Here is a 138,197-nt window from a genome sequence, read left to right as displayed (position 1 = left end):
ATCCTGCTAAAGGGGATTTTAGGATTCTAGTCTAATTAGGCTTGTTTTATTATACCTAAAACCTTATTACCGTATTAATTTTTATATATAAGGTTGTAAGCACGCTAGTATATATCTATAAAGGCTGGAGGTACACCTTAACCGCTTAGATACTAACAGTAGGCAGCTTAAAGGCTATAGATTTTATAGTAGTAGATATTAGTTGCCTAACGTTATTATTTAAGATAGTTCTTACTACAGCTAATAGTCTTAGGTATCTTATATTATTAGTAATATAGGCTAGTATAGTAGGGTAGTCCGGTTAGAAGCTACGTCTTACATCCTAAATTACAGAGTTAGGGACTTCCGTTATATCTAGAGATAACAATCTAATTAGGCTATATTTATAATAATTATCCTAATAAATAATTAAACTAGTACTCTTATCTTTAAGGAGCTATAGGTATCTCTAGAAAGTTTGCAAGTTACACCTATTATACTAGCATCTATCTAGGTGGCTGGGTATAAATCCAGGCTTCCTAAAACTGTTTAGGCTAGCGTCTCCTTAGAATCCCCTATAGTTAGCTTTACTACGCGTTGTAGTACTAGTAGTATATACTTTAACTAGTAGAAGACCTAATATTTAGAGAGCTAGAGTTAGAGCTTGCATCTAGGCTGCTAGGTGATTAAGGGATGGATTTCCTAGTAGAGTAACATCATTCCGTTCTAGTACCGTTTTCAGGCTGGTCTTACCCTAATTAGGCCTAGATACTGTTTTTCTAGTTGTTGTTAAAGTAGGCGGGGCGGCTGCTTCCTCTTAAGTGTTACTAAACGCACCTTTATATCTAGCCTTTCTACTAATCTAGAAAAGCATTACCAGCTTAAAGGAACTTAACCGTCCTTCTTTAAATAGATCTCTAGGCTTTATGCCTAGTTGCTAGGCTACTTACGTAAAGGTATTCTCTATAAACCTCTTAGTAACTAACTTAATAAGCTTAAGGTTAGAGATTATAGACTTACCCCTTACTTTTGCCTTAGCCTTAACACTATTAATCTTTTAGAATAGTGTTACAGCTGTTGTTAGATTATTATTCTAGATTAGGGGTCCTCTAATTAGGTCTCTAAGCTGCTTATTAGGCTTAAGGATAAGTTCTTTATTAAGTAGTCTATATATATTAATTATAAAAGTCTTAACTAACTCCTAATCGCTAGTTGCAACTACATTCTTTATAGTTACTCTATATTCTTTTAGTAAATACTAAGGGAACGTAGTAGCTATGTCTTTATTAGAGTAACAGGATAGTCTTACAAGTGCTTTAAACTTTTCTATAAATTCCGATATATTACAGCTATTAAATATAGGCGCTCTAGTAGTTCTAGAGGCTGGCATTTTAATACTAGAGGTAGACCTTCTGCCTCCCCCCTTAATAGTATTCTTAAGTATCTAGGTAAATTAAGCTATTATTATAGCTATTCCAGCCTAATTAGACCTAATAGGCGTTAATACTATTACTAGTACTATTATGGGTTCTATAAGTAGTAGAGTTCTTAGTATTTCGTCTAGGTTGTTGCTTCCTTTATTAGGAATCTAAAGCCTAGGTTCCCTCCAACCGGTAAATAAGTACAAGCTGCCTGGTTTAGTAGGCGCTACGCTTAAGGAAGCTGTTGTTACTGCTATAGCCTAATTAGGAATAAGCAACGCGTTATTGCCTATCTTTTAGCTATAAGGGTAATCCTAGTATTATATAGAGTAATCTTGTTATTATTACTATTTATAATATTTTAAATAGTTCCCCCTTTCTTAAATAGCGGTTTTAATAATTCCTTTTATAGTTTTCGTAAAAACGGCTACCTCTATTAGAATTAGCCTAATTAGGCCTATTTTAATGTTTTCCGCCTATCTTAAAGTTAATTAAAGTAAGGTGGTTATAATGTTTTAACACTAGGGAATATAGATAAGTCTAAAACCCAACTTTACTATAGTCTACTAATACTTAATTGTTACTACCCTACTCCGCCTTCTTGTATTTTCGCTTAATATTAATATTTTACCCCTAATTAGGCTAATATTTATTTAAATCTAGAGTCTAGATACAATTTAGCCGTCCCCTATAAAACTAATATAGTTTAGCTTATATCCTGTAATATCTGGGGGGCTAAATAATATCGGTATGTTAATTATTTTCATTTAGCAGTTAACTTAACTTCCTTACAACCTTACTTTAATATATAGATTAATAGGGGCTAAGGAAATATTAGTTAACTAAATTAATTAGTTAATTAATTAGTATCGTTTTAGGGTTAAATATCTTCTCCTAAAGTAGTTGTATATATTAGTTTTCCTCTAATTAGATTAGATTCATCTTGTTGTTAAAGAATTTAGTTTGTCGTTATAGTATAAGAGGTTATTAACCTCTTATTAGTAATAAAAAGATCAGCAGTTTAATTCCGCTACAAGGCACTATTAAAGTGGAATAGTAGGGATAGATAAATATAAAACACTATAACACACCTAACAACTACTATACACCCTAGGTTCCGCCTACTATAGAGTAACTTCCCGTCTGTAGAGCAACAGAAGTGTTAATTATCTGTTAGAGATAGGCCTGATTAGGCCTATTCTAAGCAGATAATTACACTTTCTAGGCTGTACGGGGAGGGTTGTAAGTTTACCTTATTGCTTAGTGGTCACCTCTACTATAGTCGTACGCACGCACAAGTAAAATCATAGAAGATCTCCAGATTACGTAAAGAAAGAAGTATTAATGTAATTATGTCTGCTAATATCTTATCAGGCTTAATCTGCTCTAATTAGGTCTAAATACCTGCTGATAACTAAGGAAAAGACAGGATGGTAATGCAGTTAGGGGTAAAGTAGCCCTACTGTCTACATGTCTGCATGGGCCGCGTAGGTTAAACCCCGCCCTATTCCATTATAATTAAAGGAATATATCTAAACTAATTAGAAATTTATTCTTTATTAATTCTAAATTACTTACTTAAACCTATCTTTAGTTGATTTATCTTTTAAATCACCCTTTAGAGCCTATAGATAATATATATAGGTGCTTTAACTAGAGGGGGAGGAGGGTAATAGTAACAACTATAAGATATAATTAAAATTATTAGTATAGCTATAAGATCAACTAGAATATAGAAGTTCTATTAAACTAGATAAGAAATAGATAGTAGAGGTTGTTAAGTTTTATAGGGGACGTCTAAAGAGGAAGTAGTTAGAAATTGATTTAGAATTAGTTTAAAATTAATTACTAACTGTAAACTTTTTTTCTTTTATTAAAAGTAAAGAAGTAGTATTCTTCTTCTTCTTTTAGAATCTCTTCTCCTTAAAGGATAAATAAAATAATATTCTATTAAGACTATAATTTAATTAGAGGAAATCTAATATAATAGCTTTTATTCCTACAGCCTTCTTCACCTTAATAAATACAGCATGCCTATAGTTAAGTAGTTTTAGGGATATACTAAAGTAATTAGTTTTAAATTAATTTAAAAGTAATTAAAAATCAATTTATTAAGTAACTTACACTATAAGCAGACTCTTTAATAATAAGTATATAGTCTTCTTATATATTAGTATATATAATACCTTTCTTAAAGTGGGATAATTAAGCTTTAGCCTAGCTAGATATTAAGTTAATAAGAAAATAATTCTAAATCGATTTAGAATTACTTACCTAACAGCCTTCTTTTATAGACTTAGCTGTAGGATAGATTACTAAATAGCTTTAATCTCTATAACGATTTCTATTATAACCTTTATATAGTTCTAATAGGGAAGGTCTTAATTAAAGTAAGGGTAAGCTTTTCCCCCTATATATATATATATTATACGTTTACATATAGCATTCTAGAGAAAGGCTAAAGTTATAATCTTTTCTAAGTAAAGGCGGTACTTATTATACTAGATCTAAATTATATAGATTTAGAATAGGTTTTAAATCGATTTAAAACTAACTTTAAATCACTTACTAAATCCTATAGTGCGTTTATAAACTCTTTATTAAAAGTCCTTATATCTACTATATATAGGACGCCCTTATCACTTATCTCTAGGTACTTAAGTATAGTTAGAGTAAATATAGTTGTCTATATAAGAAGATAGTTGTTGTAAAAAGTATAGTAACCTCTTTTAGATGGTTCTAAGGAGATAAGTACAAGAGGGCTTTTATATTTAATAACATTCTAAATCGGTTTAGAATCAATTCAGGATTAATTAGAGATAAGTTACTTATAATTCCTTTATATAATCTCTATATATTAGCATGCTTGTATAGCGTGATATCTTCTTATATCTCTATATCACTAAGGGTAATACCTTAAAAGATTAAGGTTACACCCTAAAGGAGAGGGAATATAGTAGAGGCTATTATAATTAGTCTGGAAAGTAATAAGAATTAATTTAGAATCGATTTAAGGTCTAAGATTTATACTGTAAAAGGTTGAAGTTTATAACGCGATTGAGATTACCCGACCATGGTCGGGTAATCTTAATCCAAGGTCGGGTAATCTTAATTACGCCCTACATCTCCCATACTAAATAAGTAGGGTGGTCGGGTTACCCCCCCCCCCCCAATGGTCGCCTTAACTGTAGTCTCCTCCTCCGCCCACCATGACTGGGTATGCGTGCCCGTTCCGCATCAGCTGAACACCGTCCGTAATCAGCCATGGAGTCTACAGCCACCCTAAGGGTGCTTTGAGGCGGGATTGGGGGTGCAACCCCGGTGTGAGTATAAAATTTGTAGACATCCGTCCGCAGCCTCCGTCCCCCATCCCGTAGTGAAGCAAAGGGGTTCTGCGCCTCTGATGGGAGTGTAAATGAACTCGGCATACCGAAAAACTCCCCACCATCACGTTTAGATACTCGGCTGTCGTGTCCCTTTCCTAAACCAGCTGCTATTCTGCTCACTCATGCTTTCAATAAATCTTGACACTTGTTGATGCTGCTAGCCACGACGAATCCGTAACCGCCAGGATCATGGCGGAGTCCTATGGAGTTGACTCGCTTCACATCAACGTTGGCGATGGCGAGTGTACTGTCCATCTCCTGGTCAAGTTACAGCCGACTACAAACGCAAAGTCCATCGTAAAGGCCATTCTCATCGACACTGGCTCTTCAGGCTCGTCTCGCTTCGGCCATGGCGTCCTGGCCAGCAGTCTCGCTTCCATTGCCGCACGTTACGGCTGCCCAGTGCTACAATTTGACGCCGTAGTCCTCTCCGTCTGGGATCCGGATTACTACGGTGGTCTTTTTGAACTGCTTGGCGCCGAAGTCGACGACAATATTCAACCCGGCCAGCGGCTCGACAGTTTTCGCGCCAGCTGGCTCAAGTATGATGCGCAGGGGAATCCGGTGTCCGTGTTATACGCGCCGTGTGCGCCTCCATCACATGTACCAGAACTCAAGCTGCTAGGGGCTGAGAACAACATGTTGACGTTTCAGTTCATCAGACCAGGAGCAGATCAGCCTGTCCATGTTAGTGGCTTCTGCAATTTTGTTCATAGGCCCGATTTACTGCTCGGTAGCGATCTGTTCGCGGGGTCGCCTCCGCCAGTCAACTTTTTCACTTCGCCAGCGAGCTCTCCTCATGATCTGCTGGCTAGAAATCCGCCAGGCAGAAACATGCCAGGCTTGTACTGCATCGTGGCAGATAACGCAGTCATGGCATCTCAGGCACGTGTCGCGAAAGTCGAGTCTTCGCTTGCGTTCGCCATCGTGTGGAACAGCAAGCCGGCGTGTATGTCGTACTTTGGCGGCAGCGTCGCCGATGACGCTATCCAGTCCAAGTTGATCGACTGGATCACGGCAGATTCTCCAGAAACCAATATCGAGGGGCTCAGCTTGACGACGATGAAGATGGGCAGTCGCAGCGGAAGCCCCGTCACCATTGCGGATGCCGTCGACTGTTTGGCTCCCCAAAACGTGGTAATGTTTACGGGGAGCAAGTATGGAAACCCTCGTTGGGAGCTCATTCTCTTGCTGCACAGTCTTCTCTTGTCCCAGCAGCCCGATGTTGCTACATCCAGAACCATTTACGCCACGCAATACCCATACTACTTCGTCAAGCAGCCGGAAACAACAGGCAGCAGAAGCCGCTATGTTGACTTTTCGGGAGCCGGGCAGCTCTCATATGACGCCTTTGTCCGTCCCGAAAAGAATGGCGAGTTCCTTCAGATACTCTCGGAATTCTATGACCGCATCAACCGACGTCAGGCGCGACTGGGACAGCCGGGCCTCGTTAATATCTATGATCAATACTGCATGTGGGGTGAAGACGAGACCAAACAGCGCTCGGAGAAAGCGTCCAGAGACTGGATCAACGACCAGTGCGAGCGTCGCTGGGCTCAAATGTCGCCCATCACGTCGCAGTCTCACCCTGCCGTGGGTGCTGCTGTTCACGGATCCTCGCTTGATCCAGTGGGTGTCAAGGGAGTGATTGAGTACATTTGTGTCGAGTCGCGGGATGCCGCCCGAGGTCAAGTAGACGGTGTGGTCAAGGTCAAGTATCTTGGACAGGGCGATTTTCAAACCCATGAGAAAAGTCCCAAAATTGTGGCATTGTCCGAATCTCGGACTCCGCCCACGTCAGACACATCTCCAGTACAGACCGCCGAGTCCACTCAGACAGCGTCAAATAATCAGGTCGCCGCGGTCGCCCACGCCCAGCCCTCCCCTCCACAAGCCATGATCAACCACTTCCCTACATGGAGCGAAGAGCGTAGAGAGGCTCTGGGCCAGGGCCGCTTTGACAGCTACAGTGTCGTGACGCTGAATGGCCTCTACAATCTGGAAACACTTCTCGAGCCTCCGGCCGAAGCCCTCGAGGTCCTTTCCCAGGTGAATCCTCGCCTAACCGAGCCTCGCAAGCCGTTGTGAATGCATCCAGATCCTACAATGAAGGCTCGGCTTGGAGTGTCGCGCCAAGTCAAGACCATCGACACCATCACCATGTCGGCCATTGACAACGAGCTCTGCATCGCGTCGACATTCCTTGCCTTGGAAGGCGGCGCAGTGGGCAAACCCTCAGTATTGGCGCCCGGTGATGCCGACTCATTTGTCGGTTCGCTGCACAATGCCCGGCTCGATCTGGGCGAGAAGCCTGTGGTCGCTGCTGCTGGCCAACCGCCAAGGTTTGTCGAGTTTGATAAGGCGGACGAGCTCTACGGCTGGTTCGTGGCGTCCGTCGGAGCCCGGAAGCTGCAGCTGGCGTCCAGCGCCGAAAACAAAATTGCCCAGGTGAAACTGAAGAAGCTTTCTTCCGGGGGTGAAATGGAGTTCGGAACGGAGCATCTCGCTCACAATTTTGGCCAGGCGGCGCTATCGGGGCTCAGCAAGGAGATGGGCGGCTTGGTTTCCCCCCAGAACGTTCTCGTCCTTGGCCTTGACCCCAGGTGCGATGTTCTCTCCGTGCGTATGTCTGATGTGATATCTCTCCCCATGACGTCCGAGGAAGCTCAGGATCCCGGTCTGCTCGAGTTTTTGGCCATGCCTCTCTCTCTCGATGTCCATCCCGGCAGCAGAAACGCCATCTTCTTCGACCCGGAGCGGAGTTACCGCACAGTTCAGCGGCTTCAGTACCGCGGCAATTCGCAGAGCGCTGCAATCATGACAAATTTCCTCGGCGCTAGAATTCCTGGGATTAACGTCGTGGGTGTGAAGATCGTCTCCAAGCACATCAGCATGTGGACAGTCACTGCAACGGGTCACGGTGCCCTCATAGAGGAGCAGAGCAGCATCAATCTGGAATGTACCATGCCCTCGCTGGGCCTGAACGTGCCTTCTTCCGTTATTCTGAGTGTCCAACAGGGTTTCATCAAAGTGGACATTACCCTCAAGCAAGGCAATCTCCTTGCGCAACTCCTGACGTGGCTCGCAACGCAGGTTGGCCAGCTGGATCTTGCTGCCCTCCTCGAAAGCGAGACGGCCAAGTTGATTCTATCCAACACGCCGGAGCCCCGTAGAATATCTATTACTATGCCCCTAATGGATGACGGGAGTCTTGGAGAGGTTTCAGCCGTGTCAGTGGACATTGAGCTGCTAGCCAAGGCTGGTACTCCCAATGACAACAACAGCATCCTGTTTCTCTTTACCTACGCTTGGAGCAGGGTAGAAGGCAGCAGTCTTCGAGGCGCCCTTTGGCTCAGTAAGTTAATACTACCCAGCTTGCTCAGGTACTTCAAGTACTCGGCTAAATCATACGACGATAGAACCGCCCCTCGGCAAGGAGTCGGATATTTGCAAGCTTCTCCCTGATTGGGAAGAAGACCTAGAGCTTGTGCCTCTCAACAGGGATCACCAGGGCTACTATGTCGACTTGAGAGCACTTGTTGCGCCTTCGACCCTGCCGACAAATCTTCCCTCGCGAATAACCGAGGCGACAATTGAAATCCGGAGCACGGGCTGGGCTTTCGGTGGAGCCATATGCGGCTCGCCGCCAGCACTAAAAGAGGACACAAAGCCCCAGGTCTACTTGGGCAAGCTCGGCGTGCGGGTGATCCATTCTTGGAAGAGCGGTGCCGCGTTTGTCTCGGCCCGGCTGGACGTCGACGTCGGGCTGCTGCGGAAAGACGTCCTCAAGAAAGACGACAATCCTGGCCGGATTAGGGGTTCCGTCGTGCACGATGGACGCAAGAAGACGTGGCTGCTGGGAGTCCTAGTCAAGAACTTTGACCTCGCTTACCTCTATGCCCTCTTCGCCAGGGAGACGGGTGAAGCTTTGACTGTGCTTCTCCGCTACGTGCACGTAAGCTATCTCGTTCTGGCTTTTGAAAATGTCGACGGTGTTGGTAAGGGTTTCCAGATGGTCGGCGGTATCAACGTCGGGTCCGGTCAGTTCGATCTGGCGTATACGTACGGGCAGCCGCCGGGAAGCCTGGCCACCAGGGCCGTCAATCCGTTCCGGAATGGTCCCGCCGAGCTTGAGCCAAAACCAGACACGGTCGAGTGGGAGATTGCCATATCGACTCCGGGTAAAAAGGAGGCCCGCAATATCCCAACGCTCAAGGAATTCCTCGCTGTATTTGTCGGTCCGTTGGCCATGGGTTTGATGCTTTCCCTACCGACGTTCCTGTTTCACGTCAAGATCGGCGATGCCAAAGTGTCGGTACGGAGCGTGAGGGACGCCGCAACGAAAGCGCATATGCTATGCGTTGTGGGCTCCCTCATGGTGAACGGCGCCGAGATGACCTTCATTGTCATGTTGGACCCAACCTCGGGGTCAAAGGCCCACACAAAATACGTGCTGAAGGCAGCACTGCCCAAGATCCCAGAGCTAGACTTGCAGCCCATGGGCAAGCTCAAAGTGCCGATTGATGAGGTGTTCTTTGCCTACGTCGTCGACATTCCACCCAAGCCGTACACCACCGACGTGACCAAGATGGTGGGCCTCACGGTGGCGGATCTGGCACTTGCTAACACGGCACTCACGCAACTCAAGATGAAGAAGCTCGACTACCACAGGTTCAAGGACGAGAGGGATATGACGGACAAGGACGCAGCCATCGTGGCGGGAGGCCATATCTTCATCCTGGGCGTGGATGAGAACAACAGACCTCGCGTCGCGCTTGATTATGCTTTCGCCACGCCCAAGGTAGCTGCCAATGTGATCAGACCGAAGGATGAAGATGCCAGTAGGGACAACAAGCCAAAAGATGATAAGGCTAACGACAATGATGGCAAGGGCCAACCGTTCGGGCCCAAGCCGGACGGTGACTCGACGAAGCAGCTGCCAGCGCACGCCGGCGACCAAGACGAGCCAGAAAATATGGAGGATAGCGACAATGACAACCATAACGGTTCGCAGGCAGCTGGACCCAAGAAGGGCGTTGGCAAGCAGCCGCCAGCGCACGCCGGCGACCCGGACGTGCCCGAGCCACCGTCAAACGATGATGCAAAGCGCGGGAAACGGTCCGGAAAGGCCAGCAGAAACAAGCTGGGGGCAAAACAACGGTCACCAAGAGTACGAGATGGAGAGGACGAGGGCTCCGATCCTGGCCCGAGACGGCGTGTGAAGATTGACAAAGACAAAGGCATCCCAGTCACTTCGGCTCCAGTCCGGGTTACTCCGCCACCGGCTACAACTATCGCCCCGGCAACGGCAACGCCGGTTATTTCAGCTCCAGTCGGGACTACTCTACCGCCTGCTTCTACTACTGCCCCGGCAACGGCAACGCCGGCCACTACCGCCCCTGCTGCGGGTAGTAAGGCCGAGGCAAGCACTAAAACCGACCAAAAACCTGGATCAAAGGCTCAGACGCAGTCCTCAACCCACACCAAGAGCAAGTCTCAGCAAGCGGACGACAATGACGTTTTAAATCCCGATCATGTGTCCGACTCGGAGCTCAAGAACAGGAAAAGGCGAAACGCCATGCGGCCAGCAAGCAAGACGCCGCCGCCTCCGATGCAGGTCATGCCTTTCAAGAAAGACACGGAATACTTTCTGTTATCCAACCTTGGAATCACGTACGAAGACAACACGCTGACACTCTATCTCGACGCCAAGGTTATCTTGGGCGTTCTCCACGCCTCAGTCACTGGCCTGTGGATAGCCGTGACATTTGACCGCGAGAAGGTCCAGCCTGAGAAGGGCAACGAGGATGACCCCCTGCTTGATACGATCAAGGTTACGCGAGTCCGAGGAGGGCTCAAGGGCCTCGTGATAGCATACAGCAAGCCTCCACTAACATTTGCCAGTGCCGGCTTCCTCACGGAGGAGACGACATTTGTGCTGAGACCAGGTAGAGGCGATATCGAGGTCCGTGACGTGCTTGGCGGGATGCGCAACCTCCCAGCAAACTACAACCCAGATGACCCGGCTGGGCTCGCCGTTTTCAACTCGGCCAACCATGACGACGTGGTTCATAAGGATTCTGCTTGGACTTGTGCGGGAGGCTTGATATTTGGCGTGACCAAATTCCGCTTCACGGCAGCGCTCCTATACCAGTCTCGTGAGCACAGCGAGTACAAAATGCAGTTCTACATGAAGCCAGCAGAAATTGCGGGAGAGGAGCCTACTAGGGCCAAAAGGCTTGTTCTCGACCCGACAAAGAATAGCGCGTCTTCAACCGTATTCTTCTTTCTCAAGTGGGAAGGCCGCATTCAGTTCGCGGGCGTGGCCCTCACAGGGCTGATGGTCGCTTTCGGGTACAATTTGCAGCTCCGCCTGCCCCGCGTGGACGAGGTCAAGGACTTTCCCCTGGTGGCCATGCATCGCGCGGAATCAACGCCGACGAATCAACTCCGCGATCTTTGTTCGCCAGAAAGGGGTGGCTGGGTCAGACCGCTCGACAATGAGATGTTTCTGGCTTTTGGAGCCAAGCTTGACTTTGCGCTCGTCTTGGCCATCGACACTGCCGTCATTGTACAGTTATCGCCCGAGTTCCGCTTCACCATCGTCGGCGTGGCTGTTTGCGAGCTGCCATCGGTACAGTGTCCCGTCAAGATGGCCCGGATCGAGTTTGGCTTCATTGCCACCCTGCATCCCAACGCCGGCAGTTTCAAGCTGGAGGGCGCCCTGTCCCCCGAGTCCTATATCTTGCACGAGAACTGCCATCTGCGTGGTGGTCTGGCCGTGTGTTTCTGGTGGCCCGTTTCTGGCAACAACGCTACCGACGAGGCTGCGGCGCGCATGAAAGGCGATTATGTCATGACCATTGGCGGATACCACAAGTCCTTTTCTGTCCCTGGGCACTATCCTTCCGTCGAGCGCCTGGCTCTCGAGTGGCGAGTCAGCGACTCCATCTCCATGCGCGGCGAGCTCTACTTTGCTCGCACGCCAAAGGCCGTCATGATGGGTGTCATGGTGGCTCTCACGTTTCGCAGCGGCAATCTTTCAGCCTGGTTCACCGCCTGGCTCGACCTCCTCGCCAATCTCGAATCAGATCGGTATTCCTTTACGGGAGGCGTTACCGTCGGCGTCAACTACACCATCGAGGCCTTCTGGGTTTCGACAAACGTCAGCGCCCAACTGGGAGCTCAGTTCCATATCGAGGCGCGGCCCTTTGGCTGTCGGGCCCGCGTCGAGTTCTGGGTCTTTACCTTTGACATAGAGTACGGCGACACGAGGCGGATCCCCGAGTATCCCAAGTCGCTCCAACAGTTCTACGAGCTCGTCCTTGGCATCACAGGGAAAAATGCACTGGACCGCCCCTGCACGGCCACTTTCAATGCCACATCAGGATTGCTCGCTCCAGCCAAGGTGCCGCCGTCTTCTAATTCGGACAACGACAACAAGAAACAACAGAAGCCATGGACAGTGCGTGGTGGGCTGTTCGTCTTCTCAATTAGTAGTACGTTCCCCGTGAGCTCTGTCCTTGTCGACGACCGTTCCATAGCAATCTCCAACGAGACACCTTTATATGCGAAGCCGATGAAACGCAGTAATGAGACAATTTCATCCGAAATCCATGTCCGGATCTTCAAGAAGAAATTCCGCGGGCAGAATGGAACTCTCGACCCTGGATATGAGAAGATCGGCTGGAACGTGGTATCAGCAACCAAGGCTCTGCCAAGAGGATTTTGGGATAAGTGTAAGTCTCTAAATTGTGGTTGCTTTCTAACCCCGTCCATTCTTTTCTCCTTTGTGCTGATAATTAACTTTTCCCCACTAGACGAGGCCTGGAAAGACCCAGCCGCTTCTGGCAACTCCTCCGCCCTCAACGACGGAGGCCCCGTCTCAGTCAACTTGACAACAGACCTTACTCTAAGCCCGCCGACACCGCAAATCTCCCTGGACGGCCTGGTCCCGATCAAAGCAGGTGAACAGCAGAAAGAGGACGCTCTAGACTTGGTCGACCCGCGCTTCTTCCCGAAACTGGAGATGGCCAATGCTGCATTTGCCCCAGCCACGATGGGCACGTCGACGAGACACTACGAAGAGGCTGTTCGCACTTGGCAGCTCCCGCGCCCCGAAGTACAAAATCTGCTCGACTTCTGGGCAGTGAGCCTTTCCTGGGATAACAGGCCCGGCGGTGGTATAAGTCAGTTACTGGACGGCTCAACGCCAAAGATGTATATCGAGAAGCAGGATCGGCTCTGGATGGGTGCGCCGTCTATTAATGCGGTAGCTTAGGTAATTCTTACCTACTTACTTATGTACTTACGCTTATCGCAAATCAGTCCTTCATCATTATGTAACGGCCTATACTTCTTACATTGGGTTAGGCCTAATGTCCTTCTGTTGCGGTGCTTACAAGGGCTGTGCCGCCTGCATCCTAGTCGCTGGGTGGGGTCAATACTTTTTGGGTCGTAACAGGAGGTAGCTCCTAAGCTATACAGAAGAGGGAATAATTCAGGTAGACAGGCAACAATGAGGAAGAGTAAGAAGAGCTGTGATATGTTCAATTTGACGTTGTAGCAGGAGGAAAAAAGCCGAGAAGATAAGCAAAAGCCGCCACCATCTAACAAAAAACCCTTCCATCAACGTCTAGTCCTACTTTCTCACTCTCGGCTCTAAAGCCCAGATGAAAGAAGCTGGGAAGAGAAGTAAAAGCTGCCACCATTTAAAACTATCAACCTTCAATCCTGCTTTCTTGCTCTATGCCTTTGCATAGCAGTTTGAGTCAAGGGGAGCTCCGTGGGCGTTGCACTGCACTCTAAACTTGCAGTTGTTTAAGAAAATGGGTATAACCCCGCCGATACCAGCATTGGCAACATAGCCAGCGCAGTATCTACCAAAGTTGGTGGTGACCATGCTTCCCCCAAGGTTTTTGCAAGATGCCTCTGTGGCGGCTATGTTGACACTAGTATCGGCATTGTGGCAGCGACAGAATTCGTAGGCGGCGCAAGCTGAACCCAGCGTCGAGAAGAGGGTGATAATCACAGTGGGAATCTAAGGGAAATTTAGCCTATACACTTTAAAGATGCTCCTGACCAGACTTCATACGATGAGCTTCATGATTTTAAGAATGAAGGTGATAAAATTGATTTCTCTTGGAAAGTAGTAGGATTGTAGAAAGGTAGATATAAAGATGATGAATATTAAGTTATTAATGAACAGAAGACGTGACTTCTTATAGATTTTCCGCCATGATGAAGGCGTCGTGTCCTTCTATCGCTGCAAGAGTCACGAGTCATAAATGCAGTATTGTATTCCATGTTAATCACTCGTAAACGCGTTTAATTAAACCGCTTTACCGGTAGGTGTCTCCAGCAAACAAGCTGGAGGCCTCTACAAAGCGGTTTTTACCTACGTTGTGCCCCATTGCCCGACCAAACTATGCAGCATTGGTGGAAATGCTCTAGACTCCGCCACGCTAATCGAAGATGAGGTCTTTGACCAGACAAGACGGAAGCCCATCCGCGCTAGATGATCCCGGCTTAGGCCAACCCCCGTCATGACTGACGTCTCTTGGGTCACCTCGTCCGCAGCGGAGGTCTCACCCATCAAACTATTCAACCAGAGCAGCAGGTTACAACTCCTCAAGAAAAGGAGAACCCTTATCCGACATAACCCCGGCTGCCAGGGCTACCACTCGGGCCGGTACTGTAGCCTACAGTCACTCTGTACTGTGGTACCAGGCCAAGGTAAAACCCCCCTGCCAGGTAGATGTGGCCGTGCTGCCACGATTATTTCAGCAGCAGTACTTCGAGGTTCTGGTGAACCTTGCGCACAATTCCAACCATTGAGAGTCTCGGCTTGGGTGTGCCATGTCCCTGCACTACCTGATAGGGATATTATACTTGCCCAACATACCATAGTAGCAGCTGCGGCAGACCTACTGACTCACGCGAGACTGAGCCCTGCACGGCCAGACCGCGATGTGCGAACTGAGGCGGACCTTTCCAAGCCAGACACAAAGATTGTCCTACGCGACCCTTGCTCGTCAACGGCATCGCTTCCCTCCCTGACCGAATGGAGCGAGATCGCCTCTGGACTCATGACTCAACGACACATTTTCCAATATATGTACAAATCCTAGCCGGTTACGCCGGCCAATAAGGGGATTTTCCGTATTATTCGATAGTTCCGTTGGTCTTTTCAAGCTTCTGTCAGGCTTTCTAAATTTTAATTGTTGAATTGTACAGTAGAAGCCGTACTGGGCTTCGCCAAAATCTTTACTTGACATTTCAAGTAGTGGTGGTGTGGAGCCATGGCTTAAATGACTTGGAAGATTACACTTGTAGTGACTATATACTCATAGGACAATTGCTACTAGAGCTAGAATTGGCCACTATCCGCCCTTCACTAGTAATCTATTAAAGCGTCTACCGGCTAAAGGGTGCCTTGCACCTATTTGTGCTCTCCTCTCGCCTAACTCATTTATTTTCAGACGTTCTAGCCAAGCCGTCATCGTCTATACTAATAGCGCTTGTACTTGATTCGTCACGGTTTGCCAGGGTAACTCCCTGCATGATTAGGAGCTAATTCTAGCTTCCGTGCCAATATTACTAGGGGTCTTAGGTGGCTTAAGGCCATCATTGGAGATGGAGAAGATGCTTAAGTGTGTGGGTCTATTCCAAATTGACGTAAAAGAGTTAGATAAGGATGTAGCCCTGGAGCATTTGCATGTTGTTTTTAAAATCCCTGTCGTCGTTGTCATCGTTATCGTTTTCGTTGTCGTTGTTGGTATCGTCACCGTTGTCATCTTTATTATCGTTATTGTCATAGCTCTTTTCTTGGCTTCATCTACAGATGTACGCTGCTGCTTAGTTTACAGAATGTAACTAGGATGTAGTTGAGGGTACAAATAAGGCGCAGTGCGACGGCCTCGTCAATATCTATGCCTAGCTGCTGTCTAGAGAAGAAGTAGTGCCTGTGCTTCATCCATTACCAGGACTCTAAAAATCATACTGCCGTAATCTGTTAACTTTCCTGCAGCATCCCAGCCACACGATGTAGATAGGATCTTTCATTTTTCGATTTTAGCAGATACAGCGCTGTTAGCATCAGCGCACCATTTTGCTTATCCATTTTGGAGAATAGTATCTCAACGTCGTCTACCTTGTCTGCAATCATTAGCTACAGGCTTACGTCCTTTCTCTACGGCCAGTCGCAGACCAGCGCTAGGATATTAACTTCTGACCCACAACAACAGGGAAGCAAAAGGGCATTTGCCGTAGAGCGGTAGGGATTCTTTAGATGTCGCTTTCATGCCATCTAGTTATTAGGGTTTAGGGCTAAAGACTAGCTTCCGCTAGCTTCCGCTAGAAAATCCTACTTCACGACAACTACTACTACGAGTCATTGAGGTCCGTCTTCCGTTTGAGGCAGTTGTTCCCGCCGCAGTTGCAGCTATCGACGGGCGTCTTGAAGCACCACGTGCACTCGTAAAGGCAGCCGCACATTGTTCATCTTGCGCCCGCTGCCAAAGCAGTTAGCCTCGTTTTGGCGTCTGGCCGCTTCAGTGGCCTCTCCGTGGACTGCAAAGGCCGCGTCATCTGCTCCCTAGTCGTTTTTGTCGTCGTCTACCGCGGCTGTTCGCACATGGCCTCGAAAAGATTGATGATTTGGCTAAAGGGGGTTCACCCACCCGAGCAGAATCATGGTGCCGTTATCCGAGATTTTGGGTACGTCCTAGCCCCAGCCCTCGACCGTCGGCACTCGGCTCGAGTCATTATTGGGCCGCTTGGTGTTCAGACAGTCCAGCAGGTCAAGGTCATACAGGCTTAGGGACTCGATGGCCTGCAGGCACATCCAGCAGATCGCTTAGTTCCTCGTTGGGGTCCACAGCGAAGACAACGTGCGGCTAAAGGGCGCGCGCCTGGCTCGATAGGTGGAGGTGGCGTCGGGTAGGCCATATTGGGGCTCGCCGTTGATGCCTTGCCGTCCGGGCTGCTAGCCAAGACGTCGGGCCAGGCGGCATTCGTGGTGGGGATCGGCCAGAAGTCCTTAAAGGCTTGGCGGGTTAGGCCGTCCCTTTAGGTGTCAGGGCCGCCTTCAACTAGCGTCATTACCTTGACGCCAAGCTTAGACAGAATTATAGGCGGCATAATGATAATGTTTGTCCACACGTCTGAACTGACAGTTATATGCGGATAGTTGACTATAGTGATCGCGCATGTATATAGCGGGATTTAACGTGATAAGGTGGCTGGCACTTGAATTCGGGCTGGGATATGTTCTAGATGCTTGGGCTGGGCTAGAAGACGTCGTTATACTGCTTGCCGTCGCTAGGAACGTTAAGTAGTAACACCCACAACTATAAGCGGTGTATGTTGACCTTAATGGTGCCAATCAAGAGCTAATTAAGGAGCAATGTCGTGTGTCTTCTAAAGACTCGAGGAAAGCCAAATAGACATTAAAGCCTTGGGGTACACAAGCATCAACCATTGAAGATCTATTGCAGAGGTACGCCGCAGAAAGGGGGTTGACCACGAGTTGATTTTCTAGTGACAGGGATCTGGAGCGAAGTCGTATTAAGTACGCCTGTGCCACAGATCCAGCCACGAAGTGGTCTATGTAAAGTGGGTCATAAGTGGGTTGTAGGTGGCTGATGCCGTACGACAAGATCTCATGACTATGGCTGGAGAATTTTCAGAACAAGGAGCCTAGAACCTTTCAACAGCATACCAGATTCTCTAGCGCTGGGATACTATGCGCTCGTTGACTATACAATTGCCACTGTAACCCAGCTCCTTGCATCTGACTTCAACGACGTCTCAGTGAACGACAGGAATACATCCAGGCAAGCTATGATGATGGCGGTACTTGCGAAGATGTCAACTAAAGTAAAGGTACTCACCCACCGTCTGTCGGGCTTCCAGAATCAAATTCATAAATAATCCTTATCAGCACGACATGGGCGCCGCAGACATCATTCATGTGGTATATCGAGGTTTTAGTCGAGGAGGAGCAGCTTGTCCTCGAGTCTTTCTCGGATATTCCTTCGGCTTCTTAAAGACGCTCACCAGACTTACCGGAAATTTCTTTTCCTAGAGGTAAAATATCCTATAAAGACAACTACATTTCCAATATGGCTGAAGTCTCAGCATTGGTATTTTACATTATATGGCACGTCCTGTTAGACCTGGAAATGAAGGGTCCCAAAGACCAAAACTTGAATCAATTTGACATTTTGGCCATTGGATATGGCACCAGGACCTAGAATACGTTAGTAGTCTTATATTAGGATGCTGGGACCAAAAACCCTTCACGGGCTTCCGCCTCTGGGATAGATCTACCTCTTAGATCAACATCCGAGCTAATCAACATCGTGATCCCCCTATCTTGTATGAATCCAAGCGTGGCTGAAAGGATCTTGCGAGCTTGTGTAGAGGTGATAGCCCTAGATACGATACGGAGGCTGCAATCTAGGGGCCGAGACTTCACGGCCACAGTAAGCCTGTGCAGCGCTATTGAACCATCTCTGATTCCGTCAGCCCCAGATAGGGGACAATGCAGCTCTCTATCTCAGGCTCCGTTCTATATCAGGCAGATTCATGTCGAATTGTCTCTGGTTACGATGACACAATACCAAGCGCCACTCTGGCTGTTGAATATACACTTTGGAAGAGTGTCATATCGTCAATGGCCTCATCCCCATTACCATCAGCGTTTCTATGCAACTCGCAAGTGGGCTATTGAAGAGACGGCTGCAACCGTCAAGTGTTTGAGCAAAAATCTGTTAAATGTAGAGGTAGTTATTGATTAACTGAGGTAATAATTGTCGCGAGCCGACGTCGCCGGGGCCGGCTTCGTACGGGACGACTTCGTGGGGGCCGACTGCACCCCGGCCGGCTTCGCGTTGTATCCACCTGTCAGGGGTATATATATCCACCGATCTATTGTATCTAGACTTTCTATAGTCAACCACACATTCCATCTGCTCCGCTGCAGCCGTGATCGCCACAATAATTGCTTGACCAGGGAAGTAATCTATGGCGGATAGAGAGTGCCCCTATATACAAGGTATTCCAGCCCGTGATCGTCAGGGATTTATTCCCTGATTCAACACTGCTGAATTGTCTCACTTCAACAAAATCTGCCTATCATGGAAGTCAAGAGCGGCATTAACATCACCAAAACAAGACTGGACTCTTGCTAGATTATCAATCCCTAATGTATCGAAATTGACCCTCCTGGTATCCTCTCTAAGTCGTTAAACCATACATATCTACTTATGATCATGTACAAATAGCGATCCCACGAGTACTGGCTGCTATGGCTTGCAAAAGCGTCGCGCGTCTTGATGTACCTATGCCATGTGTTGGCCATCAATGCTTTGCCCCTATACTCTGGGTCTGTCTGGACGGCAGGAAACAATGCGGCAGCAACAATTCGGCTTGCGAATTTCATAGCGGTGAGTGGAAGATCAAACAGGAAGGAATACTTCCGGAGAACTGTTGTGGTGACCAGCTTATAAGCAACCGGAGCGGTGCTGTCACTCCTGACATATTCACTACAAACAACAACCGTAAGCCAAGTTTTTAGGATTCCAAAGTGAAACAAATTAAAACTTGGAAGCAAATACTCACCTCACAGCAGCGCTCACTGCACGGTGATTGATGTGTCCAGAGACGCCATACTCATCAAATGTGATAATCTTCAATTTGTTATTAGTTACTTGAGGGGAGGAGACACTAGTGTATGGCAGACTCACAGCGCTAACACCCCACTTGTGGACGTAATCTTTGAGAATGGACTGGATAATAGTCGTATTCCACCAGGTTATAGGGCTGTCCTGAAGATCAGGGTGATCCAAAGCCTCACATCTTGATGGATCGATTCTAAGAGCGTCACACGATCCTTCAAGCTCCCGCTTTCTTTTCTCGCCAATGCCTTTATTGTTACCTACAATTTGGATGACGCAGCTTGTCAGCCCAGAACCGAGCTAAAACTGGAATGAAACATGTGTTCAAAATAGTACTTACCGATAGACATAACTAACAACCCGCCCTTAATATCGCGATTCCTGTCCAGCACACCTAGAATGCTTGGCGCAAAGAAGAGGCACTCATCGTCGGGATGCGCCGTCACGATCATAATGCTGTGCGCATGCTGCAGCTCATGTGGAATAAGCCGTGCGTCGCCACCCAGAAGGTAAGCCAGAACCCATTGCAAGAGAATAGGCACTAGCAGTATTAAGATACCGATGCGGATGAGGGCCTGACGGCGGCTGCGCGTGGCCACGAGCCAACGGTAGGACCTGTAGATGGTTCGGCTGGAGATTTTCCGCAACATGACTACTAAATCGATGTGCTGCTGATGCGTAGCGGTAGAGAGAAGTAGGGGAGAAACTGCTGTTAATATACGGAAACTGAGTAAGGAAGTTAGGTACTTGACTTCGGCAGGAGCGGAAGCGATCGGCGGATTAAATCTTTACCCGATATAAGTGTTAAACATCCGCCATTATGCATTCAGCACTGGCCAACTCATAAAGAATCGAGCCAGCACCGCGTGTGGTATTCAGCGCAGCTCAAAGGCAAAGGAGACAATACGGTGATTGTAAAAGTAATAGTTATTTAATCACTGAGGTCTGGCCAGGAATCTGCTTCAAATCAAAGGCTTGTATCTTAGCTGAGACTCCCAAACCATCAGACTTTTAAATTGGTTAATCCCAGTTTGAGGTCCGTCGCATAATATAGAAGTACCCAGCATCCACACAGCGGATAACTTGAACGACACCAAAGTTTCACACAGAACACTACTCTAGAAATCGAAGAATCCAGCCACCGAGCGAGAATCCACCTAGAGTTTGCCGCGCTACCTCTGCGCGCCAACTTGAAAATCACACTTGTCCGTGGCTCTCATGTACCATTGCCTAGTTGACCTGCGTTTAAGACATACAATAAATCATTACACAGATGTCCACTGCATGATAATGAGAAGGGTCCGCTCGTGCTCTAATCAGTTTGAGGTGACCATCATTACACAATTTGGTCTTGTGCCTCTTTCTGCTCTCTCTTACCGCGGGGAATCTTCTCTCTGCTGGCAGCCCATAGTGATCCAAAAACACCCCAGAGAATAAAGAGGACTCCATAGTAGAACTCATAATTCCATCAGCATAGCTTTTGATCACAACTACATGTAGAAACCTACTGTATAGTTCATGGTACCAGAAACTGATAGCAGTGGATTGATGGATGCGACGAGAAACCCCATTGCCTGGGCGTAGTTCTTGGCGACTGTGCTGGTGATGCGAACGCACCACGAAACAATAAAACCTCCAACGACTTGTAAGGCCACCAACCCCCAGACAAAAGCGTTCCATTCTTTAAAAAAATCTTTGAGGACTGTTTCAGGCCGCAAAACTATACCAAGAAGACCAAAAACACAGCTATATCCGGCTAGTTGTGCATTACGGGCCAGAAAGTTACTGTTAGCTTTGAAGCACGCCTCCATGTAAACACCTGAGAAGGCGACACAGATACTTGCTATGACCATGGAGACGGTGCCAAGAGCAACATCTTGCCCTTGTATGCTGACCATTGTCTCCAAGGAGTTCTTGGCCAAACCGAGCTGGACCAACACGGTCCCGACAGTCATGAGGATTAAGTAGCTCCATTGAAGAGGACTCAGGATCTGCTTCAGCAAAATGATACCGAAGATGGGTGTCAGTATGAGTTTTACTTGCGACAGCATCAGGTAGGGCATCAGGGAAAGATTCCGTGCCCCAATTGCCTGGCTGGCAGCCGCGACGGTATATAGAATCGCAGGAATGATGACAATATGGTGGCCCTGGTGGATCAACCGTAGCCAAGAGGCGCACTTGTAGTTGATAGTAACATCGGTTGGAAGGGTCCTGAGAAGTCCAATACATGATATAACTATTTTCAGTCCTTCGGCAAAGACCACAATAGTAAGCGGGTCATATTTAGGATCGTCGGGGTTGGATGTGTTCTGTAGTTTGTGTTGCAACTGCTGTCATAAGTAAAGGAACGCCCGACACAGTGGTGCAAGCTTACTATTAGAGATGCCGCATTTTGAAGTGCGAGCTGTCCAAAGCCGGAATTAGTTGATTACATCGTTCAATTGTTGGCTAATTGGAGAGCAAACCGAAGTGAGAGCGATGCCTGCCGTTACCTGCATCTGTTGAAATTTCCGCCTTATGTTTGCCATAGAATGAAAACAGCAAAAGGAATGCAATGGGTGTCAAGAGGCGAGAACCCATACCACTTTTCATCTGATGTGACACTGCTGCCTGAATTCAAATATGGCCCTAGCACGATTGAATATAATTCGTACCCGAATACGACTTTAGATGATTGGGAACCACAGGTCAATGTGCGGCGACCGCGCGTTCCGGCCGCGGCCCGCGGCACTCCGAAAATAACTTGGGCCCCGAGGTCGAAGCACAAATACAATATCCACATATTCTTTCGGGACAGAAATGCCGTGTAACTTTGTGTGCTGTCCTTCAAGATGGGATTCCGACCCCCCAATCTCCGCTGCCATGTCAGCGCGGTTTCGCTATCGCTTTCCGTTGATGGCGGCGGCATTTCGGCACGGTACCTCGGCACGGGAACTTCGGGGTTGAACTGACATTAGTCGCTAATATCGTTGAATCTATCAAAATACTCCACAAAATGCCTCTGTATGTCGGAACAAGATGGTTGGAAAAGAGAAGCGTCGCTCAAATGTCGTCAATCTCCGCAGTGCTATATGCCCATGTTACCTCTCTTATGAATAGATATCCTTGGCGAAGCGGGAGACGAAAGGCGAATGTCTTAAATGTAAAATTAATCTAAATTGAAAGCTTCTACTTCAGGCACTAAAAGAAACTAACTACGGTACTGAAAAAGTAAGGTATCCTGTATTAGTAGTCGCTATCTGACACACGCATCATGAGATCGGAGAACGGCACAATTGCATAGGTCCTCGGCTCATCATTTCTTTACACATTGAATTTTTCAGTGCTTTTCTCGCGGCCGAGCCACTGGGGCCTGGTCCTATGGCACTTGCATAGCTTTCTAACCGTTACCATGACAAGGACACTACTGAACAAAAAGAGCGCAATCTGGCGCATGGTCAGACGGCCCAGTGACACGATAAATGCAGCGTCAGAAGAGTGCCATGACGAGCTTCCCAAGTGGTCGAACAAAGGTGTTGAAACTGCACCGTTCAGACGGTGAAGGTTAACATTGCCTTTTGGGCCTCTCAACACCTTCATCGTGGTTCTGTTACGCTGCAGGGCGTGAATGGTGCTATGTATAGAGTTAACAGAGTATTCTGCTGGTATGACTAAATCAGACCTCTTCGCTCATCCCGCAGGGAGGAGACGAATTTTCTGATAGGAAAATGACTCACGAAGCAAAGTGACAGCCGGTGCTGAACATGACTGTCGGATATGCCAATCCGAACCAACGCCGGTTGTACTCCTTTAGGTTCAGTATGATCTCTCTGATGAAAGTATTGTTTTTGCTCGCCATCATAAATCCGTTCGAGAATCCGATAGGATGTGCAGCCGCAGCAACGAAGTCGAATCGTCTCAGTGGACCCAAAGACCGCCGGCATCTCAAGTCCATGTCTAACACAGCTCCTTCGTCACTTGTCAGCATCATGTATCAGTGGCTTTCTTCAGATGTTCAGAATGGTATCAAGTACTGGTCGACGGAGCCACCATCTTTCCACAACCGAACCCTCCTGGGCCACTGGGGTCGTTACGTACCACCATATTCATGAAGAACAAGATATCTTAGTGCATCGACCCTTTGGACGGGGTACCGGTAGCCATCCCACATCTCTTTAAGCTCCGGGAACTTATCGGCAACGAACTGACTAGCATTGTCGTCGGTCCAAAAGTGCGTCTCCCAATGAGGATGCATGTCCAGACAGCTTTGTCGCACGGGTTGCCATTTCGCTGCGGCCGTCGGATTTCCCAGCCTGATATGATGGAGGATGGGCGGGATCTTGTCTTGGTAAGAAGGGCCGGCGGTCTCCTGCATTTGGCTGTAATTGCTAAAGGTCACATCGAACCCATCAAAGTCGTCAGAGATCAAGAATTGGTTTTCGCCGCTGTGCCAGGTTAAAGGAAGGGAGACAAGTGTCCAAGTCGTATGGAGTAGTTGCCAGGACCACCAAACGGTGATGAGAGTGAGGATGCCAAAAAAGAGTAAAAAATGGCGAGTGCGCCAGAATCGGAATGGTAGCAGTATTTTAATCATGTTGGCAAGAAGGTCGAACTGACCGTTTGAGATGAGGAGTTAGTATGAAGGAGGTAGCGATTGGTTTATACTACGGCGGCTTTGGCAAATGTTGAGATCTCAGCTAAGCCCTTTCACAAGTGTTTTATATGAGTCGAATGGGCCAGATTCAGTTTTGCAATTTGAAGATCTGTAGCCTTGGGATTCTTAAGTGCGAGTAGGTTCCTTCTCGGGGTTTAGAGCCAAGTCGCATCTTTCATCGTCGCAGACGGACTCGGATTCCTTCGACAGCACAGCCGCCGCCTCAACCGGCCAAGCCGATTGCATCCCCGAGAACCCCACATGAGAATTTCCAAGATCAGCTCCTTGGTGGTGTGTAGTGTAAGCGGCCGGACGGCAGCCAGCCATGCCCGGGCGTGGGAATAGATGATTGAGTAAAAGGTATGCTCGTACAAGTGACGGAGAAAATGAAGTGTGTGACCACTTTGGTGGCCTGGCTAGATGCGCATTGTAACAATAGAATTGCTTCGTGCAGACAGATGGACAGCCGGGTCAACCCTGCATGGGCCTAATCCTCTCGTGACACTTTTGTTGCAGGGATATATCATTGCATGCGCTTTCGGCTACACGGCCATGTCACAAGCGCCACTGATCTAAAAGAGAGTGTATAACAGCTTAATATTTTTCGCGCTTTCCCAACAAGAAGGGCTGCTGAGGCGTTGATACTTCCGCCAACTCGCCATGGTGTGTTGAAGACCCTACGCGCAGTCTACCTTTGGCTACGGAATGAGCCATGAGAAAATGTGTAGTTAACAAGGCTTATGGTTATGGGTGTCATCTTTAGTATCTGCTGTGGCTCGTTTTGGATGTCGTATAGTCAAATGGAGCCGGCCGAGAAAGCGCGGCTGAGCAGCCTAGTCAGTGTTCGGCATGGAAATATTCACCCACTAAATTAGACTTTGAAGACATGGTGGAAAAAGCATGGTTGCCATTAAGTGCTGGGATCGCCTGAATATTATGGGGCGGCAAGTCTGGCCCGGGAAAACAGACTGGGGAAAACAGAGTGGTATTCGGTCCCGGCTGGGCACAGGTTGATCGACGCATGGCCATCTCTTAAGGTACCTGGGTCCACAGTGAGAAGGGCTTGACATGGAACAGCATACATCGACCGGCTTTTAAACAATCTCGCCCGTATTCTCATTCCCACGCAGTCTGGAATGTAGACCAGGCGAGGTCCGCCTTCTTTGATTTCGGCGCTCGGACTTCGGCCTTCGGTGCTTATTAATCTCCTTAGCACTATACGCTGAGGATTGTGCGCTAGATGTGACTGGAAAAGATGCGGTAGGTGACAGAACCAGCAACTAGTTTACATTGACTAATCTATCTTCTAGTGTTCTAGTCGCACCAGATTGGGGTCCTTTTTCTCATCTGCAGACGTGGTGTTGGTGGCTTGAAGGAGCAACTGGCAGCTTAAAATGGCGACAATAACTATGACCCCGCCCTCGTCGAGTGGGATATTGAGGTACGTGATAGCTTTACGTTAGGAAGATCTTGCCTGATATCGTGAATGAGGGGGTCTTCTAGGAATTGGCCGACATGCAGCAATGGCAGCCTTGGTAGCTCCACCGACGTTTTCTTTATATTTTCGGCTGGGGTAGCTACATGCGGGACCGAACGATTGCTCTCATTGGTATAGCAAAACTGACCCGAGGTGTTGATTTAGCACAGTAGCTTGCTTCAGTGTTTGAGACACGAGGATGGCAATCCGGTGGGCACTCCTGTCCACTTCGTGACAGGGATACCTCAGTTCTAGAACGATTAAGAATGTTCGTTTATGCTGCGAAGTTCGCTCAGGTAGGTAGGTGTTGGCTTACAACATAATGCTTGCAACATGCCGCGCCAAAGGGACCAATGGAAAATCGGTGAAAGTCCGGTCAACGAGTGCTCTACTTACAAGTTGATGAGCACACGGGCCTGGCGGAAGGGCGACATGACGAAAATGCAAAGGGAAACGCGACTCTTGAATTGGCTTGATTGTAAGAATGTCTGCGTCATGCCAGGTCTCCATCATGCTGACCTTGCAGCCGTGCACGGCCTTGCTATGGTACGTTTTTTTTTTCGGATTCGGTGACTGTCCCTTTGGTCGCCGGGGTTCTTTTGATGGAGCATAGCACAGAGATGCGTTGCCCTAAGAAAGTTTGACCGGGACCCAACGGCGGAAAGATTGTATCGTATCAGAAAGAGTGAATAGCGACGGACGGATCTGGCTATGAGCAGGGATCGTTTAGGAACTTTTGTTTGCTCTTGCGATGTCTGAATTGATTGCTACTCGCCATCCGATCTCACCGTTCAGGGTAGCCCACTTGGTAAAGGACGGGCGGGATCGTCCGGGGTGACGAGCGGCCAGTGGCTTAGGTTGTATGTTTTTTTTGCCGAACTTGACGTCCAGCTGTGCAGGCTGCCTAAAAAGATCAGCTCCACCATCTGGCCGGACCAGACGGATGTATCTAAAGAGTCGGTACCGCAGCCCTCGGGACCCGGCCACACATCTGCAAGCAGGTTCTAACCACCGGCCGGGCCAACGCACGATCATTAGAGTGGCCCATGTGGACCAAGGGGAGCAAATTCAAAGCTTCTTCTGGTAAGGTTCAAACCACTAACCAACATCTGATGCATGACAAACCATCAAAGTCCCTAGTAGATACTTTTGGTATGGGGCCAGTACATATAGCATAACTTGGCCTGGCAGGCCATTGCATCCGTACAAGCCTATCCATCCAATGCCTCAAAAGCTTCAATCACGATGACTGACTCTGGTAGGCGGTGGCACCTGCCTAAGGCTCTTCTTGACCAGCTTCGCAGCTTTCGAGGCATAGCTTTCCGTTGCCACTCGTCTGTCCTTGAGTTTTGTTCCTCGTTCCGTCGGTTCTTGCACAGAGCCCCGGGCGCCGCTCGTCTTCTTCCAATCTTTCGGCGACTAGTCTTCGTCCTTGTCCCTTTATCGGTCTTACTTCTATTTCTCTGGTCTGTGACATCATTCCTGCCACGTTATCTCGATCCAAACCCGACAAACCCACGGAAGCTGCTTGAGGACAAGCAATGGATCAACAGCAGTCCCCACTGGCTCGACCGCCAGGCCTGCCGCTGGTTTAGCTTGTGCGGTGTTCACCATCTAGCATGGGATCCAGCTGCACTCCCACCGCACCGCCCGAGTGGTACTGGTGGAGGACCGTCTATCGGCCTGGAGCTGCGGTCACTAGATTTCGCCGAAAGAAGACAAAACGACTGGAAAACAAGTCTCGTGAGGCCATCGCCGCTATATTGCAAGTCGGAGAGTAACATATCGAAACCTATTCCAGAATACGTTTTAGCACATGCGCCGCTCGTTCATCTCCACCCAGAGGAGAACTTCTGGCCAGCCGATATCGCAGAGCATATCCGACACATGACGCCGGATCTCGACGAAAAGCCGTTGAACCAGTCCATATCCCTCTCAACTCTTCACCTTTTGAACAAGAAGCATGGAAATGTCTTCTTAACAAGCAAGGAAAATGTCGAAAGAAGGCCGGAATGGCTCCACAGTCACGTCGGTATTCCTGAGCCATGGGACAACAACGAGGACAGTGGGGGAGAAGAGCCCTCAGCTAAAGACTCTACTAGTCTGCAGCATTCTGGCGAAAGCGAGTCTTGGTCTGATATTTCTCATGGACATTCTGTTCACGGTCTTTCTGATCCTCAATACCTCTCAAAGCCTCTTCGAGACTCTGAACCATTCAACAAGCCAATAGTTGGTCGCCAGCACCAAAAGCCTATTGGTAATCTACCGACACATGGGCCCAGAAAGAATGGATTCTCAGAGGCGCCGTCTGTCCTCATTCTTGTCGATAAAGGCTCCGGTATTGTTGACGCTTTTTGGTTTTTCTTCTACTCTTACAACCTCGGCCAAACGGTCCTGAATATCCGTTTCGGTAATCACGTGGGTGACTGGGAACACTGCATGATTCGGTTTCAGAATGGCACACCACGTGGCATCTTCCTCTCCGAACACTCAGGAGGTCAGGCGTATTCCTTCCATGCCGTCGAGAAGCGTGGCGTCCGGCCCGTCATATACTCTGCAGTTGGCTCACACGCTATGTACGCCAACCCTGGGGATCATCCGTACGTTTTACCATTCAACATCCTGAAGGATGTCACCGGTCGCGGCCCTCTGTGGGATCCAGCTAAGAATAAATATTCTTACTGGTATAATCCTGAAAAAGACTTGGGAAGGGATCACTACCACGATGTGGGTAGTGAGATTGAATCTACCAACAGGCCTTGCCAGAACACATCAGACAGCCTTATTCCGACTGCCGAGAACCCGACTGTGCCAACAAGTTGGTTTCATTTTGCTGGCACTTGGGGCGACAAGCTCTATAGTCTGGCTGATGTCCGACAATGGCGCCTTTTTAACCAGTATCACTATGACATAGGACCTTATGGTCCAAAGTTCAAGCGTCTAGACCGTCAAAAGATTTGTAGCACTGACCGATGTCAAATACTACATAAGGTGGACCCAGGGCAGACGTGGTACGGGTGAGCTGCTCAAAATTTGGAAAAGATACATCCTCTTCAACAGCGCCTAAGCTTTGTAAATTAGATTCTGGATATATTTATTTAGTTAATGTCACGATGCGTGTAAGCCGTAATTGCAGCAGCGCAATTGCGGTTCCGCTTTTGCGTTACAGTTAATTTGTGCCAGCGAGTGGGGGTGAGTGAAAGTGGGTGGCCTGACGTAAACCCATGTTTAATGCGCTATTTTCATAGACTAGTTGCGTACAGACTTTGAAATCATGCAACACGAACGCGCCAGGGTTAGCCTCATTCATTGAGACATTTTTGATAGAGGGAAATATCTAGTATCAGTTCTTGGGACTATCTGCTCCTGCTTTGCCTTGTAACTCGATAGCGTCAACGATGTAGTTGGCGCTCAGATAGTTCGCATCACCAGTCCCGAACACACCGAGTGTCAGCGTGTTGCTACCTTGTGTGAGTGCAGTGGCGGGTACATTCCAGGTATAAACCTCTCCATACCCACGATAGGCGCCACGGGTCACCCCGCGAGAGTCGATCAAACGCTACCTTTATTAGCTGCTGGTAAAAGACTTGAAATGATAACGTGGCTTACCGGAGCACCAGGATCGCTTCCCTGCCAGTTGTTAATCTTAACATTAGGTCGCCCAGTTTTGAACGAGAGCGTCGTTCCAACGCGAAGGACCACGCCACTCAGCTGATCAGCTGCTAGGTTGAAGTTAACGGTGGCAACACCACCCTCTTTGGCGAACAACGCCATTGGAAAATCTCTAGCCTGTGAGGTGCCAACGGTATAGGTCCCTCCCCAAGTCGCCATTCGTGTGTCTGACGGATGCATACGTTCGATTTTATCACCGTTCTTCAACTCAAGGGGCTGCCCGTCAAAGTCGCCAATACGCCAGATAACTGACGGGTTAGACTCGGTTGACGCGATGTTTTTTGTGATTTTACCGCCGGCAGTGATGGTTACGGTATCTTGAGCAACAGAGAACTCGTCACGATACATCTTCATGGTGTAAGACCCAGGCTTCATTAATGGGGATGTATACTTTCCACCTGAGGCCTTGGTCCAGTACTGAGCATTGTTGTTGAACCAATGCACCACTGTCTCGAAGCTACCTGTAACTCCTGTTGCTGTCCCCGAGACGCTTCCTCGGCCACTGTCGGGGACGTAGCCTTCGATACTTAGGGAGCTAAAGAAGCTTGTGTCGAGGGTGGCGGAAGGCTGCGAACCGGTACTTTTCTTCCTATCAGCACTGCCACGTAGATTGACGTCTCAATCTAAAGAATCTTACGTGAATCGCATTGCATATGGTCCCAAAAGACCAAAGCGCCATGGTTCGGTTCGAACATGCCCACTGTTCATGTACCAGCTCAATTCCTGATCAACGTCGGTCTTCGTATTGATGTCTCTCATGAAGGGGCCGCCAGCAGAGGTCTCATATGCAGTGCCGGGCATGATCATCCAAACGCCAACGTTCTGGCAAAGCGTTAGTCACTTATAAACATTCATTGGATGCCATTGAAAACTTACACTGCCAGTAACCCCGTGGACCTGGTCTTCGATAAACCGATCTGAAGTGTACCTAACCCAATAGTAAGTATAGGCTTCGTCCTCTTGCTCTTCAGTTTCAGGAACTTCACATCTTGCATCTTGTGGTCCCATCTGAGCATCGATATGTATCATCCCCTTCGAAAAGGGTACAGCCATTATCGTCACCGACGTTGCCATGCCAGCCATTGGGAACTCGACTCCGCTGAAGGCGGGCAAGCCAGCGCAACTCCCCGGGAGAAATCTCGCCGGTGATATATGTCGCCATGTAGATGGTCGGGTCACCAGTCTTAGCGACATAGTAATGTGTAAGAGGCTGTGAACCAGCTTTGACGGTAATTTTGACAAGACCATTTATGGTTTCAGCTGTGACAGTAGATGCACCTAGTCCGGAGTTGATCTGAGACATCTTGGTTGTTCCCTGATATTGTATGCCATTGTAGAGAAGACTAGTGATGTCGCCGTTGGAGCTATGTATCAAATTAGCATGAGTCTTCCGCCTTAATGAAGGTATACTTTATCGTTATAGGGTAACCTACCGATTGACCGTAAAAACCAGCCCGCCGTTGGTGTCCACTGTATAGGCAGTATCTGATGCAGTGAAGCCAAATGTTGCCTCTGCTACACCCCAGACTGACGCCAAGCTAAGGAGAAAACTAAGAGGATGCATTCTTCACTAGATATAATCAATTCCTAAGTATACTAGTAATTCACACGACCCTCGCATAAACATCAAAACTCAAAGCACTTTGAATCATGAGGGAACAAACCATTTTAAACACAACAGTAACCTAGTGCTCTTTTTGCTTGACATTGCCAGACGGCGTTGCATTGTCATTAAACTTCCGCTAGTTCAATCTTCCCCAAAAGCTTGACCTGAATAAAAGTCCAAGTACCCTCGTATTAATATAAATGGCCCCTCATTTCATGGCTCTCGTCTTGAGATATACCGAGTTGCCTAAACTAGTTGTCATCTGACTGCAGCAATTGAACGCACGGATTGTACCTTGGCTTGTGTCCCGCACGCCATTTCGTGACTATCCACTACGAAATAGTCACGAACTTGAAAACAGTTGAGGTTTATTTAACGCAGTCATTAAAAGCCCGCTCAGCTGACAGATAGGTTAGTTGTCACGAGCAGGTCAAGGCAACCAACTGCACCACAAAGCAAAAGCTTTAGTAATGATGCACCTACATCATTATCCCTTGTTCTACAATATACTGTAGCTACTCGACAAATTCGATAAACGCTAATGCTGCCTCTAACCTAAGACAGCCTAGTGACCGGCAAATATGGGATAGTGTGGCGGCAGAATTCGTGGTTAGTCATGTACAACAGCTGGCAAGCTGACTGACCGCCTTCTATAATAGGCCTAGCACCAGGACGGCCACTAGGCTATCTTAGGTTAGAGGCAGCAGTAGCGTTTATCGAATTTGTTGAGTAGATACAGTATAGCTACGCCAGCGAGCACACCAACTGGTTGGGTTGTAACACCATGTCTCCCCTCCAAGGGGCATATCCCTATGCTAAAGACCAATCAGGCATATCGCGAGTATAAGTAGGGAAACTCCAGGCTAGTAGGCACCTAACCACATTACAGCCTGCCTTTAGTCGGCATTGCTTTTAATTGGTAGAGTGTAACCAATCTACCATGCAACGTTTAGGAATTAAACCTGCGACCTCTATATAGGATAGGTCTATTAAATCCTAGGTCTTGTTTAACTTAATTTTAAATTCTGTAGATTTTAGTGATGTCTACTATAGCCTAGATAGGTTAAATTTTTAATTATATACTAAAAGAGTTACGTAGATAGAGGATAGAAACTGCTAAATATAGTATATTTAACTAGCTATTGTGAATACTTTATAAGTATCCTTAGGTAGAAATTGAAATTGGAAACAATTAATCTCATCCAGCCTGAACGAGGTCACGCCACGCTTGGCTATTAGGTTGTCGGCGTTGTTAGTTGCAGTAGATCTAATGCAGTAGATCTAGTTAACCTCTAGGTGTCACGAAGCGAATCTAGGCAGATTGACACACTGCTGTATTAACCTATTTGCGAAGACTTGAAGGTGAAGAAGGGAAAATTCTCTACAGCGGAGCTAGGCTCAGCCAGCTGTCCCTTTGTGATCTTGCAGCAAACGGCCACAAATCACGCGCCCCGTCACGTGATACAGGTCAGCCTCGTCCAGCGTCCTTGTCACACATTCCACCAGCGCCGTGACATAGGTATCGCGTCGTGTGATCTTAGTTGTAGTGTCTAGTAAAGCTTTATAAGGGTTTAACCTGTTGTAGTATTGAATCCAGCCATTCTAGCTATATTCAACTAAAATTTGACGGAAGAGTATCTAGTCCTCTTGCCTCCATCACTATAATAATCATTATACTTCTAGGTGTTAATAGTGTTGACATAACACTTAAGGTGTAAGCCTTAGTCTACTAAGCTGAACACTTGAATGAGACTGAGACGTACCACTATTTCCTTAGTAGAAAGCTTTACAATGGTACCATCAGTATTAGGACCACAGCATAAAGTTGTATACCTAGACAACTGGCCATTAGGGCGTATACACTTAATGTTTATAGCGGCTAAAGATAGACCAACAGTAGCCATGCTATACAACAGTTAGTTAAAATAAGATGTAGGAAGAATACTACTTACATTGCTACAATTATGTTACGACCCGTTGAGATCATAACCAACCAGGGTACACTCCACTGGGGAACTGTCGGCTAGGCAGAATATAAGCACGGGAAGTAAGCAGGGCTCACTCAGATATGGAAGAACTATAGTATAAGTCACGTGGAGATAAAATAGAGACAATGATCGTGCGAGTAGAGAATCTATAAGCGATTATAGGTTTGCATGTATAAGCGCTTATAGAGTGGATCCATAAGCGATCACAGAATATCTACAGTAATAATCACTGGATTACACCAAAAGGTAATTGAGACTTGTATATAGGATGAGCTCAAGCAAGCTTGAGATCAGACTTCTATATCTCTTTAAAAATCAACTTGTGATTCATCCTTACATGACTTAATATCCTTCATCTGTGATATCACTATTGGAATAACCTTCATCTGTGATATCACTATTGGAATAACCTTCATCTGTGATATCACTATTGGAATAAGGCGGGGTTCAGCCCACGCGGGCTATACAGACATATAGACAGTAGGGCCACTTTACTCCTGACTGCATCACCACCCTATCTTTTTCTTAGTCATCAGCAGGTATTTAGGCCTAATCAGAGTAGAGGTCGGCAGACATCATCACATTAATACTCCTTTCTTTGTGTAATCTGGAGATCTTCTACGAATTCACTTGTGCGCGCGTGCGACTGTAGTGGAGGTGACCACTAAGCAACAAGGCAAACTTTCAACCCTCCCCGTGCAGCCTAGAAAGTGCAATTGTCTGTTTAGAATAGGCCTAATCAGGCCTATCTCTAGCAGACAATTGACGCTTCTGTTGCTCTGCAGACAGGAAGTCACTCTATAGTAGGCGGAACCTAGGGTGCATGGTAGTCGCTGGGTGTGTTGTGGTGATTTGCGCCTATCCATCTCTGCTTTTCCACTTCACTATCCACGAACTTGTTGTGCATACGATTGATTACTGTATCCCCTGAAGACTCGATCTAACGCCACAACTTACAGCGACTACAGCCACTGTTCCAGTATCAACCTCAGCGCTCTGTTAGCAGAAACAACACTGTCGGATATCTGACTGTAATAAAACAGTTCATTTTAAAACTAGGTTAAAATAATCGCTTACGTATAAGGAAGGATGAAGTTAAAGGTAATTCAAGTAGATCTCTAGTTACTGCCTGTAAGGTATAATGAAGCAATGGATCTTAAATCTAGATGAGGGCCTTATAATGTTATATGTAAGTTAGGTGTCTAAATGTTTATAGCATGTGATACTATTTAGTGTATACTACTGCAAGAGGTTGAATCTTAGTAAAAGCAAGACTATGCCTTTGCCGAATATCCGGTCACCCCCTAGCGAGTACCGTTGCATAATGTGAAGATGGCTGTCTTCTTTAATTTCCTAATTATTGTTACGCTCAGCACTATATAAATAGTTAGAAAGCTTATCCTTAGCTTATCGCCTATAGGGCACTGTTATTAATTACACTGTCATTAATTAGAGTTCGCCTCAACCAGGTAGAAGCTCTCTAGCTTAGCGTCAACTTTCTACTTACACGTTTCACATTTAAAACATAAGATAACTAATGTATATAAAAGAAAAAGTAGGTGGGCTATAATATATTAGACTTTTCTTAATCTTGCCTTTAGTCAGTAGCTGCTTGAGAGGAAAGAGATACAGCTGATGGCTATATGAATAGATTCGTTAATGACTCACAGCTGTGTTCAATGATATAGTGCATGGGGCAGGCGATTCCGCCATATAGTCCCGGCGCATCTAAAGGCCCTAGGCTTGGCTGGAGCCAGCTAGTCACTTTAGGCCCACTTATATCACTACAATCCTTACTTCACACTCTTCTGCCCGTCATTAGGCTTCCTTAAGGACAAAGCCGTGCTACAACGCGACAAAGTAAGGCACAATAGAGGTTAAACTCAGTATATTGCTTTATTGCGTGATATAAAGAATATACTTAACAGATGGCGATATTTGGAGTAAAATAGAAAATGTTGTGTTGGATGGATGTGATAGGTATAAATGGGCGATGAGGCATTTTCAGGTAGTCTAAATATGGGGTGGGTGGGTTGTATTAGCAAGAAAGGGTATTAATAACATGATAGACTTGCCGGCTAGGCCGACAATACGGTACAAGGTAGTCCATACCCACAAAGATAACGAGTTCTACAGTCTACACAAGGTTAGCGCTGCTGTTCCCTTGCAGATAAAGAACCTTCCCGGGAATTACGGCAATGAAGAGTGATTCATCTGCAGATAAATCTAATGACTTTCACGTTACAGTATACAAACCATTAACACATTTTGATTTACAGTAGGCACAGCAGCCAGTCTCGGTACTCTTGAGGTGAGAATAATAATTATAAGACAATAAATCCCCACCTTCTCTTTCCTCTATCTTACATTTGCAGCAATTTCTCGCATTTAATTTTGACTTAAGTGCTGTATACTGTAAAATCTTTTTATTAGTCTTAAGTGGCCCAGCTTCCCGACCTCAATATAAACCTGGCTCTTCTTCTTAAGGCAATCAGTAGGTAACTCACTTTCTGGTAACGTGTAAGGCTCTAACTCCTGCGTTAGATATGCATTTACCTCTGCTTTCTGTTTTCTTTTCTATATCGCCATTTTTATGCACCTTTGCCCAAGCTGCATGTGATCAGGTCAGCTCCGGCACTGGTAACAACCCTTTGCGGTGCACCAGTTACAGTATCCCGAGAGGTATTGGTCAAAGTGTTACCATTGGCCTCCAAACCCTTACAGTCACGAGGGCACCGCCTGCATTGTCTCCTAGACAGGCCTATTACCATTTTACCAACAACGTCGGCTACCCAGTTAACCTTGCTGTTCAATTCTATGCTCCAATTATTAGAGAGGTAAGTTAGAAACAATCCTTAGAGAAGAACTTTAATTTAACCGGTTTGAACTTAGAACGCATGGGCATCATATTCTATAGCACCTGGCGAGACATGCAACCTTGAATTCCCTTCTGCTATTGAAAACGTAAAGCTTACATGTTGAGGCAACTACTATGTTTACGGTTAGCTGAAAGTGGAAATCTCACAATCGTCAGCCTCGTTCTTAGTCGAGGCTGATTTTATAGACAAAGCTGAGGTTGACCGCTCTCATGGGCAGTTTCATGGTTGTTAAGCGAGCTAGACACCCAACTACAACCACGTTATGAATCCAGGCATTCATTAGTAATAGCAGCAATACATCGACTGAAACTACTTAAAGTCTTCTTTTATAGACATCTGTGTATTTGAACGGCATGTCTAGGTGTTTCAACCTTTATGCCTGTAGATGCTACATCACACTGTTTTCTAGTAGTAGTTCCCCCTACAGCACCCCACCGGTCGGGTTAAGGCTAGAGAATAGCAGTGTATGTGGTCTATTATATAGATAGAAAGGAAGGAAGGAGGAAAGGAAGCAAAAAAATAAAATAGAAATAAAATAAAAAACAAGTAAAGACGCTAATATGTAGAGTTGTAGAGAGGAGGGAAGGTTGGTTAATAAAATGTCTCTATTCTATTTGTTATTTAGAAGTTCTATTTATTGTTCAAAACCCTCTATTCGTTGTTATTTTAAAAGTCTCTATTTGAGGAGCATCTTGACCGCCGTAAGTAATTTATCTATTGTCATCCAATGTTCTGGTGAACATCGATAGTGGGCGGTCCTGTAGTCGGGGATGAGGGCGAAGGAAAGGGGATTGGTCCCTTTAGCCAAAACCTGTGATACTTTCTCCCAACCCAAGACAGGCCACTGAAGGTAGCGGCCAAAACTTGATACATCGGACGAACCTGAACCGTAAAATCGCTCAAATTAACCAAATTCGAAAGTTTCCACCCGGTGATTCGGGTTAGCGCCTCGTTGTAACAGGATCCTCATGGCGTTCAAGTGGCAATGATACGAGGCCCAGTGAAGGCACGTCATGTGAAAATGGCGAGGCCTTTGAATGTGCATCTCACTCTCGTACATCTCCTCTTCAAAAACCTCCAGCTCAGTCACATCGGTCTGGTCGACGTCTGCGCCGTTCTCGAGACATTTCAACATGTCATCCATGTTGTCCTTCTTCGTGGAAAGCAGTAAAGCTGAGGTAGATCAGTAATTGATGTCCATCTCGTAGATGGTGGGCGTCATCCTCTGGTAAAGAGGCTTGCAAGAAGCGGCCAAACTAACGAGGTCCCGCCACACGCCGAATTGATGGAATCCATCAAAGTCGCCATGGGCGATTACATGGTAACGCTTTGCTTCTTTGCAGCCAAGCTTCCAAGAAGTTCCGTAGCCTTCCATCATGCGATCGATAATCTCAAGGATAAGCTCTTGCGGGATATCAATGAAACCGGCGTGCATTCTGGCTGCCGTCTGGGCGCCCTTGGATCCGTTCGTTGAGGAGCTGGGCTGGACGGAGTCCATCTCATCAGAAATCGGAATCTGTTTGTCGCCAGATTCCTGGAGCGCAGGTGTAGGTCTGGAGAAGAAAGGGATCGTGCCAGATTCATATTGGCAGGCTTATGTTGCGTTTCCTCGGTTGAAATTACAGTAAGAGATAAAAAATAGTGAAAGGTAACGGGTAATATTGTTAGATTATAATAAATCGACGTTTAAGCCAAATCTTTATTATAGAAATTACGTGAGAGGTACCAGTATGGTTAGCCGAGCCATCAGGTCCCTAATGTTGTCGTTGCTTATGTCAGACTACGCTTTGCCAAATGTAAAGTCGGAACTACACGATAAGATGAAAAAGAAACTCGTTCATTGAAGCAGACCCAGTGACCAAGTTTAGCTGTGTGTGGCAAACCAGCTCTGAAAATTGAACGAAAGGGGCACATGACTGAGTTGATGTTTTGTTGGGCTTCTTCCAAAAGTGAAATATAAAATGTGAGATATAACCCAAGGTTAACGATGTCGTTTCTCGTATCCATCATTAATAGAACCAAAATCTGCCAAGACGTCGGGAACAGCAAAAGTTACCAGATTGAAGAGTTTGTTTATAACATCCAAGGATATATGACTTTATCACGTGCACCACAAAAACACAACTCAAGCCATGCCACACCATCCGAGGCCTACTCATCGGTTCTCCTCAAGCCACTCTTTGAATTGTCCAAGCGTCTCACACTCGATGAACAGGGAGCTCTTAATCTCGACCTGCAACTGCGCTTTGAACTTCTCCACCAGCACCAGCGACATGAGCGAGTCGACGCCAATCTGTACGAAAGTCGTATTGTCTGTCAGCTCCGAGGCGTCGATGCCCGTTTCGCTCGACACGAGGGCGACTGCACCGGCGACTAGGGGGTTACTCTCGCGCCCATCACCACCACCGGGTCCCCCTTTGCTCGCTGTGGTCGCCTCCTCGGATGTCGTCGCAGACGCGACAACCGGCGGCGGCGGCAGGATTTCTTCTTGCACTGGCTTCACCTTCGGAGCTGGAGTCGAAGCTGCTGATTTGCCAACTGTCGCTACTCTCTGTGCGCCTACACTAGGAGCCTTCACCGTGACGGGAGCGTGGGCGACGGTGTTGCTACCGCCGTGGTTTGCCGAGGCCGCCGGAGAAAAGAAACGGTCCATGAGGATCCGATTGATCTGCCTAAACTTCATCTGACCCATCATGCCCACCACGGCGTCATCTTCAAGAATGTAGACGTCGCCAGCCCACACCTTGGGGTCGTCCTCAGTAGGCACCATCCGGACGTAGCTACGATACCTGCCACCGGCCCTGGGCGGCCTCCGGAGGCGGAAGCTCTCCCAGCCCGGCGTTACGTAGAAGTACCCCGCCGTGTCGGACGCGTCGGACCCGTTCATCACGAAGCCGCCGAGATGGCACAAGCTGTCTGTCCAGTGCGGCGGTGTGTGCCAGACGCCGCGCTCTTCCGGGTCCAGGACCACGTCGGCGACGGCCTCGTAGTCTTGCAGCACGACAGACTGCATGCCGCGGTAGTGTTCGGCGTAGTCGACCACGTTCTTGAAGAGCCTGTACGCCATGCTCCTGCTGACGCGACTTGCTGCCGTACCACCGTCCTCGCTCACGAGACGGTGAAGCGAGTCGATGCGCTGGACGATGAGGTGCTCGACGCGCTTCCACTCCCGGTCCCAGGAAACGGGGTCTTGGAACTGGACCTCGCAGCTGCCATAGTGCTCAGCCTCCCGGGTCCCGTCGCGCGACACGTTGTACAGGAAGAGATGGATGTGGCGCGTCGGGATGTCGAGCGTGGCCTCGAGCTGGATGAGCTGCGGGCCGTCCTGGGACGAACCGGCCACCTGCGCGTGAAGAATCTCCATGTTGAGCAGGTTCATGTGAAAGTCCTTGTCCTTGGGGAACGCGAGTTCGTGGAGGTATTTGCCGACGGTGAAAGCCATGTCTGCCCAGATAGAGGAGGAGGCGACACCGTGGTTGTTCATGCGGTGGCCATCGACGGCCTCGAGGAAGGCCGGGTCAAGCAGGTTGGAGAGCGTCACCAGATGTGCCGTTGTGCTGTCCATGGACTCAGACACGATGGCATGGATGGTAGACGTCTTTAACCTAGACTCGTGGATGCTGATTCCGGGCAACAAGCTGCGCTGCTGGTTTTTCTCCAAGTTCTCCTTGATGTGCGCCTTATCAAGGGTCCAGGTGCCCAGGTACGGAATCCAGTAGTTCTTGTTGTTCCAGCGGTACGCCGGCAGATGCAGCACCCGGTGCGCCCGCTCGTGCTGCCGGAAGTACTCGTTCCAGCAGACCGGCACGCCCGCGAGGTGCAGGGCAGTCAGGGAGGACGCGACAACGGCCAAGTCGTCCTCGCCGCGCCGCAGAGAGGCCAAGACGGGGGTCGTCATCGGACCCATGATGCTGCGGACCATGGCGCCAGCAACCACATTGGGCCCGATGTCGATCCACACCGTGTCGGGGTCCACCAGGCCGAGTTCCTGCGCGGCATCCAAGGCGCCGACGATGTCGACAGGCTCCCGCGTCGCCCGGCCGAGGTACTTGTGGTTGAGTGTCTTGCTGTCGAAGATGCACTCGGCCAGCAGCGGCGAGATGACGGGGATCCGGGGCGCCTTGTACACGGCGTGCTCGGCGAGCTCGAGAAAAGGGGCCACGACGGGGTCCATCTGCTCCGAGTGGAACGCATACGGGACCTTGAGCATGGTCGACTTGACGCCGGCGGTGGTCAGCACGCCGGATACAACGTCCAGACGCTCCCTGCTCGCGCTGATGACTAGATCAGACTCGCTGTTGAAGCAGGCCACCTCGTACTCGGCCTCCCGCCCCGCGAGGTGCTGGCTCAGCTTCTCGGGAGTGCACCGGACGGCCAGCATGCCGTGCGTGTCCGCTCTGCAGTGGGACTTCATCAGCCTGGCGCGCCCGGCGGCCAGATGGAGCGCGTCCAGGTCGGAGAGCACGCCGGCGGCTGCTAGGGCGGCGAACTCGCCGAGGCTGTGGCCCATGACCATGGACGGCCTGACGCCGAGGGCGGCCCAGTAGTGCGTCAGAGCCAGCTCGATGAGGACAATGGCAAGCTGGGACGCTACCGGAGAGACGTCATCACGGGAGACGGAGCCGTCGATGATGGGGACCACCGAATCGACGTCGTCGAGGTTCAACGACTGCGCCAGGAGGTCGAGGCGGTCCACGGCCTCGCGGAAGACTGCGCAGTCGGCGTACAGCCGCGCGCCCATACCTTCGTAGAAGGCGCCCTGCCCGGTGAAGGCGAAGGCGATGGTCGGACTCTTCAGCGGCACCGAGGAGATCTGTTGCGGCTGCTCACTCATCTTGTCCACCTCGTTGGAGAGGAAGCGTCTCGCCCCGGCCATGTCCTTGACCGAGGCCCCAATGCGAAACGGGTGGTGCATACGCCGCGCGGCCAGGGTGTAGGAGAGATGGCCGAGGTCAATCTCGCTACTGCCGTCGCCGTCGAGGTACGCCAGCAGCGCCTCGGCGTTCATCTTGAGAGAAGACTTGCTCCGGGCGGAAAGGACGAGAGGGAAGACGGAGCGAGGGTCTTTCTCAACGACGACGGAGGAGCGTTCCGGCGGGTCGGCCAGAAGGACTGTGGTGTTTCCACCGTGGGCGCCGAAGCTGTTAACGACGGCAAGACGGCCAGGCGCCCGGTAGTCGGTGCGCGGCCACTCGGAGTGTTCCCAGTTGAGGCCGACGTTTCGCTCCTCCAGGTCCGGCGGCAGCGTGGGGTTGAGTTTGGCGACGCCGATCTGCGGAGGGACGGCGCCCTTCTGGTACATGAGCAAGACCTTGATGAAAGAGGCGATGCCGGCGGCGGCCTCTCCGTGGCCGATGTTACTCTTAACGGCGCCGAGACGCAGGCGATTATTCTTCTTGCGCCGCGGACCGGGACCCGCCGGGGCGAAGACGTCCGACACGGAGCGGGCCTCCTCCCGGTCTCCGGCCTGGGTGCCGGTGCCGTGCAGCTCGATGTAGCTCACATCCAGCGGGGAGATGCCGGCCTTGGCCATGACCTTTCTGTAGTTGTCAGCCTGCGTGGGCGCGTGGGGGTGCGTGATAGAGACGGCCTCGGCCGAGTGGTTTGTGTTGGCGGCCAGGATGGTGGCGAGGATGGTATCGTTGTCAGCGAGCGCGTCGTCCAGCCGCTTGATGACGACGCTGCCCACGCCATCGGCCCTGCAATAGCCGTCTGCCGCTTCATCCCAGACCTTGCACTGGCCGGTGAGCGAGAGGAAGTGGCCCTTGCCGAGCTGACAGAAGTTGTCCGGGTCGGTGATGACGTTCAGCCCGCCCGCCAGCGCTGTGTCGACCTCGCCGGCCCAGAGGGCGGAGCAGGCCGCGTTGACGGCGGCGAGACCGCTTGAGCACGCCGTGTCCATGTTGAAGCTGGGGCCGCTGAACTTGAAAAAGTAGTTGATCCGCCCGTTCGCGAAGCCGCGCTCGCCACTGGGGACGGCGTACGTGCCGATGTTCTGGCTGGCGTTGAGCTCGCGCCAGTCGTCGCTGGCCTGGCCGTAATACGTCCCTATGCGAGGGCCCGCTGTGGACCTGGTTCTGTTGGGCGCATACCCGGACATCTCGAGGGCTTCATATGCTGTGACGAGCGCGAGGCGGTGCATCGGGTCCATCTGCTCTGCCTCCTTGGGTGATATGTTGAAGAACCCGGCATCGAAGTGGCCTGGATTCTCCATGTGGTTCATGAAGGGCGTCTGCGTGGCATTCTCCGTCTGCCCTGTCGGATCAAAGTGTGTGTTCAGGTCAAACCGGTCCGGTGGCACCGTGGTATGAACGTCCCGTTTGTCCATGATGAGCTTCCAGAACAGTTCCGTGTCGTTGGCGCCCCCCGGAAGCCGGCAGGACATGCCCACGACGGCCAGCTTGGAGCGCTTCGGCGAGCGCGGGACCTGGGCCGCCTCGTTCTCGTCGTCGCTCTTGGACCACTCGACTAGATCGTGCTGCGTCAGGGCGAGGGCCCGGCTTTCACACCGGCCCTCGACGCTCCTGATGATGGCCTTGAGTACCATGGAGGTCCGGAAGGTCCACAGCGTCAGGTGTTGCCGTGCATTGTCCGGAGATGGCGGCGGCTGCTCGAGCGTGGCCGCGATGCCCTCGGCGATGTTATCAATGTGCATCTTGTGCATCAAAATCTCAACAACAAGCTGGCCGAGCAGGTCATCTAAATCCTCTGCCTCGTACGGCCGTCCCGTATCGGAGGAGAGGAGTGGACTGCGTATCGGCAGCTTGCCCATCTCATCGGGCTCTCTCGACATGATGGCTTGGACGTCGCCGGCGTGGTAGATATGAGGGGCGTGGCACAGCCCGTGATGGACCGGGAGCGGAAAGAAGTTGGAGTACCGCAGCGCGCTGGAGCTCTTCAGGCAGCTCCGCAGACGGGTCGGCGGCCCGCTGACGGTGACGGACGTCGAATCGGCGGCGCTGATAAAAATGCGGGAGAGCACCGGGGCGGCCGTCTTGGTGTTGTAGCCATCCAGCTCGGTCTGAACGTCCTCGGCGCTCAGACCGGGAACGACAAACGCCCATGGATCGCCGGCGCCCGCCTGCGGGGGCTCGAGCTGCTCCGAGGTGTCGTACACGTGGATGCCGAGTCGGAAGGCCACACGCACGGCTTGCGCACCCGTAGAGGCGAGGGTGGCGAGGTCCGGTGCCGCGGAGATGGCGGCGGCGGAGAGGAGGCCGACGCCGAGGCCGGCCAGCGTCGGGGCTGAGCGTGGGCCGAACTCGTACGGTGTTGATGAGATTTCATGGTGGCTATCAGAGGCGTGTTAGATTCAGATCATTCTATCGTCATTGTACAGACTTTCTGGGGATTTGGGGATAACTTACCCGATGAGCATGCCGATCTGGAATATGATGAGGAACACGCCCTCGACGGCGCCCCCGAGCGGGCCTTTGCGGAACTTGTCGTCGTCGATCAGGTCGAGGACGTTGTCGAAGCAAGGAACGTCGTCCTGCCACCGCTTGGGCAACTTCGAGATCTCGTCCTTGAGAACATAGTTGCACAGTTTGATGAAATGCGCCAGCTGGGCGCACTTGAGGTGCGCGCTAGACCGTGAGAGCACGCGGAAGAGGTTCCCTGCATGGTCACTTGGGAAATCGTTGCCGAAAAATAGCAGGCGGGCTGACGCAGCCTCGGGCGTGTGATCCCACGAGCTGGAGGAGGTTGTCGTTGACATGTTGGGCGTAGGATTCGTCTGGTTACAACGAAGCCTGACGATGAATCATTGAGCTGAGCCGGATGTTGATCAACTCTATGAATAGTCAATGAGAGAGGGTTGGCAGGATGTATACGCAGTTGACAGATCCACTGCAACTTACAATGAAGATTGTATGTGTCTCTGCGCGTTGAAGCCCTCTCGAAGCGTCGGAGGATGTCCTGGGTCAGTCTGGGCGTTCGGCGTCTGTCTTCCGGGTCTCGGCATTGGGTCCGGGGTCCGGGGATGAGCGTCGGCGATGTGTTGCTGACAACGGTTTCGAACCCCGGATTGATATTATGCATCGGCTATCTACCTAGAATCAAGAACCGTCAATGACCTTTAGAGTGAAGCATGCGGCAGAGAAGGCGCAATAATTTGAAAAGACTAGCTGTGAGGGTTACCGGCAATCTCAACCTTCCACTGAAATAAACAATGTCAGCCTTGAACTTGATTTTCAATCCGGCACTGAACGAAACTTTGAAGAAATTGATGTACTCTCTCAAATTGAAGACCGAGTTCTGTGCCACTGGCTTCTTTGAATTAGGGCAAAGAACCACTAAAACCATAATCTATGTAAACAAATACACCCTAAACAAATCTCAAAAGCCAGAACCCAGGTTTCCATTCTACAAAGTTGAAGTACAATAGCCATAGGGACATGCAGAATGTTAGAGAACCTCAGAAGAATCACGATATCGTCGCAGCTCGCGCCCCAATCAAAGGACGCAGTCTCCCCTCCAAGCGACGCGGCCTCTTGGCCTCTCGCGCAAACCACCGCTGCTCCCCGTGAACCATCTCAAACCCGACCTTACGCTCCTCCGCCAGCTTATCCAAGATGGCCAACACACTAGGGCGAACAACAAGCTGCGACACATCCCCGGGAAGACCGCCATACATGCGCTCCACGAGCTCCGCGACGCTCAAACTCCCCTTTCCTCCAAGACCGAGCGAAGAAGCAGACGAAGAAGGTGACGACACGGCCCTGCCGGCCTCGAGCGTCGCCCAAACATGCCGCTCCCTCGCCTCCTTCTGGCGAATGCACTCGTCCATCTTGCGCGGCAGGTCGGCAATGACAGGCCCGTGGGCGGGGTACCCAACGCGGCACCCCAGAGCAGACATATCGGCCAAGCTCTGCGTGAATGTACCTAGGTCCTCGAAGACGCTCTGGCCCTGGCCGAGCACGTTATCGCCAGTGAAGAGGGCGTCCTCCTCTTCTAGCACGAAGCACATATGGTCGTGGGCGTGGCCAGGCGTGAAGACGGCGCGCACGGTGGCGCCCTCGACGGAGAAGACCTGCCCGTGCGCGATGGCCCGCTGGCCGCGGTCTGGGTCGCACTTGTAGATGCGGTCGGCGTACTCGGGGCGGCGGGCGAGGAGGTCCGGCACTCCGCCTGTGTGGTCGCTGTGCCAGTGCGTCAGCAGCACGTGGCTCAGCTCGACATCGAGGTCGTCCAGGACGCTGAGCAGGCTGTCGATCCAGGCGCGGAAGCCCTGGCCCGTGTCGATGAGGAGGCGGCGCCGGCCGGTGCCCACGACGTAGGTGTTGGTGCCCTGGAGACGCATGAGGCCCGCGTTGCCACCCATGATGCGGACCACGCGCGGGGTGAGGTGGGAGACGTCCGGGAGGAGGGCGAGGCGGCCCTGCTGCGCCGAGAGGTAGTCGCCCCAGACGCACTCGTTCAGCGTCGCGAGCGCAGACGGCATGTTTGCTTTCGTTAGAGGGGAGAATGAATGCTGTCCTTGAGTGAAAGAGCTCGCAGATTGGTGTGAACAAGAGTATCTGACTATCTATCTAGGGGTCGGGTGGCTCGCCGGGGCTCGGGAACCGAAGCCTTCGGTGTTGGCTGCCTTGCCATTGTCTCTTGGGCAACGTGTCTGAATCCTTCTAGCCATCTTGCTATTTGTGGCAAGGTTGGTGATTGTTGGATGCTGGAATTCATCCGACTGGTCCACGATATTGCCGAGAGATCGAGCCAGGAGTCCTGTTATAGGCTTTCATCAAAGAGTGGGGTTAGGGTTAGGGAATGGTTTAAAAGATTGAGTGATCAGGAGGGATTGAAGATCAAGAACACCACGCGGAAAACTTCACGGGATACATTCAAGTATAATGATCAACCATTCATTGCATTTGTAAATTTCTATGCACTAAAGTTGAGCAGTGTACGACTTGTCTAGGAGGAATGCCATGCTCAGGCCTCATGCTTTTTCGCATTGAGGTTGTCCACATCACTCTCGCTCTCAACGCGGACACGGCATCCCTTGACGTCCGTCTTGGTCAGGATGTTGGCGTAAACGCGGCCAAAGACGGACGACTTCATGGTGCCGTGCTGCTCGGCGACGACGTCGACCTCGACGCGCTGGGCGAGGTAGATCTCATTGAAGCGAACGTTGGTGTCAGCGAGCTCCTTGATGGCCGAGTAGGCCATGGAGAACGCGGCGCCCTGTGAGATGGCCGGCAGGGCGCGGTCGCCCTTGTCGCCCTGGGAGCCGGTGCAAGTGGTCCAGGTGCATGGTGTGTCCTTTTGCTCGAGAAGGTATGGGACGGTGGCGCAGTACGCGACTTGCGATTGTCAGCATGGCTTGCGTGGGGGGCTACACGGAGACTAGGAGGGGGGTGCTCACAGAGGTTGGCTTCAAAGTTCGGCGTCATGAACTCCCGGAGCTCCTTGGGGGTGATATCAAGCAAGGCCCTTTCGGTATACCCGCCTCCGACTGTAGTCGGCGTTAGTCAGAAGGGGGCATAATGGGAGGGTAGGTGGGAAATTCTCGTACCTGAGGCGAAAACGTGCTGGAAGGCTGGCAGAGCGCCGGCTCGCACCTTGTCCACGACCCCCTGGATGCCATTTTCGGAGAGAACATCGGCCTCGACGACAGTGATCTTGTCCTGTCCTTCGCTCACGTGCTCATTGATCTTTTTGGCTGAGTCCTGGTTGCGGACCACGGCGAGGACGTTGAGGCCGGCGCGCAGGGCGCCCAGAATGGCGGCGATGCCAATGTTGCCGGTGGCGCCGATGACCAGCGCGGTTTGAGCCATATTTGTTTCCTTGTAGGTGCGGAGAAGTACTATCAGATGGGTAAAATGAAAAAGTGAGAAGGATCAAAAATGAGGAGATCGAGTGGTATGGTGTGGTGTGGTGTGCTGTCCCTTATCAGAAGAGGAAGACGTGTGAGATTGACGGGGCGTACACTTTTAACACCACCAACTTAAAGCTCGGCTTTATTGCCAGTATGAGCAAACATTGCACAAACATGATCGACCTGCATTATTAAGCATGCGTGGGCCCATTGTTTATGTCTCGACATCATGCATACGACTTATTACCACCTGAAGGGGACGCGATGAGATGCCTAAAGCTGCAGAAGGAGTGTGCGCCCAAATTTCTCCACGGTGAGTAAAGAATGCTCGTTTCTGAAAGCACACCTTTCAAGACCGTGTCCCGTGGCAACATATGACTTTCAAACCATGCCATACGCTCGCCCGGGGCAACTGTAAGGCCACGCTCAAATTCAACGGCTGTTATGGAGATACATGTCCCCCACGCCTCGCTCCGCCCGTCCCCCCTCGGATCAACAGGCTGAATACGTCTTACAGACAGGGGCAGCCAATGGGGTCTTTCCAGATTCCCGCGGGCGCGAGCCGTGCCGCATACATGCAGCCTACTGCCAAGCGTTTGTTCGGCGAGACCAGGTGGCTACCCCTCACGTAAGTCGCAGCTTGCCCCGCCCTTTGCCGCAGGCCCGCAGCAGACTGGGGGCGGAGTCGGGGCAATTCGGTCCGTGCGGGGCCGGGGTGGCCCGTGTCCCCGGTCCCTCGATCCCCGAGTCCCGAGTCCCGGTCTCGATGACCGGTCGCTGGGAGTGGTGACAAACCAAAACACCAGAAGTCCGGTCGGTAGACAGATGGTGAGAGTCCCCGCCAGGATAGAAGAAAGATGGATATGCAATCACGTGACGAACGACTCCATACTTCTGGCTTGCGTCTTTGGGATTCTTGATGGAAGTATTACCATATCACGTTGGATAGTCTTCTGAGTCTTTGTTACCTCTCGAAAATTCACTCCGATAAAGAAAAAGAAAAAGAAAAACCGAACAAAATGGTATCAACTACTACTGAGACCGCCGCCGTGATCCTCCCTGGGTCGACCATTTTGGTTACCGGGGCCAATGGCTACCTGGGCTGCCGCTTCTCCAACACCTTGATCGAGCGAGGCTACCGAGTTCGCGGTGTGGTGAGAGACAAGGAAAGGTGCCAGCACATTCGGGAATTTTTCGACCAAAAGTATGGAACCGAGGGCCAGTTTGAGTTGTTCGAAATTTCCGACCTGACCAAGCAGGGTGCCTTCAGCGAAGCCGTCAAGGGTGAGTGTAATTATGTGTCCCTTGTTATCCAGCATAACGTACTGAACCCCGCAGGATGCGCCGGTCTCGTCCACTTCGCCGTAGACAACGGCTTCTCTCCCGACCCCACCGTCGTCGTAGACGGCTCCGTTGCGCTAACCCTCCGCGCGCTCGAGGCAGCGGCCTCCGAGCCCGGCCTTCGCCGCTTCGTCCTCACGTCCTCCTACATCACGGCGTGTCAGTACCGCATGAACGAGGCCTACGAGGTCACGCAGGCCAGCTGGAACGACGGCTTCGTCGCAAAGGCCTGGGCGCCGCCGCCCTACACCGGCGACCGCTCGCTCTACGTCTACGGCGCCGCCAAGGTGCAGTGCGAGCGGGCCATGTGGCGCTTCGTCGAGGAGCAGAAGCCGTCTTTCGTCGCCAACGCCGTGCTGCCCGACTTTGTTACGGGCCCGTCCATGCCGCATGCCAAGCCCAACGTCGGCCCCATGTCCTTCGCCCTCGAGGCGCTGTGGGACGGCGGCGAGGCCTGGAAGTTCCTCGGCCCGCAGTGGATGGTCGATGCCGAGGACGCGAGTCTGCTGCACCTCGGCGCGCTGCTGCACCCTGGATACGAAGGAGAGCGTATTCTCGGCTGCGCGCACCGTAAGAGCTGGGGTGACTGGATCAGACGGCTGAGGGAGATGTACCCACAGCACTCGTTCCCAGGTAGGTGCTTGTCTTTGATGGTCCCCGGTTGACGGACAGGGAGACAGAATTTACAACGAAAAATCTGCTAACATTGTATTGTAGACCCTCCAGAGAAGGAGGATGAGAATTTGGAGATTATTGTGGACCGACCGAGAGCCGAGGAGCTCCTGAAATGGCTTGGAAGGGATGGATTCCGGCCCATGCAGGATTCGATCAAGGACACGTTCGACACCTTGGCTCAACGGGGTTGAAAGTAAAAGATGCGTGATTAGCTTCTTCCCAGTTTTTAATGAGACAAAAAGCTTTCCAGTGTGAAGATCTCGAAGTTTAGGATTAGATCGGACACGCGTAAAACGTCATGTTGATATATCTATTGCTATCTACCCTTACACAGCAGCTATGGTCTCATCACCTACAGGATGCATGTGCAGTTTCTAGGAGGGCTGTTTTAAAAAAGGAGAAGAACCTACGCTTCTCGATGAAGCTTCTATTACCCGAAGACTCTCTCTTGCGTAGGCATCGCTTATGCAATGCCCTCATAGTTCCCTGTCGCCATTTTGCAGAGCGCTTCCAGCTCCTGGCAGATCTTGGGCATGGCCAGACGACACCACTGCGACGCGCTCGCGTCCCCGCTGCTCTCCGTGTCCTCGGCGGCCCAACACACGTCAAGCTCCCTAAATTTATTGATCAGCCCCTTCATCTTCTGCAGCTCCCGCAGGAGGATGCCGCTCTGGAGGATGGCCTGGTCCTCGGCGTCGAGCTGCAGCTCCCCGAGTTGTATGCTCACGGGGCGCATGCTCGGGACACTACCGCCTTTACCGACATCCCTGCCGCCATCTGCACTGCCAGATTGAGGTGCCGAGGATCCAGAGGTATCCGAGCCTGCTTGCTGCTGCTGCTGCTGTCCCAGCACTGGGGCTTTGTCTGCGCCGCCGGGCTGGCTCGGTGGTGTGTTCAGCGCACAGATGGCGACACGGTACCAGAATAAGACTTTTGACAGAATGGCCACATCGAGCAGGGCCATGTGGGGATACCGGGAACAGGGGCAATCAAACAGGTCCGGCAACGTGGCCAGCGCCGCACGGTTAGCCAGTATGATCTTGTCGACGCTTGGGATCGTCACGGGACCGTCACCGTCCGCGGGTCGCATATCGTCGGCCGCTGTTTGCTTCACATGGGCGAATAAGCTCGGGTCGTAATGAAGGGAGCGGAGGAGGTTAGACGCCCGGTCCTCGCAGTCATGCTCCGGACGCTGTTGCTCGGGCATGCCGGCGAATAGGATTGCCCCAGGGCTCCCTCCCTCCAACGGTGACATCCACGGTGAGTCCATGTGCCCGTGTTCATGGTCATGGTCATCTCCGCCGCCGATAAACGGCCCCGAGGCGTGCGAGTGGCTAGACAAGGCGAAGTCCAGGTCATCCCACACCCCGGCGGCTGCGGCGTCGGGGCAGATGGAGAGTGAGCCCATTGGATCAGGCCCTGACGACGGGCGTCTCGGCGCGGTGAGGAGGGCAGCCGTCGGGACCGCGTCCTGGGGATAGATGGAAAGCCGGCGGTCGATCTGGCTCTGGCTGTGGCTCTGATGCGCCCGCTTATACCACGGCTTCGATCCGTTCCTTCGGGAGACGCTGTAGACGCAGTACAGCCCATTGGCGACGCAGCGCTGGCAGGCAGGACGGGCCTTGTCGCATTTTACCTTTGTCGTAGAACATGCGTCGCATGCCAGCCGGAGACGGACGGGCCCGGTTGTATGCGCCTGGGGAGGGTCGGGCATGGCTCGGCTCATGGACATGAACCTCTCTCTCTCTCTCTATTCCTATTTCTCGGGGGACAAACGAGAAGTCGGCTGTGTAGTGATATGATGTCCCCCTCCCCGGCAATGGACCTATGAATAGGCCAGCATCGGGATTCTTATTGTCCCCCCCTTTTCAGACTCTCCATGTCGTGATGTCGTGACGCCGCACCGCTGCAGAAGTGGCGGGCTTTTCGACGTACATTGACCAAGGCTTGGCGAGAAACGTGTAGCGGCACAAAAAGCAAAATAGGAATCGGGTGGTGAGAAAGTGTTAGACATATCAAGAAGTGCGGGGTTTACCTGCCGTAGATTCTGCATGTCTGCGGTTCTGTAGCCAGGGGCGATAGGGTGCGCCTTTGCGTAGCCTCAACGGCGATGTCAAAATGAGGTTTCTTTGCGCGAGACACTTCAGGTCCTAACGAGTAAAAACAGGCTTCATTACACAGTCCTGATCCTTCGTCAGCGCAGAGTAGCATTTGTGGCGTTTAGACCACTGTACAATCGTCAAATTTACTCGATTAGGAAGGCCAATCAGCCTGCTCACCGGATAGGAAGGTCGATCTTTCTGCGTGCTCGTAAGGCTGTACCGTGGGGGCAGTATTATTGGCAAATGTGACTTTAGCTCGGCTAAATGAGGAGGCATCTGAAGAGCAACCCGTGAGACCCCGGCTTTCTTTTTGTGTGCTGTCCTATCATTCAGTGACAGAAGATGTCTTTCCTGCCAGGTCTTACTTTGCACATATGTTCTATAAGCCTGATATACAGATAGCCTATTACATGTGAGTAAGTTTTAAAGATGTTCCTTTAGTTATGCTAGCCTCCAACCTGACTAAGGACGCTGGTTGGAAGATCTGACCTATCTCTTGGCGGTTCTGAGACCCGCCTTCGTGTGGTTGTGATTTGGCGTAATGTAATTATATAATCTCTCAGCTATTTGTGCAGTCTTTTGACCGAATTGCCGTCTCCTCCCAGGCCCTTTATGGCCGAACCCTCTTAGACCGTCACGTCCATTTGGACACATCTCTTAGTCACTTCGTAGTCAGGCAAACTCCGCAAGGGACCCTTGTAAGTGATAGGAGCCGTGGGATTGTGCATGTGGCGTGGCGGGCCGTATCGCCCGCTTCCTAAGGGTTAGAGAGAGAGAAATCGCCCGGGGGTCTCTTATCATCCCCCCACGCAGGGTCAAAGGAGCCGTCACGGCCCCTCTTCCAAACGTCTCCGATGGTATCGGTTTCAAGGGTCCCCGAGATCTGACCACCAACTGCGGGGTATTTTATGCGGAGAAGACATGTAGAAGCGACAGCTTCGGATCCCCACCCTCGTAGCTTGCTTTGTCTGTGACCGCCCATGCTACAAAGTCCCCTTCGAGTGTCGACCCGTTATCCATCTTAACCTTTAATAACATCTCAGTGGGTGCTGTTTTTAGAAACCGGCGAGATTTTCCCGCACATACCTTGGCATTACCGCGCAGCATGAGCTCTAAACCGGGGCTCTGGTCGGCAAACACGGCGTAAATAGTGTGTGTTTGCTCCGAGAAGCCGCTGCTCCACGCGGTGGTGATTGCGTTGGAAATGACTTAGGACAGGCACGGTCGTCAGCAAACGCAAAAGACAAGGTGCAACTAACAGCCCGGCTCAAGACGGTTGGAGGAAAAATAAGTCTGGAACAACGAACCTTCGCGCCCGGTAAATGTCATCCCCAGGTCGATGAATGACCCGTCCGGGGTGAATGCGGCAGCGACCTCGGGCCCCCCGTTGGGGTCGTCTGCCGCCTTGTATGCCCGCGCCAGGTTGTCCTTGATGAGAGGATCAATGTTAATTGACGGCCAGGTTGCGTGGTCTGTCCCGGCGGAGCTGGTAGGCCCCGAAAAGAGGCCCAGGACGGCCAACGCGGCGCCGAAGAGGGTGGTGCCGTTAGTCATGGTACTTGTGTATCCACGAATCGCTTGCATGCTGATTTCTTTTTTTTGCGTGTTTGCCTGTTCTTGCGCCTCCTTGCGATATATACACTTTGTCCCTCTTGATGGCCGGTGTTTCTCTCGGCGAAGGAATTGCGCTATACTGGACCCTTGCTCTTACGCCCATTCACCTCCCTTCAGCAAGTTTCTTAAACAGGAGCGTCAGCATGAGCTAGACTGTCTCGGGGATTATATCGTCTCCCATTCGTCCTGTGCGGTGCCTCGCCGTCTGCATTCCCGATGGTTTCGGCTTCGGTGGCCTTTAAAGAGAAACAACCACATCCGCCAACCATGCCTCAATACAGTCTAGACCCTGTCACACACCCTTCGCCAAATCTAATACCGAATTTCGTTCCAACATGACGGCGTGGGCGAGACGCGCTGGAGGCAGCGGCATTTACACCCGGCCATGCGGCCCCATGGAACAAGCATACGTTACCATGGTCCACACCACCCGCCGCCACGGCTGCGAGGACTTTGTCATCAGCTACATCCTCCAATTCAGCGAGGACGCTGACCCCCCCGGCCATCAGCTGCCCGTTCAGCAGCGGCTGCGCGAAGCATGGAAGGCCCTCCGCTTCGAGCACCCCATGATCGCCGTCGAGCTGGGAAATGACGGCCAGTCTCTGCTGTACGCATCACCCGTAGACCAAGAGTCCTCGCTGGAAGAGTGGCTGGCTGAGACCTTCGTCGTCGAGGCGGACGAGCAAAGAACGGCCGGGGTGGTGTTCTCCGAACTCCGGCCGCCGCGTTTCATGGAACTGTGGTTCCTCCCCAACACGGGCGAGCTGCTCCTGCGGTCATCGCACTGGCGCATTGATGGAGCCGGGTGCTCGCTGCTGATGCACCGTTTCTTCGACATCATGGCGGCCGAAGAGACGGCCAGCCTGGCGTGGGGCGAGGAAATCTCCAGACTTCCTCCCGCCCTCGAGGACGCGCTGCAGTTGCCAAGTGAGGCGTCGCCGGAGCATCAGAAATGGGGCCGAGAGTGGATTTCCGACTTTGGGGCGGCATCGCCGTCCGTCGGTCTTCCTTGTCGTCCGAATCCCGGGGGGAGACCCGGGAACCCCGGCCGCGAGCTTCTCGTTCTGAGCGAAGAGGACACAGCCACGCTCGTTTCGGCGTGCAAGGCTGCCGGCATCACCGTCACGGCGGCTCTCCACGCGGCCGTGATCATTCAGACGCGGGAGATGGCCCCGTCAGAAATAAGGAACAACAACTTCATGGATGTTCTCATGTGTGACCTGCGGTCCTACCTGCCCGAGCCGTGCGTAGAAGCCCTCCCACCCTTACGAAGGTTTCCCAGAAGCCCGTGACTGATTCCTCGAGCCTAGGTATAACACGAGTGCCTACGCCGTGATAATCTGCTCCATGCCGCAGCTCGGCGTCTTCAGCTCGCTCGCCGAGCAAGACTTGCTAGGCACGGCCAAGACGGTCATGGACAGCTCCAGGGGTTACGACATGCACACGATGCTACAGTCGTTGCGACCTGCCTCGGCCGCGTTTAAGCAGATGCTGGACATGGGCGCGGCTTCGGCGGAGGTTAGTAAACGGATTCGTGATTCATCATTGTATTTTGAGAATTCCCAGTCCCTGACGTTCCAGTAATAGACACCTTCGGTCGTACCGCCTGTGGTGAGTAGCCTGGGTGTTCTAGAGAAGTACATAGGTCCTAGACACGGAAGAATTATGATAGAAAGGGTCCATAGCATCTCGGCCATCCAGAGCCCTCAGCCGACGCTATGCTTAAACAGCTGGCAGGGGTGCACCTCGCTCGATATGGTGTACAACGATGGCTACATAACGCCTGAGCTAGCTCGTGAGTTTGTCGCGGGGGTTATTTCTGTTGTGTCGAAGGGCCTCGGCATTAACATTGGCGGACTGGGAAAGTAGTTAGACTGATGCCCTCGTCAGGAGAGAGTGGCGGCATCACGAGGGATTCTATAATAGCATTAATGTGCTGTATTCGTACGCTGCGGCCTCAGGATACTTGTGTTTACTACCTAGACATTGAGATATTCATATGAACCGAGGCGGCCTACATGAACTTTGACAATCATCACAAATGATCAAAACGAGACCTCAGCCGTCGAGCCCTCTTGCAACACCAAGCGCAGACGGGCATCATTCCTCGGCACGAACCTCGCCTTGAACATCTTTGCGTGGCGTAGGGGATACATTTCAAACGCGTCATCCGACACGTCCATAGCCGAGCCCGTGCCGCTCTTCTCGGCGCCCGTCGGCGGCCGGATCTCAAACGCCCAAAGGACGTTAGCCAACATCAAAGCCAGGTTGCTCTCGGCGAGCCGCGTGCCGGGACACACCCTCCTCCCAGCGCCAAAAGTCCAATGGTCCCGCGCCTGGGCGTCGGCCATGGCAGCGTACTCGCCGGCGAACTTTGTGTGGCCTAGGTACCTTTCGGGCCGGAACGAAAACGGGTCCGGGTACCGCTCTGCGTCGAAGTGCAGCGCCTCCGTGTTACACACCACAGCGGTACCCTTGGGAATGACCAAGTCCTTGTATGTCACGTCGGCGTCGGTGAAGTGGCGGATCGCCCACGGTGGCATCGTGTTGCGGCGCAGGACCTCCTTGACGCAGGCCCAAACATAGGGGAGGCGCGGCACATCAGACATGGCAGGGGCGCGGTCATCCCCGACGACGGTCGCGATCTCCTTCGCCGCGGTGGCCTGGACGTCCGGGTAGGCGGCGAGGTAGAGCACGAGGTTGTGAAAGGTGGCGGTGGACGTGGCCGAGCCGGCGTCAACGAGGCCGCCCGCGATCCAGGCCAGGTCCTCCTCCTCAAGCCCCTGCTCTTTGAAGTCAGACTCGATCATCTGCTTCGCGTAACAAGAGGTCTCGGCGGCGGCGTCGCCGGTGAATTGCGCCTTGAGGCGGTTCCACATGCGCATCTTGACCCAGAGGATCCATTCAGCGTCGCGCGCCGCGCCCTTGTGCGACGGCTGCGCCCAGGTGGGCAGGCTGGCCAAGGGGGGAATCACGTCCTCGATGTAGTAGCCCGGCTGCTGGATCTTGGAGAGCAGCTTGGCACTCTGCTCCGTGTAGCGAATGTCCTCGTCGTTCACGCTGGTCGCAGGACGGCCGTAGACGGCGCGCATGAGGGTCGAGAAGAGCATGCGGTGGATGTGCTTGTAGAAGGCGGCTTCGTCTGCGTTGTCCATTGCGAGATCATGTAGCAGGCGCGAGATCTCTACAGTCTGGTACGGGATGAAAGACTCGACTGCCTTGGCTGTCAGGATGCGGTGGCAGAGCTGGCGGTATGCCCTCCACTTGGGACCGTATGACATGGTAGGCATGCGTCTACCGCCAACGACCACATCGGACATGGGCATTGGCAGTTTGGATGAGGTGGAGACAGACTTGGTTCGGTATTAGCTGATTGAGGCCACATTAGCTACAAGGTGCCACAAATTACGTACCTGCTTGTCGAACACGGCCTTGACGGCTTCTGGGCTATTAAGGACTACCCAGTGATGCCATCCAACCTGGACACGAAAGACCTCTCCATACTGCGTTGCCCAGTGGCGGAACTTCGTCAGGGTGTCTGGGGGGAGGGAGATGCCAAGCCCAACGTAGGGATTCAGTGCAGGACCGGGGATTCTTCGCAGACGTCGGTCGACCAGCACCCATGGGAGAACCGCAACAAACAGAATAAGCAACACAAGAGCGGCTGAGAGGGGCATGGCTGCCAAAATGGAAGTAGAGGGTTCTGAAGCCAGCATGTTGGACGTGGCTGCGATGCGGAATACAATGGTACAGATGATTTGCCTTCAGGAATCTTGATCTGATCAATAGATTCTATTAAAAAGGTGTAAGAGCTGTTATTTCCAGTACCCTGCTGAAGTCGTAGAGTCTCTCGGGATTCCTGCTATCTGCTCGGCGTTGGGTTCGGCATAGGCCGGGAAGCTTACACCTCCACATGCCGAATCCCCTGTTGCGTGAGTGGAATGACCATTTGTCAAAGTCTTCATCCTGATCTCTGGATTTTTCTCTCTCTGCAGGCTTGAAGACCAGATTCGACCTACCCACATGCACAATGGCGACCACAAATGAGGCCGCATCAAAAGACTCACTCCATGACGCGAGCCTCTTCATGACACAGCTCCTCGTCCAGCAGCAGCAATACTATTGCCTGCAGTTCCTCGACCACTTCCGGATTCTCGATGCCGTACCCCTGCACTCTGGGGGTGCCTCGTACGCCTCAGTCGCCGCGCAGGCCGGCGTGCCGGAGTCGAGGCTCAAGGCCGTCGCCAGAATGGTCATGACGACGGGCTTCCTCGCCGAGTCCCCCGATGGAAGCAGCCTAGAGCACAACGCTCTCTCTGCCACCTTTGTAGATAACGAGCATATGCGCATACAACTGCGGCACCTAGTCGAGAAGACAGTGCCGCTAATGGGCGCCTTCACCAGGGCAACGGAGCTCTGGGGCGATACCAAGGAGCCTAACCAAACGGCGTACAATCTCGCTTTTGAAACAGACCTGCCTTTTTTCGAGCACCTCAAGTCTCAACCAGATCTCAGCGATGAGTTTGACTCTTACATGAAGAGCCAGGCGGTGGCGCACTCAGGAGCCAGGGTCGACCACGTCCTGCGCGGGTTCGACTGGGCGGCGCTGAAACCTGAGGCCGTCGTCGTTGATGTAAGTGAAAGGGTCCATCCCAAGTACAACTATCTATGTTCTGCTCGCTAATAGGATAACCACCACAGGTCGGCGGCGGTGCCGGCGCTGCAGCCAAGACGATAGCCACAGCACACCCGAACCTCCGCATCGTTGTGCAAGACCTCGCGGGGCCCATCCGCAACGCCCGCGAGCAGCTCGCTCATCTTCCGCAGAACGTTGCTGCTCGCATCACCCTTCAGCAGCACGACATGTTCGACGAGCAGCCGTTCCGAGGCGCGGATGTCTATTTCCTCAGGACCATCATCCACGACTGGCCTGATGCCGAGTCGATCACGATCCTGCGGCGTCTTGTGGCAGCCATGAAGCCCGACAGTCGCATCGTCATCATGGACATGGTCTTACCTGCTCCCGGTGCCGGCTCGTCCTTGTTCGAGGCGGCACTGCGGCAGAAGGACTTGGCCATGACGCAGACCTTCAACGCGAGGGAGAGGGAGTTGTCTGAGTGGGAGAGCCTCATTGCGGCCGTAGATGAACGTGTGGCTATTCTTGGGATTCGGCGGCCAAAGGGTTCTCAGCATTCTGTCATTGAGGTGGGATTCCGTAAGAGTAGTTAGTGAATAAAGATTCATGTCATGAAATAAGTTTCCCAGCAAGTGCAAGCCAAGTTAAAGGTGGTTTCACAACGACCAAAGGTCTATAGAGGCTGTCGCTTCATAGAGGCTGTCAATGAAGCTGGTCAATTATTAAAGTTTTAGGCTAGATTAAGAATTGGTCGAAGCGAGGGTTTAGAGTCTCAGAATAATTAAGACTGTTGAGATGTTGAATAGCTTCGCATTGTTCATCGACTGCTCTCGGTTCAACTAAAAGATCTCATGTACTCCTGTTATGCCGTTACACCTTGGAGGCCATCTCTGCCACTTTATTCCACTTTTCCATTGACTGGTGAAACTGAGAGAAACGCTGCATGCATCTCCTCACGGCAGCTTGGCCCCTTTGATGTGCGCCGTCATTGAACTCCCAAATAACAGCCTCAGCATCGTCAGTAGTCAAGGATGCGCCACAAACTCTCCCAGCAACGAGCGCCGCCAGCTCCACGCCATCCAGAATGGCATGATTACCCCCCTCGCCCCCGAAGATAGGCATGGCATGTACCGCATCACCAGCAAACACCACGCCCGTATCAGCCGCCTCGTCCAAGTCCCTACGCGTTGCTTGCACCGCCCAGATGCGCCAGTTGTGCACCTTGTCTTTCTTGATACCGTCCGCGTCAACGAGAGCCGAGAAGGGCGGCGCCAGGTCTTTGGCACGGATCTCCTTCAGCAGATGTTGTGGTACCTTGATTATGCCCGGCTGGTCGGGCATCCAGAGAGGGTCCTTTTCGCCCTGTTGTGCGCGAGAATACGTCCAATCTAGATCGACTTCCTCGGTCCCCATGCTGTTGGCGACGGTTACAAAGGTGTTGAAGTTGTCGCCCACGCCCGCGGCTATTGTGGAATCCCCGACGTAAGGGGCCCATATTTGGCGCCATGATGTGGTGTCCATCCGTCTGTTGCCGTGGAAGAGGACAACGGGAAGTAGCTGGGCCTTCAGGTCCGGTAGGAGGCAGTTCCGAACTGTGAGATGTTAATACCATGCATCTTGGTCATGGTTGACAGGAATCAACCGGGTCTTACCACTTGAGTGCACGCCATCTGCGGCAACGATCATGGATCCAGTCACCTCCTCGCCATTTTCAAAAACAGCCGTGACATTGCCAGGCTGTCCTCTCACTGCCGTCAACTTGAGGCCATGGCGAATCTCCACACCGAGACCCAGCCAATTCCGCAACGCGCTCCTGTTCGCCCTAAACAAGGCGGCCTCATCCCCAGTTCTGGGTGGTTCCGGGTTGAACAGAGACTTACCTGTCTCGTTAGCTCGGAACGTTAGGTCGACCCATCCAGAACCTCCAAGGAGACGGTCCACAGCCACTTGTTTCTGGAAAGCCTCGACAGACACACCGTCCAGCGCTGCTAAGAGAGGCTTGAACGCCCAGTCTCGGACGGTAATTGCGTAGCCTTGAGTGGTGTCTGGTGCATACCGCTCAAAGACAATACATGGTATCCCCCGCTGTTTCAAGATTCGAGCCACCGTCAGGCCGGCGATGCCGCCACCTATGATCAGGATTGGTTTATCGGCCATGTTCCATCTACTTGCCGGGACGTCAACATGAAAGGCAATTTCCAGCCAAGCCTGCGACGAAAGCAAAATGTGCAAAGAGTGGATGTGGGACAAAGTCTGGGTACGGACTGTAAGAGACCCTGCTGGCTGGGCTCATAGGACTGGTGGACTTCGGTTCCGCACGGAGAAGTCGCTCAGCGAGCCCATCGGGGACAAACGTCCGGGGCGCCGAAGCGGGTTTCGCGAACGCCGAGACCGGGTCGGAGTGGCGTCGTTTGTTCCCATTGGCCCATTGTAGCCCGGTGCGAAGATAACGTAAGCGAGCGGACACCGCGGTCTTTTTCCATACCGACAGGAGAACGAACATGATTAAGATGGAAAGCCAAAGGAAAGGACCAATTGCGCAGGTTTAGGACATGATCTTGAGGCATCCTGAATAAGTCATTATGCCGATCAACATGAAGCCCATCAAGATCTATGGGCATGTCGCCGTAGGTCACGTTTGCCGCTGCGTTGTCGCACCAAAAGTACTGATACCGTTTGCAGGGTCCACACCCGTGGAAGGTCGTCATTCTCCTAAAGGAGCTCGGCTTACCCTATGAGATTGAGTTTCTCACCGCGGAGGAGATGAAGGTCGCTCCGTACATAGACATCTGTCCCAATGGCAGAGTCCCCACTATAGTAGACCCAAACAACGACATCACATTGTGGGAGGTATGTTCAGCCACCATTACACGGGGCCACCAGACTGATTGACCCGAAAAGTCCGGAACAATCATCGAGTACCTCGAAGACATGTACGATCATGATGATAAACTGAAGTACAGCACCTTTCCCGAGAAATACCACCAGAAGAATTGGAAGGACTATCAAATCGCTGGGCATGATCTGTTCTTGGGGCAAAAGGCCTACTTTACAATGGTAACACCAACGCCTCCCCAAAATCTCCTACAGCCGTACCTGACATGAAGTTAGTTCCACACCGACCAGGACATCTCGTCCGTTCACGAACACTACGGGAACATGGTACGGTGGGTTCTCGGGGTTGTGGAGCGTCAGCTCGCCAAGACGGGGCATCCGTACCTGGTGGGCGACAAGTGCACATATGCTGACCTCATGTACATCCCTTTCCATTTGGTGCTTGCAGACAAACTCATGCGCAACGTCAGTGATGACTTTGAGCAGGAGTGGAAGGAAAAGTTCCCGCGAAGCTATGAGTGGAACCTACGGATCGTAGGGCGCGAGAGTATCCAGCAGGCACTAGAGGAGAAGTACCGAGTGATGGACGCTGCAGGGTGGCCGCGCTGAGTTATGAGCTAGCTCATTTGTATAACAAGAGAACAGACGCTGAACAGAACTAGCCAGCCTAGAAAATCAGTAACTTTCATCTGTTAAAGGCCTTCCCTGTTGACTCTTCACCTCTTGACTACATTTAACACTAAATGTCCTGACTTTGCCCTCCTTTCCACATACCCTTATAGCCCTTTTAGGAATAACTTAGGTAGATAACAGGAAATGCTCTAGAGAGTTGGTTCCTGTTCTAGAAAGATGTATAACAGCTGTTGGGATTCTTATCAGCTGATGACATCTCGGCCTTATATTTCAAGAAAGATACTGTTGGATTACTCAGCCAGAATACAGGGAGCCGGCCAGCAGCAGCAGCCGGCAGCGGAACCCGGAGATCCAACCTCCGGGCTGCTAACAGTAGTATCTTCACTGCTGCTGCTGCTGCCAGCCTACCTACTCTCCTACACAGATATACAACCACCAGAATACAGTACCAGTTTTGACCTTTAGTTGCTTACGTTCGATTACCTCCCGTAACCTGTGATTCCAACAGATAGAAAGGGTTAGGGTTATAAGTAGGGATCCTGTGAGCCAGTCACGTGAAGGCGCACGGGACATGTGCGCCGCCAAGTGCTGGAGCCAAAGAAAAAGGCTTGGCAGAATGAACCTATCATGACATTCTTATATTGTAAACGCCTATACGCCTTATAATACCATTGTTCCATACTAGTCCTTGTCTACGTCTCCGTCACTCGCAACATCGAAATCCCAGCCACCTACAGCTTTGAAAGACGCTCTCCTCGTGCAAGCTTCATATGACTCCGCGTGAATGTGTCGTTCGCGATGGCTGCGCTGGTACTGAGATCCAGGGCAAGTGCAAAGGAGGCAATAACCCCAGCCAATCGACCTTTCATATCTGGCGCGGCGCATTCGAGAAGTTTGAGCGCCTCCTTCTGGGTGGAATACCCAGTTCCGCCGCCAACTGTCCCGACCGGCAAGGAAGGAATGTACGGAGACATTGTCAAATTCTTCGTGACCGGGTCCAGCTCTAACGTCAGGTGGCTCTATGATCCCTCAGCGACGTTGGCAGGATCTTGTCCTGTCGCAATGAACATGGCGGCAATGATGTTCGTTGTGTTGAAGTTTGATCCAAATTGACCATTGCGAATGCCACCCTCTTTGGCAGCTTGCTGTGTCCAATAGAGGCACTCGGTGCTGACACCCAGGATTGATTGGCTGGCTTCAGGCGTAAGTGTGCCCCATGCCATGACTTACACGCCTCTGGGAGTCTTGACGTTGCCCCACGAAGGTTTCTTGTCGGACGACACGTTGCCTTCGATCAAGAACTCTCGAATGGAGAACTCTACCCGGCATAGGCTCAGAAGCATGTCGCACGCATGCTTTGTAGCCTTTGTTACCATGTTCTGTCCAGCTGCACTTCCACAATGGTAGCTGCAAAAGAGATGAACCTGGGAACCAATGACGGAGGGTCTCAAGTCCTGGAGCCGTGCGTGTGAGCTTGTCGACTCGGCCCATTTTGCGAAGCTGGCGCGGAAGGACGGGATAGCGCGAGCAAAGGCGATTGCGTGACCGGGATTGTCGAATGAAAACACGGGGGCTCGAGACATGCCTTCCGCAAGGATTTCGAAGTTCAAACCACCCGAGATATTGAATGCCTTGCAGCCACGGGAGCAACTAGCAACAAGGGTAGGTTCGTATGTCGCAAGAGGTGCAAAAAGACTCGTGTCGAAGTTGGGGCCAGATATGTCCAACGGGCCCGCAAGGCCGAGTGGTACTTGGGAGAATCCAATTAGGTTTTCAACCTTGATACCCTTGAGAACAGAATCGTCCTTTGAGGTGCAAGAGAGATCGTAGTCGCTGACGAGAGAGCGGATTTTATCTGATCGGCTGCTCCGTCGACGCTGAGGGGCAGGTGCAACGACCGGAGGGACAGACTGCCCGAAGCTTCTGCTGGTTTCCATGATGAAGGTGTGTATCGTCTTATTCGAAGGTAACGTGCAATCGTCTGCCTTGATGATGCCACCAGATTGCTATCGCAATGGTATATGCAAGATGAGAAGATGAGTGAGAGCTGTACTGTTCTCCATCAACAAGGCAAGGCGCTTCTCGTCTTTCTTTATATTTTTCCCTCTGAGGGATTACCTATTACTGTCCCCCCAGTGAGATTCGATTGATACTGTTGAACTTTACTTCCCCGTACTAAGTGCAGCACAGATGAGGCTGAACTGTCAAAGAACGGGGTCCAGAGCACCCAGCCAACATGGTAAGAGATGGGAATGCGCTAGAGAAGTGGCGAGAACTGATCATCCTCCAGGTTTCTCGTTCCGGCAGACTAGCCTTGTCGCTCAAAGCCAGGCAGGTAGCTATAATGAGCCGCATTTACAGCAACTGCACGGCAGTCATCGCGTGGTTCTGCATCGAGGATGCGGATGCCGCCACTGTGTTCCAGCTACTGGCCGCTCTAGACATGTCCAACAACGACTTCGGTGCCCGGGTCCGGCTAGCGCGTCGGGGAGGGGGACCTGGCGTTGTCTTGGAAAACTTGTACACCGAGCTAGACATGGTGCCACTGCCACTGGAGGTTGTCATGTCAGCGGCCAGGTTTCTCCAGCGAACCTTGCTCCACCGTGTCTGGACGTTTCAGGAGAGCAAGCTTCCGAAAGCGAGTTGCCTGTGATGTGGCAGTCTCCGTTCGTCGCTACGGTCATGAGGATGCAAAAAATATTATTTCGCCCGTTAGCGCCTTCATCCGGGGCCCGCGGAAGCTGCTCTTTGAGTATCGCCCGCAGTTGAGGGAGGTCGTGACGGACGGTGTATGGGGTCAAGAGCGCGACTATACAAAGCATACGCCCCTGACCACCTGGAACATTTCGGTTGCCGAGCACACCGCGAAGAACACTGATGGCGACGCCGAACCGTCTCCGGCTTTGGATTAGAACCCTTATCCCAGCAAGTTCTACATTTTTTTCAAGACCTGAAATACTCGTTTGTACTCCAAAGACGCCGATTTATAAGTGCTTAAATAGGCAAATATTCCTACGCATTTTCAGACGTTGAATCTATTTAGCTTTACGCCGCCCTTGATTTGAACGGGGTCCATTGGCACTTGATGGGATATGGATTCTGTCCGCAATAGATTCTGTCGTGTGCAAGGGGCCTATCCAAACCCCAGTTTCAGTTGCAGTGCTGGCTGGCAAAACGACACGTGGGATTGGATTGCATCGCTATCATTGGATCTGCAAACGGGCTTCTTAAAAGCGATTTTTTTGGCAGAAGGAACGTATTAGGCCGATAGTTTATATTGACGAGCTTAAGTAAATGAGTGACTGTGGACGTAACTGTCCAACTATATAGTAGGTAAATTGCCCTTTACACAGACATCTCCTGGCATGTCCGCAGTGCTTCCTATTCCATGTGATGCATGCTGTAACTATCATAGTAACGAATGTACTGTGATATATATGACAGTAACTTCTCTAGTTGTTGTCCACGTAGGGAGTGCTGTTCTTCAGAAAATCAATGAAGAAGAAAATGAAAGATGATAGTCTTTTAGCCTTGCAGCCCCGTTAGAGTGTTACGCCAACAACTTACTGTCACTCTCCTCCCACGGAAACGCCTTCTCAATTGAGCGGATCAGCTGTTCATGCTGTGGAGATCGCGGTTTAATCGAAGTCTGAAACGGTTCCGGCCGGCTGATGACGCCAGAAGTAAACTTGACTGTCGGCTCAGTCTCCTTGCCGTTGACGATTGGCTTGGTGATGCTATACACTGCTAAAGCCTGCGAAATGTTGAGGAAAAGGGAGTTGTCAGCGAGGATCCGTCCGGGGCAGATGCGGCGGCCGAAACCAAAGACGTATCTATGAGGATCTGTCTCTGCCTCACGGCCCTCGCTGGGTAGGAAACGGTCGGGCTTGAAGGCCATGGGGTCTGCGTAGACGGCTGGATCGTGTGTAAAATGCCTAAATCAGCATAATTTCCATGTTAGTCATGTGTAAAACCTTCTTTTGTCTTGACGTGCCACTTGGGATGGATTGCGCTGACCAAATGTTTGCGAACAGCATAGCGTCTTTCGGGATAAAGTAGCCCCCATATACATCATCCTCAGTGCTACAGTGGGGAAGACCCATAGGCACAATGGAATGCCAACGCATGACTTCTTTTACAACGGCTTCAACATAGGGCAGGTTCTCGCGGTCTGTGATGGTGGGCAAGCGACCACATCCTATCACCTGGTCAATCTCCTGTTGAGCCTTTCGTTGTACATCGGGGAAGATTGCCATGGCCAGGAAGAAGAAAGATATAGAAGATACAGTCTAGTGAAATATTGTTAGCACACAAACTCATGTTTAAACGAGACGGTTGCCGGTTTTGTAATACCGTATCCGCACCGCCAGCGTACAGAGCCAGCGCCGACCATTTTCCATTAAACTTCTCCTCTGCTGTGCAGTCTTCAGACTCAATGAGATGCGAGAGAAACGACGAGTTGTCTTTGCCTTGGGCCAGCTGGCTTTCCACAAAGGCATACGGCTTTTCCGTAGTCTCCAAGAGTTCAGCTCTCCATTTCTTGGCGGTTTGCTTGAACCTGGTCCCGGGGAACCAACTCGGGACGTGCCGTACTTCTAGCATTTAGAGAGGCTTGAGGATGTTGAAGTATCAGATGTATGGACTTACGAAAGGGGAAGACATCAACTAAGAAAGCTCCTGGGGTAGCGCTCTTGGCAAAGTTGTCCATCGCTTTTTCGATCATGTGGACGAGGGGGTCAGTTTTGAATGGCTCTGCGGTGTACCCATAAACAATTTTCAAAATCAACGAACCCGCCTCCCTGTTTAAGAGTCAACATTTGGGTTGGCCGTCTGTCGTGGCTCTCGCATAATCAAATTGAAAACTAACCTCTTGATGTGATCTACCAAGTCGTCGGGCTTGTCCAGCAAGTGTAGCAGGAGGCGGCCAACCTCGGCCTCTTGCATCTTATTATACTGGGCTGCTGTAGTCTTGGAGCCGATGATACGGCTCATGTTCTTGCGATGGGTGCGAAATCGCTCATTGTATTTTGTCCCTCCAGTCGCGTGCTCCCAGCCGACCCTTTGTGTGGTGGTTAGAAAAAGAGGTGTCTCATGTGCACTACTAAGCGCTGGTCATATTTAACTTACATTTCGCCAGAAAATACCGTTCTTGGCCTCGAGGAATGTTTGACTGAGCGCTTCTCGAGAATTTCAAATGCGGTGTTGGCGTCGTTGATAATGATCATGGTTTGGCCCATGACTGTAACGGAGCTAATGGGGCCTAGTCAGTAAGCAACAAACTAGTCAGCCTGGTGCAACCGAATGAAAATCCAGTCTACTACTCCAAGCAACAAGTAATAAGCAATATAAATCATCTACGAACCGTAGAGATCTTTGTGTTTCAACCAGTGCTTAGCCTCGAGCACACCATGCTTAGGAAGGTCGTTCAAGTTCCCTATGAGAGGAAGTCCCTTGGGGCCGGGGGGCAGAGGAAAACGGTTGCCATTTCTTGACCTCCATATTTTTTCGATGAGATATAAGAAGAGAAGAATGCCGGCGAAGCGGGCAATAAGTGACGCTGTTTCCATCTCCGAAATTCACTGCTACATGAACGACTTGCAGGCAATGAGACTTCAACAACCACTTGAGAGTGCTAATCATCTACTTATCTATATTTTTCCGTAAGGCATCTTTCGATCGGTTCAGACGTCGAGCCTTGATATGGAAACTTGACTTGCTACACACTAATGTAGGTCTCGCCACTTCGGCTAGAACGGTTGCTTATCTCGTTGGTATTATTTGTCCGGCGGAAAAAAAGAACAAGGCAGTCAGCTTAGGACGCGTTTCGCACATTTGGCACTCTACAAGTCTCTAAATCTTCCGGACCATCCGCGATATACATCTTCTTTACACATTCGCTTGCTTGAGTTGTATGCTAGGCGAGTGGGGTTCATTGATTTAGTCTCGGGGTGGGACTGTCATGTTCCCTTCTGTGAATGGAAGGAAGCTGACGCCCCTGAAATTTCCTTCTCAAGTACCAGTCCGAAGTTAGAGCCTGTTGCAACTCAGAGGCCGGCTCGCGTCGGCATTAATCGGACATCTGGATTAGCCAGTAAGTAATGATCTAACTGAAACGTAAAAAAACATGTTGGGTCACCACGAACTTGCTCGCTTTTCTTGACGTGGTTTGGTCGGATCCAAGTCTTACACACGGCGCCCGATCTAACGTTATTCATCTCAGCTTTTGCACCACTTGAGGGGCTAATAGTACATCTTGAAAAAGCAGTTTAGTAGTTAGTAGCAATGTTTCCACACTTATTAACACATCTAACGTTGACATAAATCACAAGCGAGTAACGAGAGATTGAGATGCAGAACTGCGCTTATGATGTGTTGATGCGAATGGACACGTTTCTTCCAGAACACAGCATAATGACTCAAAGTAATGAAAGCAATGAGAATCTTCCTATTCAAGCTATCAATGTCTAACTAAAGCTTGCCGCCCGGACAGCAGCTACTATCTACTCAGTCAGTCATATAACATCAAGTCGTCCATTAAAGGGCTCGAGATCTCGGGACGGCAGGATGCCGAACTTACGGAATTTGACGTCGCTTGAAGAGGAAAAGTTATCTAATACATTTTCGACCTAGATGCCTGATCTTTCCCTCCCAGGATTGCTGATGTGGTAGATGTAGCCAATCGATTGCTCACAACCGCGATGCACCTCTGGTAGGGCAGCACTCGGCATCGAACTTCGTTAAGCGACAACCATAGCCCGGACGCGTTTTCTCTTAAGATATCTACAACTTTGATGAAACTGGATTTATGATGGGTCTGATTACATCCGGACAGTCCAGTAAGCAAAGCTGCAGGGCCGGGACGGGAGAGTGTTGATGATTGGAGGGATGTCTCATTCCAAGTTGTGCCTCCATGATATGAACGGGACGTATCATTTCCAGGTGTCTCAGGTGCATCAGGTGCGTACAGAGTCTGCTACGATCGGCCTGCTGCTATTCAAAGAATTGTCAAGCGGCAGTGTGGCAACTAGTAATACTGAGTATATTGAAATATTACCTCTAGAGCGATGACGTGTTATTGACAAGTCTGTCTTGAATAAAAAATTAAAACGAGAAGGGTTCCAAGACTATACTACTACTTATCCTATATGCGATAGCGGCTTGAGCCTCACGCATCCTGCCTGATTTCTTTTTGACATGGGTTGTGATTCTCGAATAGGTTCTTGGGAACGAGCCCACCACAGCGCATGTTCCCTAGAGGATGCGTCTGAGTGTTGAGATACAGCGAAGCAAAGTCAGGCTACGTTAGATTACAAATTCATTAATAACAGGGATGCCGTCACATCAAGTAACCAAGGCTATTGAGGTTGAGGCACTTAAACGTGTACGGTAGCCGCAGAGCCTCAACAGCCCCCACAGCAATCCTTGCGTCAGCGCTAAAACCACTAGTGCTTACAGCCCTGGCTGCGATATACCGTATTCGTACGGAACAGGTAGTTTGCCTAGACCGGGGGCTTTGTGGGGTAAACCGTGTGTTAGCCTCAGTCGTCGGAAGAGCCCGAATCAAGTGGGACATCCTTCTGAATCCGTCTTAGTGTACTAGCGCCCGTTTTCTGGCTGCGAAGTCCTTTTGTTCTAAACCAATGAGACGCACGGCCATGTCAGCCCTGATGCCGGGGCGGCAACCTGCAACTTGAGTTTACTCGAATTGCGCCCATTTGTGCATGCAAAGTCTTTCTGTTCTGAACCAATGAGACGCCGTGATCGCCTGCCTGGACACAACCGAGAATAACTCTCAAGCCTCGGCTATGTAGGCATACACGCACATGTGGTCTGAACGAATGCGTGCTGTTGAATTGCCTTACCCCCCTCTCTACGCGCGCGGGTCTGCCCCTAAGGAATGGCACCCTCGGCTTCGGCCTACATTCGGTGCAAAAAACCGCAAACCTGCATACTTGCGAGAAAAGTGTCGATGATTGGAGCAATGTTTTGTCCACGGCACGACATCCCCTGCACGCTTTGCCAGAACGGCAACACCAGGCATAGGCAGTACATGAGCGGCGACCCGACCTCCCGCGGCAGGAAGCGGTGGGTGACCTTCACCCGCTCCGACTGCGAGTAGAGCCCTTGTGTATGCTGGTCACGATCATGACCATGGTCCGGTCCATCATGATGCTCCGTACGCCACCGTCCGCTGTGTTATGGTGTCGTACGGCGAGCATTTCGGGCGTGCGTGCCGTCTGGCCGTAGCTGAGGTGGACCAGGAACAGCAGCGAGGCCAGGAACCTGTCAAAATCCCGTCCGTATTGGTACGCCGCATCGGCGCTGGCCGCCGTCGACCCCGTCTCCGCCTCGGGGAAGACCCTCGCGCCAAGAACTTGCTGAAGTCCTCCTATCCGTGGTCCACCCGCATGCTCAGCACCATCAGGAAGCTACCAGGGTGCTGTTGTACTCGGTCCCTTTCGCCTGGTCGTTAGGCGTAGATTGATCATGTCGCCTGCCTTCATCATGGTCTCGTACGCCTCCTTCTGCCTTGTTGTTAGCTTGCAGCGGGGCCGTTCCCCATTCTCCTCGATCTTCATGACTCGGACGACACAAATGAGCAGCTGAAAGCTGACATATGTGTACCTCTTCTCTATGGTTGGGATTTGGTAAGTGGAATGGCCTGGACTTTTCCTTGGATAGCTCTACCTGGGTGGCCTTGAAAATAGCGTTATACGATACAGTATCAGGCCGTATGTACCGCTTGGCCTTGTTCTTACACCGTTTGAATGCGAAGTGGATGGCCTGGAGCGCACCGTCTTCGCACCTCGCTGGATGGTCACTGTCCTTCATGTATTGCATCAACAGTAGCAATCGTAGCAGATCCTCCTTTTCTCCGAAGTAGGATAAATTCGTGCCTTGATAACACTCAATATCTTGAAAAAAGTCTTGCTTTACTCCACCAAATCTACGCCCCTAAAGTCGCACGTCCTCCTGTCGCAACTCAGCCCCGTTCGGACTTGATGATCGGCTTATACACGATTTAATCTCCTCGCAGTCTCTCCCACGCATAGTTACACGGGCCATCCTCGCAGTATTCTCCATAGCGTCAATCGTGGTAGCGCCACTCAAAACCCTGCCTACATCATGACCATGCCTAATAGCAGCCAAGGAACTACTCTTCCACAGCGGTACATCATCTTGGTTGCCGCAGCTTTTCAAGGTGTTCAGCCAGAACAGTATCGTCGACAAGATCATTAACCCATGAAGTGTAATCCATGGCCACCTGATATGATACTGCACAACTGAATTCCATGCCTTCCCGGGGTAACCCAGGGTGCCATCCTTGAAGCGGTCTCGATTTTGCCCGTTTTGCTCATTCGCTCTTGACAGGACGTTCCATCGCATCTCATTTGTCATACTGGTCGCGAGTGCGTAGAAAGTGTCAAAATAATTTTCCCGAGCCGGAGTCCAAAAATATTCCAAAGCCGGTGGAATAAATGTTGTAATGTTCGTGATGTACTCGCCCATGAAGACCCCAGTCATCTGTCCATTATATGCTATGACACCTCTGCCGAATAGGTCCTCATATTTGCGCCTTATAGTAGTGTCGGAAAACATTTCGCTCCGGAAGAGCTCTTGGAAATAAGCACCCAAAGACGTGATAGATACCTTCGAGACGGTGAAATTGCTTTCCGTCGCGTTATCAGGAAACTCAAATCTCAGGTCTGAGTATTCAATGCTCGACGAATATTTTTCAAACTCGTAGGTGCCTCTCGCCTCTTCGGATGTTTCATTATATGCTTGTGTCTCTACCCATGAATCGGGGCTTCGTCTCGCTGTGACCTCTGTGATGACTTCGATAACTTGGTTGCTAATAACAGAAGAGTTGATGTTCTTGACACAGTAGTAAAGGGCGCATTCGGTGGCCTTTAATGCATCGTCGGGCGGCGGCCATAACCACCGTGCCTTTGAATTGTCTTGTTTGTCCGTCTCGTGCGTCAGATAAATGATACTCATTGACCAAAGCAGTGTGTCAATTTCTCTCATAGTATTTGTCTTGCTTGGTATCGCAGTACTAAACATAGAAGCCGTTACTATCCTGGGGCTTTTATAATCGTTATCAATGTAATGACCGTTGGGGAGGATGAAGGCAGTGGTTGGCGTATTATCAACTTTGCCATCAACTCGCTTTAGCTTCGATGTAATTTCGTTGCATTTGTGACAGACACCGATGGTTTTGAACGGGTTCCAAGTACAGTTGGTCGTGGGGCATTGAATTGGGACTTCCTGTTCCACTTGCCAAGGAGACTTTGATAGCCCGCTCATGATCGCTCCTTGCATGGAAATGGGAATGCTGGTATGCAACCAGGTTACATTCGTTCCGTTACCCGCAAATATTAGACTACCCCCACTGTAGTCTGTCGCTCTGGAGTTGAGAGCAATAAGGCTGTCCCCAAGTTGACTACTGTCCGTAAACACCATATTTTCTCGTAGCTGTATGATCTGTTGTGCTAAGGGGTCGAGGCCGATAGCGATAATCGTCAAGATTGCGCCGAATTGGACGGTTGTACTACCAAACGGGACGACTTTATCAGTTGAGCCCATAAACGACTAGATAATCCCGCACAGCAACTTACGCGCCCTTTGATTTAAGCAAGATTCGCAAGCTACCCAGGGGACCACGGGTAGCCCCATCAATCCTATCGAAGTCAATCAGAGGTCGTTCTTCCCGGATGAACAGGATCCATTTCCATTGAGCCATGCATTCCGAGATAACAAATGCAATAGCCGCTTTGATTGTGACAGAAAGGATGGAGGTTATCGTATTCAAAGTAACACCTTGCCAGGTAAACACAGGCTTGTTATCGAAATGAGCGAGTAGGGCGACCATGGCAATAAAGGACGCGACGACGCCCACCAGAGCCCAGTAAACTGGGCCCCAGGCCGACCATCGTAGTGAGTTCAACATGGTTGGGTTGGAAAGAACTGGAAAAGTTTCGATGTATGAATACAGGCAAGTTAATTTGGGAACAAGCCGGACTTTTATTTTCAACGTGCATGCCCGTCTTACTAGTGCTGCTGAGAGCCAAGACCGGCAAGCCTGCGGCGAAGCCTGAATGCGAGATGGGCTGATATTTTGTCCTGCTGATTGCGCTGGGAGCCTGAAAGAACTTCTTATCTCTACTCAAGTGCAGCCAATCAGGAAGTGCGTAGCCTGTGGATACTTACTTTTTAGTGCAATACCAAGAGTTGCGCGGTGTCATTATGCAGGTGTTCAGCCTTAATTATGGCTCCCTCCAAAACCAAATCTCTCAACATTATCTACATAAATCCTCAAAGACAGGCCTACCGAAGCTGCATTCTACTCGAAGCTGCATTCTACTGAAATAGGCGTGCGACTAATGGCTGCGGCGAGGCCAAATCCGAGAACAAAATCCAACAGGTTGCGATACTAAGACGATGCCCCAGGCTATGCAACTGGAAGGGCAGACGCGGCGGCCACCGTTCTCAATTTGTCAGCTCTGATAGCCCCTGTGACTGGCAATCAGTGCATCAAAGCCTTGCGACGGCTCGCCGTGGGCTATGTTTTGTGGGTGGCTATTGCTTCTTCCGGGTCCAATACACGCACAGCCATTGATGCAGATGACTTGTGACTAGCCAATTGCTGGAGCACACTTAGGAACGCCGGGAATGACGCCGCTTCAAAGCCCGTCGACACCATATCAAGAAACCCCGGAACATGTTCACCTCTCTCAGGCTGCCGCCAGACGGGAAGAAGCTGGTCCTCACGTTGGGCTCTCGGCTGCAATCATCACCCTCAGGATGATCCTCCGAATTCTTGGGTTTTACTAGGTCAGGTTGAACACTGGCCTGGCTCGAACAGTCAGGGTTCGTCTTAAAACCGTGACAAGAAGACTGGAGTCATCTATCTTCACTGGTTGTGCACACTGCATCAAAGCGCTAGGCCTCTCGGGGCAATCGAACCGTCTACACGAAACGTTAATTTCGTTCATTTCAATAAACATGTGGTTGTCCAACTGCTCTGCGAGCCCATCCTGACTTGCTTGGCACAGTTGAGTGGCGTTCTGTGTGCTCGTATTTGGCTCAGATGGCGTGAGAATGACTGGCGTCTATGCGACGCTCAGCTAACAGCTGGGGCTCGTTAGTCTCGAAATACCTTCGCTTCTCATGCTTGTGGACAACACTGCCGAGCTCACGCATTGGCGCAGTCATGTCAGGAGCCGCCAGTCAGCATGCATTCATGGGCGAGGCAGCCCCTGCCAGAGCGGCGCACGTGGTTGCTCGGCGCGGATCCCGCCTCGAAGACGCCTTGCGAAGCGCCCCAATAGCCGTCCACCAGCAACCTCGCTAACTGCCTAGGCTAGGGGGTGGCACCCCACTGGAGCTTATCTCGACACAGCTCGGTCTATCACTACACACACTGCAAGGGGCCCTGCTGGCTTCGCCGTCGGTGGCATCGGGCTCGCTGGCCTCTTCAGCTCCTGTTTAGTGTGCAATCATACCGTCCAGCCCGGACTGACGCAGACGTGCAAGAAACCCTGTTCAATACCGTCAAGGCCCGCTTCGAACAATGAGATCGAGGCGTAGGGATCGAGCCAGGAGACTGCTGCTAGACGCTCATCGCCCAGCGCCGGATAACCAAGGCGCATCTGCAGTGGTGCGGTCCCTGCTGCATTTCATTGTCAGATCCATCTGCAACGACAAACAGGCATCTTCACGACGTTCAACCTAAATCGCCGGCCTTACTATGACTTACTGGGATCGCACAAGTTGAGGGCCCGGCACGGCCTGTAGTCTAAGCCGAAACTACCTTAGGCATCCTAAAGTAAGGGCAAACGCACGAGCAGGTTGATCTGTTTGTGAAGCTAATTCAAGAACTGCATAACCAATGATATACCGGGCAGAATCTACGTCGGACACACAAATCGGATACTGGGCTGACAAACACGAGCACGGATGGATGTAAGGATGAGCATCTCCAGGCTTGGTCGAAGGTCTCCGTGTAACCGAGCCCAGGGACTTCGTCAAGCTACAGTTTGACTGCCGAGTTGCGGCAGACCCTGGCGCGAATCGAAGGGCAGATAGAGGCAAGGCTGCGAGCTGGCTACATTTTGATTCTCTCCAGTATTTCTCCAAGTACCGTTGGATCTGAATTTTCTATGAGACAAAATTAACTTGGCAGAAAGCGGCAACGAAAGGTAATATTGACTCAGCTAGGTACGTCTTACTTATTTGCCTTAGTACATGAGGTGTCGGATTGGCAATCTAAGCGACAATTTGCACTGCTATACCTGTAGCTGTTACAATCATATGGCCGAGTAACAACAGCCACGCGGCCAGCTTGCTCTGCTCCTTTTTCTTCTTCTCAAGTTCCTCCAAAAGTTTCTTTTTTTTCTCTTCAGTGTCTCGCAGCTCCTTTTGATCCTCGTCGTTCTGTACCGATTCTGTCTTGCCGCCCAGTTCCTTTAGTAGCCTTTCATACTTGTTTGTGTTTGCTTCAATTTCTGCCTCCTTTGTCTCCGTGGCCAGCTTCACCCTTTCCAACTCGTCCTTGAGCCGCGAAATCTCCCGGCTGTACTTTTCCCTGTTCTCTTCATGCAGCTGCGCGACGGTCACTTGCATGGCCTTTTGCCCATCCTCGATGAGGCGTTGCTGCTTTTCGATCTCTTTCTTTTGCTCGTGCAGGGCCTTCAGCCACTCGAGGTCTTGTTCGTCCATGGCGACCCTGTTCTCATCTCGCAAACTCTGCAGTTTCTTTTCAAACCTGTCGCGAAGCTTGTTCAGCTCGCGGTCCACCTCTTGACCTGCCGCAGTGCGCTCCAAATGCTTCTGTTCATCGACAAGCTCGCGCTGGATCTGCAACGTGGCAGGACCGTGTTCCCGCTTCTCCGACATGAGCAAGTCGATAATCTCCAGAGCCGAATTGCGGCTATTCCATCGCCGGACTGGGCTCCCCCTCGTGGCCATCTCGGCCCAGAAGCCACCATCACCAATCAACTCGTGCTCCCGCCGTTTTGCCACGCCAAAGTCCTCCTTGGACCACATGCTCGTAGCCAGCACAACGTGCCTGTACGCATTCTCGCCGCAGAGTTCCTTAAACATGCGCAGGTTCCGGAGAGCCGAGCCCGTCATGCGGTTGTCGGATATGCGATGCAGGTATATGATGCCCGCAAGCTTCTTGCCGTCCTCGTACATTTTGGACATGCGGGCTGCAATCTCACGCAGCACCTCCGTATCGGCGAAAAACGTGTCGTCGAATCCCGGCGTGTCGAGTAGCTCGATCCGACCGTGGATTTCATGATCCAAGCAGTAGGAGGCTGTAAGCTTCGTTTCTGTCGCACGATAGCCCAGAGTCAGAGTGTGCACGCCAAACAACCAACACCAAAAAAAAAAAAAAAAAAAAGGGACAAGAGAAGAAAGAAACAACTACATGGCTCTGCGCTACATACCAGACTTGAGGGTGTGGCCTATGATAACATTTTTGTTGTTGACAAGCTCGGATATGAAGGTGCTCTTCCCGGCCCCCGTTACGCCCATTACTGCAATGATGGGCCTGGTAGCGAATTAACAAATGCTGAAAGATGTAACCCGTGAGCCACTGGGAAACAGAATCTTACCAATCTTCGCCTGGCCCCTGAAAGGCGACCGGAATATCGTTGCTTGCTAATTCTTGTATCGAGCTCATGTTGATGTTTGGTGTTTGATGTTGTCTCCGTGTTGTCAACTCCTCACGTTACATGATGCGTCCCTCCCCGTGTGATCTGGAGGGGCTTGCCCAGTAAGTATATCAGCTTTAGTCTCAACTGGCTTTCTCCTTCTGACACTCTGCCGACCTTGCACATGCAATCCACAAGCCATTCTGACTCAGGTTCCCTTTGAATCTCCATCTACGAATCGTCGTCCCCATCAGGCTGCGTTTCCGTTCTCACCTATCCTGCCGGCACACACCAGCCGAAATTAGGACCCACCACCTATCTCCCTTGAACCCAGCATCGGTACAAAAGTACGACAATATCATTTCCTTACCAATCCCTTTTCCTCGAATTCACTCACTAGGTGTGCGTTACTTACCTTTTTTCTTCACCTTGTCAATGTTGCCGCTCAGCATGAAATACGGCACGGTAATTCCAATACGAGGGTGGACGACTGCGGGGTCACCGAGGATGCATCCGAGCCTTGTTTATTTAAACCCACCCAAAGTACCCCTCTGGACTGATCTTGGTGACAAGGCTTATCTGTTGGAGGGTACCGTTAGGTCAGGTCAGCTGCATCCTGGAGCCTTGTACAACCCTCTTGCACGCTTTTCCATGCGGTCAAAGCCAATGAGATAGGCCGGCATGGCTGCGTGGTGCTTTATCCGAAGGATTTTGAAGGCTGATTTGGGTTGTGGGCGCATATCACACTTGACTCCACCGTGGTTACACAGGTTGTCTTCCCGTGCCAAGCCCATGTAAGTAACTGCTAGACGAGACGAATGTCTCAAGGCACCGTCTTGACAAGGCTGAGCCTGGGTCAACAATGCCTGAAATAGTACTAGCGGCGCGGCTGGATTGGGTTTTACGGGCACACCTACCACGAACGAAACATTGTGGCGTTCTTGGCTTAGAGGCGCGCCGGAGACCCCGTTGTGCCCCCAAATCTCCGTGGTTGCCTTGTTATTTTCAAGTCCTTGAACGCCGTTGAGAAACCAAATACATGTCAGCATTCTTGAAGCTGATGGTCTCTTAGATAGGCAGGTTGTTAAGCCCCACAAGTACTCATGACCTCGGTACTTATGAGTACATCTGGCAAAGTGCTTGCATGAACTGTAATTCCACCAACCGATGCCTGAGACGTACATGTTTGTCCTCCCCCTAGCTGTCCGCCCGCTGAGTGGTTTATTATGCACAGAAACGTCACACAACTGGACCCCTCGACATTCCATGGCTTGAAAAGAGACCACTGTTAGTGTTGCCTTGTCGTCCTGTCCAGCAAACAAGTTCTCGCCTCTCCCTTTCCCGACCTGCCGCTAAGAAAATGCCATCCACCGCAATGCAACCAGTGGCCAGCCGCTTCCCCTTTATCGAGACATTCTCACACGCCGTCTCTTCTCAGGAGAGATCCGGCCAGCGCGCAAGCACGCTAATACCCGCAAAGGTTCTGGTCAACCTCTGTGGCAATGTCCGCCGCGACCTCCACTACGTCTCCCGGCTGCAGGAAGACGTTGAGGAGAAGCTCAAGAGCTGCTCCCAGTACCACACCACCTGGATCCAAGAGGTGCGGCGCGACGCGTCGCAGGCCCTACTCGACTTCAACTCGTACCTAGAACACAAGATGCCCGACAGCGGCAACGGCGGCGCGCCTCCTAAAATCACAAAAGTCATAAAGAACAGCAAAAAAATGGCAAGTCTCGAGAGGGAGCTGAGTGCCGCGCATGCCGGCCTCGTTGGCGTTATGGGCTTTATGCAAATGCTGGGGCTTAATAGCGGAAACTTGTTCCTCAATCCCACTCAGACTCTGTAAGAATTGCAGACAAGGTTTCTTGTGGTGGAATGAGATGCCAAGATTGTGTGATGTGTTGAATATGGAAAGGCGCGGGGAAGAAATAATAATTTGTTTTCCCTCGGGCGAGATCAGAACAGTTACCCTTAATTCATAGTCGGTAGATCAGATTTTATATACGCTGTCTATTCACTCTTCTCTTGTTTCTCCCTTTTTTCTCCATGTATATCACACAGACTCCAATTCACACTTTGCCTTTCTTTTTCAGTAAGTGACTCTGTATTTAAGTTTTATGAGAAGATAGGAGACAGATGACTTGTGCAGGTGGAGAGGAAAGTATGCATCAAAATAGGGAAAATCTTCTGCGTGTTGGTTATTTACAACAGAGACTAAATTACGAATTATGAGGTCCATCGAATGATCCGTACAAAATAATGATTCAGAGAGGCAAAATGTGGACTTGTTGCAAAGTCAGTAGTGACAAGAGAAGCATTAGGCACGTACGGGCTGGACAATGACAGACTCGTGCTTCAGCTCTTTTGACCCCGGTTGCATCCTCCGCTGTTTGATACCGGGAAACACAATCAACATTTTCTCGGAGGACCGATCACGCAGCTCGCCACTGGGTTGCCAAAAGAAGCTCGTGGGGTTGCTCTGCTCAAACATGCGCAATCCCAACAGGGTGCCCTTGGCGATAACATCCACCAGCGAGTTGGCCTCACTGACTGCTTCGGGCTCGGAACGACGCAGAAGTAGCGGACCGAGAGCGTCGTGGATTGTCTTTGCTGTCTCCTGGATGGATGAGAACAGGGGGCTGGTCGCTAACGAGGCATCGGTGGATGTCTTATATGTCGTCGATATCAGGTTCATCGTCATGGCACGCCAGATATTCTGCATAAGTGGCACGTTGTCTAGATCAATAGTAGACTAGTTTTAGTAGGCATACTCGAGGAGAACGGGAAAACGCTCAAGATCTAAACGCAGCAGCATAAAACTTACGATTTTGCTTCCCCCCAGCCACGATGTCTTGGTATGTCCGTAAGACGTTCTTTGGAAGCAGGCTTGTCTCGGCAGCGGTCTCGGGATTAACTCCATTGGCGATAATACGGGCAATCAACATACGCAATCCATTGTAACGGCTTGTTTTGTCGCGTAACAGGCGGTGCCAGGGCGCGTTGTATCCAGCCAGTACATTCAGCTGCTCGGCCGCGAGAAAGGTTTGGCTGCCAGACCCTCTCAGATCATTGACGAGATCCGCATGGTTTTCGAGGTAGTTTTTGATGCTGATATTCCACTGCAAAGCTTCTTGCTCGAACTGGGTATGTGTGATGGGCGCTGGGAGCTTTTCCAAAACACGCGTCAAGCTATTGGATGACGATGGTGCTAAAGGTATGACGCCAACGCCACCCTGGCTTCGGCTGCCAGGCTGACCTCGCGCGCGTCGTCTGAAGCAGAATAAACCTAGCGTCAGAGCAAGAAGGGCGCCGGCAAAGAGACACCCGAAAGCCAGGCCGACCGCCGGGCCCGTTGCTAGTCCTGGATTGCTGGGACCGGTGCAGTTGGAGTCTCCGGTAGGAACACCGGAAGATGTTGATGATGCAGAGGATGATCCAAGTGCCAACTTGGAGTTTGAAGAAGCATTTGACGTGGCAGTTGATGATGAAGAAGTCAATGATGGAGTCGATGGTAGAACAATGTCAAATACAACCGTGCCACGTAATATATCAGTCCAGTCCGCAATGAATGTAGTGACAGAGCCGCCGATAGCTGGAATATTCAACGTGCGATTAGCAATGCTAGATGTCGAAACATAATCCAATTGCAAAAAAACGCTGCACGATGGCGTTACTGTCGTCGTCGTCGGTATGGGAGTTGGAGGTGTACCGGCGTTCAACGTCATTATGGGAGTTGATGGTGCAACGGCGTTCAATGTCAACCGGCCATTTATTGCACCCCATGTTGTACTAACTGAATTGGCATGGTCCGATACCGTGATAGCAGAAATAGTACTTGATTGAGAATAAAATGTAAGAAAATAGATGCATGATGGCGATGCCGTCGTCATTCTGCCGCTATGTACTCGGAGTTTTGTTGTAAAGATAGGATTTCGACGACGAAAGCAAGGTATGCGGAAAAGAAACAACAAAGCAGAGATGCCAGAAGAGCACGAGATTCAGGGGGATCCAAGACTACCCTTTCATGAGCAAAGCAAAGCCATGATGATCAGGCTAGCCATTCACCGTCCTTGCATGATTGCAAAAAAAAAAAAAAAAACCACGGCTGCTAGGGTACCTACATATACATGCCAAGCAGCTGATATGGGCTAGATGGGGGGTGGATGGATGCATCTTGCCCCCACCTGTATACAGGAGTAGGTATCATTTTTCCACTTTTTTCTTTTCACCTGTCCCTCTGTCATTGACACCATCTCCCGGTAGGAGCATTATCAACTTGAGTAACATTTCCGCCGTCTCTCAACACCCCTCACTAATTTGCTGTGGCCAATCCTCAACTCAACGATTATGCGGCTCCAAGCTATCTTATGATATTATCAGTAAACCTGATTGACCCGATGAGCAATCGAGTACCCACATTCACTCCTGTTGCACCCTCTGGTTCCAGGATGCATGCCCCCTGTCAAGTTACCATTTCCTCATTCTGCCGGATTTGCACATACCCCCCCCTGGCTCTTGCGATATGCAATAAATTACCGACCCCTGGGTGTAATTAAATAATATCTGTGCCTAAATGCTGTGCAGGGAGAGCTCTCAATACGCGTGCACCTCTATTAAAACACTAAGCAGACAGTCTAGCCCACAAAGGCGGATGGGAATCTATCAGTCCACTGTCTTTTGAATTTTATCAGCTTCCTTTTGAAATATCCACAGTCGTAGCAGAGGCGCAGATCCAGACCGAATGATGGAACGAATCCTTTGGCCGCGGCGTGTACACAGGAACCGTGCTCCCGATGTCATTATTGGCATAGATGTCGGAATGTGCTGTGCGTAATACTACATCCCACTTCTCATCATCACCACAAGCCAGTGCTAATTCATAGGACTGTGGTGCCACTTCAACAGACACCAAAGTTGCCTACACTATCAGACAGGATGAGGATTTTGGCGTCATCAATGCAATTCAAAACTGGCCAAAAATGGGCGGTAAAGAGGATGAGGCAGACTATGTGCCCACCTTGTTGGGTTACGAGAAGGGCCACGACATCATGCAAGAGGCACCTCAATTTGTTGGTTTCCCTCGCAAGGAAGACGAAAAAAACCCAGACTTGAAGTTCTACAAGTGGTTCAAAAAGGACTTCCCCGCCAACCTCTCATCCGAGGACCGTGACGCTAGACCCCCCTGGCCAAGGTCTTCTGATGACACTGAGACCCATGTTCTTTACAGAATCTTCCTTGCCGAACTGTACGCGTCTATAGAGTCAGTCCTCTCCCCTATGTTGCAGAGGAATGGATTGGACTGGAACCATGCGCAAATCGAGTTTTTATTCAGCGTGCCGGCCACTTGGAACCGACCCAATGAGACTTTGGGAATGGTTGCCGACAGCCTAAAGATGGTTGCCAAAGAAGCGAGATTCGAAGGTGAGAGGCGCGTTGTCAAAATCGGAATGACAGAACCCGAGGCTGCCGCAGCGTATGCTCTTGCAACGCATGAAGATTTAGTACAGGTCAGTCGTCCCATAATTAGGCCATGAGAAAGTAATGAGCTAACATCACGGGGACGTGCAGAGCGGAAAAACCATCTTGATAGTCGACGCCGGTGGTGGCACCACGGTCAGTAGCTAACCCCTACTTCTCGGGATATTCTTTTCGGATTGTTTAAGACTCTTCTGACAGACTCCGTCATCTAGGATCTCTGCCTACTAAAGATGGAACAGTCGAGGGGCAAACAATTTGAAATGGACCCATTGAGCGCCCCGATGGGAGAAGACTTGGGCGCCACTCATATCGATCGCGGCTTCGAGGACCTGACCGTGAAAAAGCTGAGATATCTTCACGAGGAAGCGAAGATACAGAAAGAGTGGAACGTTAAAGATATGGCTCGACAGATGCGGGATTCGCCTGAGTTCCAAAACTTCAAGGGGTTGTTGAACCTGGACAAGGCCAGAAGCGACCATTTCTTCACGGTGCCACTACCTGAATCTTGTGCCAACGATATGCCTCAGGACGCACAAGTTTACGGGGTAGTCAATCAGTCGATGAAATTCAAGTGGTTGGTGATGCCCGCTGGCACTTCTCCAAATTGCTTTTCTGGTTCCCGGCTCAAAAACTAACCAGGGGCGGCCTTCACAGGAGCGAGCTGGCCAAGATCTTTGACACGGTCATCCAAGATCGTCACTTCATCCGAAAAGGTCGGCCTGAAACTATGCCGGGCTTGCAGAAGCTGATTCAGCGAGCGCGAGACGAGTTGCGGTATCGCGGTAATAGCCACGGTGGCTCCAGGTCACCAAACAATGCCACAGACGACGTTTCGGTCATACTGATGTCCGGAGGTCTCGGCCGATCCGAGTACATCACGCAGAGGATCTCCGAGTACCTTTCTCAACAAGACGACACCCTTGGCCCAGCGCCAGAAGTGCGCATAATTGATGAACCGCAGTTGTGTGTATGCAAAGGCCTGCTGAAGAACAGGCTGTACACCATCTTTCGCACGCAGAAGTGCAACGGCAACTACGGCATATTAGAGTACAAACCGTACAAAAAGTTTTATCTGACGCATTTTTTAGCCAACCAAGGTAACCATGTGAAGGAAATAGGCGGTATTAAATACAAAGAAGAAGTCAAGTGGTTAATCCAAAAGGTAAGTGAAGAGTAGTCTAAGTGTGCTTGGCACGGTGAATTTTTGACGCTCTCTTGATCTCTCTTCTCTGCTCACACATACTGACCGGAGCTTCAGGGTGACAAAATTCTCGAGGAGCCTGTCAGGTATACCTGTTTCTTGGAACAGTTCCGCGAAAATAATGAAAAGCCGCACATTACGCTCATAGTCTCAGAAGACTCAAGAGGCCAGCGGTTTCCCAGTTATGGTAAGATATATCCATGTCCATGTCTAAGACCTAGTGGGTTGCAATGCTGGAAATAATTCAATGCTAACCAACGTGGCATTTCAACCAGACAACTTCATCTGCAAAATCGAGTTTGATAAACCACTAGATTACAATTCAAGAGCGAAGAAACTTTATTGTGAGGTGGAACTAATATTCAATGTCGCATCTCTCATGGTAAACTGCTGTGAGTCATTCCTTGCCTAGATACCTTCCATATAGTTTTGCCATTAGCTAACAAAGACATCTAGGGTCACCAAGTGAGCCGGGCAGGCGAACACTTGTTGGGAAATACAACGGAGATTATGGTCACTTCACAACGCGAGAGTCTAGATGATGGTCACGTTGCAGATCAAGTAAGGGCAAATTTGGAGTTTCTGATGCGACTGGACGTGTGGGTGCACTTATGGCCTCATCCGCGCTTGTGCAAGATCATTGCTATTGCCGGTTAGGTGAATAATATCAAGACCTGACCTCTTGGTTGCAACGACCCCAGAGCCCAATATCCGATAGGTAGTCCATTGATACACAGGGTAGGAGGCCTGGCACTGCGGCCTTGAATGTTTCTCCGATCTAAAGTGACGCCAAGGGAAAAGAAACGATAGGGGGTGGGATTAGGGAGTAATCTGACATCTTTTGAAGGTCCGAAAACCCTTGTAATCAAGGTGCATTAGCTGTTTGGTGATGAACCGATCAGGCTCGCAATCATACTGACAAATGAAAACGTAAACAAAAATACCCGCTTGATTCGAGGAGGCTGGCATGGAGTGTGACAGCCTCAGCTTTCATTGCCCTTGTGCAGACGGGCCCATGGGGTCTTGCTAGTTATTTGTTGGGTTGCTTATCTTCCAAGCAAGCACCGCTATCTAGAGTACTGCGCGCATCTTACGCATTCAATCATTGGAGGATCCGGGCCTCTCAAATCAGGTGTCACAGAGCGGATGCATCGGATTCGTATTCGGAGATAATGTATTCATGTACCTACCTACTTTTAGCATAGTATCCTTTACCCGTTCACGCCATGGCCTTTGGCTTGCCGGGTAGAGATCAGCTCCATCAGGCGTGTTGGTTGCTCACCCCCCATTCATGGTCTCGGTCCGCACATGGGGCCCCGTGACACAGTCAACACTAAAATAAAATCTGTATTCTGACTGCAATTGGCCAGCCTGATTTCAACAACCCTCCTTGCTCCGGATGCGAAGTAAGAGCTAAGGCTTCCAGAGGGCCTGCGGGCAACTATCCCTCAACCGCCTTGTTATCGAGCGGCAGGCACATTGGGTACATGCCTGCCGTCGTGACAGCATCTTCAGGGGTTTTTTTGGCGGTTATTAGCACAGAGGCGGGCGATGTTGGACAAATTCACGTCATACGTATGTATACTTCGCAATGAGGCAGGCTGGTGTTGATTTGTAATACTGAAGTCTCGCGGCTCATTTCTTGGTTCTAGATTACGCTGCCGTACTCTGCAATTCAGGTCGAGAAACCAAGGAGATCCCTATTCTTTTTTTGCCTGGCAACTTAATCTCTTCTTTGGTAGCCCCCGTGCAGACCCTCAGTAGTGCTATGCGCTCTTTGCTCCCCCCTGGCGTCAAACACACACACGCCTCCTTTGCCTCGACAAACCAGCGATGGTAAAATTGGTTGGTATACCAATTCTCCTGGATTTACATTGTCGCTTTGCTGTTGCAGAGACCCTTTTGCCTTTTTGGCATTGCTTGGGACCCTGTCAAAGAAATTAGCCCGAGAATGGAGGACGACAACCTCCCGCAATCGAGTCCGCCCACCGAAACGGATCTATCGTCCGTTCGAAATGGCCATGAGCCGAGAGAAACAGACATATTTCTGGCCGTGTTCGGAGTGACTGGGGTCGGGAAGAGCTCCTTCATTTCCCATCTCACCACTGACAATAGCAAGCCCGAGGTCGGACACAAACTGGATTCCTGTGAGTTCAAGACGTCGATACACCTCGACCACCAATCTGCCTGTAACTAAACAGATTCTGATGTGCCGTTGTCCCATATTTAGGTACCCAAGATGTGAAAGTCTACCAGTACGCCTATTCTGCCACTTGCAACATCTACATCATCGATACTCCCGGTTTCGACGACACATACAAGACAGACAAGAGTGTCCTACGGTCCTTGGTGGCTTGGCTCTCTTTGACGTACAAGAACAACATCCGCCTTCATGGAATTCTTTATTTGCATCGCATCACCGATTTGCGAATGCAAGGCTCCGCCAAGAGCAGTGTGACTCTGTTTCGCCAGCTGTGCGGCCCTGACAACCTCAATCGCGTCGTTCTTGTGACCACCATGTGGGACAAACTCGACGATGACAAGGTCGGTGTGTCAAGGGAAAAGGAACTCGTTGAAAACAACGAGTTTTGGGGCTGCATGGTGGAAAGAGGAAGCCAGGTCGAGCGCCACTACGACACAGTCGAATCCGCCCGAAAGCTTATCGACATCTTCCTTCCGCAAGGCCACGAACAGTCAAACAGACCCCCGCCACAAATGGAGCTGGCCATTCAGCGCGAGATGGTGGATCAGCACAAGGTTCTCGAGAGCACCTCGGCCGGACAACAAGTGTGCAACAAGTTGGACCAGGAGGAAGCGGAAATTGAGACCTGCATTGCGGAGTACCATGCAGATATGCATCGAATACGGAAGGAAAGAGGCCTCAACATGCTTCAGGAGCTTGAAGATCTCGAGAAGCAGATCAGGGGGGCAAAAAGCAAGAGTGAAAGAATTTTACATCACAGGCAGGCCGAGATGAAGAAGTCAATGGAAACACTGATAAGGGATAATTTTGACAAGGATGAACTGGAGCCGGAGGAAGAAAAGAAGAAGAGGCTCGCAAAGGAATACGTCGTAGGGGAGCTTGATGCGCAAACTTACTACGCCGGAGGCACGGCCTCCACAAGCACAAGCACACGCAGTAGTCAAAGCAGCAACCGTTCCAGCTTCATTAGCCTTCACCGAGTCATTTCTCCAGGCACTTCGCAAGTAATGGGGCAGCGGTGGTCTAACCGGGACCAGAAGGACATCAACGTCAGCATGAGTCTGCGGGGCAAGTATTGCTCCCTCATTGGTCCTGCGTTCAGCAAATCGTGAGTTCTCCCCATTTTACTCTCTCTTGGCTACTTCTCTATCCTTGTTGTATTTCCTTTTTATCTTCTTTGACTCTATTTTTATTGGTGTCAGCGGACGGGAAGCAGCTGACAGTATGAGGAAAGATATCTTCCACCATCCACGAGAAACAGTGTGGTGAGGTTGCAAGAAGCAAAGAGCATTCGAATGGTAAATATCATCCTCGGAGAGAGGTCATCATATTACGCCCATTACCACCAAGGACGGGTATTCAGAAAATGCTTCTGTGAGTACTCTTCAGACAATATCTTTGTCGTACCTCTCCCCGAGCATGGATCTTGAGGGCAATCATTTTCTAACCAAACCCAACTCCCATAACAGACCACGGATCTCTACAAAACACGTATCCAGAACTTTACAGCTTTATTAGCAGGGATAGCAACACCAGTTGCCCGATTGTTATCTCATTAGGTCCGCAGGGAAGCTACTTCATCAACGTGGCCGGGAGAAAGTCCATGCACTGCCACCCCAACGCAGTTCTACCCGAAAGCATCTCCATTCGAGACATTAGACGACTATGGTGGGGTATCGACGGGTCGTACATCCTGGAACGAGAAGACGACCAGCTCCACTGGCAGTTGCGCGGAAATTACAGCGGTCTCGAGAGCGTATTGTTGGAAACAGAGCAATGCAGGGTCAAGGTCAGTACTTGCCTCGCAGCAGTATAACATCCACGAATATCGTGACCATGAGAGCTGACCAAGAACGACGGGGTATGGAAATATATAGGAACTGGCTTTGGACATTGAAAACCCCAACGCATTTGCGCTCATTACGACACAGGGGTCCGTTGTTAATGAGGGCTCGGCCAACGTGGTTCACAGCTATTTTGGGGAGTTTGCAACGCAGCATTTCGGATCTAGAATGACGATTAGAGGCAGCTATCAAGTCAACAACCAGAGTACATCAACTGTCTACGAGTTACCTTAAGTGAGTCATGTACATAGAGACGCCTCCTGTTTCTAATAGCACATAGATTTAAAGCTCTTTCAATGTAGTTTCCTGTACAGATTCTAACCATAGACTCTGTACGTACTTGTACAAACTGCTAGAGAAATCTATAGAAGAACCGTAATTATAATAGTCAAATAAACAATTACAAACTTAGGTATTATGTCATATGAGAGCTAGATCTTTTGTAAGCAATACAAAAAGGGGACGCCTTCGGCGCGGGACGAAGCATGCATGCCTCCGTCCGGATGATCGTCGCCCACCAAGCTGATACAAGCATCTTTGCCGCGAACTCCCAATACATACGACAACATTCACTAGAGAACTCGGGATCCCGTCCGCTCTCTCATAGATAACCTAGTGAGGGCCGGAATAGTAGCTGGGTCGGTGGCGACCAGCGAATACCGTGTGTTGTATTTTTTTGCTTCCAGGTAATCTTCCGGTTGGGCCCGGTAATCAACTGGTTCTCATCCGGCCGTTTCCCTATGCCGCGCAGCATGCAGTGGAGGTGAAGCGCTATAGTGTACCGGCGGCCCGTTATGTAATCAAGCGGATCACCCGCTGGGGCGCGAAAAAGGAAAAGAATTCGATGCGCAAACACGTGGCAAGCCCGCTGAAAAACGTCGGATTTCTTGCGTTAGCAGGTGGGTCAGCGTTAATTAGCGGGCCTGTCTCCACTGTCGCTGGGCGCGAGGAACCAGTCAAGCAAGCAGTCAAGCCGCCACTCCAGTGGAATTTCGCCTGGCCAGAAGAATGGCCCTGCGCACAAATGGCTTCTTCGTGACATGCACCAGCTATCAGGACCTACACTTGCAATCAGGACATGCACCTGCATCAGCGGGCGTGGCTGTCACGGTCCATATGGTGAATTAATTGTAGGGGGCTGCATCAGTTGTTGAATGATATCCCACTCTGCGGTGGTGATCTCAGTCTTGGGTGCCGGTGATTGATGCAAACTCAATTCCAATATAATATCTATACTAGCTTATAGCCTCATTTTATATTAGTAAGTACTATGTCTAACCCTAATAATGCAAAATATTCAAAACCCGTCTAAGGCTGCATTGTAAAAGAATGCCCCAACCCTCTCTATTACTTATTACATCTGTATTCACTCATAAGAATAACCTTTTATTGGTTTCTCGGTACTTTTGCTTGTGAAGGAGCAGTGGCCTGGTGTGACGTCTGTGCCGGACACAACAGCCCAATTCAAAGGTAGTGTTGCTAATGACCCCCGTTCTGATGGGTCTGGATGGCAAGCCGCAGCTATCGCCGCACTGCAGCTACCAGCTACTGGAATTCCACCGAACCGCAGGCGACGCAAGCCCAATGCGAAAAGCATCACCCCAAGAGCAGCCCCTGAAGCCATGACAAGAAGGGCGGCAATTGGTGACCATCCGCAAGATGTGGTTTGCTCTTGGCGTTTCCCGTCGTCGCCGTAAACCTCAATCCTGACAAGAAATATGCTCTGCGAGATGAGCCAGTGTAGAGCACCGGAAAAGATAGCAAGTGGTAACGAGTATCTATACGGGAGTTGGAGGAAGTACGTATGTCGCTGGTTGCCTTCAGGCTTGGTAGACACTCGAAGACCCTTCCTATTTTTACTGTAGAACCGGTCCCATTCTGTAGCAAGGGATATGCAGGTAAAGAGGGCGTTGTAGTTGAAATAAATAAGTGACATTACGACTTGCGGAGTATTGACAAGCACCACGACGAGTAAAAGAGTGTTGGCCTCTGAGCTAAAGATATCCATAATGGTGTCACTGTGGACAACGCCTGGCCCATACTTTCCAGGAGAGGGCCCAATGGTCGAAAATCCGTGTAATAGAAGAAGGCCGCAAGTAAAAAGAGGTAGCATGCATCTGATGCTTGTGTTAGGTCTAGTAGTTGAACCGAGGAGAAAAGAATAGTGGCGGGTACTTACAGTGAAAAGCACACAGCCCATTGGGTGACACTGCCAGCACTAAACTTTGCGTCTCGTGTTGGATCAAATTGTTGCTGGCTTATATCCAAGTGCTTTCTGACGAAGTTTCTCTTCGCCTTGAGACACATGCTTTTGGTGTGCTCGTCAGGAAGCCTGAGATACGACGCAACAGCATCTCCGATCGTCAAGATTGGTGTTTGGTCAGTATCAATACCCTCATATGCAACAAGCAGCATGATTACACCCTTGAGCAAGTTAAGGCAAGTCACAACCCAGCAAATTGTCCTGCTGAAAAACAATTTCGAATGCTCCTGTGTTTCATTGCTGTAGCAGGATTGGACTTCCAGGTTCCAAGTATCCGGGTTTTTCTTGATATCGGCGACTTCTTCGTCACAGGGGGTATCACCGGACATGTCCGAGCCGTGATGACACACCCAGTCAAATGACCCAGAAGCACCACCGTAAGGGCCGCCATATTTTTGTAGGAAGTATTGAGTATCCTTTTCATCTCCTCCCGTGATATTATAAATAAGAAGAAGACTTCCTCGCTTAGACTGGTATGCAGTGCCGTAGTCGTTAAGGCAGGTCGATGCGTCGATAAAGTTGAGCGTTGTGTTTGGGAGATGACTGGTCATATTTGTGAGCCGATGCGTATCGAGTGTCTCTGGTAACGAAGTTGTATTTCCCATTAGTACTGATTGCGCGTCTGTCGTATACACGTAGTACTCATTCGTCGAAATCGAGGCAAAGATAATTGAGTTAAAGCTACAGCCAAGTTAGCATAAGTGTTTCTCATCCATAAGGGCAAGCATAGTATAATTACAGCAAGTGTATCGGGAACGACGATATTGATAACAGGATCCAGAGTAGTTTCCTTCGCAAAGTGATGTGCCAGAAGTTTCGAATAGTCGGTATGCCGATATCAAGCCACCTTTGCTCTGAGTGGGCCTTGTCAAGGTCCTGTCTCGTTGGCGCCATCAAACATTGCATACAATAATTACTCCCTGCAAGTAAAACTGTGCTGATAATGTTGATAACGACGTGGAGGGTTGTATTCCAAATCTTGACTGTGTTGTTTGAGCCCTCCCAGATAATGTCAATATCGTCGGGTTCTTCGTTCGAAACCCTGGTCGTCGCCCAGATAGTGAAAGACAAGTTCACCAAGAAAGTAAAAAATGCAGCGGCGGCAAAGGAGAGGGCACCTCTTCTCCATCTTTCGCGAGGCACCAGGCCCTCAGAGAACACGGATTGGAAGGAAAACTTCATCTTGAACGTGTTGACTGAACGAGAGAAATGCGTTGAACGAAAGAAAGTATTCTGTGGTGGTATGGGTAAGTTGTTTTTATCCCTAGCTGGTACATTTGGGGAAGCGGGCCTACAAACCGCTTAGAGTTGCAACTAGGACTGGCTAGAATTATGCCTGAGAGCACAATGAGCACCTGGTGTGCCTAAGAGAGATGGCCCAGTATGGGGGCCATAACACTGAGGGCGGCGGTGCGGCTGAGTTATCGTCCATCGACATTCTCTCGTGGTTCTGCGGCAGCCTTGCGGATTTATGGCTATACATGACGTCGTTAATACGAGGCGACGGATGGTTTCTCGAGTTTGCAAGTGCTGACGAGTGGCATAAAAAAGGCCTTGGCTGTGCAAAGGCTTACCTTGGCACTGGGCTTTTATGTGGAAGAGGTGTTCCACCACGTTGCTGACACACGCCATGGTTATAGTTGTACAGCGGGCTCTGTTTGGAATAGACGCGGGAGTTTGCACTTTAACATAAGGTATACCTGTAGATGTGTAGCTTGCCGTCATGCGTGCTGCCCTGCCGCGTGTGGAGTGGAACATCGCTCAACACAGTGGCAAGCATGTAGCATACTGCGGGCATTAGTTTTGGAACTAGCGTCTCGCTTTCGAAGACGTTGGAAGTGAATACACACGAAAGCCTTGCCAGCTAAAGCGACAGAGATTGTCTCGGCCAAAATGCCAGCGTAGGCTGCTTGCCAGGTCGCATCCAGGCTACCACGGCTGTACGTCTCATTGGTTTAGAACAAAGAGACTTCGCAGTCACAAATTGGCGAGAGTGGAGTAAACACGGGTTACTACTCGCACCAGATCATCCTGGGCCGATTAGCGCCCGCTCGCTAGACGTCTTGCCGTCGGTTTTGAGAAGGCTAGCATTACTGTCTCTCCTGTAGCCAAGATGCCTAATAATACATTAAATAATATCGTGTGCTTTCCATTGTCATCAGGTCACGTCAGGCAGGCTTTGTTGTTGACTAGGAAGTAAATGGCCGCCAGCTTGCTTGCTTTCTGTGACGACTGCAACAGAGTCCGCAGCAACTCGCGTAATTCCCATTTACAAGCCGAAATTCTAGCCCTCTTCCAGCCTGACTTATTAAGGTAGGCTGCTAATCATCTAATAACAGACTTTTATATATGCCACGTAGCATTCCTTTCGGTAGCCCCCTGAGGAACGCATTATGAGGCCATGCAGGCTGCAGCATCAATGATCACTAATCCTGCAGACAATGTCAGGCAGATAATTGTTATCCACGGAAAGGGAATACGCCTACCCACTCGGCATTACCTACCTCCCCCGTCATTATCTGCAAAGTACTTTTGTTCTGAGCCAATAAGATGTGCGGGAATCTCTGCGTCATGTGGCGCAAAAACAGCCTCAGCTTAGTCAAAAAGTCTAGCGTCAATGATTTCTTCCATCCCAGGCACCAAACCAATCCTTTCATCGACAAAAGTACCGCGCTCATTAATTCACCCCTAGTTGCGAATCTAAGCACCATAATTACCTCAATTTCACAAGCTATGGATGTCCCATGCGATATAAACGTGCCCGAAATGCCCCTGGTCACCGGGAAGCGTTACGCTACGGATGACGTTTGGAACTGCTATCGATCAGTTATTACCAGACTCTATCGAGATGAGCAGAAGTCTTTAAAGCAGGTCAAACAGATTATGGAGCGTAGCCACAGTCTCTATGCTACGTAAGTCTCGCTTGGTGGCACTATATATATATGTTCAGTATCTGACAGTGCGGGAAGCGAGAGAATGTTTAAGACTCGAATTCAGAGCTGGGGCCTTGATAAAAAGCTTAAGGAAGCTGAGGTCTTGCGTATCCTTCAGCTTAGGCAGGAACGCGAGGCGATGGGGAAGAAGTCTGAATTCTCCATCCGGAACCAGCAAGTCGACTGGAAAAGGTTGGAGCGCTATCTGGACCGACGCCCCGACCTGCACATCAAGCTCCTCAATTTCGTTCAAAACTCACCTAGTACGTATGTTAATATCATCTGCCGGACACCGTCGCCGGTTCTTAACACATCGTCTGTCCTGGGAGGGCCTTCTAAGGTACGGCTCCCTAAAGAAATGCTACGAATTTTCAGGGGCTACTTTAAGGGAGGGATAGAAAGTGGATGCATTATAAAAAGAAGCGAAATACATGGTTTTGCCGAGGAATTTCGTAGCCTGTGTGTTGTCAAGATGCACACCGATCTCGATAACGCAATAACCTTCCTATAGGCAGACAAGCTAGAAGCTGCATTCCGTACCCTAAATAGCGGCCTCGACTCCTTAGGACACTCAATTAAAGAACAAGATCCGCTACTATTTTTCATTTTATCCTACCGTACCTTACAGCTAGGACCTAGAGTAGCCGATTCTATCATCGTCTTTATTCACGAAATGCATGCGGCAGTACTAGGACACCAACACCCCCTCACCCTTGTGTGGAGCAGGTTCCGGCATCTCTCATAGGAGCTCCGTGCGAGGGTTCTTAGTATGATGGCTCTCAGTTGTGTCCATCTTTTCAAAGGTCAACTAGGAATCTTGAACAAAATGGTGGCATTGGCTCTCGGATCGACGTCAAATACTCTTTACAATCCGGGTGAGATAAACGGAAGCCAGTCTGACAAGCTCCTGTCCCAGTATTCCTCAGCCGCCGAAACATGCTTCACAAATGGGGATTACCAACGTTCTTGTGAATGCTTCCTGGTGATGGCCGGAACCTATTTATGGGGGCAGAAGTACGACGAAGCGAAGAACGCATTGTCTCGAGCTTACGCTCTGATTCAGCACAACAATCGTTGTCCTGTGAGTCCGTGGCTTGAGTTGGAGATCTCTTATTACGAAGTCATGGCTCGTCTGTTCTACCAGACTGGACAGATCGAGGAGGCCATTGAATATGGGTGCAAGGTATACAGTCATGCGCAAGATCATTTCCAATCAAAGAAACTTCAACCACTGAAAGCCATTCGAAATCTCATCGACCTTAGTCGTCAGCCTGGAAATGGAGGGGAACCTAAGCAATGGTGCGACACCTTGATTGCTAGAACGCAAACCATGTAAATACCAACTAGACGAGAATATGCCAACCATCAAGTTAAATATGGTTATTGGGGCGAAGATCTCCTTTGTGTTGTAAAAGACAAAAAGGCTTTGCGCCACAAGTTTACCGCGCCTCTTGTTACTATCCCCGATATCTAGTCTCACCGCGCAGGCTGCACCTTTGCTTTCTAACTATTTGTTTTTGTAACGGGCTAGGCCTGAATAAGTCTGTTCTTGCTGAAAATCGTGGCCAAGATCACACTCGCAATATTCGCAAGTCAGCCTTGATCAGGCCTGCGCAACAATCCCGATCATAACCCTGGTAATATACTAGAATTCCAGGTGGATAGCGGTCAGGACCTTTTTAGATAGGTTTCTCTTAATAAAAGCTTAAATCCATCCCTTCCCTATAGGTTCTGTGTCCTCCTTAGCATGAAGGATCCTCTCTGTGAATAACTTCATCTGCTAACAGTTTAAAGCAAGGCCAAGGGCATACTGGATACGCACCCGTCGGCTAGCTTAGCCTCCTGATTAGAGGAACGCCTCTGGAAGTCTGTAAATGATATATCTCTTGATTAGGTACCGTGTATACAATCTTAGAAGGTAGTTTAGATTAATATACTGAATAGCTGCCTTTCTTAGACACTTAGCAACGTCCTCGATGGCCTGGTTAATCTTACTTTTAGTGTGTAAGCCTATTAGGCTCTAAGTAAGGTGATTGTAAAAGATTAGGTTAGTTGGACAAGTAGTGAAAATGTTGTAATGGTTTAGGATAGGAGGAAGTAGGAGGTTAGATGTGGTGGTGAGGCATTTTTGGGTTGTCGGAATGGGGGTGGTCGGAAAGTGAGTATGTTGACTTATCATCAACGCTTCAACCACACCGAAGCCATGCTTACCTGCTCTTGTGGGGAGGCAAGGGAAGTAGATCATCTATTCTACTGTCTGGTAACTTTAGCAAGGAGGCAGTAGTCGTATTCATTGACTGTTGACACCAAGAGCTACACGCGTTTCTTGTCGGTAACGTTTTAAGAGCAAAAGTTGGGCCGTCATAAGGAACCATGTAATCCGTTCCTTATAACATCACAGCCGTAACTATCAGAAAAAAACCCATGGCTCCCATGAAGGGCCACGATAGGAAATGCTTTCCGCTCGCCTAAAAACATCTTCAGTTCGGATTCAAATCGATGGAGGCCGTTCATAGCCAAGCTCGGTCGTAGAGAGAAAAGATGCTGACATTGGAAGTAAGCCAAACACCAAGTAGTCAGAAACTCGTCGCATCGCTCAGCTAGCTATCTTGTTTATAATCGAATGGTAAAGTAACAACAAGAAAACATGGGGAAGAACCCAACTGTTTCCACATTTCCTGGACAGCACGGCAAACTCCAATAAACTCCGGTCACCCTGCCACCGGAATGCCCACCGCAGCACAGTTCGCGTCGAAAGCAGCGGCGGGACCCAGGTTCGTGCGCGTCTGGTTCTCAAACCCAAGGCGATTGACGTTGCTGCCGTCGACCTGGTACGAGGGCCACGTCTCGTTGCCGTTGAACTGTGAAAGACCGGCGTATGGGTTCTTCGCGAAGGCAGCCCAGGCGCCCCGGATGTAGAGGCCCGTCTCGGTCTCCTGCGGCGAGCTGGCGATCGGGGACTGGGGCGTAGTGTTGAACAGGACAGGGAGCTGCGCGCCATCAAACCTCAGCCTCCTGAGCCAATGCCTTTGCTGGTCTATGAAACGGGAAAGAAGCAGAGGGTTAGGTATTACTCACCTCTGATGTATGCCAAGCTCCGCTGTTCGGTGTTGTGCTCAAAATCATGTTGGGAAAGTTTCCAAAGTAACGATACCGCCATGTCGGATGGCCTGCCGCGGCCGCCCGCGTCGCCCTCCTCGCTGCTGGACATTCGAAAGTGACGAGGTTCAGGCCGGCCCAGACCGTCTCGTTGAACGTCGGGGCCCCGAGCTTGAACAGACCCGCCTCGTTGTCGTCGTTACCGACGATGTAGCCCCCGTTTGCCGATACCCGAGTGCTGTAGTTGGCGAAAACGAGCGCGTCGTCCACGACGGGCGCGAAAAAGGTTCCGCCGGGGGTGCCGGTGCCGCTCGCCGCGATGCCGTTGACGATCTCCGCCGGGCTCTTGAGGAGCATGCAGTTGTTGACGGTCATGAGATCCGTCTGCGCGTCGCCGCAGCCGACGGCGGCGGTGATGCTGAACCACTTGGCGTTGACGGACTGGTTGGTGAAGATGCCCAACCCGTTGGCGGTGCCGCTCATGGCGATGAACCCGTTCGCGATGGGGTCAGATGCGAACGCGTACGAGTAGTAGTCGACCAAGGAACCCCCAGCAGACTGCCCGAAGAGGGTGATCCTGTTGACGTCGCCGCCAAACTTGTCGATGTTCTCACGCACCCATTGTACAGCCATTCGGACATCAAGAAGGCCGAGATTCGGGGCCGAGGCGGGGTTGCCCGGGAACCCAAAAATATTGAGACGGTAGCTACGTTGTGCCAGGTTAGCGGTGACGATCTCGTCAACCATAGTTCTTATCATGCATAGTTACTTCAAGGACACTAGGACAACATCGGTTTGGTCCGTCATGAACTGTCCGTTGGTTGCGGGGACGCGAGAGCTTCCTGTAAGCCAAGTTAGATGAGCTTGGCCTGGTTTGCAAGATCCACGCATGCGCAGGCTATACTTACCCAACATAAAGGCACCGCCGTGAATCCAAACCATCACGGCCTTCTTCTCCTCGCCCACCTGCGGCTTGGTCCACACATTCAGCGTCAGGCAGTCCTCGCTTTGAGAGCCAGGGTCGGCGAGTACCCCGAGCACCGAAACGGCCGAGGTGGGAACACCGAGGTTGGCAAAGCCGTCGGGGATGCTGGCGTTGGCAGTTGGCTGCATACATTGGTGTCCCTGATCCGGGTTTCGTCAGTGTTTCTCTTCAATTCGCAATCTCTTCCTCCCGGCGGAAAGGCAAGGGATGATGGAGCTTGGCTTACAAAGGCAGAGCCGTTGATTGTCGACGATCCAGTAAATTTGGCAGGGGGCTGGAAGCGCAGGTTGCCAACGGGCGGCTGGGCGTACGGGATGCCCAAGTACTCAGAGACCTGATTGATATTTCCGTCAGTGGACATGTGTTCCAATTGCGCTGTTTCGTGAAGTACTAGCCTGAGAAGCGCTCGATGCGGCATGCCCCTGGACGAGTCCGCTGGTGGTCTGGACCGGCTGGCCAATGACCCAAGAGACAGCCCGGATGGGAGTGGCGGCGACGAGACTTGACGCTAGAACCACAACCCCCAGAACGTCGATGATGGTGTTTCGTGCCCTCATGGTGAAGTGTTGATGAGAGACTGGAGTGCCAAGACCCATGTGCTAAGACCTGGGTCCAGAAAACCGGGAAACTGGACGCTGAAAAGTGAGTGGGGTTACGAGAGGAGTTGCCAGGATCAAATTTGGGAATCCAGATGAACAGGGATATTGTATACCTATAGAATACAAACGAACCAGTCATAGGTTTCCCGGTCGAGAGGAGGGAAGAATGGTGCGGTAGCCGCTGGTCAAGACGACTTGTCCTCCTCTCCTATCTCTTCCCATCCCCTCCACTTGCCTCCCCTCCTCAAACCTGACACAACCCGCCTTGACGATCCGGGAACTCTGCTCTGGCCGAAAAGAAAACCAGGGGCAGCAGTTAACTCGGGGAGGACAGTCACACCTTGCGAGTCCGGTGACGTCTGGGCTTTTCCAGTCGTCCAGGCCGAGAGTGTGGCAGTCTTGCAGTAGCGCCGCAGCACGACTTACAAATTTTGAGATGAACTGTAAGACGGTGGATGCAGGGGTAGCCGGTTACCGGCAACCCGACTGGCGCCGTGAAGGTTCCACTCGGAGAAGTTTTTCGATTGTAATGCTTATGTTCCGTTAGGCAATAGGTTCAGAGGGATCGATGCCAATTGCTGCCGTCCAAAATGATGGTTTGATTGTGGCAATAATGCTTGAAGAAGACAGAAAAGCAACGACAGATCCGCTCTGGCCTTTTTATGCTAGTGTGGTACGTACCGCACCGTACCTTGCCACCTTTTCCTGATTATGCTTTACGCTCGGCGACGGCACTTGTCCGTCATTTTGTGTTGTCCGAGGACTGCGGCATGGTGCTACTACAAAAATCCGCCATGATGGTCTAGACATGGAGTCGCTGTTTGTAGCCATCTTCTCCGCCTTTCATACCTATTTTTTCTTTTTTGTTACATTGACTGCTAGTCAAATAGATCATCTGCCTAATATCGAAAAATTCCATTGGGCTCTGACCTGTCCCTCGCAACCAACGATCTTCATGACCACGCTTTGATCTCTTGCCAACTATCCCAGCTCAGGTGCTTTGCACGGACTTGCCGCTGCCTTGTCGGCACTATGGACGGCCAATAAGCCAGTTTCTGCAACCTTTTATCCAGATGTGGGCGTCAATCTAACAAACGTAGCAAAATATTATATGTTGCAGGCCAGGAGCGTAGGGAAAAGGTTCTTATAGTTTAAAGTGCTTGATTAAGTCAAGTCTAGGAATAGCTGCGGTAGCCGGTCCTGTAGATATACTGGCCGAGGCTGCTTACTAAGGCCGTTGGTGAGCTCAAGTTTCAGCGAGACCGATAAAAAAGCCCGCGGGGCATCAACTCCTGCTCGTCAACCACCCTTAGAGAGTTTTATGTGCCTGCGCCACAATGCAAGAAAGACTGCTGGACGTTCATCACCCAGCACTGGACGAAAAAGGTGTATCTGCAGCTGTGCGGGACCTCTGACTTCATTGTCAAATTCATCTGCGACGACAGCCGTGCGTCTCCACGACGCTCGACCCAAACCGCCGCCCTTGGCGACGACTTACTGGGATCGCACCAGTCGCGGCCTGTCGTCCGAGCTGAGAAGACGGAAACTGGCATGGGAATCCTGGGCAAGGGCAAACGCACGGAGCATGTCAACGTCCTTTCGTCTAAGTCAACCAGGCATTGGCATAGGACACGTGATAGAACACGTGATTACTGTTTACATAGACAGATACACGCCAGAACCCCTGGGGAGGGTTCAACCTTGAAGATATCACTTTTTTCATACCTAGCTTTCACTTTGCTGTTCACGTTGTTTGGTCCTTTCTGCTCTGTTCGCCTGGTTTACGTTGACCCTCTATTCGCGACATCTCACGACCGCTACGGGATCGATCCCGTTCCCACGACAGTCTTACCCCTTCTGGCAGATCCGGAACGGCTGCCAGAAAGACTGTGACAGAGCAGGTTAATCTGTTCGACCACGCACTCAGGCCTATTTGATATCCACTTTCGACGACTTCATGCGCACGGTTCCATCTGTCCTTAGTTCCGACAGAGTCCTGTTATTAGACTTGAGCATACATGGGCAGTATCATGACGGCTGGAAGATAAAACAGGTTATCGGTTGTAGCCTCAGCCACGGAACAACATATCGTTCCGACTTTCTACGTTGAAATGGCACCACAATCAGACCAAATGAACTTTCCCTCCCACTTCCGTCTCCGGAATCCGTGCATGCTAACTAAGCTCGAATAGTGTCCTCCTTCCACCCAACAAGCCCTGAGAATGGGCACCACTCTTACGTCTATTTTGCCTGCATCAAGGCTGGCAGCAATGCATGATGTAATAGCACCTGCTCTTTCTCCCATCAGACGGCCTTGTACCGCTTTACCATCTCCGCCATCTTGGGGCCTCTGGCCGCTGCAGGCCTGGTCATGGCGGGCATTTGCTACACAAAGATCACCGTGTCGCATAATTATTCTTCACTCGGTAAACTTCTTTACACTTGAACGCTACAGTCAACAAAATATTTTGCGTCCATCTTCGGATACTTGGCAGTTTAACCTACGGTAGTATGCTTAGATGGGAGGAATCTTGGCTATCTGTTAAAATACCAATCATTATGATTCTGTAAGTTCAATCGACAGCAACTGTCTCGCCAGCGACTTTCTCCCTGTCGGGATACTGCACCGACATATATCTCAGATCGCCCGTCATGCCAATGTTTCCAACGGGGTTGAGGCCAAGCCACTCCCTAAGCTCCTCACTACAAGAATCCTGGATCTCCTTGGGCAACTTGGCAGTCCAGTTGACCTGCTGGCGCATAAAGGGTGCAGTGTAGTAGCCAAACAACAGCGCGCGGTCCTGGTCTTTGGTGATGTTGCTACCAGAGGTGTGCCACACACGACCATCCATGACAATGATGTCGCCGGCCTTTCCCTCAAACGGGACCAGCAATTCGGGCGCGTTCTCGGGTACCTCGTTGCGGTACACCCACTTATTTGACCCAGGTATGTATTGCGTCGCACCATTCTCCTTATTCACGTCTGTCAGGCACCAGATGACGTTAAGCGCCCAGACATTTTGCCATGGATCAGGGAATACAATGCTCTGGTCCGAATGCAGGGCCATGCTCTTAGATCCGGGGCGCGCAATGTTGGCAGTAAAGTTGCTGATGAGAAAGTTCTCGCCTAGCACTGCCTTTACCATAGAGATGGCAGTCGGGTGCGAGATGAGCTCTCGGAAGATCTGGTCAAGCTCCATCAGATAGAAGATGCGCACATTGCTGGGGTTGGGGTCCAGAAAGGATAGGTATGTGTCCTCGCCACGTGCCTCAGCTGTCGCCTTAACCTTCCACAGCCGGTCAAGAGCGGCGGCCGCCTCTTCTGCTGTGAGTACCGAGGGTACTCGGGCCCATCCGTGCTCTCTGAGATGACTCTTGGCTTCTTCAAGGTCGAGAGCCATAATCGATGAGAGATAATGCTAGATACAGACTAGAAAATATAGTTTACTAGTTCCTTATTGATTAGCGTAAATATATTGAGAGTCTAAAAGAAGACAGAGACAATCTCATACAGATCACGCATACGAAGAGAAATAAGTAGTGATCGCCCGACAGAGATTAGGGTAAGGGTTACTATTATAACCAATTTCCGGATCTTGTTTCCAGGAGCGGCATGTAGAAGAGCCACCGCATCAAGCCAACCGTTGTGTTGCGGATAAACAACTCCTCAATCAACCCCGCCTCATTACATATCACCCTGGTATTGCTGCAGCTTACTGTAAGCCGTGGACTTAACATGCCTGATGGTAATGGCTCGCTTATGATTGATCGGCAGTCTAGTCCAATTGATTGCGCGTACGCACCCTCATTGATAGTCATTGTAGCCAGTACCAGACCAAGCTGTGCCGCATTGGCACATGCTTATCGGCGATTCATTTCTATAGCGGTGTGTATTTCCTGCAACCCCTTTGCTGATTTTTATTTGACAAAAGCTTCCTTGTAATCTCGAATCATGCATTCAGCTATTGCCGGTTCACTACAGCCACATGATGTAACATGCGACCAGGTATCTTGTTGGCTGGGGCACAGAACACCCGACCAGCATCCACACGGTTCGGGTTCGTTCTTGGCCTACGACAACTGCCAGAGGTTGGATTGTTGCTTCATGGGCCAGTCGTTCAACAGTGTCTAGGTTCGTGCAGTGATACGTAAATGAATAGCTAAGAAAATCAGCAACTAAAAATTTAGGTAAAATTTATTTACGTGGCAAACATCGTAATTAGATCATTTGAGGCCCGCACGACAAATAGGCTGGATGCTAGGACTAAAGTCCTGAGCCAGCTATGCTGGGGTGTGTCAGCTCATCACTTCACCTTGATCCATCAAAGCTTCTCAGTGTCGCATCGAAAATACTGATGTACTGTACATTCTCACTTGAGCAGTACCCTGCTCGTAATCTCAATCAAAGGCAAGCCGTCTCCAAAGGTATTAACAAGATAAAGGTCAATTTCAGTCAACTACGTCATGATCTGGATTGAGACTAACCGACATTGACTGCTGCGCTATTTTATCAACTTCTTTGAGTCTCTGAAGGTGCTGTGCATTATGGTCAGGCGACATGTACTTCAATATGGCATATGCGCCTGGAAGATTGGAGAATCCATCGTCATCCGAATCAGATAACTCTGGCAAGCCCTTTTCCAGTATGGCGTCATCGTCATAGAGCATTCCTGCGCTCTCTTCGAGGTCTTTCATCACGAGGAAAGACCTGTCGTTTTTGTATAAGTATCTCTTCAGCATCAGAAGATATCTCATTTGTTTACCGTCTGATGCCAACCTGATTGCTTTACGGTAGGTATCAGAGGCTCTTCCAAGAATCCTCTTCTCCTCAACGGTTAGAGTGACTACTTCTCCCCAGTCCATATCGAACACCGTTGATTTGCGGTCTGATGAGGACATAGATGTCGTTGAATCCGTGGAGGGGTCCAGGTTGCTGGCCGAGTCTGGCTTGTCGGCCAAGACTGGCTTGTTGGCAGAGTCTCGCTCGTCGGCCGAGACTGGCTCTTCAGCGGCGTTTGCTTTTGCTAAGACACTATCCACCAATTTGTCCCAGAGTTTGGGCCCGCTGAAAGCAACTTCTAACTCCGGGATGATCGTTGGCTTAGTCGATCGTGCATGGTGGTTCGAGTTGAAGTAGAGGTGGTGTAGACCAAACATCTTCGGCCCCTTGGGCATCCTAGCCGACATGGTAGCATGAACTTGGAACCTGCCGCGAGGGCACCGGACCAGCATTGCTGTATTGATGATAGAAGGTATTCCGCTCTGGCTTCCACGGTCTTCGAATATCCTCCAAGATGCAACATCGTGTGAGCCTTTAATGAGGCCGTTGATAAATCTACCGCCTTTAAATTTTGCGGTCCTTTGATGCGTTTGTGTAACACTGAAGTTGATTTGCGCTGGGCCAGGCGTCGCTCCTGCGCCAGCGGTGATGTCACTACCGTTTTGAATCTCTTGTTCGCTTATATTGATCGGTAGCCCCTCAGGGTAGATCTTCAAAATCTTCGGCAGACAGCCCTGTTGTTTGTGTTGTTTAGATGACTGGTCTTGCATTGTGTCGCTGACAGGCCTTTCTTCCTTGACTGAGATATCGATGTCGGCACCGCGAAATCGGAATTGTCGAGAAAAGGACCTCACAAATCGGAAGACGAACCTTATCAGGTAAACATCTTGTTCTCGATATCGCGTCCTCTCCACTTCCGTCAGCTTCGCATGGAAGTACGCATCTTTCTTAGGGAATGCGTCCATCGAGCCGTCGAACTCAGCCATGATAATTCCGTCACCCGGGAGCTTGGCCTGAAAATGATTATCTTCATGAGCCTTCACGCCTTCATGAAACGCATCATTCCCTTCGCTATCTTCATTGATCTCGACTTTGATGTTCGATGGTGGGCAGCCAATCTCATCGGCATTGGTAGAAAGATCAGCCACCATGGTGCCGACGTTGAGCTTGTGAGGAGAATATGAAAGGGATGCTGGAGAGGTTATCATGAAGCGGCGACTTATAACTGACCGTGCTGCAGAGTTGTTTGGAGAGGCTTTTGATAGTGGGGATTCCCACAGCTAAATACTACTGTCTTTTCGTAAGATCAATTTAGTTGCACAAACAAAAGGCATTGAATCATTTATTCTATCAATATCCGGATAGCCTTTTGGAGTATGTAGTGCGATACGGGTTCCACAGACCCGCAGCTCGTGGCGGGTCGCTGTCGGGGCGATAGCCAATGCAGCGGCGGTGCTTAAAGCTCGTGTGATGTGAGGTGACACAGCATATAGAATATCACCAATAGCTACAGGTCACAGCGACACGTTGTCGCTAAGTGTGTTGGACTTGCCTTATCCGGTAATCCGATGTAGGGTCTAGCCCCCGAGATACTACGTTAGATCCGTAGCTGAACTGCGTGTTCCTGTATTAGTAAAAAGTGGCTGGGAGTATTGGTCAAGGGAACTCCAGCCGAAAACAGATGACTCCAGATCCAATTGAGCGTGTGGTAGCAATATCCAAACGGTTCAGTAGTCGTAGTATGGCGGCCCCATGGCACATGTCCCAGCAGGCAGTCTCACCGGTGTGCTTGTGTCCCCGATACGAGGGCTTGAAGGTCCAACACATGCATGCAACCGTTACGATAGTGCATGTTGGCTATGAGGCGAGCAGATTGCTGCGTTAGATGATGCCGCTGGTTCAGAGATTCGCTGGAGCTAAGCAGGTTGTCACAGTCACAATTCAATGGCAGGAACAATCTATCAACCATAGGATGTTAGCTCTCCTCGCTGGTGCTATCAAGCACTTCGGCGTCCTCGACCTGGTAATCCTTCGTGCAACTGTGCCTCAGTATGCTATGTCGTTGGGAGGTATTCCATTTGTGGCATGCAGGTGAAAAAAACAACCCCCCTTAGCGTGCTGCCAGCTTGCAGCCGGTGAAGACGAGACGAACCCTGCAGCTTCGTTCGCCTTGTTCTGGTCGGAGGTCGTCTGCTGGCTGATGTCGAATCGTAGAATGTCACGAAGGATATTGCATCCAGTTCGCGCCACCCATTTTGTTAGCGTCTGAGTTGGGTCATGTACATGCGGGTAATGTGTGCTTTCCGCCTTTATTCCCATCAACCCCGCCTCATCCCAAGCAGATTGTCAACAGAGAGTCAGCTAGAGGCTATTCAAAAGACCCTATTAATATACATACAGATCATGCTGGTCTCAACAAGTTCAACGGTCCATATCACCCCGGATTCAGAGAAATCAAAACCGTTATCGAGAGGCTTCGCGCCAAGCCCCTGATTCAGCAGGCTGACGACGTCTTACTTGAGAAGCACTACACAAGTCAAAGGCTTATAATTAAGCGGCTCTCGGGGGAAGAACTATCAATGGATCAATGCTATATCAATCTTGTTATCGTGGAACAGGTCCAAGCGAAGACGCCCCAAGAAGTCGGACTGGAAGCGAAAAACTCTGCGCCGAAGCCGTCGCTGTTCTCGCTGCTAGCGCGACTCAATATTGAGTCATTATCAGGTCACGGTCAAGTCCAGTTGAAAGATCTTTTCAGTCGACGGAAAAACTTTAACGGGAAGGAAATATCTCCTAGGAGGGTCTTGATTCGCGGACGCGCTGGGGTAGGCAAGACCACCCTGTGTAAGAAGATGGTGCATGAGTTTGTTCGCGGCGGCATGTGGCGTGATCTATTCGACCGTGTGCTCTAGGTGCCGCTGAGAAACTTCCTTTGCAACGAGCTACTCTACCAACCTAACGTCGTCATCACCTCGCGGCCGTACGCCAGCATCCCTGTTCATGGCCAGCCTATTGATCTCAAGCTGGGAACAATTAGATTCAGCTTAATTGAAGTGGGCAAATATATCGAGAAAACGCATAATAAGACGGATGCAAAGAAGGTTGACAAAATTAAGGTTTTCCTTTAACACCACAAGCTTGCTATAAGTCTCGTCTGGGTACCTATATAGCTAGATGCTCTCTACTATTGTTAGAGTGGCGATAACTATAGCAACAAGAAAGTTGAAACTATAACTACACTCTATATACCGTATTTACAAGCGGGCCTATAAGACTAACAAGAGGCGTTAACCTAATATCTATAATCAAACGACTCTATTGTAATCTAAGATACTTCCCTATAACCTAACAAAGCGTTAATAATAAACTATAGTAGAGTTTATTAAAACGACCAGCTAAATTAAAGTAGAGACCCTGAAGATAAAGAGTAGAGTTTATTAAAAATAGGCAAGTAGAGTTTATTATTTTTTCTAGCTGTAAATTTAATAAAAAGTATATACATTAAAAGCTAGCGTTTTAGAGAAGCTGTATTCTAGTTTTATAACGTAGTAGTTTTATAACGTAGTAGTTTTATAGAAGAGGAGTAAATAGAGGTTTAAGATTAAAGAGGAAATAAAGATATAGTTGGTATTTAAGTGTATATAAGCCTTACCTTAATACGTAAGGCGGTATACAGCTAGTATAGTATAAAGCGTAGTGTAGGTATAAAGCTAGCGCGGTTTATAGCACGTTTAGATAAAGCGATCTATAGCCAACAGCATGCTAATTAACACTAGGGCCCTCTCTTACCTTAATATGTAGGGCGGCGTGTAGCTAGTGTGGTGTAAGGCGTAGTATAGGTGTAAAGCTGATGCGGTTTACAGCGCGCCTAGGTGGAGTGGTCTATAGCTAACAGCATGCTGATTAGCGCTAGAGCCCTGCCTTTATACTAACTTAACCACCAGGTTGTATAGCTATATAATGTAAGTGATTACTTAGTAGGGCTGATTAGCTATTACTAATATAGTTAAATAGACTACTAGGCTGTTACTTATAAAGTCTAATCAACTAATAGGCTAGCTATAAAGATAGTATAAGTAATCACTAGGTAGAGCTGATTAGCTATCGCTAGTATAATAAGCTAGACCATTACACTATCGCCTATAAAGTATAATTAAGCTTTAGGCTGACTATAGATATAATATATATAACCACCTAGTAGAGCTCTCAGGCTAAAGGAAAAAAGAACCATAAGGAGGGGTTGATCCAGAAGAGGCAATCCAGCCTCCTAGGTCAACTAGGTCTGTCGTGCTCACGCGTGGGTTCTGATCAAACCTTTTCTCATACTGCAATTCCACCATCCGCACCACAATGTCTACTGCTTCGACAACCTCGCCAACGGCCCCCTTCCCCTCGTTCGAAGAGCAACGACAAGCGAACCAACCTGTCGCCCTAACGACAGAGGCCAAGCGAATCTTCTGGAAACTACAAGGCCCGCTCTTGGACCACATCTCCGTCGTTCAAGACTGGCGCAACAGAGAATCACCACGCGAGCCCTTCGCCCATCAGGACTCTACAGGCAACATCACCAGGTGGCACCCTATCGCACAAGCGCCACTTACAGAGCCGAAGGTCGGGTCTGTTACCGTGAGGGTCGATGTGCTAGAGCAATGGCAAGATCAGTGGCTCGAGCGACATGAGCGGCATGCGGATCCAGGCGACAAGGAGGATATCTTCGGGGAGCTGGATACGGAGCTCTACGGGGAATCGGGGGAGGAGGACTCAGAGGATGAGGACGAGGGCCCGCAGCTCCTACGACGCTGCAACACGGATCGACCACGTAGGCCGCCACGTCTGGTCGTCAAGCCATCATCAGTTTATAAGGGATATGTTACGGTGCGCGACTATATCTCGATAGTGCACCCGTGGCTCCTAGGCCAGCGTAAGGATATTATACAGGCGGATAATGTGTGGGGTGGTAAGAAGCCTGTGGACTATGAGAGGCTGGCGGTCAGCTATACTCCGCCTGATCGTTTGAAGATCATGGATGAGGAGCGATATGTCAGTCTCCTGGCCCCGCGGAAGCCTGCAGTTGTCAGTGCCGCTTCAGCTCCCCTCATCGAATGGATGCGGCAAAACCCGCTGCCGCCGATGAATTACCAAAATCTCTACAGTACATCGTCGGACATGCCCCAGGGCTCACAAGCCGGGCAGTGAGTGGTTAGGGTAGAATACTTGCTCCTGAATTACATATCAACATACTAGCCTAACAATCAATTTATGGCTTTAAATATCTGCTGCAACTTAATCCAGTGTATTGTGTTTTTCTATCAAACTGGGGCACTTGAGCGGCGTCACAGTAGTCCAAAAGAAAAGTGCGCGCGAGCGAATTGATAAGACGCGTGCTTGCTCATCTCCCAAGATTTTCTTAACAGTACTTGCAAGCCCCAGGCGGGCAATAGCCGTGGCTACATGTAAACTCACATAGGTCTACGTAGTAAGCGTGATCCGGGCCTCCAGCGACGTTGTCATCCGGACAGCCATGACGATCATTCAGAGTCGGTATGGCTGCAGGCTAAGCGGCCGGCCCGGTGCAGACGCACACACACCTGCAGGGCAGCGGTTGAAATCACAGCTGTACGAGCAGAGACCGATCAAGTTGCCCGAGATACCTCGGCGGTGGTCCTGCCTGTGCAACCCGGGGAGGGGGGCACGACTGTGGATTACGGAGGGTCGTGGCGGTCCCCATCTTCGTCGCCGCCGACGTTGTAGTCGTCGAGGCGGTAGAAAAAGATACCCCCGGAATGAAAAAGGGAGGCAGCGAGGTCGCTGCTGGCACGGACGGGTCGGTGCAGTTGCCCATCTGACATTTGCCTGTGCCGCAGAAGTCGGCACCACTGCCGCACTCGCCGTCCATACTACAACAGTCGCCTCATTTGCCGGCGAATTGCCGCATGCCGTCCGTGGTCGACGCCGCATTTACCATCGATGGTATACACGGCGTCACCGGGACAGAGGCCCGCACAGCAGGTGCCGTTGGCGCAGTCTTCACTACTCTCAAATCAGCTACATGCGTTACTCGGGGGTTAAAGAAGGTTACTCACACCGTCGTGCCGCACACCCAGGTCTCCGAGTTGCAGCATGGGTTATCCAAATAGGCGCATGATGTATCGGTTGGGCCAGCAGCTGTTGAGTCACGTGACCAATCGCAGCCATACGAAAAGTAGGTCCAACAGCAGTTGGTCCAACTGCTAACATGTTTAATAACCCGATCGTTTCTAAGTGTCCAATGCAACGAATCCAGATCGCTCTGGAGACTGGTTTTATAGCAGCACCATCAAGTGCATTCAGCCAAAGTTGGGTTTAGTATAGAACCAGGTCTACTACGTCGATCCCTGTATAGGCCCGATCTCATAAGCTTAATCTGGGTTGCTCTCTGTTCTCCCTCGCACTAGGCCGGCTCAGACTAATGTAGCAACCTCTCAATTACAAAAGAGAAGGGGGAATTCTGGATGTTGGTTTTGTGGTCTTATTTTGTGTGTTAATTGTTTTCTGTAAAATAAAATGTCTACAATGTAGACTTTTGCCCAGTGTGTCTTGCTGTGGTCAAAAGGTTTGATCTCATGTGGCACAAAATCGACTCAAGACTATTGTTTCCGTTTTCAAAAGCGTAATGATGCGTAACCATTATGTGATTGAGCTTAGATCAAGTACGTACGTGAGTGACTATATGAACTGCCACTGCCACTCACTCTTCGCCCAACTCCGGAAAACGCGAGATGTGTCCCCACTGCTCCTTTGCCTCGCCGGCAACGACATGCCTTTGAATGTTGTTGTTTACCCGCAAACTGAATATATCTGGGCGGGAGTAATGGCCTACGCAATCAACCCATTGCTTTGCCTTATAAATTTCGTCAAAGTCCAGCTTGCAGTAGACTAGGCCTTCCCAATCAGCTGCCACTGGTTCAGTCAAAGTCCGTCCGTCTGGTGCAATGACAACAGTAAACCCACCGCCAGTGATAGCAGTGTGTGGCAGTTCTTCGCCGGCAGAGACTTCTGTTGACAGACCATTGGCCTTTAGACCCTTCTCCGATTGCGTCATGGATGCTAACAGAACAAACACTCCTCCCTCCATGGCCAAGGTATGCGTGGCCATACGACAGGCTTCCACGGTGTTGAAAAAAGGCATGTCTCCGACTGGCGGAAAGAGACAAGGCCATGAGGCAACGTGAATCTGCTCGCCTTGAAAGTACGTGTTGTACTTGAGAAGGGGCTGTAGGTGCTCGAAACATTGAAGACCGCCTACCCGGCCGATGGGAGTCTGAACCACATTCTTTGCGCAGTCACCGGACTGTCACGAAACAACGTTAGTAGACCAATAGCTTGCAAGGTATGCATGACGAAATTGACTTACGGCATCCCCAAAGATTATACGCTCAGGGCCCGTGGGCTTGAACTTCCTGCGATGGAGGAGGATGTCACCTCTTGGTCCAATGAAGGTCTGGGCCATGTACAGGCTGCCTCTATCACGCTCGGCGATGCCCAACACGACCATGATGCCGGCCGCCCGTGCTGCCTTTCGTATCACAGCCATGTGATCCGAGTCAACAGCCACGGCGTTCCGAAAGTACCGTAGCATGTAATCGTTCACAGCCTTCGTCCTGTGTGCGAAAACAAACGTTGGGTATCCCGGGATCCACAGCTCGGGGAAGGCGATAAGCTCGGCGCCATTCTGGCCGGCTTCAGAAATCAAGGCGCATGTTTTTTGCACCGCGGCATCCACATCGAACCTATGAATATTTAATCAGCAAGAGGAAAGAATGTGAAGTCAATCCCTATATACTCACCAGCATGGCTCGGCTTGCACAACGGCAACTTTGACCGGGTGGGCTGGGTCGGAATCAATTGGGCCCATGGTTTCGACTGATTGTTTAACTACGACGTTGTGTCACAAAGAATAGATTTTAGAATTACAAGCCATGGAACCTCATATATACCCTTCGAAGCTGAACGAACAGACGAAGGTTTCCTACGCATGCTGCGTAGTTTCATTTCCGCTCCTTATCAATCACCGAAACCGGTGTGTCGTATATCAACTTCCGCTCCTTATCAGGGAGTCACAGCCCGGAGCCACGTATATCTATTTCCGCCCCGTATCATGCCCCCCGACTGAAATAACCGACTCAATAGATAAAAAAAATCGGAATCGTCGAATCATTTGAGAAGATCAATACGTTGGTCTGGATTCTGAGTTTTCCATTGGGTTTAATGGAGATTTGGTATGAAATACTGCTGTCGCATTGCCGAGAACCCCTGCTTATCATTCCAGCGATAAGACCGCCAGCGCAAAATGAATTCCGCTGCTATCAAGATGCAATGCCTGTGGCAGTGCTCCCTTGAATAGGAATGGGATGAAATCAACTGTATTTACTTAATAGCATGTCATCTTGGACGTAAGCCATCAATCATCCCGTGCTATATGCCAGTGTCCAAAACGCGCTCTTTTCCTCAGAACGATACGAACGGACGATAACTGCTAAGATGGCTCACAAACAAACTGCGACTTCTTCACCTACCAAAGACGAGAATTGGGTGAGCCAATCGATCATTCTCGCGTCGAGTCCCGCATCATGGGCTCGATTCGCTCCTGGGCCGTCGCCGGGGTTCCAGATCAAAGGGCTACCTCCAAAGGGTTTACGTGTTGGCGTTGTTGCCTGCGGATGTACATGCTTAATGCTGTCGGGTATAAGTAAGTGCTGAAACTCAATGGGGTAAGCCATGATTGAACTGACTTATGGCGATTAGATGTAGCCCTCATGGGAAGCGTCTCCTCCACCACCTCCTATTTGAAACGTGTCGGCCTCGAAGATGGAAAGGGAAACACTGAACTTCTCATTGGACTCATCAATGCCATCTACTGGGTGGGAGTTATCATCGGCGCTCTCTTGATCGGCCCCATTTCAGACCAGATCGGACGCCGCAGAGCCATTGTCTGCGCAGGGATTTACGGTATTGCTGTCATCCCCATCTTCGCTGCCCTCCAAACATTCACATGGGCCTTGTGTCTACGGTTCCTCAACGGTCTAGCAACAGGCGCCTTTGACTCTGTCGGTCTTAACTGGTCCGCGGAAGCCTCTGAAGCTCGAACACGCGGCCGTTCCATCGGCTTGCAAATGTGCTGTGCTGCGCTCGGTGCCAGCCAGTCCTACTTCCTGGTATACGGTTTATCGAAGCACACAGATGGTGAACTTATTTGGCGGCTGCCGATTGCCTACCAATGCATATTCGTTTTGGTTGTCTCTTTCGCTGTCTGGTTTCTGCCCGAGTCGCCACGATGGCTTGTTCGCGTTGGTCTTGTTGAAGAGACGCGCGAAGCACTCATCGACATGACCGCCGACAGGGGAGACACTGTATTTGTCACCGAGGGCGCCAGTCGAGAGATTGCTGCTATCCAAGCCGCTTTAGAAGAAGAGCTAGCTAACAACTCATCAACCACCTACATGGCTATGCTTTTCTCCGCCGATGAGTACAAGACTCGTCGACGCACCTGGTCCGCTCTCTTTGTCCAGTTCGCCACTCAAGCCATGATAGGCACTGGAGTGGTGACCGGTTACAGTATAAAAATATTCCAGACGGGTGGGTGGTCCAGTGACCTGGCTGCTCTACTCTCTGGGGCTGGCATCGTCGTTCAGGCGGCGTTTGGACTACCCGGTGCCTACTATGCTGACAAGATTGGACGACGAAATGCATTCATTTACGGCGCTCTTGTGGGGGCGATTCTTCTTGCCTTCGTCGGCATGTGCGGACACTTTGTTGCCAGGAATGCTGATCACGACCCTGCCCGTACAAAAGCCTTCGGTTCGGCGGTTGTCACCCTCGTAATGGTATGGTCTGCTCAGTTGGGAATGACATGGTGTGAGTACTGACCTATAAAACTTGCCGTAAACGACCACTAATTGAAATAGTATGGGCGCCTTTCGCATACCCTTCAGAAATATTCCCTTCCAGATGCAGAGCGAAGGGAAGTTCCATTGGTATTGTCGGTCTCGCGCTCGGGTCATTCTTCACCAACATGGTCAGTCCCTACCTTTTCGCCGCCATCGGATACAAAGCAATGTTTTTGTTTTGCGGCCTGAGCATTTTGGCTGCCATCATCTCGTACCTTTGGCTGCCAGAGACTGCGATGAAGACTCTAGAAGAAATCGACCATATCTACGATTAGTGCGCGGGAGCAGTTGTGTCTTAGGAGACATCAACGGAGCAAGAAATGAGACCAACGGCTATAGATCAGTATTTCTGAATATAGCCTACATCGCTTGTAATCTTCCCTCACACACAAACTCTTGACAAGCCCGATCCACCCAGAATTGCGGCGAATTCGCTGGTGTTATAGACCATTTCGAAGCGAAGTCCAGTAGATCGGCAACCAGCAAGGCTGCATAGGGAGAGCAATTGGCAAAAGCTGACAGTGCCCGTGCTGTCGACCTGAGTGCTGCGAGCGCCGTCCTGAAAGTGACGAGATCTGAGTCTATGAGTAGGACCATGTGGACCAAGGCGGCTGTGGAAGCTGCATGGATAACCATTGGGTCGGAAATGTTGTTTCCGAAGTGAGCAACGTAATATTTCAGAAGCGTTGTTATCACAGTTGCGGACTGCTTGCACCGTTGGTTGGCAAGTTTCGCGGCAGTGCCCTCTTGATGCAAGAACACTCGATGCAGGAGAATGACTCCGGAATGGAAGCACATGCTATGCCACGTGAGTAAGATAATGACCTCTTTTCGAAAACTTTAGATCGATCCAGTCAAAGTAACTTACTGAAATGCCGTGAAACTCGGGTGGAATGATTTGCCCCTTGAGATGTCTTTCATACAGGCTGGTATGGAAGCGAACCAAGAGAATAATTTGAGATGGCCTTCTGATAGTGCATCCTCTTTCGTCGACTCCCTAGAGAACGCGTATCTTCGACGCAAACAGTCAGTAGGTGTTGCTCTGAGCAATAGGTCAGCTGGTGACAAATACTAACAATTTCAGCAATGTCTTGTCTTGAAGGTGGGAAAACTCGACATGACAAGCGTAGACGAGTTCCAAAGACAGCGGTAACTCGGAATAGCCGTCTCTAGCCAATAGCTGGCTCATTGGTCTTGGGGTCGTAATGTCTACCAAGTCGATTTGGCAAGCTCGTCCTTCAAGGACGGCCAGACGTCTGATACTTTTGTCAGCACAATCCTCCCTTGGAATCTCCTATTCCGTACCTGTCTAGCCATATGCACGCCCAAAATGTTGCCAGTCTTTCTCTCGTCTCCCCGCAGTAGCTAGGACAAAGCTGGTGGGTGCATGTTGTGCAGTCCACATGAAGTCCAAGTCGCTTGGCCATGGCGCAGGCCATGCCTACAATGCAATCAGTACCAGCTCAGCCCATTTTCAACTGAATTATTCTTCTGCTTACTGTTGAAAACTGTCGCAGATTCTAAGCGACCCTCGAGGATGGCAAGGTAAGCCCGTAACAGGAACGCTTTCACATTCGCTAACGAGTGTTGGTTTAACTCGTGTCCGAGTAAACTGGTGAACTTGTCCAGATAAATTCGCGAAGAGCAAAAGCCTTTCTCCTCAGGCGGCGCAAAGTCATCGGCAAAGAACGCAGCGACAGCAAGGACGATGTTAAGGAGTAGGGGAGATAAGTGCTGCTTCCACTCTCTCTCCTGCGTGTGAGCTGCGCTTTGAATCCTCTCAAGCACCGGGAAGTTCGGGTGGACCGTTCTGCTGTAAATCCCCAGCAGGAATTGCTCGCGTGATGTGAGTCTTTGCGATTGTGTGAGCTCAACATGCGCGTCCGGCAATGCTGGAGCTTCATCCGGACCCCGACGACTGGAACGTCTTAAATGAAGATTACTCGTCGGTCCAACGAAAAAGGTTCCGCCACTTTTGCGGTCCACTTGAAGCCGTGCGAATATGGTTGTTAGTTCGTCCAGGGCCTGAGACGCCTGACTCTGCTCCCTGGGTGCCAACACGAAGTCTTCCTCGAGCTCCCAAGATGCTGAGTCGAGAGTGAACCAGGGCCAGGTTTCAGGCTGGCCAGATTCATGGCTGCCCCAGTTGTTCTGGGCCGAAAGAGAATCAATTTGAGGGCAACTCAACCCTGGAATTGTTCATCCAGCCATCGTCCTGTTTCTTGAGCCGAGTGACCGTCCAATATGGCATCGGACCAGCCAGTATTTTTCTCGACTGCCCCACCGGCACTTAGGGTTCTGACTTGTTGTTCGAGAAACGTAATGCGACTGGTGAGAGCCTCAAACTCTAATGTGGTGTGTCTCGCTTTCCGAAGGTCGGAACCCTCATAAACGCATTCAATGGAATGTTGATTGCAGCTTCCGCACTGCAAGGACAGTACCAGTTAGTATCATATCATATTCTAAACGTGCCATAAATACCGTGGGCTTGCCACCGTCGCACTTTTTGCGCCGATGCTTGCAAACACGACAAGCTCGCGATACCCGTGGGGTGGATCGTCGAGTCGCGCCAGCCGGAGCATGAGTGCGATTAGCATTTAGCATTGGTTTAATCGGCACGGACATTTGCGTCACGGTAACTCAATGTAATAAATATGCGGGGTTAGGAAAGATGGGCGTCATTCAGAGGCAGCTTGGCAGAGGGGGGTTACCTGGGTTGTATTTATGTTAGATAATGAAGGACGGCATGGATAGGGAGATATCGAGATAAGATACGATACGAAGTAGCTCAGGACAGGCCAATCACACAACATTGAGGGGTTGCAGCTCGGGGGTAAATCAACTAACTACCTTACCCCCCTGGTGAGATAAGAAAAGCCACTGTGGCGTAGTGGCGGTGCAAACGCCTTTCTCGAAGATAACATGGGCCCAAAGCCAGCACTTCTGCTGCTCCAGTTTCGGCCGGGTTACTTAGACCCAATAGTCACAAGACAAAAGCTATCGCAAGAAAGAGCATATAACGGGCAGAATAGAGTACATGGAAAAGTATCTTGTGTTTATATGAAGTGAAAGAGCTTAAGAGGTTGTACAAGTAGGCGCCTGGCTAGCTGGTCACGAGCTCGAACACAAGATCAGGCTAATTATTTGAATAAAGCTATCGTGAAACTGCTAAGATCGCCCTTAGATGGTATTTATTACGGTGGCAGGAAAGTGTGAATGGAATTTTCAGATGGTCTTTTCGTTTAGATTCTTTGCCAAAAACAATCATTTTGCGAGAGTCAAGTCATGTTGACTTTGTCTGCATAAAGAGTGGAGATATTTGTTGTGGATTGCAGCTTGACACGACAGTCGTCATCGAGAGAGAGGCAAAGAGCATTCTACCAGAGGCGTGGACGCTAAAAGAGGCGCTGCGAAGGGGCTGACATGTGACCGTTACTGCCTAAGCCATTACCGTTAGTTGTGACATCCGGTTGTATTCTCATGACCACTTGCCAGTTGTTGTGAATAGGACACGTTGTGGCTGACTCAAAACGGAGCAGCTTACGATACTGCGTGCGTACCACACCACTGACTGCAAGTTTACGGAGCAAGAGGTTTATGTGAGTTTAGCACCGACCGCGCCCCCGTATTCAGCCCGAGTCCAGGCCCATCCGCGAAAATAGCCCGTCGCCTCAAATTGCCACAATCATACTGTTAGGTTCTGCATTAATTTCAACTATCGGTAATTCTAGGCTCCAATGGTATTATCTATCGACAAATTCGCCCAGCATTCCCGGGATATCCAAACAAAAATACCCACAAAATGAAGTCCACCCAAAAGTCTCCAACTCCATACTCCTACTTTTACCAGGTTCTCAGAGGAGAGTCAGGCCTGTAAACTTGGTCACATGTCCCTTCTCTGTTATTGAGAGGTTTGACATCATTCTAGCAAGAGCTGGCAAACTCTCCTTTTGCATGGCTTCTTTTACCCAGGTGCTTGTAGGTGTAACATTGGCCTGCAAGACCAACTCACAGAGATTGCCCATTTTTGAGCTGGTATTTAGTGAAAGTCAGTCTGCATCAATGTATAGACCACACTGTTTTTTTTTTTTTTTTTTTTTGCTGGCAATATTACGCCCTAACCCTAGTATTCTCCTAGAATACCGCCCGCAATGACGGCTAGGCTGTTCTACTGACTAGCGTTTGTAACTGTATTCCCACTTCCCCTGTTTCTACAAATTGAGCGTAAGATAAATAATCTTTATACTCAGGCGTTTCTAGATTGATGGTACTGGGTTGAGTCCCTGTGGTATTGCTTTTGGCAGTAGCACGTGAGTTCTTCCAACCCGACTGGTTCCTTTGTGCCCTTGTGGCCGTAAGATGTGTTATTGTGTCCTGTATCCTCCGCGCGATCGATCGACCTGTCCGACGTTGATTACCAGCCTGGGGCTGAGGCGCCATAGAATTCGACCAGTGAATATAAGGCGTGACTCGCCGGATGAAGGCGGTCATCCCCGGCATGCAGGCACATATAACACTCATACGCATCTCAATCAAAGACCAGATCGAAAGTTCCTTAAAATCATCTACAAAGAAACATTACATGAGTCAAATATAGAAAACAAGGAGAGAGGGGGGTATTCTTACAAGTAGGGTTCTTCGTGTCACCGAATCTTGCCACCGTCGCCAAACGGACACCACTACATGCTGTCACGCTGTCGTAACGAGGTGAATTAGCACTGGCTTCAGTGTTCTGTTTGCTTCATAATCAAACTTACAAAAGACCGACAAGAAATATGAGACTGACACCGATCTTTTTCTTGGTCGTCCATGAGACAGTGATACTATTGCACAGAGTTAGCGACAAGCAGCTCGTCACCTTGCGTTGAATACTTGTGAGCTGGTTCTTACAACTGAGTTACCGGCAAAACGAAAAGAACGAAATCCAGCGCAATATTAATACTACCGTTGAAGAATGTCATGAGGGTGACGTTGCCACACTAGAACATTTTAGAATTAGTAGATTACTCAGCGCAAAAGTCGGCTAAAGGGAGCTCTAAATAGCAAGTTTGCACATAAGCATCCTTACCTGTCCTGAATGTTGTCCATCCCACCGTGTCCAATTGTAACTGATCGGTGTGCAGACCAAAGTGATAGCGAGCATTTGACCAAGGCCGTAGACGGCAGTGGTCCCTATCATGACGTAACAGAAGATTCGAAACCATCGTTCGCTGAACAGACGGAGGTAAAAAAAAAGGATTGACAACTTGGTAACCGCAACTACAAACGCATAAAGAAGTTCCTCGACGAAGAAGAGCTTCAAAATAAATTAGTCATGGTACTGCATTGACCCCTGAGGAAAGATTCGACTTACAAGTAATATCTGGGTTATGTCCTCAGGTGGAACCGACCATATGTCTTTGCCGAGGCCCAGACTAATCACTGTGACGAATTGCTGAGCTTTGGGAATACGTGTAGAAGAAAGGGTATCACGTACGTGTCTGAGACCCAATGTCCGATGGTACCAGCGCGATCATAGCAACAAGAATTGCCCAATCATCTAGACCAAAAGCGAATGCTGGATTCAACGAAGGAACCTTTGACAACAATCGCGCAGCTACAGCCATAAACGCGATTGCGAACAATGTCCATGAAATTGGGGCTTGGTCTGTGTTGTGGCGTACTGGCACGCCGCAGGAGGTTTTCGAATAGTTCTGCGCCTCTTGAAGTGTAACAGATGGTCAGTTATTTGATTACTAGCTCGAGTGAGGAGGTAGGGTTTATACTCACGAAGAGACTCGATAACGGTGCAATTCTGCGCCAAGCATGCGCCAATAGCTGCATTAAGATGTTGGTTCGTACAGATGCATGCGACATCCGTGGTATTGCATGAAGACCTTGCAACTTCTGTTGTTATGCAACCCAACTGCACTTTTTGTCAGCTAACTCAAGTGAGTCCAAGAGTTGTAGTGCCATACTGGGCATAGTGACAGTGAAACAACTATTTGCTGCGGCGCTGGTTGTGCTGGGTTAGCAGGAGATGGTGTTGTCGCATTTGAGACATTCGCGCGTGGTAATAGGGCTGAAGCAACCGTCAGATCCGTGACGAAGCAAGCCAGCCCACCCACAAGCCACAATTTCATCTTGCTGATGAGGACGCGATGGCAACTGTGAGCGGCAGAAGATGACTGGGTTGTGCTGGATCATGAACTGTCCAGATCAAAACCTGTTGATGGTAACGTTGACGCCAAACGACGCAAGATGGGTCTCCATCTCTTTATGAGGCTCGGGCTGTCACGTTTGCAGTCTACCTCGATCGACCGAGGAGCTATGTGGATCGAAAACCTCCATGTGCGCTAACATATTTTACCTTCGGGAGAGCCCCTAGGAGATAGTGAAAACAAGTGCTTAAGTGCGGTACCAAACCTAAAGTGGCCTTCTGTACTTATAATACACACTGACTCGAGTCAATCTCGTCGAAAGCGGTCAACCATTGGCCACGTAACATTGTAGGGTAGGTGCGCAAACTTGTCATTAAGAGGAGAGAGGCGAAATGTAGGCAGCGAAGTGGAATTTGACGTTTTGCGCACGGACAGCAGTCTAGGATCATGTTGTTTTCGCTCTCGGTTTTGAAGGAAGATTTCATTTCATCGAGCTTGGGCATCATGCAGGCTGAAGGGATTCAGACGAATTAAACTTTGACAATCAATTGTCATGCCACGCGCTTGCCTACACTCGATTGCGTTTTATAAAAGGAAACCACATGAAGGCATAATTTGCACAGGTAATATGAAATGAGATGGACGTGAAAGGCTTCTCGCAAAGTCATCTAGAACATCGGATCAGCAGTTCGCCAATGATAGTCAGTGCTTCATGGTTATAGTGTCTACAAATGATTTCTCGTCTGAAAGCCACCAGTAACAATAAACTTATTTTGGTTAAAGCGAATTTTATGAAACGCATCTTAACAGAAATACAAAGTTTCATTAGCAGATCAGCACACGTTTTTCGGTGTGTAGATATCTCCCAATAGCCTCCATCTTAACCTCTAGAACTCCACGTGGTTTCAAAAGGTTGAGTCAGTTATCTCCCCGCAGCTGAGAGGCGGTAATCAAACTGTAGCAATCATATGTGGAGGCGCTTGAATTAGAGGCCAAGGGGGACAGCGGAGCCAGGTCCCTCGTATGATTTAGAATTAGAGTAGAAACGCTTACATGTGCCAGTACAATACGAGAATCATGCGATTGGCTATTGGGTTGCAAACTGCAGTTAGCAAAGGGGATGTAGCTTCTTATGGAGTATAGTCTAGTTCTCAAGCTGAAGCCATCCTTTGAATATGGATCGTTGTTCTTCGCGCATGGTATCTGGTCTCGAAGCCGTAGAAGCAGGGGGAGAAGGACCCTCAGATAACTTTTATCCCGTTGAGTGCGGATGGACAGCGTTTTGCTGAGACCTAAACCCATTTTTTACTCCAGAAACGCCGATATAGAAGTATTTAGTTGGGCAAATAATTCTATGTATTTTCAGACAATACACCTCATTGGCCCCATCCCGCCCTTGGCAAAATCGGCACCCGATGGGATAGCCATTTCTGTCTGCAGCGTTTAAGCACATTAATTATTATCCTACCAGTAGCTGACAGACAGAATTTTCGCTAAGCCTTAAAATATCTATTATTTACACTTCATTATCCTAAGGTACATTCAAAAGGGTATTTTGAAGATACATTGAGTTAAGGTCTACTTGAAAGACTGTACTGCTGCTGCCTGTAATTACAGACCATATTATGCTAGAGCGCTGTAATGTAGCAACAGTCCGGCTCTGTGAACCTCTAGCTACCAAACATGGCCCTTTAGGCTCCATTCAGCTATTTGGCATGCTGGCCCGGGCCGAAGAGGTATAGGGGCTGCCGGCAAGCCCCTTGAAATAATTTACCCAATAGGGAAAAGGAGAGAGAGGCGAGGAAGGAGATCCTTAAGGGCGTGCTCTCTATTGTCCTGGCTATTAAAGCTACTGTCGCTACTGCTGGCACTGCTAGCCTTGCCGTCATCTCTGCAGGCGCTGAGATAGTGTCAAATGTTGCTAAGGCAGCGTTGCTGATTTAAAAGCTGAAGACCATCTAAAAGAAGCTGAAGGTAATATTTAACATGATTAAATCTATACTTAAGAAGCTTAGAGAGACTGTCAAGACGTTAAAGAAGATAGTCAAGATGATAAACAAGGTTAAAAAAAGATGACAAGGCTGTCAATTTAGTAGAACCCTGGATGTTATTCCCTAACAATTAGGATCTAATTGCAGTCGGTTTTTCCAATCACGCGTGCTGTCCCACAGCTGCCGGCGTCCTGCGGGTCGGCCCCGTGAGAGAACTGCGTCGTTGTTGTCGGACAATCTGCCCGCTGCTACTGCAGGGCGTGCCTTCGGAGTCCGGGATCGTATCTGCCGAGCAAGGGGGCCCGGCCGCCTCCGCCCCCAGGACGCCGCCGCCGCCGCTGCCGCCCCTCCCCTTCATCTCCAGTATCAACGCGGTAATCGTATCCTCGATCTTGCGCTGGGCGGCGATCATGGCCGCGGGGTCGTCTAGTTCAGAGTGGCCGGCGAGCTTGAAGACCCTAGCACAGAATGTCTGCATGAGTGTGGAGGCCTGCTGCTGGCAGCACCCTCGTCGGGTCGCCTGGGCGGTCTGCCACGCGGGCCGGAGCACTTGACCGTCTGCGTCGGTGGTCTGCCGCACGAGGCGCAGCAGCCGGGCCCATGCGACGTGTGTGAATCGTTCGGCGTAGGTGGATTTGTCGACGAGCGCCACGTCGTCGTCTAGAAACGATCGCGCCTCCGCAGACCGGAACTCGCCCATGTTGTCCTGTACGAAGTCCAGGATGCGCCCATGCAGTGACACCGCCACATCCCCGAGTCGGCCATCGCCCCCCCCTGGACCTGCTCAGCTTCTTGAGGGCGCCGCCCAGGTGGTCGCGGAGCAGGGACTTGTTCTTGGCCTTCGGGTTCACCCCGTCGATGGCGACGGCGCTGCCCCGGTTGATCCAGCCAATGGCGTGCTGCAGGACACGGACCATGGCCTGCCCTTCCGGCTTCCGGCTGCGGAGCAGCTGCTTGAGGTCCGGGAAGGCGAGTCCGGGCGTGGCCGAGACCGTTAGGCATACGGCGTCGTACTGGGCGTCGTTGAGCGACGCGAGGAGAGCGGCGACCCGGACGCCGCGTTGGCCTTCTTCGCCCTTGTACAGGACGGCCTCCACGTCGCCCGCTGTACGGTCCGTGCTATGGAGGCCTGCCGCGATCCGCTGCCAGTCGTCCCGGCCGACGTCGTGGCCTTCGTTGACGGGCAGGGACAGGAGCGTCTCGAGGACCGCATCGAGCGTCGCAACCCAGTACTCGTCGATGCGGAGACTAGCCATCCACTGGAACGTCGAGATGTTGAAGGTCTCGAGCCCGAGCTTCGTATGGCACCACCGCATCGTCATGTCCTGCCACCGCGTGTGGTTCCGCAGCGTGACGAGCCTGCGCGTCGGGAACTGCTTCTCGCCGCCGAGACAGAGCGCCTCGACGAGCTTCTGGTTGACGCTTACGTCCTTCTCCGGCGTTGGGGCCAACGCCACCGCCGCTGCCTTGGACGCGATGGACAAGAGCTGCGTCCAGATCTGACCGTGGTTGTCGGGCAGGCCCGGGTCCCTGCGGTTGACCCGCAGCTTTACGTTCAGGTCGCGCGGCAGACGCTCTGTCCACGGTTAGCCCTTCGCCCAGCCCAGTCCGCGTGGCCGAAAAATATTTTTGTCGTAGAGCTCGCACGTCCACCACAGCTCCGTCGGCGGCGTCCCCGTCTCCCCAATGTAGTCCCGTAGCGCCTTGATGCAGTGCTGGCCCGCCATCACCTCCACCGTGCCCTCATTGACCGCGGCCCAGTCGAGGAAGCACTCCTCGCGTCGTCCGTTCAAGGCGGCTCGCATACGGTGTACCTCGTCGGCGCTGCAGAGAGCGGTAATGCGGTTCTCCGGCGCGCGCCGTTCCAGTCCGCCTTTCTTAAACATCTCCTTCGGCTCATGCACGTGGTCCTGCTCGATGGGGCGGTTCTGCCCGACGCTCCAGGTCGTGTTGAGAACGTCGACGGGCATCTCAGCCACCGAAAGCAAAAACAGCCTAGCACGCTCCTTAACCGAATCCCCCTCCCGGAAGGCATCGCCCACGGCGTCTGCGGCGGCCCGTCCCACCCTGCTGGGCGTTACCCTCGCCGTGATGGCATCGTTGGGGGCTCGCTTCCGCTTCCTCCCGAGTACCGTGCCCGGCATTACGGCGGGTTTTTTTCTTTTTCTTCGCCTGGCAGCGCCTCTCTTGTAGTATTCTTCGGTTAGTATGCGTGGATTTCCAGACCGAGGGCGAAAGGGAAAGGGAAGAAGAAGAAATGCTTTCCAGGCCGTCACGAGGCACACCGCACTATATGCACGGCACGTCTGAGGATTTAAGTAGGGGCATTATCGCCCGGTCGTACAGTCCCGCAAACTGCCTGATAGGGGATCATGTGGATCGTGGCGTGTAGGTGTGGACGACGAGCAACCGTTTGAGGAAGCCGAGGATATAATGGTCTGCTAGCTAAGGCGTGCTGCACTCTGGCCGATGAGAGGTGTTTTCTTCCTCTGTAGAATGCTTCAGGCTTGACATTGACCGGTGCTATCGTCGCCCTGGCCAGGTGCATCCGAGCTCTCTCAACTGGTGTAGAGCAGCTCTATGCGGGTCAGGCATACTATAGATGTTCGCTTCTAGGTTTGTCGTACCTGCCCTTGCTTGCCAGGACGTGGTTTTTTTTTTCTTTCTGCGTCGTAAATATACATAATGGATTGTTCTCGTCACAATATAACATGTCTCCTGGTACATGCTTAGGTCCTTTTGCATTAATCGGTTTGTTACAGTTTCTTAGTCAGTTAGTTGGTCGCCCAGCTTCTTAGTCTATTGTAGTATATCGTATGTAACCCTAGAGCTAGAGTAATCCTCGCCGTCCCTTTACGTTATAACCTTAAGGGTTTTTTTTTCCCTATCTAATTACCGTTGGAGCCCGGTCCTAAGGAATCCGGTCCTAAGAATCACCGCCTAGCCTGAGCGCCTCCCGCCAAAATGCACGGGGCCCACAGGGGGATTAGATCTCAATTCCCGCCGAATGACGCCCAGGGTCGCCCGTGAAAGCCCACGCACCAGATCCACCTCGTGATTCGGGGACTCTGCTCGGTGCCTATGGTCATCGAGGTGCGGCGGTTCGTCGAAACCCCCCCGGTGACAAAATCCACTATGTCTGGCTTGACGAGGACACTGGCGAGGTTCGGGAGACAGCACTCGAGCCATACGCGCTTGTCACCGTCGACGAGACGCGGAAAGCCTTCAGCGAATAGGTTGACGCTAACGCCGTCGGCAGCTGGGGGGAAACGACCAAGAGGATCAATGCCAGCCAACTCATGCAGGAGCATTGCAGGACGACCCTGGAGCATTATCGCAGGGTCGGCATTGCCGAGAAGGTGGTTGACCAAAGGCTTTTGTTGAACTTTTTCAAGCTGCGCTTAGCACTTCGTGGGTACCATCCAACTCACGTTAGTCTCTTTTCTGCCGTGGTTCCTGGCCGTCGACTCTCCGTCTGGTTCCCTTTCACACACTGGTAGTTGATTTCCTCCCCAGGCGTCAGTATGCATCCTTCGGGGGTCTACGACAGAAACAACAAAAGTGCCCACTGTCTGGGCATGGCGCCGGCCAAGGGGGACTTCCATCTTCTGCTCAATCGGGTACCGACGCCTCCGAAATCACCGAACAACTCAACTTGATTAGCCACGGCGTAGTGCTCAAGTACCACGAGCAGGTGCTGGAAGATCTTGAGAAGATCTGCTGCAAGAAGATCCGGACATCCGTCTTTACGGTCTACGTCATCGTGTTCCTGATGCTGCACGGGCTTGCCGTCGCAACGGAACACCACCGTCTGGACGCAATTTTGTGCCGTGAGGCAGGGGTAGGAAGGACACCCAGGGCTTGGACGTGGCTACGGGATTGTTGGCTGAACGGTCATGGCAGACACAATGGCGGCAAGACGCATACCTCGCGTACCTCGAAACAGTAAAGAAGAGCGGCCACATCCTGCTGCTCTATTGGTAGTACTACAGGAGAGCACCTAGCTCCCTCTGTCCAGCGCACGGCTGGATCGGCGACCACATCACCAAGTGGTTCTGGACAAGGCTGAGCAGCGAGCACGACGACAGCCCGGAGCCCGGAGATTCTACCTCCAGGCGACCATGGGTATATATCTGGGCTGCTGCCGCCAGCCAACCACTTCTTCTTCTTCTCACAAACATTATCATCAGCTTTATAAATCAAGACGAATTCGTTGAAGCTCTCACCAGTACGGGTATCCCTGTGAAACCAACAGAACTTAAGACGAGGAAGAGACTTTCAGCGCTAGCGGTATCTTTGTAGCCGATAATCAAATCTACACACTCTGACTTCTATCATAAGTACTCAAGAACGTCGCCCAAATAGATGCATACTAGATAAGACGTGAGATCTGTCAGCTTAGCAGGCAAGACGATATAGGAAAAGCCTAAATCAGTCAATCAGCCTACAGAACACGTTATACAAACTGATCCATTCTTCGCGGTCAAGCGGCATCAGCCTCACGCCATCACCATCGAGCCAGTCTGCTCCAGACTCGCAGACGACGACCAGAGCCTCGGCCGTCCTCTTTTTCAGCTCGCGCCATTCTTCACTGACAAGCAGGAACGCCGCCCCCTCCTTCCCCACGTGGTTGATCGCGTAACAGATGGGAGTTTCTTCGTTGAAGCAAAAAATGGCTTTTGAGTTGTCCTGGTTACTAAGCCGATCATACCAAGAGCTGATTGTTGATTGCTAAATAACACATGTAGTCAGTAACGTGGCAGGAGTCTTCTGTTCTAACCACCCCGCTTATCCGATGTATCACAAGTTTGGGTGTGTTCAAGCGCTAGAAGTGTAGAACTGGAAACCGATTCCGGTTGCGGCTGTGCTGTAGCCGCCCCATCGTTGCCTCTTTTCCGCAATTGCAATTACCCTGTTCGCTTCGAAAAGGAAGGTGGGGTGCGCAATTGCAGTTACTCTGTTCGCTTCGAAAAGGAAGGTGGGGTGACAAAGTCAGGACTCTTGGGGTAGACAGGACATCTCATGCTTTGGGACAGGTGGTGTAATGCTTGCTTGCTCCAACCCCAGTGAGCACTTGGGAAGGCGGTGTAAAGCATAGTGTGGGGTAGGCCATTTTCGACAGGCAATTCCACTATCAAACACTACCCCACGCTTGGAAAAAATGGGGTTGGTTAGCAATCGATGGGATAGCTAGACATTAGTTGCAGTTGCTAAAGGCAGGCGGATTCAATTCGCAAGTTATGCCTTTAGCTAATGCAACCCTAAAGTTTCTTTGGCGATTGCTGGAAGCTGAGTTTTTAGATACAATCCTGACTTGATAACCTCAGGCTATCGCGGCGGCTGGTTAAAGGTTGACGATCAGAGTTAAGTATTATACCAAAACCTAATTAGTACCTTAAGTCTAGCTAGGCAGGTAGAGAATGATCCCTGGCCGCGATGTATAAGGTTAGTCTGAAACCCTGCTGAAGAGAAGATTTAGGTGACTTAAAAATTAAATCAGGTTCTGGCCTGTTGTGTAAACGTTGCGTGGTCAGACTCTAAGGGTCTGTTTAAAAAATAAAAAATGGTTTCCGCCTTACTTAACGGGCATTTTCTGCTGTAAATGTCACGGCGCCTAGTTACGGCTTCTAGAATTGAATTAGAACCTAGGGGACTGCTTAAAAAGCCATCTGGCTCCTTTCATTCATTAACCCTTGCGTGTCTAAAACAAACTTTCTCATCCAAGGTCATGCTTTCTGAAACTCTAAGCTGGCGTGAATGTTGGTTGGCCGACGGGCCACGAGTCATTTCTTATATCTACGGGCCCTGTCGAGCCTTTCATCAGCTTTTTTCTTGTTTACAAGCACTTCAGAATTCAGAACGCAGCCACAGGCAGCCACACAACCACATTTTCCAGAAATTTCCCAAGCATCTATTTACATTAACCCTAGAAAACAACATATTATGCCCTACCTGAGGTGCTCTGAGACAGCCGGCCATCCGTCATGCCGATTAACCCACACTGCTTGATGACCAACGCAACACATCAGTCGTCCTACAGCGCAAACCCCAATCTACCGAAGCCTGAGGATGTTTTACATAGTATCAACCTCGCGTCGCAGATTCTAGCAGTTACTCTGGTCAGCTTATTTATGGCCTTGCGTTTGTATACCAAGACCTTCGTCGCGCCACCATTTCATACCGACGACTGTAAGTTCAATCACATCCTCAAGTACTGACGACGGCAATCTTAATTCTTCGCCTAGGGATGTCATTGATAGCATGGGTAAGAAATCGCCTTTTGAGAGTGAACTTCAGATAGGTTCAGGAGGACTGAATCGTAGGCAGATTGTTGCCCTAGGGTGGTACGCCTCGGCAATCGTTAGTGAGTAACGGTAGCGAAGGCAAGCTGTGGAGTGTGATGATGCTAATTACTTACATGCAAGTGGGTCAGTTTGGCGGTGGTTTTCACATCTATGATGTCTCGAAAGAAACGTTTGTAAACTTCAAAAAGGTAATTGCTGTGTTTTCCCAATCGTCAGCGTCCAGCAGACTAACGTCCTTTCTGGGGTCGTATGTTTCAACCCTCTTTTATAGTCCCTCATCTTTTTTCACAAAGCTCAGTCTCCTCTCGACCACGGCGAGAATCTTCAGACTGCACCGTAAAACGGTCATCGGAACGTATGCTTTTATTATCTTCTTGACTTTATATACCCTTCCCGTTTTTTTTATAAAGATGCTTATATGCCGACCGATCGCCGGCTTCTGGGATCCAACAATTAAGACCACCTGTTTTCACCAGCGCGACATTTATGTAGCGGACACCACTATCAGCGCCGCCACTGATATCGCCGTTCTATGTCTTCCCATACCTGTTGCCGTTACTCTCCGAATGTCATGGCATAAACGACTCAAGATCCTCGCCATGCTGAGCTCCGGAGGTGTTGCCACGGCCGCGAGTCTTGTTAGGCTGGTTGTCGTGATCAAATTAGAGGAATCGGGTGATGACACAGTAAGCCTCATCCGCGTAACTCTTCTTGGGTATGCCCATCCTAGCCCTTTACTTGTGCCTTATGGACCGACTACTTGCAGAGACTGACCACACAACTAGAACAGCAGAACTGGGTATCGGTCTGATGTGTGCATGTCTCCCTGCTATCAATATTCTGTTTCTTCGAGGCTGTAACTCTTCACGAGACTCTGCTCAAAACACTCGCGGAAGCAATAGAATAACCGAGCTCAAATTTCTCGAAGGCAGCAATCTCAGGACTCAGCAAATAGGAACAACAGAGGAAGTCAGACAGGAGGGCACAACTCATGAGGGACCTCTATCATCAACTCAAGAAGAAGAAAGGAGAAGAAGCTGCATATTTTCCTTCGAACGAGCTTACCGTCCCCCGCGGACACGATTGGAAATAGATACAGAACGGGCAGCGATGGAAGATGACTGGTATTCCGGCGTAGTCGCTTCACCGTTTTCAGAACCTGGATCTCCGGACTGGAGTCGGAAAGGGATCAGACCATGATATCTAATCACACAGCTAAGAGCCCTGAATTTTGTTTATTAGGATAGTCAAATACTAAAACTCTCACTACACACAGCACGTTGACTACTTTACACCTTGCCAAGTATTCTCAACATATGCGCGGCTATCTCGGGTTGGCCTACGTTATTATGTTCCTGATGAGGTTTTGCTCTGGCGACCCCGCTAGTGCCCTGGCAAGCTGTGAAAAAAAAACTCATACTCAGGTTTATATGCTCTCACCTGCTATGATATCATACAAGGCGCTGGACTGCATAAACTAAAAACCGTCGGAAGCTGTAAGCTAAGGGTCCAGGGTCGGTAACGATGTATGTGATAAATGGATTTCATCCGTTATAGACCAAAACCGCCCTAAATAGCAATGAAGAGTGGGACAGGGTAAAAAGTTGTAGAAAACTTTCTATATCATTCAACAAATGAAACATGTAACTCATCAGGTGCAGATGAACCCTATTTTTGCCAAACCCCAAATACCAATCTTTACTCCAAAAACGCCAATGTAGAAATATTTAATTGGGCATATATTTCTCTATACTCCCAAGCAATACATGTAATTAACTCTACCCCGCCGTTGGCGAAAATGGGGTCAAGCAGCACCCGATGGGATAGGCAATCCTGCCAATAGAAGTTGCAATCCTTAAAGCTACTCGTCGTCACTCTTAGAGCTGAAATCGTCCTAATCCTCATCATCTAGTTAATGTTAGCATGTAACCACTAATTACTATTCGGCGGGAATTGGGACCCAATTTGCCATACAAACGTCGTAATGTGGCCCGTGCTTTGGGACCGAATTTCCTGGGACCAGGCATGTCCGTGCGTTGGGACCGGATCGCTTGGGGCCGGATTCTTGGGTTCCGGATTCTTGGGTTCGGATTTTTAGGACCAGATTGCTTTGGATTAGATTTCTTGGGACTAAATTTCTTGCGTTAGGTTTTTTAGGACCGCATTACTTAGGGCTTGCTCCCGGCAGCGCCAACAAGCAGCTGTTCAAGCTTCTCGGCGAGTTGGAAACGTTTGGAACGGTGAATAGTATCCGTCGTATAATGTCCCAAGCCCCCCCCCAGCATCGCCCTGATCAGGACCATAATCAAACTCACAACCCTGTGGCGCGACAATCTGCATCCTCGAAGCAGCGGCAGTGGACGCAGTAGACAGACGGGCGGATAGATGTTAAGACATATCAAGCAACACATCTAGGGCGACGGCGGTGTTAACGAGGGGCCCTCAGCTAATCAAATCATGTAATTAAGCTCACTTTTACCAGAGATTTAATATGGACCAACTGGATTGCTCCTCACTGTCATCGTCCATGGCCGCAGGTGGGCTTGTTCTACTCCAGGTTTGATTCAGCTATACGAGACATTTCCTCATCGGCCAGTATTCCAATTCGCGCTCGACTAACCCCGCGCCGGTGTCCGTGTCTCCAAATCTTGTATATTTGGTCTCCTGCCACCCAGCTGAAATGTGTTGTGATTGGAGTTGAACTTTTCGTAGAGTCTTTAGTTACAGGAACTCCCTTGTTGGTCTCCTCTGCTGACGGGCATCCTACAGAGTACCTAGATTCTGCAATGTCTACCATTTGCCACATTCTCAATTTCATTCTCAGGTACGGGAGGGTCTAAAAGATTCGTCGGAATTAATCCAACGGCCTTGCCAAAATCTACCTCGGGGGGGTATCAATCTTCGACGGTCTGCCTTGTGCTGCACGGCACCGTTCAGATTGAGGCATATACGAGGGCATTATGGGGCCTATAGACCCCAATCAACATTATGGGCACCACTCAGTGAGGCGTAGAACTGGAGGATCAACGAAGAGGGGGCGAGGCAGAAAGCATGTAAATTGATGGTTTGATTTTGTAGTTCCCGCGGCGTGCGGCCTGAAGACGTAAGGTGACCGGCGGTAAGGAACCAACTGCCAAGCCTCGCGTTGACAAAAGGAATATTACGATCGTGACATCTTAAGTGGAGAAAGATGGGTAATTTGGGGTTTTGAAACCTTGGCGAATGTCTTGCCGCAGTCGATGCGTTCGCAATTGGATTCGTTGGGGGTTGTTGGCAGATGCGGTTGGCTGATGTTGGTCGCTAAAAGATGGCGAATCTAGACCTTCGGCTGCATCGTTTTTTTCAGTGAGTCGATACAGCATCTTTCATAGTTCGGGGGCTAGCTTAGGCAAACTGTCAATATTCGAACGATGAAGTCTCACGAACTGACATCGCCATTAGCCAACGGCCCCCGAATCTACAAGGGTCTTCACCCTTTCAGGCTATTTGTTTCATAGACACTCAGACGAGGCAGTATGAGGCAGTGTAGGCTGTGATCAGTCTTTGGCATCAATGTTCGAGACGCCGAGTCTCCCTAGTTGGAAGACATAAAAGACAAACTGCGAATCGCAAAAAGATCATGCATCCAATCTCTATGGACAGAATCATTTCATTTCTTAAAAAAGCATACTTGCCTACGCTTCAGTCTTTGACACGCATCAGAGCCTATAGCTTCTTCAGAGCTATGAAGCTTCTCTCCATCTTGGGGCTGCTTTGCAGCAGTGCCTCTGTAGTCTCTCGGTCACAACTTACTCCTAGAGCGCCCAAGTGTCCCAAGCCTGAGGGCAATACGGATGCTCAGATAGTTGCAGCGTTCAAGTCCTCCGGAAAATGCTTCAGCTACACTGGCGCTAGCAATCGTGAGAAGAGTTTAGCTCCCTGTGCCGGTGCTGATGGCTATTGCCAGAAGGTCAAAGGGATGAAGAACGCCGCAGCAGGTGTAAGTAAATAGCATTTCATCTTCTATTCACATTACTCCGTCGAAGAAATTAGTGGTTGTTACAGCTTGCTGATACGTGTGTCTTAGTGTGAGCTCTTCATTCCTGAGGGTGTCAAACTTGACAAGAGTCTCGCCAACAAGGACGAAGATTGTAACGAATGGTACGCCGGGCAATGCACATGCGAGTGTGAGTTCTGTGAAGAGATCGCAGACATTGTCATCGAGGGTCTCGAACAGCTTGATAAAATTATTTGCGCCGTTATGCTTTCTGTCTTTACGTCCATCGCCGATATTGGTCTCGCGTTCATCCCCGGAGGCCTTTCACCCAAAGCTATCAAAGCTGCAGTACAGGGCGCAAAGTCTTTCTACGAAAATGGAGGAGATGCGACGTCGTTCTTTGGGAACTAAATCGGCCCTGCATGTGGGATCCCGGACTTCAACTTCGATATTACAATGGTGTTTGGTTCTCTCGTCGGCGCCCCGGACTCCATGTCGCGTGAAAAATCTGTCGGTTGCAAGAAGAAGAACAAGAACGGATGCCGCGATGTTAAGCCCGTTCCTGATCCCACGACGAAGCCAGACCAGCCCACGGTTAAGCCCAGCGACAAACCGCAAACTACAACAACACCGAAGCCCGTGACGACGCCGAAGCCTGAAACTACATCAGCGCGCACAACATCCTCGCCTGCCTCATCCGCGACTGAAGGCGGCGCCGGATGTGCCTACTGCGGCGAGTTCGGCAAGACAAACGCAGCTCGTGATGAGAAGTACCAACTCATGTACGCCCGCGCGGGCAACTCTGCCAACGCCCCGGCCTGCGTCGTACCTCCTGCAGACGGATCAATGCGCAAGAGAAGTCTTTTTGGTTTTCTTCCAGACCAACTGTTCTCGCGATCATTATTTTTGCAAGGACGTGCCCTTACCGAGAAGGACACCAAGTTCGACGGGTACGTGCTCGGCAATACGTACACAGTAACGGTATTCATGGGAAAGTATGCGCCGTCCGGCGATGCCGAAAAGATTCCGGAAATCAGCAAGTTCTGGGCGTACAAAGATCCACAGAATACGAACCAATGCAGCGTGGAGGTGGTGAAAGAAGCAAATAAGGGAAATGGAAAGACATACGATAGTAAGTAGTCCCTCAAGAATGATGATGGCATATCGTGTACTAACAAGCGCGCAGCCGAACACGTCTTTGAGGCCCAAACTGTCCTGCGGTTTCTGTCCTGGCTGAGCCATGATTTTGGCGCAAAGCTCGAGACTACATACAACATGCCATCACCTGAATGGGTCATTGACACGTTTTTGTCACCCGAAGAAAGTCAAACCCCCTTCTTCATCGTCTCGCCCGGCAACACCAATGTTGGCGATCTCTTCACCCCATCTTCAGGCGAACGAGGGGGTGCCCTGGTTGTCTATGGATTCGGAAGATCCGATGGAGTCAAGGGGATTTTGGGGAACAAGAAAGTAGAGCGCATTCCAGCCACTCGAGGCAACAAGAACCTGGCCTTACTGGAAAAAGAGATCAATATGGCCAAGGGGAAGTGGTTTGGCATGGTGAAGCCCGCCAGTGACTTCTCCAAGATGAACACACAGCTTAAGTATCGGACAGAAATACGAAGGGTAAGAGAGACCAAACAACAAACCCCGCTTGTTTACTGTCACAGACGCAACTAACTAGAGACAACACAGGGTGTGGCCTCATTTCAATTTCTCGGCACCAGCGACGGCCAAACGGACACCATCTGGAAGAAATGGGCCCGCGTAACGAACTGGATAGACCTTGTCATGCACACTTTCGATCAACAGTACCAATGGGGTACGCGCGCTGGCGAGCCCAAGAACTCGAATGGAAATCCCTCGATGCGGTCTCTTTGGGCGTACTGGATCGACAAGGAGCTTGGCGATATTGAGGCCCTCACCGCAGCCTGGGCGACAGAGGCCGCAAATGTCTTCGACCTCAAGTACCCGAAGAACAAGCGGTCCACGGCCGAAGAGAAGTGGAGGAACGACGCTTTCGGCACCAATGGCTTCGCCACTGCAGTCAAGATGAACTTCCTCGCCCGGCCGGTCTCCCAACCGGCGACTCGGTTTATGGCGCCTATGGCTAGAAAGATGTCACATTTGATGCTTCCGACCAGAATCCGAATGTCAGCGTCCCTGCCAAGATCGTTTAGGCAATGTCTTGGGTGGTGGTCATGCTGGAAGCTTTGAGATTCAGAAAGCGGAGAGGTAGACTGGATGATTTCTTGTGTGGGAGCACACCGGCGATGAGATGAGTCGCGACGTTCTTTATATGCCAAGGCTGGATTTGCTGGCCCTGTTTATCCCTTTTGAAGTAGTAATTTTCTCTACAGGTACCTATATTTGATTGAAGTTCTCTGATTATCGCTTGTCTTTCTTGCGTGATCTACCCGTAGGAATCCCTTCAAACACCTTAGCAGATCAGTCTTCCAACGACTGGAAAGCTTCTCTCATTTCCCCCATCAGCTTTCCCACGTCATCATAAGTGCAACGTAGAACTTCCATCTCCGGTGCCTGCTGGCCTTCATCTTGGCCGCTTTGGAGCCCCTCAACTTCCCCTAAAGTTGTTGCAGAATGCTCGTCTGACAAATCCCAGTACACCACCAGGAAGCCTCCCTCGTTCTCGTTCCAGAGCTCTTGTGGCCGGTCAATGATGATGATAGCTCGATGCCAATCCTCATTTCGTGGCCAATCCACATGGTTGATGAGTCGCGAAATGTGGAAAACATCATCGGCGCGTTCCCGTGACGCAATCTCAGCACAAGCATGTTCTCTGCATTTCGTGATTCTCTCATCGGTAGATGCATCCGCAGCAAGCGGCATGCCCCAGAGGTCAATGCGATCATGGAATTCAAATCCAATTCTCCAGCGCGCTCTGAATGTCTCTTCGTGGACCCTCTCAACTAGGGTTTTGAGATGGTCCGGGTTGTCAGACAAAGGCGTCGTGTCGTATATCTGAAGAGAGACTTGCGGGCGTGTGTGTCCAGTCTCATCGTCCGAATCCGAGTCTGAGGGCGATCGCGCATATTCTTCGGGTATTGGCAGCCTCTCCGCACGTTGCCAGGCGGTAAAGCATGGCGTATTATCATGGCCGGGCACTTCCTCAATGACATACCGCAAAAGAGCTTTGCGGGGCGCCTTGCCGCCCGTAGATACTCTTCGTGTTGGCGTGTGGGGCATAGTTATTGAATGAAAGTTTTAAGATGCACTTTAAAAAGAACCTGGGTAGAGAGAAAAAAGGACGTAGTTGTTTGAGGAGGAAATTGGAGCACGCGAGTATTTGATGTTCTGGGCGAGAAAAAATGAGGGGCCTTGTTGGTGCTATGCCTCATTGACTCGGGCGTCTGGCTAGGTACTGATGATAAAAATAGATAACTGGGGTAGGTATTTGTTTTCTAGGTATGGCCGAAAGGTCCTAACAACAATCATACAGGCTGTACAGTGTAACATCCAACTCTCTCCCTCTGATAACTGTCTAGTAGAGCGGTTGTACTAGACCAGTCCGGTAGGGTTTAGGTCCAGGATTTGTAGTGTATAAAGTATATAGTTTATAAATACAGTAGGGATAGAGCTATATAGTAAAAAAGTAGAGTAGAAGGCATTTATAGTAGTAGTAGTAGTAGTAGTAGTAGTAGTAGTAGCAGTAGTAGTATAGGTATAAGGTAGAGTTATAAGAGGTAGGCTTTTAAGCAGGTAGGTGGATACTATATAGCAGCAGGATGGATAAATTAAAATTATAAGTATCTATTACTAGAGTAGAAAAGTAGCAACTTGCAAGTAATATATATATAAATACTACAAGTGGAGAGAGAGTATACTACATATTAGGGGCATTGTAGGTCACCAGCCAATCGCCAGCGGGCTCATGCTCAGGCAGCTTAAGCTCTGGGTTGCGCTTGTTGATTCCTTTTGCGAATAGCACCCTGGCGTAGGGGGGATCAAAGACGAAGAGTGTTTCGTTCGTCAGACCATTTCTGACTTCCGCCGTAGCCGTGATCTCGTCTATCTTAATAACGTCATCCGGACCCGTGATAGTCGCCCTCTCAATTTGTTCCTTGATATGCTGTGCAGTCTCGGGATCGTACCGGGTGTCGATAAAGTACAACGAGTTTCGGCCTGCTGCTGCCACGTACGGGGTATCTGGCGCCACGATCTGGGGGCCGGTCCATGCGTCGATAAACTTCGGTACGTAGTTGACGCGATACTCCTCTTGGAAGATTGGCGAACCCTCGCACGGTCGGAATAGGTTTATAAGCATGGTGATTAACAGCGTAAAGAGCACTGTGGTATAGCGACAGGTTCCTTATATATTCCCAACGACGACGAGGGAAAAATAAGGTATTGCGTTCCACCAACCACTAATTAAAAAGACAATTTACTATAAGAAAAGTAATACAACCTTTAGCTTGGTAAAACAGTGCCTAAAAAGCATGTCTCTTCTCCCCTCTTGTCAATAGAAGATCTAAGCGCCTTTATATCTTGATAGAGAGCCGAGGGACGAAACGTGACCTGATCGTTAGCCGAGTGTCATCGGTGCCTAAGAGGGAAGGTGTGCTATCTTATTGACACTAAGTCCGTTGTGGTGAGTTCGGAACGATAGCAGAACTCGAGAAAGCAGGGGGGCACCCCTCATCAACAAACAGTTAACCACCAACAATCAACACCTGATAGCTTGCAACCAACAGCTTACAACCGACAGCCAATAGCCAACACAAGCTTTCGGATCAAGCGGCACAAGCGGCGCCATACTAGGCATTTAGCCTTCCCTATTAGGCGGTGGGTCATTAAGAAACTACCCATCAACAGCGTTCTACTACAAGGGTACCAACAGCTCGCAACCAACAGCCAGCAGCCAACACAAGCTTTCGGATCAAGCGGCACAAGCGGCGCCATACTGGGTATTCAACCTACCCTATTAGGCGGTGAGTCATTAAAAAACCACTTATTAACAGCGTTCTTCTACAAGGGTCTAAAGAGCTTATCTTTACAACAGGCGATAGATTAACTTATAAGTACCCGGAGAAGATAAAGAAGGGGAGGAAAACCCTATTCTATATTTAATCTGCGGAATCTAACCCTTGTCGGATTCTACCCCCTGTTTTTTATTTGCCACTTGGCAAACAACACTGCTGACGCCTCACGCCAATGTCAGAAATACAGCATCACGAACCGTGTAATCTAATCAACGTTCCGCCTCTACGTCAAGGAGATCTATATAGGGATCTATTAAGGCACTTCTGTTAGGTACCTTTTATTAATCGAAATGCTTGTATTACTTTCCTGTAAATCTAGATATTAACATGACGTAAGGTTTTATTAATTAAATTAAGACCGAAATTACCCTATAAGCGATAATGAGATTTCCGATAATCCCTACCTCTGATAACTGTAGTAAGATAGTAAGAATAATATATACCTTCTAGCCGTTATTACGGGCGGTATTCTGGCAGAATACTAGGGTTAGGGTGTGGGGTTGCCTGTAAAAAAAAACAGCGTGGTCTATATATTATCGCAGACTAACTTTCACTAATTACCAGCTTAAAAAACAAATAATAAATAAAAATAACCCGACCTATATACACGACAACCCTAGGGTTGTAGCGTTTTACCCTAGGGGTTATAATACTACCTTACGCTATTTCCCCTAATCCATCCTATAGCCCCACCACCCCTCAACCTTAGGCTAGGTCGTTTAATCTAAACAACTGCTAGACTACATGCTGCCAACCACTATATAACGTAAAAAAATCGATATAGAGGTAGATAATAATAATAACTAACAACTAATAAATATAGTATATCTATAGCATCTTAGCCTTTTCTTAACTAAAACGATATATAATATAAATAGAAGCTAGAAAATATATAAAATAATAAAAGCAAGTAAAGTAAGGTATATATAAAATATATTACTATAAGACCAGCTGTATTATAATTATAGTAGCAGTATAATATATAGGAAGTAAGTAAAAATAATATATTAATAGTAGTAAGAAGGAAAGAGAAGGAGAAAAAGATGTAAAGAGAGCAGGGTTACTATAATAGTAGCTTTAGTGCTGGTTGTAGTAGTTTATTCCTCTAGAGTATTAGGCTATCCTTTAAGAAATAAAAAAGAAATTACCTATACTATATATACTAAAGTAATATAGAAGATATATTCCTTTTCTTAATGCTATATAAACAAGCGACTTAAATATTTTTAACTTCTATAAAGTTAACCCTACTATATAAAAGAGTAAGCTAACTCTAGTTAATATAAGTTGTATTTTACTATTATAAGGAAATAATATTATAATAACTAGCTACTATACTATAATATAGTATAACTTACTAGTATATGCTTTTTACTATAGAGTAATTAAGAAGCTACTGCTTTTAGGTTAAGGTTAGCGTCTTCCTACCTATATATAGGCTTTAGCCTTTTATACAGCTGATTATAGGGGTAGGATATAGTAACAGGCTACTACTTTAGGGTATTATTATAAACTACGTTAAGAAACATAAGAAGGTCCTTTAGGGCGTCACTAAAAAAGGTGCCGTTAAATCTATATAGGTGTTACAACCTATTAGAAATAAATATAACCAACTAGGGTATACCCTACTAGGGAACTAGCGGCTAAGTAGAATACAAGCATAAAGAGTAAGCAGGCCTTACTTAGATATAGAAGAACTATAATATAAGTTATATATAAATAAGATAAGGATAATAATTAGTTAAATAGAGAATTTATAAGTAATTATAGCTTAGTATATATAAGCGCTTATAAAGTAGATCTATAAGCAATTATAGAATACTTATAGTAATAATTACTAGATTATACTAAAAGGTAATTAGGACTTATATATAGGATAAACTTAGAAAGGCTTAAGATTAGACTTCTATAGCTTTTTAGTAATCAACTTGTAATTTATTTTTATATAACTCTTAATATCCTTTAATAGTAATATTACTAATACTACGACCTTATTAATTATATAATTAATTACTATACCTTCTAAAGTCTAGATCTAACACTACAACTTACAGTACATACAACTACTATTCTTAGTATTAACCTTAACGCCTGTTAATATAAATCCTACTGTTGGATATCTAACCGTAACAGGCTGACGCTCTTTATAAAAGCTAAATATATTAAGAGCTGTAACTCTAATACTATAGAAGCCGCTATATAGCCAGCAGGTAGAGAACTAACGATATTACATACTAAACTTAGATTTTAACCTAATACTCTTAACGGCTCTAGATTAATTAACAACTACAGCAACCCTAACTTACTGCTCCCTAAAGCAGCTACTGCTTTCTCTCTACTCTTACTCCCTCCTGCTATAGGCTCTTTTAGTGTTAGTAATATATAGTATTTAATCTTAATGCTAAGCTGCTATATATCAGCGCCTTTAACCTTATCAAGCTTTTTACCTAAGCGGAAGAACTGGAATGTAGGTATTACAGTGATCCTGCATGCCTACACAACATCTTTTGCCTTGTTGACGTCGACTTGCATGAAGATAATCCTGGTTGAGGAGGCTTCATGCTGCTTTGCGAGTTTGGAGAAGACAGGCGAGATTACCTTGCAGGGACCGCACCATGTTGTGTAGAAATCGATTATGAGGAGGTCATTCGACTTCAGGGTGTTGAATTACGAGATAGACCTGATTTCCTTTATTATTGCAAAGTGCTGAGGAGATTCTAGCGGATGTTATTGTTGAAACTAACTTGGACAAAGTAACACCGTTAAAGATATACTTCTTAATCGCTTATACTAGATGGATATTATTATCTATAAAGGTGAATGAAGAAGGGAAAACCTAAGCAATCCAGGCTTGTGGGTTCAGCAAAAGCGCACGGATCACGTGATCAAAATATCACAGAACCTCAGCCACCCTATCCCTTTCTTACGCCCATCTTCCGCCACAGTGGCTCAATACCTGCCCAAACCCAATGCAACATGGATTTTTGCCAAGGCTGTGGCATTACCCTTTACATCAACCCGTCTTACGTGCATATATTAGACGTGGCTGACGAATCATGTAGTTTCATCGGACTGTTGGTAATAAGCGCCGGCTGGCCCAATGTCTTCATTTGTAGTCGGATGACCTGCTTCCTAGATGGCTTCTCCCTTTTCTTCCTTCTTCACCATAGGAGCAAGCGAACAGCCGACTGATTGTTTATACACTTGACGCCGCTTGCAACGGGCCTTTCATAGTGTACTTGCTTCCACACCCCGCCACTTAACTACTCTTTGCCTCACACAGTGTCTGATTTAGAGATAAAAAGAGAAGTATCTGGATTTGCCTTGCAGCCTGATCTCAGAAGCGCACCACAATTTTGACAACACAGAGATCGCAATCTCGACAGAATGCACTTCCCATCAACCTAAAAACGCTTATATCATGCCAAAGTCCAAACCTTCTGTCGCCAAGCACATCTCAACTGCACTAGCTACTGTCGGGAAGCTGCAGCCGGAGATCAGATTGGCACAGGCCTTATCAGAGTTCAGCGTCACCCTTAGTGGAGATAAGCACAAACATGCGCGCTTTAAGAACCTACAGAAAAGCAGCCCTCTAGAGGCCATAGAGGTCGTCCAGTTAGTAGAAGAGATTAATCAAGATGGCGCCTGCCGCCACAAGTCTTAGAGGCCTTACGCAGGCCGACTGGTTATGGTGTTAGAAAGAATTTAAATGTTCGCCCCGGTTGGAGATGTACTCATTGGCGGCGCTTAAAACCTTGTCGCAGCAGGTGTCTGGGCTGCTATTAGAATGGCCTTGGAGGTATGTAAGCCTTTGCTTTGAGGGGAATACGAATCAGGCTTTCTAACTATATACCGAGCTAGATCTCTTTAGGATTTCTCTCGTTCTTTGATAAGGTTTCAGATATACTACTCCGTATTAGGCGCTTGGTATCCCTCCACCAAGACTTTGCAGTACTCTTTCCTCAGTGCCGCAAGCTTTAGGCTTACAAGTGCGAATACATAATTGTCATGGTGGATATATGCAACAAGATCATCATTTAAGCTCGAAAGCCGCTTGTTTCCTAGTTTATAGCATTATTTCTTTCGTCCTTCGATATAACGTTTAAGCCTCTGGAGGCTGATCTTTTGAGCTGGGGCTAGTGTATCAAAAAACAAACATTAGTGCTTATTCAAAGGTCGATTCTACAGGAACAATCTTCTGGCTTAGATAGATTCAACCGTCTAAAACTCGCCATCTCCCGCGTTTATTCTAAACGTGATCAGGAACTTTAAAGACACCGCTTACTTAAAGCCTTAAGTCCTAATCAACTAGAATTTAACCTTATTTAGCGCCGTGAACGGAAAAGGGGAACTTCGAACTGGATTCTAAAGAATGTCACCTACTAAAGTTGGCTTAACTACAGCATATTAGGGGTTCTTTGGATCCAAGGCAACCTTAGATTA

The 138,197-nt window shown here is 49.9% G+C and overlaps 30 protein-coding genes across 30 annotated transcripts; 13 read left to right on the top strand and 17 right to left on the bottom strand.

Annotated features, from left to right (window-relative positions):
- Positions 1-4,975: 4,975 nt before the first annotated feature.
- EsH8_XII_000031 (uncharacterized protein) lies at positions 4,976-13,067 on the top strand (the record flags this gene model as incomplete). The annotated part of the gene is made up of 6 exons (XM_083273794.1): positions 4,976-5,328; positions 5,441-5,473; positions 5,524-6,835; positions 6,929-8,141; positions 8,206-12,525; positions 12,607-13,067. 6 exons carry the CDS (start codon positions 4,976-4,978, stop codon positions 13,065-13,067), a joined length of 7,692 nt encoding a protein of 2,563 aa, XP_083120408.1.
- A 24,810-nt stretch (positions 13,068-37,877) lies between these two features.
- On the bottom strand, positions 37,878-43,685 carry EsH8_XII_000030 (uncharacterized protein; the record flags this gene model as incomplete). The annotated part of the gene is made up of 3 exons (XM_083273793.1): positions 37,878-43,014; positions 43,090-43,473; positions 43,582-43,685. The coding sequence occupies 3 exons, from the start codon at positions 43,683-43,685 to the stop codon at positions 37,878-37,880; spliced, it is 5,625 nt and encodes a 1,874-aa protein (XP_083120407.1).
- Positions 43,686-44,147: 462 nt separating this feature from the next.
- EsH8_XII_000029 (uncharacterized protein) lies at positions 44,148-45,164 on the bottom strand (the record flags this gene model as incomplete). Its single annotated transcript, XM_083273792.1, has 1 exon — positions 44,148-45,164. One exon carries the CDS (start codon positions 45,162-45,164, stop codon positions 44,148-44,150), a length of 1,017 nt encoding a protein of 338 aa, XP_083120406.1.
- A 485-nt stretch (positions 45,165-45,649) lies between these two features.
- Positions 45,650-46,494, bottom strand: EsH8_XII_000028 (uncharacterized protein; the record flags this gene model as incomplete). The annotated part of the gene is made up of 3 exons (XM_083273791.1): positions 45,650-46,020; positions 46,083-46,172; positions 46,233-46,494. 3 exons carry the CDS (start codon positions 46,492-46,494, stop codon positions 45,650-45,652), a joined length of 723 nt encoding a protein of 240 aa, XP_083120405.1.
- A 1,060-nt stretch (positions 46,495-47,554) lies between these two features.
- On the top strand, positions 47,555-48,742 carry EsH8_XII_000027 (uncharacterized protein; the record flags this gene model as incomplete). The annotated part of the gene is made up of 3 exons (XM_083273790.1): positions 47,555-47,819; positions 47,874-48,509; positions 48,594-48,742. The coding sequence occupies 3 exons, from the start codon at positions 47,555-47,557 to the stop codon at positions 48,740-48,742; spliced, it is 1,050 nt and encodes a 349-aa protein (XP_083120404.1).
- Positions 48,743-49,014: 272 nt separating this feature from the next.
- EsH8_XII_000026 (Zn(II)2Cys6 transcription factor) lies at positions 49,015-52,237 on the bottom strand (the record flags this gene model as incomplete). Its single annotated transcript, XM_083273789.1, has 3 exons — positions 49,015-50,187; positions 51,740-51,861; positions 51,913-52,237. The coding sequence occupies 3 exons, from the start codon at positions 52,235-52,237 to the stop codon at positions 49,015-49,017; spliced, it is 1,620 nt and encodes a 539-aa protein (XP_083120403.1).
- A 365-nt stretch (positions 52,238-52,602) lies between these two features.
- EsH8_XII_000025 (uncharacterized protein) lies at positions 52,603-54,136 on the top strand (the record flags this gene model as incomplete). The annotated part of the gene is made up of 4 exons (XM_083273788.1): positions 52,603-53,510; positions 53,578-53,785; positions 53,855-53,878; positions 54,005-54,136. 4 exons carry the CDS (start codon positions 52,603-52,605, stop codon positions 54,134-54,136), a joined length of 1,272 nt encoding a protein of 423 aa, XP_083120402.1.
- Positions 54,137-54,312: 176 nt separating this feature from the next.
- Positions 54,313-55,983, bottom strand: EsH8_XII_000024 (cytochrome P450; the record flags this gene model as incomplete). Its single annotated transcript, XM_083273787.1, has 2 exons — positions 54,313-55,620; positions 55,681-55,983. 2 exons carry the CDS (start codon positions 55,981-55,983, stop codon positions 54,313-54,315), a joined length of 1,611 nt encoding a protein of 536 aa, XP_083120401.1.
- Positions 55,984-56,297: 314 nt separating this feature from the next.
- EsH8_XII_000023 (uncharacterized protein) lies at positions 56,298-57,496 on the top strand (the record flags this gene model as incomplete). The annotated part of the gene is made up of 2 exons (XM_083273786.1): positions 56,298-56,900; positions 56,969-57,496. 2 exons carry the CDS (start codon positions 56,298-56,300, stop codon positions 57,494-57,496), a joined length of 1,131 nt encoding a protein of 376 aa, XP_083120400.1.
- Positions 57,497-57,773: 277 nt separating this feature from the next.
- EsH8_XII_000022 (FAD-dependent oxidoreductase) lies at positions 57,774-59,060 on the bottom strand (the record flags this gene model as incomplete). The annotated part of the gene is made up of 2 exons (XM_083273785.1): positions 57,774-58,495; positions 58,556-59,060. 2 exons carry the CDS (start codon positions 59,058-59,060, stop codon positions 57,774-57,776), a joined length of 1,227 nt encoding a protein of 408 aa, XP_083120399.1.
- A 437-nt stretch (positions 59,061-59,497) lies between these two features.
- EsH8_XII_000021 (glutathione S-transferase family protein) lies at positions 59,498-60,347 on the top strand (the record flags this gene model as incomplete). Its single annotated transcript, XM_083273784.1, has 4 exons — positions 59,498-59,530; positions 59,586-59,753; positions 59,805-59,960; positions 60,015-60,347. 4 exons carry the CDS (start codon positions 59,498-59,500, stop codon positions 60,345-60,347), a joined length of 690 nt encoding a protein of 229 aa, XP_083120398.1.
- A 1,043-nt stretch (positions 60,348-61,390) lies between these two features.
- On the bottom strand, positions 61,391-62,308 carry EsH8_XII_000020 (uncharacterized protein; the record flags this gene model as incomplete). Its single annotated transcript, XM_083273783.1, has 2 exons — positions 61,391-61,541; positions 61,602-62,308. The coding sequence occupies 2 exons, from the start codon at positions 62,306-62,308 to the stop codon at positions 61,391-61,393; spliced, it is 858 nt and encodes a 285-aa protein (XP_083120397.1).
- A 299-nt stretch (positions 62,309-62,607) lies between these two features.
- Positions 62,608-63,283, top strand: EsH8_XII_000019 (uncharacterized protein; the record flags this gene model as incomplete). Its single annotated transcript, XM_083273782.1, has 2 exons — positions 62,608-62,936; positions 62,992-63,283. The coding sequence occupies 2 exons, from the start codon at positions 62,608-62,610 to the stop codon at positions 63,281-63,283; spliced, it is 621 nt and encodes a 206-aa protein (XP_083120396.1).
- Positions 63,284-63,921: 638 nt separating this feature from the next.
- Positions 63,922-65,608, bottom strand: EsH8_XII_000018 (cytochrome P450; the record flags this gene model as incomplete). Its single annotated transcript, XM_083273781.1, has 6 exons — positions 63,922-64,286; positions 64,369-64,660; positions 64,725-64,963; positions 65,019-65,170; positions 65,239-65,430; positions 65,499-65,608. The coding sequence occupies 6 exons, from the start codon at positions 65,606-65,608 to the stop codon at positions 63,922-63,924; spliced, it is 1,350 nt and encodes a 449-aa protein (XP_083120395.1).
- A 3,718-nt stretch (positions 65,609-69,326) lies between these two features.
- On the bottom strand, positions 69,327-71,322 carry EsH8_XII_000017 (DUF3176 domain-containing protein; the record flags this gene model as incomplete). Its single annotated transcript, XM_083273780.1, has 2 exons — positions 69,327-70,923; positions 70,991-71,322. The coding sequence occupies 2 exons, from the start codon at positions 71,320-71,322 to the stop codon at positions 69,327-69,329; spliced, it is 1,929 nt and encodes a 642-aa protein (XP_083120394.1).
- Positions 71,323-73,640: 2,318 nt separating this feature from the next.
- On the bottom strand, positions 73,641-75,060 carry EsH8_XII_000016 (GTPase domain-containing protein; the record flags this gene model as incomplete). The annotated part of the gene is made up of 3 exons (XM_083273779.1): positions 73,641-74,707; positions 74,825-74,928; positions 74,993-75,060. 3 exons carry the CDS (start codon positions 75,058-75,060, stop codon positions 73,641-73,643), a joined length of 1,239 nt encoding a protein of 412 aa, XP_083120393.1.
- A 1,346-nt stretch (positions 75,061-76,406) lies between these two features.
- EsH8_XII_000015 (uncharacterized protein) lies at positions 76,407-76,877 on the top strand (the record flags this gene model as incomplete). Its single annotated transcript, XM_083273778.1, has 1 exon — positions 76,407-76,877. The coding sequence occupies one exon, from the start codon at positions 76,407-76,409 to the stop codon at positions 76,875-76,877; it is 471 nt and encodes a 156-aa protein (XP_083120392.1).
- A 471-nt stretch (positions 76,878-77,348) lies between these two features.
- On the bottom strand, positions 77,349-78,814 carry EsH8_XII_000014 (uncharacterized protein; the record flags this gene model as incomplete). Its single annotated transcript, XM_083273777.1, has 3 exons — positions 77,349-77,767; positions 77,856-78,191; positions 78,688-78,814. The coding sequence occupies 3 exons, from the start codon at positions 78,812-78,814 to the stop codon at positions 77,349-77,351; spliced, it is 882 nt and encodes a 293-aa protein (XP_083120391.1).
- A 1,196-nt stretch (positions 78,815-80,010) lies between these two features.
- On the top strand, positions 80,011-81,686 carry EsH8_XII_000013 (Hsp70 family protein; the record flags this gene model as incomplete). Its single annotated transcript, XM_083273776.1, has 4 exons — positions 80,011-80,538; positions 80,600-80,644; positions 80,722-81,083; positions 81,164-81,686. 4 exons carry the CDS (start codon positions 80,011-80,013, stop codon positions 81,684-81,686), a joined length of 1,458 nt encoding a protein of 485 aa, XP_083120390.1.
- Positions 81,687-84,140: 2,454 nt separating this feature from the next.
- Positions 84,141-85,025, top strand: EsH8_XII_000012 (uncharacterized protein; the record flags this gene model as incomplete). Its single annotated transcript, XM_083273775.1, has 1 exon — positions 84,141-85,025. The coding sequence occupies one exon, from the start codon at positions 84,141-84,143 to the stop codon at positions 85,023-85,025; it is 885 nt and encodes a 294-aa protein (XP_083120389.1).
- Positions 85,026-93,664: 8,639 nt separating this feature from the next.
- EsH8_XII_000011 (uncharacterized protein) lies at positions 93,665-95,398 on the bottom strand (the record flags this gene model as incomplete). Its single annotated transcript, XM_083273774.1, has 4 exons — positions 93,665-93,985; positions 94,032-94,758; positions 94,822-95,159; positions 95,264-95,398. 4 exons carry the CDS (start codon positions 95,396-95,398, stop codon positions 93,665-93,667), a joined length of 1,521 nt encoding a protein of 506 aa, XP_083120388.1.
- Positions 95,399-98,209: 2,811 nt separating this feature from the next.
- Positions 98,210-99,037, bottom strand: EsH8_XII_000010 (phytanoyl-CoA dioxygenase family protein; the record flags this gene model as incomplete). Its single annotated transcript, XM_083273773.1, has 1 exon — positions 98,210-99,037. One exon carries the CDS (start codon positions 99,035-99,037, stop codon positions 98,210-98,212), a length of 828 nt encoding a protein of 275 aa, XP_083120387.1.
- A 1,048-nt stretch (positions 99,038-100,085) lies between these two features.
- On the bottom strand, positions 100,086-101,624 carry EsH8_XII_000009 (uncharacterized protein; the record flags this gene model as incomplete). Its single annotated transcript, XM_083273772.1, has 1 exon — positions 100,086-101,624. One exon carries the CDS (start codon positions 101,622-101,624, stop codon positions 100,086-100,088), a length of 1,539 nt encoding a protein of 512 aa, XP_083120386.1.
- Positions 101,625-104,766: 3,142 nt separating this feature from the next.
- EsH8_XII_000008 (uncharacterized protein) lies at positions 104,767-105,612 on the top strand (the record flags this gene model as incomplete). The annotated part of the gene is made up of 1 exon (XM_083273771.1): positions 104,767-105,612. One exon carries the CDS (start codon positions 104,767-104,769, stop codon positions 105,610-105,612), a length of 846 nt encoding a protein of 281 aa, XP_083120385.1.
- Positions 105,613-107,143: 1,531 nt separating this feature from the next.
- Positions 107,144-108,310, bottom strand: EsH8_XII_000007 (carbon-nitrogen hydrolase family protein; the record flags this gene model as incomplete). The annotated part of the gene is made up of 5 exons (XM_083273770.1): positions 107,144-107,349; positions 107,407-107,502; positions 107,554-107,746; positions 107,810-108,185; positions 108,243-108,310. 5 exons carry the CDS (start codon positions 108,308-108,310, stop codon positions 107,144-107,146), a joined length of 939 nt encoding a protein of 312 aa, XP_083120384.1.
- An 818-nt stretch (positions 108,311-109,128) lies between these two features.
- Positions 109,129-110,617, top strand: EsH8_XII_000006 (uncharacterized protein; the record flags this gene model as incomplete). The annotated part of the gene is made up of 3 exons (XM_083273769.1): positions 109,129-109,144; positions 109,201-110,310; positions 110,361-110,617. The coding sequence occupies 3 exons, from the start codon at positions 109,129-109,131 to the stop codon at positions 110,615-110,617; spliced, it is 1,383 nt and encodes a 460-aa protein (XP_083120383.1).
- Positions 110,618-118,633: 8,016 nt separating this feature from the next.
- Positions 118,634-120,617, bottom strand: EsH8_XII_000005 (uncharacterized protein; the record flags this gene model as incomplete). Its single annotated transcript, XM_083273768.1, has 3 exons — positions 118,634-119,133; positions 119,186-120,003; positions 120,121-120,617. 3 exons carry the CDS (start codon positions 120,615-120,617, stop codon positions 118,634-118,636), a joined length of 1,815 nt encoding a protein of 604 aa, XP_083120382.1.
- Positions 120,618-128,736: 8,119 nt separating this feature from the next.
- On the top strand, positions 128,737-129,165 carry EsH8_XII_000004 (uncharacterized protein; the record flags this gene model as incomplete). The annotated part of the gene is made up of 2 exons (XM_083273767.1): positions 128,737-128,757; positions 128,845-129,165. The coding sequence occupies 2 exons, from the start codon at positions 128,737-128,739 to the stop codon at positions 129,163-129,165; spliced, it is 342 nt and encodes a 113-aa protein (XP_083120381.1).
- Positions 129,166-129,210: 45 nt separating this feature from the next.
- EsH8_XII_000003 (uncharacterized protein) lies at positions 129,211-130,971 on the top strand (the record flags this gene model as incomplete). Its single annotated transcript, XM_083273766.1, has 3 exons — positions 129,211-129,886; positions 129,941-130,380; positions 130,450-130,971. The coding sequence occupies 3 exons, from the start codon at positions 129,211-129,213 to the stop codon at positions 130,969-130,971; spliced, it is 1,638 nt and encodes a 545-aa protein (XP_083120380.1).
- Positions 130,972-132,598: 1,627 nt separating this feature from the next.
- Positions 132,599-133,039, bottom strand: EsH8_XII_000002 (uncharacterized protein; the record flags this gene model as incomplete). Its single annotated transcript, XM_083273765.1, has 1 exon — positions 132,599-133,039. One exon carries the CDS (start codon positions 133,037-133,039, stop codon positions 132,599-132,601), a length of 441 nt encoding a protein of 146 aa, XP_083120379.1.
- Positions 133,040-138,197: the final 5,158 nt, after the last annotated feature.

Source organism: Colletotrichum jinshuiense, chromosome 12, assembly GCF_051148585.1.
Source record: "Colletotrichum jinshuiense chromosome 12, complete sequence".
NCBI classification, from domain to species: Eukaryota; Fungi; Ascomycota; class Sordariomycetes; order Glomerellales; family Glomerellaceae; genus Colletotrichum; species Colletotrichum jinshuiense.
The sequence above is the reverse complement of the archived record's forward strand: the minus strand, read 5'-3'. Positions and strand labels throughout refer to the sequence as shown.